General features: G+C 54.7%; 10 protein-coding genes and 1 long non-coding RNA gene across 20 annotated transcripts in view; 4 read left to right on the plus strand and 7 right to left on the minus strand.

The window, feature by feature from the left end:
- The first annotated feature begins 22701 nt into the window (after positions 1 to 22701).
- Positions 22702 to 49104, plus strand: VAT1 (vesicle amine transport 1). Its single transcript, XM_030541702.1, has 7 exons — positions 22702 to 22784; positions 23659 to 24322; positions 35820 to 36027; positions 36526 to 36696; positions 36816 to 36905; positions 38028 to 38269; positions 44259 to 49104. Exons 1-7 carry the CDS (start codon positions 22702 to 22704, stop codon positions 44358 to 44360), a joined length of 1560 nt encoding a protein of 519 aa, XP_030397562.1. The 3' UTR covers positions 44361 to 49104.
- A 1374-nt stretch (positions 49105 to 50478) lies between these two features.
- On the minus strand, positions 50479 to 62257 carry LOC115638954. Its single transcript, XM_030541143.1, has 6 exons — positions 62202 to 62257; positions 58864 to 59055; positions 58464 to 58567; positions 54367 to 57249; positions 51970 to 52178; positions 50479 to 51301 (listed from the first exon to the last, which is right to left on the minus strand). Exons 2-6 carry the CDS (start codon positions 59039 to 59041, stop codon positions 51232 to 51234), a joined length of 3444 nt encoding a protein of 1147 aa, XP_030397003.1. The 5' UTR covers positions 59042 to 59055; positions 62202 to 62257; the 3' UTR covers positions 50479 to 51231.
- A 1283-nt stretch (positions 62258 to 63540) lies between these two features.
- Positions 63541 to 72993, minus strand: IFI35 (interferon induced protein 35). Of its 6 annotated transcripts, none has more exons than XM_030541157.1 (10): positions 72906 to 72993; positions 72061 to 72106; positions 71389 to 71484; positions 70940 to 71098; positions 69699 to 69803; positions 69005 to 69149; positions 68524 to 68645; positions 67434 to 67623; positions 67027 to 67133; positions 63541 to 63859 (listed from the first exon to the last, which is right to left on the minus strand). In XM_030541157.1, the coding sequence occupies exons 2-10, from the start codon at positions 72091 to 72093 to the stop codon at positions 63668 to 63670; spliced, it is 1149 nt and encodes a 382-aa protein (XP_030397017.1). In that variant the 5' UTR covers positions 72094 to 72106; positions 72906 to 72993; the 3' UTR covers positions 63541 to 63667. The 6 variants fall into 6 exon arrangements, with proteins under 6 accessions (XP_030397017.1, XP_030397012.1, XP_030397013.1 ...); XM_030541152.1 differs by having other exon boundaries at positions 72076 to 72107; positions 72906 to 72982; XM_030541153.1 differs by having other exon boundaries at positions 72076 to 72107; positions 72902 to 72919.
- Positions 64723 to 65536, plus strand: LOC115638972. Of its 2 annotated transcripts, XR_003997551.1 has the most exons (4): positions 64723 to 64796; positions 64837 to 64959; positions 65001 to 65229; positions 65270 to 65536. It is a non-coding gene; the product is annotated as an uncharacterized LOC115638972 (long non-coding RNA). The 2 variants fall into 2 exon arrangements; XR_003997550.1 differs by having other exon boundaries at positions 65001 to 65536.
- A 1181-nt stretch (positions 72994 to 74174) lies between the features above and the next one.
- RPL27 (ribosomal protein L27) lies at positions 74175 to 78911 on the minus strand. Its single transcript, XM_030541172.1, has 5 exons — positions 78814 to 78911; positions 78292 to 78374; positions 76832 to 77001; positions 75902 to 76012; positions 74175 to 74264 (listed from the first exon to the last, which is right to left on the minus strand). The coding sequence occupies exons 2-5, from the start codon at positions 78370 to 78372 to the stop codon at positions 74216 to 74218; spliced, it is 411 nt and encodes a 136-aa protein (XP_030397032.1). The 5' UTR covers positions 78373 to 78374; positions 78814 to 78911; the 3' UTR covers positions 74175 to 74215.
- Positions 78912 to 79710: 799 nt separating this feature from the next.
- On the minus strand, positions 79711 to 88470 carry RUNDC1 (RUN domain containing 1). The gene is made up of 5 exons (XM_030541149.1): positions 88135 to 88470; positions 84995 to 85153; positions 84505 to 84703; positions 84051 to 84164; positions 79711 to 83072 (listed from the first exon to the last, which is right to left on the minus strand). Exons 1-5 carry the CDS (start codon positions 88468 to 88470, stop codon positions 82207 to 82209), a joined length of 1674 nt encoding a protein of 557 aa, XP_030397009.1. The 3' UTR covers positions 79711 to 82206.
- Positions 88471 to 93381: 4911 nt separating this feature from the next.
- On the plus strand, positions 93382 to 101172 carry PTGES3L (prostaglandin E synthase 3 like). The gene is made up of 8 exons (XM_030541170.1): positions 93382 to 93450; positions 96116 to 96229; positions 96382 to 96448; positions 97110 to 97208; positions 97974 to 98063; positions 99474 to 99527; positions 100330 to 100358; positions 100796 to 101172. Exons 1-7 carry the CDS (start codon positions 93443 to 93445, stop codon positions 100339 to 100341), a joined length of 444 nt encoding a protein of 147 aa, XP_030397030.1. The 5' UTR covers positions 93382 to 93442; the 3' UTR covers positions 100342 to 100358; positions 100796 to 101172.
- A 421-nt stretch (positions 101173 to 101593) lies between these two features.
- On the plus strand, positions 101594 to 108281 carry LOC115638959 (alanyl-tRNA editing protein Aarsd1-like). 2 transcript variants are annotated; one of them, XM_030541150.1, is made up of 13 exons: positions 101594 to 101741; positions 101786 to 101894; positions 102009 to 102134; positions 102379 to 102538; positions 103811 to 103868; positions 104253 to 104409; positions 104542 to 104658; positions 105260 to 105390; positions 105578 to 105644; positions 105888 to 105979; positions 106709 to 106763; positions 107329 to 107423; positions 108041 to 108281. In XM_030541150.1, the coding sequence occupies exons 2-13, from the start codon at positions 101856 to 101858 to the stop codon at positions 108174 to 108176; spliced, it is 1233 nt and encodes a 410-aa protein (XP_030397010.1). In that variant the 5' UTR covers positions 101594 to 101741; positions 101786 to 101855; the 3' UTR covers positions 108177 to 108281. The 2 variants fall into 2 exon arrangements, with proteins under 2 accessions (XP_030397010.1, XP_030397011.1); XM_030541151.1 differs by having other exon boundaries at positions 101653 to 101894.
- Positions 108282 to 111613: 3332 nt separating this feature from the next.
- LOC115638964 (glucose-6-phosphatase-like) lies at positions 111614 to 116749 on the minus strand. 2 transcript variants are annotated; one of them, XM_030541163.1, is made up of 7 exons: positions 116532 to 116749; positions 115654 to 115763; positions 115464 to 115559; positions 114695 to 114701; positions 113724 to 113839; positions 112462 to 112938; positions 111614 to 111636 (listed from the first exon to the last, which is right to left on the minus strand). In XM_030541163.1, exons 1-7 carry the CDS (start codon positions 116747 to 116749, stop codon positions 111614 to 111616), a joined length of 1047 nt encoding a protein of 348 aa, XP_030397023.1. The 2 variants fall into 2 exon arrangements, with proteins under 2 accessions (XP_030397023.1, XP_030397022.1); XM_030541162.1 differs by lacking the exons at positions 111614 to 111636; positions 114695 to 114701 and having other exon boundaries at positions 112427 to 112938; positions 115454 to 115559.
- Positions 116750 to 119596: 2847 nt separating this feature from the next.
- Positions 119597 to 126482, minus strand: LOC115638963 (glucose-6-phosphatase-like). 2 transcript variants are annotated; one of them, XM_030541161.1, is made up of 5 exons: positions 126253 to 126482; positions 123523 to 123632; positions 122266 to 122368; positions 121385 to 121500; positions 119597 to 120108 (listed from the first exon to the last, which is right to left on the minus strand). In XM_030541161.1, exons 1-5 carry the CDS (start codon positions 126480 to 126482, stop codon positions 119597 to 119599), a joined length of 1071 nt encoding a protein of 356 aa, XP_030397021.1. The 2 variants fall into 2 exon arrangements, with proteins under 2 accessions (XP_030397021.1, XP_030397020.1); XM_030541160.1 differs by having other exon boundaries at positions 122263 to 122368.
- A 6473-nt stretch (positions 126483 to 132955) lies between these two features.
- LOC115638962 (glucose-6-phosphatase-like) overlaps positions 132956 to 135790 on the minus strand; it is a 7958-nt gene continuing 5123 nt past the window's right edge. The window contains exons 4-5 of the mRNA XM_030541159.1: positions 135245 to 135360; positions 132956 to 133931 (exon numbers count right to left, since the gene is read on the minus strand). Coding sequence (XP_030397019.1) covers positions 133420 to 133931; positions 135245 to 135360 — 628 coding nt within the window. The 3' untranslated portion in view covers positions 132956 to 133419. The remainder of the gene's footprint in view (positions 133932 to 135244; positions 135361 to 135790) is intronic.

A 135790-nucleotide genomic window follows, 5' to 3' on the forward strand; every position in this document is an offset into this window, starting at 1 on the left:
CCCCCAATTCATCGCTCCCCCACAGTCCCCCCCCAGCTCAGCCCGAGCCCCCAATTCATCCCTCACCCGCAGTCACCCCAGCTCAACCCGAGCCCCCAATTCATCCCTCCCCCGCAGTCCCCCCCAGCTCAACCCGAGCCCCCAATTCATCGCTCCCCCACAGTCCCCCCCAGCTCAGCCCGAGCCCCCAATTCATCCCTCCCCCACAGTCCCCCCCAGCTCAGCCCGAGCCCCCAATTCATCCCTCCCCCGCAGTCCCCCCCAGCTCAGCCCGAGCCCCCAATTCATCGCTCCCCCGCAGTCCCCCCCAGCTCAGCCCGAGCCCCCAATTCATCCCTCCCCCGCAGTCCCCCCCAGCTCAGCCCGAGCCCCCAATTCATCGCTCCCCCACAGGCCCCCCAACTCGTCCCTCCTCCCCGAGCCCCCAATTCATCGCTCCCCCACAGTCCCCCCCAGCTCAGCCCGAGCCCCCAATTCATCGCTCCCCCGCAGTCCCCCCCAGCTCAGCCCAAGCCCCCAATTCATCCTGCCCCCACAGTCCCCCCCAGCTCAACCCGAGCCCCCAATTCATCGCTCCCCACAGGCCCCCCCAGCTCAGCCCGAGCCCCCAATTCATCCCTCCCCCACAGTCCCCCCCAGCTCAGCCCGAGCCCCCAATTCATCGCTCCCCCCGCAGTCCCCCCCAGCTCAGCCCGAGCCCCCAATTCATCGCTCCCCCGCAGTCCCCCCCAGCTCAGCCCAAGTCCCCAATTCATCGCTCCCCCACAGTCCCCCCCAGCTCAGCCCGAGCCCCCAATTCATCCCTCCCCCACAGTCCCCCCCAGCTCAGCCCGAGCCCCCAATTCATCCCTCCCCACAATCCCCCCAGCTCAGCCCGAGCCCCCAATTCATCGCTCCCCCGCAGTCCCCCCCAGCTCAGCCCGAGCCCCCAATTCATCGCTCCCCCACAGGCCCCCCAACTCGTCCCTCCTCCCCGAGCCCCCAATTCATCACTCCCCCACAATCCCCCCAGCTCAGCCCGAGCCCCCAATTCATCGCTCCCCCACAGGCCCCCCAACTCGTCCCTCCTCCCCGAGCCCCCAATTCATCCCTCCCCCGCAGTCCCCCCCAGCTCAACCCGAGCCCCCAATTCATCCCTCCCCCGCAGTCCCCCCCAGCTCAGCCCGAGCCCACCAATTCATCCCTCCCCCGCAGTCCCCCCCAGCTCAGCCCGAGCCCCCAATTCATCCCTCCCCCGCAGTCCCCCCCAGCTCAGCCCGAGCCCCCAATTCATCCCTCCCCCGCAGTCCCCCCCAGCTCAGCCCGAGCCCCCAATTCATCCCTCCCCCACAGTCCCCCCCAGCTCAGCCCGAGCCCCCAATTCATCGCTCCCCCACAGGCCCCCCCAGCTCAGCCCGAGCCCCCAATTCATCGCTCCCCCACAGGCCCCCCCAGCTCAGCCCGAGCCCCCAATTCATCGCTCCCCCACAGTCCCCCCCAGCTCAGCCCGAGCCCCCAATTCATCCCTCCCCCACAGTCCCCCCCAGCTCAGCCCGAGCCCCCAATTCATCGCTCCCCCACAGTCCCCCCCAGCTCAGCCCAAGCTCCCAATTCATCCCTCCCCACAATCCCACCAGCTCAGCCCGAGCCCCCAATTCATCCCTCCCCACAATCCCCCCAGCTCAGCCCAAGCCCCCCAAGTCCCCAATTCATCCCTCCCCCACAGTCCCCTCAACTCATCCCTCCTCCCCGAGCCCCCCCAGCTCAGCCCGAGCCCCCAATTCATCCCTCCCCCACAATCCCCCCCAGCTCAGCCCAAGCTCCCAATTCATCCCTCCCCACAATCCCCCCAGCTCAGCCCAAGCCCCCCATTCATCCCTCCCCACAATCCCCCCAGCTCAGCCCGAGCCCCCAATTCATCCCTCCCCACAATCCCCCCCAGCTCAGCCCGAGCCCCCAATTCATCCCTCCCCACAATCCCCCCAGCTCAGCCCGAGCCCCCAATTCATCCCTCCCCCACAATCCCCCCCAGCTCAGCCCAAGCTCCCAATTCATCCCTCCCCACAATCCCCCCAGCTCAGCCCAAGCCCCCCATTCATCCCTCCCCACAATCCTCCCAGCTCAGCCCGAGCCCCCCAAACCCCCCAGCTCAGTCCGAGCCCCCAATTCATCCCTCCCGCACAATCCCCCCCAGCTCAGCCCAAGCTCCCAATTCATCCCTCCCCACAATCCCACCAGCTCAGCCCGAGCCCCCAATTCATCCCTCCCCACAATCCCCCCAGCTCAGCCCAAGCCCCCCATTCATCCCTCCCCACAATCCCCCCAGCTCAGCCCGAGACCCCAATTCATCCCTCCCCACAATCTCCCCAGCTCAGCCCAAGCCCCCCCATTCATCCCACCCCACAATTCCCCCAGCTCAGCCTGAGCCCCCCGAACCTCCCAGCTCAGCCCGAGCCCCCAATTCATCCCTCCCCACAATCCCTCCAGCTCCAGCCAAGCCCCCCCAGCTCAGCCCGAGCCCCCCATTCATCCCTCCCTACAATCCCCCCAGCTCAGCCCAAGCCCTCTGAACCCCCCAGCTCAGCCCAAGCCCCCCAAGTCCCCAATTCATCCCTCCTCCCCGATCCCCCAGCTCATCCCTCCCCCACAATCCCCCCAGCTCAGCTAGAGCCCCCCATTCATCCCTCCCTACAATCCCTCCAGCTCAGCCCGAGCCCCCCATTCATCCTTCCTCACAATCCCCCCAGCTCAGCCCAATCCCCCCCATTCATCCCACCCTACAATCCCCCCAGCTCAGCCCGAGCCCCCCATTCATCCCTCTCCCACAATCCCCCCCAGCTCAGCCCAAGTCCCCCGTTCATCCCCCCCACAATCCCTCCAGCTCATCCCTCCTCCCTGAGCCCTCCAGCTCAGCCCGAGTCCCCCATTCATTCCTCCTCGCAATCCCACCAGATCAGACCGAGCTCCCCCAACCCCCATTCATCCCTCCCCACAATCCCCCAGCTCAGACCGAGCCCCCCATTCATCCCTCCCCACAATCCTCCCAGCTCAGCCCGAGCCCCCCAAAACTCCCATTCATCCCTTCCCCACAATCCCCCCAGCTCAGCCCAAGCCCCCCGCGCTCCCCATTCATCCCTCCCCCACAATCCCCCAGCTCATCCCTCCTCCCTGAGCCCCCAGCTCAGCCCGAGCTCCCCAGCTCAGCCCGAGCTCCCTGAGCCCCACATTCATCCCTCCTCCACAATCCCCCCAGTTCATCCCTCCTCCCCAAACCCCCCAGCTCAGTCCAAGCCCCCTGCGCTCCCCATTCATCCCTCCCCCACAATCCCCCAGCTCATCCCTCCTCCCTGAGCCCCCAGCTCAGCCCGAGCTCCCCAGCTCAGCCCGAGCTCCCTGAGCCCCACATTCATCCCTCCTCCACAATCCCCCCAGTTCATCCCTCCTCCCCAAACCCCCCAGCTCAGTCCAAGCCCCCCAAGTCCCCAGTTCATCCCTCCCCCACAATCCCCCCAGCTCAGCCCGAGCCCCCCAAGTCCCCAGTTCATCCCTCCCCCACAATGCCCCCAGCTCATCCCTCCTCCCCAAACCCCTCCAGCTCAGCCCAAGCCCCCAAGTCCCCAATTCATCCCTCTCCCACAATGCCCCCAGCTCATCCCTCATCCCCAAGCCCCCCCAGCTCAACCCTCCCGCCAGCTCCCCAACTCATCCTGCCCTCCCCGCCCACTCATCCCTCTCCCTAACCCTCCCCCAACTCATCCCAACCCATCCCTCCCCCAGCCCCTCAGCTCAGCCCCCTTCCCCACAGTCACTGGGACAGGGGTGCTGAGTTCTGCAGGGGCTGTTTCAGCCAGTAACTCATTGCCTCTTGGTTCCCCTTTGTGCTTGGTTTGCTGGCCCCATGCTGCCGTGTTTGGGTCACCAGCAGCGCAGGAGACGGGCTGAGTAAGAACTAAGGGTGGGGGAGGGGGGTGAGAGCCAATGAACCAAACTGTAAACCCTGCATGTGATGAAAGCCGGGTTCCAGCACCTAAGGGCTGAAATGACTTTATCTGGGGGCGCAGAAGACATCTCAGCCGCTCACCTAATGCACTCAATGTGTGTAGGGTTACACCACCCCAGAGCTGGGCTCCGCAGTGCTGCCCAGGGGGAGCTACCGGGGGAGCACCCAACTCTGCTTTCTCGGGGGCCTGCAATCAATTCCCGCACTTGGTTTTTGAGGTGGTTTTTGATTTCTCGGCTTTAGGGCGGGCTTGAATGGAATGGGATCTATTACAGTAGCTCCAGGCAGAGGCCCCAGACAGGCGTGGCACCCAGTTAAGGCAGACTCTGTACAGACAGGTAATCTAAGCGGCTGACCTGCCAAGATTTGTGCCTATGCTTACCGGGATGCAGTGAGCAGGGCTACTGCAATGTATAAAGGCTTTGTGTGCCTCAGTCTTCGCAGGATTGGGGTAGGGTGACCAGATGTCCCGATTTTATAGGGACAGTCCCAATTTTTGGATCTTTTTCTTATATTAGGCTCATACTACCCTCCAACCCCTGTCCCGATTTTTCACATTTGCTATCTGGTCACCCTAGATTGGGGACTGACTAGATGTGATTAGAATCCAGCATACCTTGCTCTGCCAGCCTCTGGCGAGCTTTAACAGAGACACTGCTGACATGAGCAAGGTCCTGATCCCGCCAGAAGAACTCTGCAGACAGCCCTAGGCCCACACATGGCCCCATTCATGTGAAAGGGGCTCTGCTCACACAGAACCGGGGCCTATAATCCCTCAAAGCATCTCGGTCATTAATCTGTAATGGGCAGATCAAAGAAGCACAGAGTTCATCATTCACTGTTATTGATAGCACACTTTGGGTGACTTTAGTGCTTTACAAATAATAATAACAGCTTTTCCCTGGTGCAAATAATGTCTCTCATCAGTCACTGAAGGTGTTGTTTCTCCAGGCTGTGGATACTGGTCTCTGTGCCCTGGCCCAGAGCTGGTGGTAGCTAACCTAGTAATAATGATCCGCCAGCATCCTCCTGCAACCAAACTTCCACCAGCTGATTACAGACTGAGATACGCTTGCTGAGCTGCCAGGCCCGTTTCTGGCTCTGACCTAGCCAGAGGGTTATAACTAGTTCTGGGGAAGCCTTCGGCACTTCCAGAGCACCTCTCTTTCCTATGTCTAAAGCTAAGAACAAAATGTCATATCAGGGTGCTCACCACAAGGGAAGCATGAACAAATACACAGGTATCGCCAGACCGAAAATCACCAGACCTGAGCCTGCATGGGCCAATGAGTCTCTGCACCTTTTTGCCAGCCTGTTGTCTGGGTTCACGGGGCGGCCTGGTGAAATTGCACTTACAATCACATTTCTGAGTACTTGTGAAAAACAGGAGTTTTCACAGGTCTTTGCAAAGCAGGGGTTGGTTGTGTTGGGGGAGGGCCACCGGTAAATCAAGTGGGAGGAGTCATGTGGTGCCTAGGCCATGTGGAGTGGGGTGAATTTCATCCTCTGTGCAGTACTGACCTGGCTTTAATTGAACGTACCTTTGTATGTTACAGTGGAGGGTTTCTTTTTGTAGATTGCATAGTATGAGAACTGTGATTGTCAGCTCTTCAGGGCAGGCTCTGTCTTTGTCTTTTGGGTTATGTTCGTGCAGCATGGCGGGCCTGGGGCACTACCATCATGCAAATAATAACACCACTAATGAAAGGCACCACAGGACCTGGAAAGCATCCCAGAGGGCAGTGCTGTTCACCCTCACCTAGCAGTGTTCCTCCTGTGTCGCCCCAGCATGTGTTAGCCCTTAGTCAGGAGCAGAGGTGGTAGGGGATATGTTTTGTTCCCATGAACATTTTCAGCAAAAATAAAAAACTTTTCATTTCATTTTCATTAAACATTTTCTTTAAAAAAACAACAACAGTTTTTAGACTTTTTGTTTTTGTTTTCAGTTGCCACAACATTTTGTCAGTTCATTGTCCACCTCCAAAATTTTGACAAAAGCAGACATTTCCCACTGTGACAAAAACATCGTGTCTTCAAACCATTTTGAATTACAAATGTTGACTAGTTCTACTCAAGAGTCTAAAACCTCTGCATTATTTAATGAAGAGCATCACTAGTATCTGCAAAGACAGAAGGCTGGGCTGCTGGCCATTTATACATGCTTCTGCCTTTGGGCAGATTCACAGGCCTGGTCTGAGCTGCCACAGCCTTCTGCAAAGAGTTTGGTAATTTCAGCTCTGCAGTGGAGGGGCATTTCTCACTATGTATGGCCCACGTGTATATACATTATGTGCACCGATTTTATTTAGCCGAGTTCTTGAAAGAGGAAGGGCTCCTTCTATGCTAATATCTCACTGGCTGAGTTGCAGAAAGATTTACCCTAATGGCAAATTTTAATTTGTCAGCGACCGGCTGTCACAAAATGCTGTAAAAATAGAGATAACGAAGACACAGCGACTCTGAAGAAGTGGAAATAGAAATGTTTTGGCAGCGATGGCAGGCGTGCGTGGGGGGTTATTAATGGGCTGTGGGGCTCATTTGTTATTGCTCAAAGCATGTTCTTTTTTCATGAATAAATGTTGTGCATAGGGCAAAGGACAGAGACAAAACCAGGAAAGACGCCCGCTGCTCTTCTCTGAGAGAGTCTGTGGGCCTACCAGTGCCCAAAGCTCTCAATTGCTCTACCATCAGCTAAGGAGTTTGTGCGCCTGAGCGCTGACTGAGACACGTTTCCGCAGACTGGCTTGCACCTTGCAGAGCGGGCTACAGCTCCATTGCACATTGACAGGTCAGCCCCCCGTGACCCCAGCCAGGATCCATGTCTCCCCAGGCTCTGTCATGGCCGCCTGCCCCTGAGGCAAAGACCTTATCTAGATTAGGATTTAAGGGGTGACGTTAGCACGTGCTAACTAGCGCAATGTAAAAGTCAAGTCTAGACAAAGCTGTGCACCTTAGACGTGTTAAAGCCTAGGTCCCCCCACCCCGACATCTTCACATGCTGGCAGGGGCGTGGGAAATCACAGAACAGCACTGCCAGTCCTGTATAAGTGGAAGCCAGGCGGTTGGTGCTATTATTCCTTTAAGGCAGGGGGTGTTGCCGCACACCCAGCCCCCCTCCTTCTAGCATCCGTGCACTCTAAGCAAGCCAGAGGGGGCTGGGTGCGGCTCTCCTTGCAGCCCTGAGACACAGCTGCTCACAGACTATAAGGCCAGAAGCACCTTTGGGAGCATTTACTCTGAGCTCCCCATACACAGACCACAGGACTGAATGAATCCCTGCTGGAGCCAGAGCACTGCTAGTTAGAAAGCAGTCCAGCCTTGACTGGAAAGTAGCCAGGGATGGAGAATCCAGCCCAGCCCTTGGTGAACTGGCCCAGTGTCTAATTACCCTCACTGTAAACTTTTGGACCTTGTTTCTATCCTGAATTTGTCTAGCTTCCACTCCTAGACACTGGATCACGTTAGACCTTTGCTCCAGAGGGAGCAGACGAGTTTTCCCCATGCTCAGGCCCTGGGGCCTTTGCAGCAGCCTCAGCCCCAGCTGACTCAAGCACCTACAGAGGTTGATTTCCCAATCCCCTCCCCTGCAGCTTTTCCAGAGCCGAGTAGGGAATTCAGCAGCTAGTCTTCTGCAAAGACAGGAGGGGCACAGCTGCAGCATGTGTCCCGTTTGGTGCAATCTACCATTTGGCAGGGCAACACTTGCATAATGTCTGTTACCCAACCCACACTTGCGGGGAGAAGACAGCTACCCAATGCAATCCCACCACGCTTAGCCCCACTTGCTGTGAATGACAGACGGTTTCCATACACAGTGCTGACCGTGGTTTCTCTAGTGGCTGGATATTCCCTTTCTCAAGGGAGCTTTGGATCATTATTATAACTCACACAACTTTGCACGACTATTACTATTTTATTTATGGTAGCACCCAGAGCTCCCAGTCAGAATCGGGCCCTGTTGTGCCGAGCACGGTACAAACACATTGCAGGAGGCAGTGCAATGCAGAGCCCAGCAGGCTCAAAGCCAGGCCTGCAGAGCCACGGGATAGCAACCAGCTCCATTCTGCCACCCAGTGGCCTCTGTAAGGAGCTTGTGCCATGACCCAGTGTGGACACAGACCATGGGAAGTCCCGCCTCAAGGGGTCTGACAGCCAGCAGCATCATGGCTCCTGATTGGCTCCCTGCCCTATATAAACCCAAGGGGCATTCTGGGAAGCATCCAGGTAACAGGGTGGATCTCCTGTGGCTGCCCCAAACATCCCTGCTCCTGAGGTCCTGGCTTTGACCTCGGCTTGATTTTGGATTTCACTCCTGACCAGGACCCTGAAACCCAACTCTGATTCTTGATATCGACCCTGGCCTGGAACTTGGCTATGAATGCCTCTGTGGCTCTCAGGGGGCACGTGCGGAGGGGGGAGCAGGGACATCCCCCCCAAAAAATAATCATTGGGGGCACAGAACTTCTCCAGCCCAGGGCTCTGGAGGGAGGGAAAATTGAGCTTCTCCTGGGGGTGGCAGCAAGCTCCTCGTGGGGAGGGGGGCAGTGAGCTGTGCCCCCCCCAAAAAAAGGGGGTACAATTTTAATTCCTGCACATTGCCCTCGCTGCCCTCAGTCCCAGGTTTGACCCTCTTGTGACCCTTGGTCCCAACTCCCTTTGTCAGGATCCTGACACCCTGCCTCAAAGAGCTTGCACTCCGAAAGCCCAGTCCTGCAATGTCTCGCCTTTGGCCCAAGGGGTGCTCCAGTGCTGTGAGCGAGGACCCGCCCACATACAGCATGTTTCAGGATCTGGGCCTAATTTAAGAGAAAACGCAAAAAGTGAGTATAACAGACACGAGGGGGGGCGGGCACAGGAATAGGCCACCAACATGCACAAACTGAGGCTTCTGAATCCTTAGGCGCTGGATTTGTAATGTATTTGCAGAAGGGAAGCCAAAGGAATCCCCCATGTTGTTCTGTGCAGTAGGGCGTCATCCAGCAAAGCACTTAAGCACGCATGTCACTTGAAGCACATGACCAGTCCTGTTGACACTAATGGCGCTACTTGCATGCGTCGAGTTATGCATGTGCCTGTGTGCTGTGCAGGCCTTTATTGGGTATTTTTCACTCCTTCCTGTTTTTCTGGGTCTTGCATTACTTGGTACAGAGCTTTTGCTGCACCATTTAACTCCTCCATCTGTAGCTCCACAGCCTGCGTATTACATCCCAGATAACTTTGGAATCGCCCCAATATATTTCTCCACCAGGAGGACAGAAATAGGGAGAGAGACACATTTTTATTTCCTGACAGATCTATTTTTAAATATCTCCTTGGTGTCTGATTAAATATTGTGCCACAGAGCTAGGAACTTGCAAGGCAAATGTGCAGAGTCTTGATGGGCTCTAGCAGAAAATGCACTTTCAGCAGTTAAATCATTCAGCCCTGAGTCGCGTGTTATTTGAGGGATTCACCTAGGAGATTAGGAGGTGGAGCAGTAGTGGAGTTTGAACACACACAGCAAAAGATACAAATCAACAGCAGTTAGGGAGGTTGCTGTTCTGCCTGTTTTCATTCTGCACTAGAATAATGCTGAGCTGACTTGCCACTGGCATTAGTGCAGTTTGCACCTTGGGGTGAGCAATTTAATTTATCTCAGCAAACCAAAGCTCATTATAACAGCCTGTAAACACTATCTGATGACAGCAGCATCCTTCAGCAATCTCAGGGATTAGAATACGGAGGTATTGGACTGACAAGGACAGTAATCTTATTGCATGTGTTATAGCCTAATGAGACACTGGGAATTCACAGCTCTAACTGAGGGATTGAATCAGGAAGGTGAGCGGGAGCCCCCGAAGTGCTCCAGGTACACAGCAGCCCCTCTTTTCTCTGGCTCTGCCGAAGAGACAATCCCTGGGAGGCCTTCAAGACCAGACAGGCTGAAACTTCATTTGAGCAATGCAAGGGTCTGAAGGACTCTCCAGGCACCGCAGGGTCCGACTAAGAGCTTTCCTTCCAGCTAGGACGCACAGACAGGCTTATGGGAGGGGCTGTCACCTGCAGTGTCAGGTACACATAATGTGCCCCCACCGCCTGGTACAGCCAGCTGTTTGAAACTCACTCCTCCCTGCTTGTTTGGGCCTTCCCCAGGCTGTAGCTTCAAGGTGGAAGCAGCACTGAACAGACACACTCTGTTTTCTGGTAGGGCCCTTTCAGGCCCGGCTCCAGGCCACAGCGTGCCAAGCGCGTGCTTGGGGTGGCATGCTGCAGGGGGCGCTCTGCTGGTTGCCGGGAGGGCGGCAGGCGGCTCGGGTGGACCTCCTGCAGGCGTGCCTGCGGATGCACCACCGGAGCCACGGGACCAGCAGACCTTCCACAGGCACGCCTGCGGGAGTCCATTGGAGCCGCGGGACCAGCAGACCTTCCACAGGCACGCCTGCGGGAGTCCACTGGAACCACGGGACCAGCAGACCTTCCACAGGCACGCCTGCGGGAGTCCATTGGAGCCGCGGGACCAGCAGACCTTCCACAGGCACGCCTGCGGGAGTCCACCGGAGCCGCAGGACCAGCAGACCTTCCACAGGCACGCCTGCGGGAGTCCACCGGAGCCGCAGGACCGGCGAGCGGCAGAGCACTCCTCGCGACGTGCCGCCGTGCTTGGGGCGGCGAAATGGCTAGAGCCGGCCCTGGGCCCTTTGTATCAAGGCTGTCTGTTGTTTTCACAGCAGGACAGCTCTCTGCTCACTCCTGGATCACAGGTTATCAGGATTATGGTGCTGAGTAGTTGAAATCTTTTCGTTAGAGATCTTTCAACAAGACCCAGCTTTCGGAACGAGGCAACCGTTTTCCGTGGCGTGTTCTTATTGTTTTGCATCTTTTGCAGGGCCACCCAGAGGTGGGGGCAAGTGGGGCAATTTGCCCCGGGCCCCACAGGGGACCCCACAAGAATATAGTATTCTATAGTATTGCAACTTTTTTTTATGGAAGGGGCCCTCAAAATAGCTTTGCCCCCGGCCCCCTAAAGCCTCTGGGCAGCCCTGATCTTTTGTCACAATGAACTGAACATTCTGGGTGCTGGGATTTTTCTGTTCTCCCTCTTTTCCAGCATGGGGGTGCGGAGACTACTGACAACCAAAACCGGACAGTTTCAATTTCAGTTTCAGTTTCAACCAAAATGAATTTTTGTTTAGTATGAATGAACAATTGAAAATTTACAGGAAATTTTGAAAACCCATCACCACCATTTAGACATTTCTTTTAAAAAAAATCTCTGGCCAAAATACGTTTCATTTTTAGACCTGCCCATCATTTCCTTCTGGTGTCCGAGTAGCACCTGCAGGGTGCAGGGAGGGGACCCACTGGGCCAAGCACCATCCAGCCATGTGGCAGAAAGACAACACTTGCTGTGGAGAGCTCCCGCTCTAGGCTAACAACAGGGTGCACCAGGCTGGCGAAGCAGCTGCGAGGGTGGGAAGGGAGTAACAAGAACGCACTCCTGAACAGACCAAATGTGCCTGCAGTCTAGCTTCCCACCTGCCATGTCACTACACTGTGTTTATAAATATCTGTCTTCTACCTTTGTAATAGGTCTGGGAACCTCTCTGCTGCCAGCTAGTGAGAGAACCTCCTGTGACGTGGCTGTGATGCAATCAGAGAGCCGTAGCAACCACTGTGACATAGTAGCTATGAAGTGCAAAAACAATCACGCAGCTCTCGAACCATATGGGAGAGAGCCCTCAGATAGCCATATCTTCCTTGCTGCCGTATTCCCATCACCCAGCCACCTCTCACTCCCTCACACAGACCCTTCACTCTTGCATGGCACTCTTCAACCTTAGCACTCCCAGGGTTAGGGTTAGGCTTCGACAGGAGAGGAATGGAGTGGGACAGTTACGGGCCCACAGTATGCCAGGGACTAGAGCCCACTGCAGTGCTGGCCTCACATGCATTAGTGCTGCACAAAGCTAGTTATAACTAGGTTGGCTTAGACAGCTAATTTCTTCTTCTGTCAGAAAAAAATTAAAGTGGGTCAAGCTCCTTGGCTTCATGCTCAGCCCGTTGGCTTCCATCATTAGAAGAAGGAGCCACTTTGCAAAGAAACTGGATCAAAGCGTTTCCCCTCTTTACATCATCGAGAAGGCATGTGCGTTCGGCAATACCAGAGCCCCACAGCCATGCTGGAGGGAAGAGTGTGCGGATGGGAGAGGAGGCAGGACGCTGCTACTCCAGCCAGCTCAGGCCTAGATGTCTCTTTGGCGTATCACTTCGTTTGGAAGGATTCGATTTTCATTGGGAAATGTCAGTTTCACAGTCCACACACAAACCAATGAAAAAATATTTCCCTCAGAATAATCAAACAGTATAGACAAGCACATAAGGGATAACACTGTTTACGAACTTCTTGGTGTCTGATTTAAAGCTATTTACTTTCTATTTTGGCAAGCGTTTCTGACCATTTATCTTTTAACAGTTCTAAAACATTGTGAAGGTCAACATCTGCAGTCACAGAATAATTATCCCGACACCCCCCCCCCCCAATTTTTCATACCTGTGAACATTTAAATAGCTACAAAAAACTGGCTTAAAACTCATCATTTGCGCAACTGTGAACATTTAAATAAAAATAATCAGGAAAAAATGCTTTAACACAGACACTGCTGTTCTCCGTTAAAATTATACACATGGAATTGTGCCAAAGCTACTTCCCCGGGGGAGGAGGGGCCACTGCAGCCACTTACAGCCTGTGGCCACAAGAGGGTGAACAGGACCTGTCACAGCTCACTCGTGGCTGGTTTTCCCTTGCAGGGCGGGTGCCTCTGTGCGGCACAGTTAGGTGTGGTACACAGAAGACATTGAGGATGATGGTCATTGTCTGCATCGTCCCACCTGAGGCTGGCTCCTGTGGTGCTAGGTGCTGTACGAACAGCCCCTGCTCCATGGGAAGAGGAGGAAGGATCCGTTCCCCATTGTACGGAGGGGAAGCTGAGCCTCACCCAAGGAGCTTCTGGCAGAGCAGGGCATTGAAGCCACCTCATAGCTCAGAGTCCGCTCTCCTCATTAGCAGTCTCTCTCCCTTTGCCTTCTCTCCAGCGTCAGCCCCCTCCCCATCTGTAACAATCCGTTGACCCAGCCTAGTGACACACACAAAGTTGTGGGTGAACAGAGACTTGTTAGACAAGACCAGGTGTTTAAAGATGTTTAGGTGCCTGAAGATACAGGATATTCGAAAGCACCTGAAGACCCCTCAGGCCTGGTTGAAAGAGACAGTGAGACAGAGGGTCCGAAAGAGAAGTCTGCCCAGAGCTATGCATCAGCTGAGCCTTGAAGGACCCGCTCCTCAGTGTCTCCTTGCCCTGGCTCTGCTGGGGACCAAGGAAAGCAGGGTTCAGCCCTTCTGCTCCAGCTGGGGAGGGTTCCCTGCAGGGCTGGGAGATTGGGGCAAGGCAGAGGGAGGCCTTGGCACCTCCATGCAAACTCCCATAGAAGAGCTGCCCCCCGGCCCCGTGCGACCCATTGCTAGGGACAGAAGGGTGAGGGGAATCTGCAGCCGGAGGCCTCTTGTGGCACAGGGCCAGCGGAAAGGCCTGTCCCTGCTGGGTTACAGTGCAGAGGGCTTGTGATCCACAGGCCCAGAGGGCCGCTGCCAGCTCCGAGGTGCCGTGCCGTGCGTGCAAGGGCTGCACCATGGGGATGGAGGATGCTGAGAGATGCAGAGCTGCACTGAGTGAGTCCAACCGGCCCCCTGAGAGCTCCCCCAAAGGCTGTCTCAAAAGGCGGACTGGACTCGGCTGTCTAGGGAGTGAACTGCTTTGAAAAGAGACAGCAGAGTTTGCTAATGGGCTGTGCAGCCCTAGGTTGGCATTCGCCCAGGAGTGGGACGCAGGGCCAGTGCACCACCAAGCTCTAGGGCGGGGGTACAAGGAGCGGCTGCAGAGACCCCCTGGCATAGCAAGGGCCTTGCCACACCAGCCTCCTGTGGGTCAGACTTGGAGCTGCAATGGGGGAGGGCCAGGGCACTGCCAGCCATGAGGAGTTGGGGGTCTGCCATGGGCCCCAAGCTCCAGCCCCAGGTTGTGGGAGCGGATTTCACATACCCCAAAGCCTGCTGCCTGCTGCACAGGCTGCAACACAGATCCTCAACGCCGACCTGGTAACTGACTTCGCTACCTGGCATGTGTCCCTGTCGTCCATCCCCTCATGGCTGTGCAGTGCCACGCGCCGCAGGGCCCCAGCTCAACCGGTCACTCTGGGTGCTGCTGCAGCACCCACAGCAGTAGCCTCAGATTGTGCCCAGGCGTGGGCATCCCAGAACTAGACACCTAAATCCAGATTTCTGCACCCCAGAAAGTGGCCTGATTTTCCGAAGTGCTAAGTACAAGCATCTCCCATTGATGCACTGTCTAGGGCTTAGTGGTGTGTCTCAGATGAGCTGGTTTTATGAACGCCATCATGTGAAATTATAGGAGTTACTTTTGTGGCTTTGATAAGGTAGGAAATGCAGACCCTGCAATTCATCCTCTGGCAGACAGCATGTGAAGATGCTAGGACTGTAATTTTAAAATCGCCATCGTCATTAAATGGTGAATGGCGCACTGGACGCTCAGCGTTAAGGTTGTACACTGGAGTGTGATTTTCAGATCCTGGCTGTGTGCATGATAATACTGTGGAAAGTGGGTTAAGCGGGATACTCGCGTGCTGCTGAGGTCCAGCACGGCACCTCGCAGCTGATGCTTGGAGACTGGTATTAACTTGAGTGTGAAAGTTGCGCTGGCTTATTATGATTTCCAGGCTATGTGGTGCTTGGGTCTTTGCACGGAAATTCACTGGAGGAGCCTCGATTTTTAGCTTGACAAAGGGGTTTGTATGGGAATTATATAGTGGAGTTGCAGATTTTTTTCAGTGTCTTGTCACTATAAAGAGTGAATTGCCATTCACTAAACATCAGTTAGTGTCAGACAATTGCCTCTGTTGTCTGTGTGATCAAAACAGCTGGCAGGAAAACTACAGCGCTGAATGGCAGCTATCTCTGAATGGTTGTGTCAGATGTGCTCCGTGTGCTGTTGTACATGTCAGAAATAAATGTCATTTACTGTGATACACGTACGGACGTAATCCAGTAGCTTTAGCATTCCCATCGTATACGATAGACAGACGTCACCCAATGTCTGCTTCTCCGCTCCCCCCAGCCCCGTGCAGGAGAAAGGGAGTGCAGCATTAGGAAGGATTCATTCTCTCTCGTTCCCTACAACTCCAGATAAGTACATGGGGGCTGCGCTGGCTCCAGACCAGCAATGCCAGAAGTCTGCAGCCTTGAGGGAACCATATGGACGGACGGAAAACCAGGTGCTCAGGACTGCCAGCCCAGAACTTGCTGTCACACTGCTCCCAGCCCTGACATTTACTGCCACTGACTCTCCCAGGAAAGCTGGACAGAGAGAGAGGGGGCCTGGCATCCCCCTCTAGTGGCTGCTGCACAGAGAGGATAACAGCCTACGTCGGGGGGGCTGAGAGCCACTGAACCAGACTGTAAACCCTGTATGTGATGGAAACATTTCAAGCCAGGGGTGCAGCAGGCTCCCTTCCCCTCTCCTGCCCCCACATCCTAGTTCCAGCACCTCCGGCCTGTGTAGCTGCCAGCTAACGGTGTTCCTCCTTTGGCTCAGGTGGGGGAGGCCTGCACTTTAGTGAAGGCCCCAGTGAAATTGGCATTCCCCAGCAATGAAAAGTGGCGGTTGGTCTCCCTCAGCTCAAGCAGAAAGTGGCTTTGGGTTGATATCTCAGGTTGCCACAGGCTGCGTTTGGCCTGTGGGCTGCATGTTGAGATCCTAGCCCTAGTGTCCCTCCCTCCCACATTGTTTACTCGCACACTAAATGGTCCTTGAACAAGCTGCCCCCTTTGGTGACCATCTGCCCCAGCCAACACGGCCAACTTGGTTCTGCCAGGCCAGGCAACACCAGGCCTCGGCGCCCAAAGCCACGCAGCACCACCTCCCGCACATGGGATAACCGCGGTTTCTGTTGTGCACTAAGCAGAGGGGAGGATCCAAGTCTTTCTTGGCAGCACGTCTCCTCTCGTGACTCTGCCCACCTGCAAGCCCCGTGTGAGTGATCACCCAGCCATGACCTGCAAGCTCCTGAATTAGCTCCCCCCATCTCTGGCCATTTACAGGCTTCCCTGTGGCTGATCCTGGCCAGGGGGTGGCAGGTGTTTTGCTGCCCCAGGGAACCGGGAATTCTTTCAGAACTGGTTTTAATTCCACTCAGGCCCAGTGGGAAGCTCTGCCTCTCCCCTAGTCAGCACAGAGATTGTCCAGGCCTCAGACCAGACCACTCCAGAAGGTTCGGAGACAGGAATGAGAATTGGACATGAGAAATGCGGTGTGACAGGAATGGCGGAACCCCCCTCCCAAAATGTCAGGACAAAGAGGCTGGTCAGGAGTCCTCCAGCCTCGGACTCAGGGAAGTTGCAGCAGGGTTGTGCTGTGACCTCCCCACCCAGATCCTGCCTCTATATGTGTGAGGAGAGTCCCTCAGAGTCAGACCCAGTGCTGGGGCCATGATTAGAACTACCGCCTGCTGGCCTCTGCCCTCTAGGTGAAGGGAATGGGAGACTTGGGCAAGGCCACTGACACCTGCCACTGTGACAGTCTGCTCCAGGGCTCATCAAATCCCCAGCCTGCCCCCATGCCTCCATGAGAACAGCCACTCGCCTTCCCTCCCACAAACACCCAGGGCCAGGCCCTGCGCTCAGGCCTGAGGAGGGTCCAGTTTTGCCATCCTGTCTGTGTGAATGAGAATGACTGAGATGGGTTTGTGATGGGACAGGAGGGGTGTGAGAGAGAGAGAGAGGGACAGGAGGATGGGACTGTCTGTCTCTCTTTACGTATCACCGTCATTGTGGCGCTGAGCTGCTGATGGTCTGTGCATGTGGCATCTTTAAGCTCTGCAGGTGCTGCAGGCAGCACGCTCTCCCAGAGGCCTGCACTGGAGGGGTCCCCACAGGCCACAATCAGTCCGGCTGCAGCCGCTGACCCACTCTGCACTTTTCTTATAATCAAACAAAACGTCCCCTGTGGGGATGTAGCTGCTGTTTGCCGTGCTGGTGGAGCAGACTAGGTTGGAGGGAGCCTGGAGAGAAGACAGTCCTGCACCGGAAACAAGGGCTCTGAGTCAGCAACCTGGCTCCAATCAGGCCCCAGTCTGCAGCTGGGAGTCGCTCGCTGGCTGCTCCGGGTCTGCCACCGTTCATGCAGCGAAGTGAGAAGTGGGAGCAGGATGACGGAGGGGGCAGCGGCTGAAGGATACAACGACCCCCCAGGGCTCACCAGATGCTGGAGAAGGGGCGCTGTGGCAGCTCTGATACGTGGGAGCTGTGTCAGGAATCCCTGCAGTGTAACATAGCCTCAAAACTGTCATGAGGCCGGAAAGGACGTGGGTGCAGCACGTGGCCAAGCAGTGACTGAACTGTAATCCAGGGAGATGGAGCCCTCCTGGGTCTGACCTGGGCCAGAGTCTGACCTTCCTCCCGCTGCACGTAGCTCTCCTCTTTGCCAATGCCTCAGTTTCTCTTCCTGGCATCTACAAAGCTCGCCCCGATGTTCCAGCAGCCAGCGGACGGCTCTGCAACAGCGGGAGCACAGTGCAGTGGGGAGATGTTTGAGGGGGAAGGTGGAGGGAGCTGTTACCTCACAGACTCGTGACCCGAATGGGCTGCGGAGACTGGCAAAGCACATTGGTGAGGAGGGGAGGCTGCACAGGCCTGTGGGAGAAGCACAGAGATGGGCCCAGTGGCATTGTGCTGAACACCCAGCAGCTCTGCACCCTCACAGCTCCCAGACCTGTTGGTTGAATTAAACCCCTCAGCTGGGGCCCACCTCAAGAATTCCTCTTGCCTGGGTGGGGAGCGGAGACCTGCCGCCGGCTGAGTTTCCTCATGACCCCTCCTGTTTCTCAGAAGGCCGGGAACCCCAGGGAGCCAGATGGCACCAGCTCCTTGCCCCTCTGCAAAGCGGGGTGCTCTCGCAGCCTGGGGCAGAAGAGCCTATGGACTGGTGAAGCAGAGGCTGCCCCACGCTTTTCCTTATCCTCTCGCTTGCTCAATGCTCTTTGTTCCGGTGTCCTTGAGAGCAAAGAAGAGGGATTGTTAAAGCTCTGCGTGAAAATAAAGGGAGCTGAAACAATGAGCCAGGCGTGGGCTCTGTCTGTGTTGTGGGCATGTCCCTCTCCCTCCTCCAGGCTCTGGTGCCAAGCAGCTGGAGGCAGCAGGAGGATATTAAAAACCGAGGGGGTCAGGCTCAGTGCTACTGAGGCAGCTCTGGAGACGGAGGAGTAAGTCAGAGACTCACAACAACCTCACACAGGGTCTGTGCGACTCTCTGCTTGTAAATCACAGTAACTGCAAAGGAAATGAATAGCTAGGGCTGGTCCAGCTGCTGAACTGCATCCTCCTCCAGCGCGTAAAGCCGTATTTTGGAAGACAGGGTGGAGAAGAGAAAACTGTCTCCACCAAGAAAACTATTTTCTCTGGCTATTGCGTCCTATGACTCACCAGCTACACTATCACATCCCCAGTGATAAGCAGCCAACCAATCCTCTGCTGAGAAATCAGAGATCTTGCTAACTCAGAGCATTCCAGAAGAAGAGAGTCCAGCCAGGACATACAGAGCTGATCCCTCCCAAGCTCTACAAAGGCAGGGGCTTGCCTCTCTCTCTCACACTCACACACTCTCTCTCTCTCTCACACACACACACACACACACACACTCTCTCTCTCTCTCTCTCTCTCTTCCTTCCTTCTGCAGAGGGTTCGAATCCCCAGAAATGTCCCCATTAAATTGATTAAGTTAAGAATCCAGAAAAACTGCAAGGAAAAAACACAAATCCAAAGAACCTGGAAAGCAAGACAAATAGAGAAAATGTTATTGAACTAACTGGATATAGGAGGAAGAACAGGAGGACTTGTGGCACCTTAGAGACTAACAAATTTATTTGAGCATAAGCTTTCGTGGGCTAAAGCCTACTTCATCCGATGCATGCCGTGGAAATTACAGTAGGTATATATATATATACACAAACAACATGAAAAAATGGGAGTTGCCATACCAACCCTAATAAGACTAATTGACTAAGGTGGGCTATTATCAGCAGGAGGAAAAAAAAACTTTTGTCGTGATAATCAGGATGGCCCATTTCCAACACTTGACAAGAAGGTGTGAGTAACAGTAGGGGGAATGATGTAGGGTTGATGAATGATGAAGGACGGTTGATGTAGCAACCATAAAGGCCAATGGGGAGATTCAAGCAGCAAAAGAGGTCTGTTTGATCTAATCTCTCTGCCACACCATACAAATCCCTCGGCCCAATCACCGTACCCATCTCCTCTCTAGCTAGGTGGATTTTCCAAAGCAGCGATGGGAGTTTTACACCCAAGCCCCACTGACTTTCACCCTTGTTTCCTTTGAAAATCTCCCCCTAATCTTAGGTAATAGGTACCCTGAATAGACCCATTTTTCCCCAGCTGTGTGACCCATCTCTGCCCACCTGGCTCCCATTCCGTTTGCACCCGCATGGATCCCTCCCTCCCAGCAAGGAGTAATTTTTTGGGACACTTGGAGGAACACACCTTGAACTCTAGTAGGCTAGGAGAGTTCCGAGGATGAACAGTGGGAGACAGGAGAGAGATTTTGCTTGAACCTCCCTTCCTAAACCAACACATGTATCAGCCAATATGCAGCAGCCCAGCCCCCCTGTGCTTCTTGGGTCAGAACGTTGGCATTGGGTCGCGAGTTTTCATCTGCAGCAGAGGCGGTAGGGACTGATGCAGCGTCCTAGGAACTGCTTGGTGTTCTGTAGTACTAGCAGCCTTGGCCCCGCTCTCCTCTCCTGTTAGCCAACCACGTAAATACCCCTTAAATGTGCCACACAGCAGAACCTCTGAGCTGGCTCCTGCACAGGACTTTTGCAGTGCTGGCTGCTTTCCTGCCTTTGTCTTTCACTTCCTTCAGAATCCCACTCCCCACCCCCTGCACCATAGCTCCTGTGGCTTTCTGAACAATCCTGAACGGTGCCAAGTGACTCCTGGGAGGTGCTGAGCATCCTCAGCCCCTACTGATGTCAATGGGAGTCGAGGGCACTGAGCCCCTTGCAGAACAAGGCCATGTTCATGCAAAACTCCCACTGAACCCAAGCTGCAAACTTCCCAGGCCTTGGGATCTGGGCTGTGGTCACAGAGGAAAGGTTCTGAATACACATGCTGTTTGTTTAAGCAGGGTGGGACCCATTCAATGGTTTATACAGACCACCTTCAGCAAGTGCTATGAGAGCAACTCTTTCAAAACTGGGGGGGTGCATTCCCTGCAACACGTAACACAGCATGCAAACCCAGCACGTCCCTCCTCTGAACAGTCGCCACAGGCATCGAGAACTGGGACAGGATTTTCCTACTCCCCACTGGCCATTCCCCTTTTGCTCAAAGCAACACTCATATAAATGTAAAAGCTTTTAATGTAACATTTGTCATTCAGCAAACAGTGTCACCGAGACGAAGAGTTTCGCAAGGTTCAAAGAGGGATTGGCCATTTTGTGAGCGTATCCAGAGTTAGAGCAGCTAACGGTAACAAAATGAGTATTGGAAGGGAAGGGAGAAAACCCCTCATGCATCAAGGTTGAAACCAATCTCTAACTATTGGGCATTAGAAAATGAGATCTTCATGGGGGGCAGATTCTCTCTCATCTGCCTACTGAGGGATTTCTTGCATCTTCCTCTGAAGCCGGCCACAGCTGGAGAAAACAGCCTGGGCTAGATAGACCATGAGTCTGATCCAGTCCAGCCATTCCTGTGCTCCTGTGAACAAGAGGGATGGGTTCATGTTCTGATTTTCATTAAACCACTTGCTGTACTCTCTGGCCGTCGGCTCAGCCCTGCACACTCTCCTGGGCTCTCTGACCAGTTCTCTCCACACACAACCCCACTGTAATTCAAATGAAGTCTGTGTACTTACACCAGGGATGAATTTGTTCTGCTGAGTTATTGCCAGTGCAAGAGAGAGAGCTGCACACTCCCTTGTCTCTTTCAAAGGTTTGTAAATGATCTTAAAATTCCCTGCTTCATCACTGTCTGGAGCTTTCGAGACACGCAAAGCTGCAGCTCAGGGAATTCTCTGGATTTGCTGAGTTGTCTCTTTCTCTCTCCTGCTTCAAAAGACAAAGCTAAAAGCTGATAGAGAGAAGTTACTAAGGAACATTTACAGGAAGGCAGCATCGCTGGAGCAAGGGACATGCAGTGGTCATATGTCACATCCCCATTTGTCTGGAGCTGAGAGGATGTGAACTATGGATGTTTCTTCTGAACTGCCCCACAGGAATAAATATTCTGCATTTCCTATTCTTTCTTTTCCATTGTGGCCTCCTTTCCCTACAGGAATGGGATGATTGCAGTATGCACCTGGGGGCTTTGCAAAGGACTATTTGTATCTTGGTTATAGTTTTAGATTTGATGCAAGCAAATATGCTTTCTGAGAGCTGGAGTTAGATGTAATTTGTATCTTCTTCTCAGTACCCCACTCCACTCTCACTGACATGATTCCCTCCCAGGGCTGGAGCTAGAACCCAGGAATCCTAACTCCCCACCCCTCCCCCCCCGAGCTGGGAATGGAACCCAGGAGTCTATTCTATATCGACTCTTATACCACCCTTATTACCGCAGTATGTGAAGCACAGATCCACAAAGGTGTTTAGGTTCTTAACTCTTGAAGTTCGGAACCTAAATACCTTTGTGGATCTAGGCCTGAGCACCTCCCAGTTGTGCATTAAGCACTGTGACTAACATTGTCACATGTGGTCTTCTCTCCCCAGTGGAGTGTTTTGCTTTGGTTGGTTTTGTTTGGAAGTTTGTTTGTTTTTCCAAATGTACCTGCTGTTCTTCATTTAAATTGGAGAAGGCAGGTGTGGAAGGTGGTGAGGTGAGGTTTGTGATGGCTCTTAGTTCCTGGAGGAGTTCATTCCACAGTCTCGGACAGGCCCAGATGAGCACACAGATGAACTTTGCCCTTAGGGTAGAAAGCTCCACTGTGCCTGGGGACTGGAGTTGTTGACTATCATCTTCAGCATAGAGCTGTAGGGTCTTTTGGATATCCTGGGACCAGGCCATGGAGCTCCTGGAAGGACCGAGACCTTGCACTTGACTTGCTGCTCTATGAAAAGCCAGCACAGGGAGCAGAGGACGGGTGTGATGTGTTCACAGGAGCCAGCATTGCTGAAGGGACACAGTGCAGTGTTCTGTACTATATGGGGTTTCCCAGGTGCTGAAGACATCATGTCTAGGTATAGTACTGCTGTAGTCCCAACGGGAGGTGACAAAGGCATGACTAACTGAGGGCAGGTCATTGTTTGCATGTTTGTCATGCGTCTGACAAAGTGGGGATTCACCCACAAAAGCTTATGCTCCAATATGTCTGTTAGTCTATAAGGTGCCACAGGACTCTCTGTCGCTTTTTACAGATCCAGACTAACACGGCTCCCCCTCTGATACTTGACAGGATGGAACAGTGGAGAGCATTACTCATGGATGCTGCAATATGAGAGCGTAGGCAGCACAGGATTAAAACAAACATTAGGAAGCATTTCTTCACCCAATGCACAGTCAACCTGTGGAACTTGCTGCCAGGGAAGTTATGAAGGCCAAAAGTATAACTGAGTTCAGAAAATCCAAGATTAGCCAAGATGTTCAGGGATGAAACCCCATGATCCAGGTGTCTCTGTACTCTGACTGCAAGAAGCTGGGACTGGATGATGGGGTGGATCATGTGATAATTTCCCTGATTGGGTAATTCCCTCTGAAGTATCCGGCACTGGCCTCTGTTGAAAGACAGGATACAAGGCTCTGCGAATCATTGGTCTGATCCAATTTGGCTGTTTTTATGTTCATCAGGAATCTACAAGCCTCCTCAACTATGGTCTGAATCAACCATTTGTGGGTGTGAACCTTCAACCAAATGAGACTGCACCATGGCTGCAAACTCCTCAAAATACTTTCCTCTGCCAACCAGCATCATCTCTGTCTTGCTTGGGTTTAGCTTCAACCTGCTGTCCCTCATTATCCATGAGCTGATCTCATCTGAGCACTGGACATCATGGGCACATGTGGTGAAGATAGGAAGAGGTGTCCTCCACCAGCATATTGCTGGCACTTGAGTTCAGTTAATCTGACCAGTGGCTATATGGTAGACATTGAATAGAATTAGAGAGACAATTTATCCTTGTGATACCCCATAAATATGGGGTGTAATGGCAGAGGTGCATTCCCCTGGGCCCCCTGCCACCTCTCTGACCTGGGACAGCAATATCTCAGGGTGGACAGTGATGAACATTGCTGGAGAGGCCCAGGAAGACCAGAATGGATGTCTTCCCACCATCCCTGGAGAGCTGAGTAAGACCATGTTTCTGTCCCATGATTTGGTCTGAATCCGGAGTATTTGAACTAGACATCTCTTGTAGAAAAACATCCAATAGTTTGATGTAAAATTTGCAGGGATGGGGAATGCAGCAGGACCCTGGTTAAGCTGCTTCATGGCTGAAGACTTTTACTGTTCAAATCTGTAGGTTATGAGACCAGCTTCTTGCTGGCTTTTGGCTACCTTCTGTGGGAACTTGGGTTTGACACGGGTTAAGTTCTGACTCCCCGCCTTCTAACACGCTAGACCCCACCGCAGTCCCAGTGTGGGGAAGAGAACCCAGGAGTCCCGGCTCCAGTCTCTGCGTGAGACGCCGCACCCCGCGGAGGGAGCTGCTGGCTCCGCTCCGTGCTCCGCCTTCCAGGTTTTCCCTTATCCCAGCCACGCCCCGGACTCCGGCTCCGGGTTTCCCGCAGGCCCGAGCTCAGCCCAGCTGTTCGCAGCTGTCCGGCCGCCGCTGCCCGGTGTCCTGCGCCAGCCCGCCCCGTCCGCTGTCCCGGGCCCCGCACCCCAGCCCGGCCGCTCCGAGCCCGGCCCCTCCGGCCCCTACCCGAGCCCGGCCATGTCCGGGGAAGAGGCAGCGGCGCCCCCGGCCCCCGCCGACCAGGCGCCCCCGGCGGAGCAGCAGGCGGCGGGCGGCGGGGACGCGCCCCCGGCGGAGCCCCAGTACCGGGCCCTGGTGCTGTCGGGCTTCGGCGGCTACGAGAAGGTGAAGGTGCAGGTGCGGCGGGGCGAGCCCAGCCCGCGGCCCGGGGAGCTCGCCGTGCGGGTCCGAGCCTGCGGCCTCAACTTCGCCGACCTGCTGGCCCGGCAGGGGCTGTACGAGCGGCTGCCGCCGCCGCCCGTCTCCCCCGGCATGGAGTGCGCGGGCACCGTGCTGGCGCTGGGCGAGGGGGTCACCGGCCGCCAGGTGAGACGGGGGCGGCGGCGGGGCAGGCGAGCCCGGGGGCCGGTCGTGTGGGGGATGAGGCTGGGACCGGGGGTGTAAGGGCCGGGGCGTGGGAGCCTGGGGCCAGGAACAGAGCGGCCGGGGGCGTGGGGGCCAGGGCGGGCGGGGGCGGGGGCATGAGGGCCGGGGGGGAGGTGAGCCCGGGGCCAGGAACGGGGGAGGCGAGCCCGAGGGCGCGAGGGGCGGGGCAGGCGAGCCTGGGGCCAGGAACAGGGCAGGCGGGGGCGTGGGGGCCAGGGCAGGCGGGGGCGGGGGCCGGTGGTGTGGGGGATGAGGCTGGGACCGGGGGTGTAAGGGCCGGGGCAGGCGAGCCTGGGGTCCGGAACAGAGCGGCCGGGGGCGTGGGGGCCGGGGGGGGGAGGCGAGCCCGGGGTCAGGAACAGAGCGGCCGGGGGCGTGGGGGCCGGGGGGGAGGTGAGCCCGGGGCCAGGAACAGGGAAGGCGAGCCCGAGGGCGCGAGGGGCGGGGCAGGCGAGCCTGGGGCCAGGAACGGGGCAGCCGAGCCCGGGGGCCAGGACAGGCGAGCGGGGGGGCGGGGGCGTGAGGGCCGGGGGGGGAGGCGAGCCCGGGGCTGGTCGGGGCGCCCCGCCCTTCCCGCGCCCCGGCGGGGGCGGCAGTCGGGCTATGCCCTGGCGGGGGTCCCCCGCTCCGCGGCCGGGAAACAATGGGGGCTGCGGTGCGCATGCGGCCGGGGGGCTCGGGAGCGGCCGCCCCGGGCCCGCCGCTGGGTTCCGCCCGCGTGGGCAGCGAGGGGCTGCTGGTCTGGGGCCGGCCGCGGGGGGAGCGGCCACCGCCCGTGTGAGGCTGCGGGTGTTTGGTGCAATTGCTCCCTTGCTGTGGGGGAGCTGGGCGCACCCCACTTTGTGGCATGTCCGGTCCTTCCAGCCCAAGCTGAAGGATCCATGTAAATGTCTGCAGGCAGCACAGGTGCTGGATCTGGGGGGGGGCCCGCAGCACCCCCGGCTGGGAGTGGTGTCCAGCATATCCAGGGTTTACAGTTTGGTTCAGTGGGTCTCAGCGCCCCTGTCCCCCTTACAAATTGTTCCCATGCCCTTGGCTGACAGTGGGACAAGGGAGATGGTGATAAATCAGCCAATAACCCCATAGCCTAGGTGAGGGGGGCCCTTCCTAGCCAGGTGCCTTCAGAAAGTGGGGTCCCTTGAGTGTGTGATGCAACATAGGGATAAAACAAGTACTGGCAGTTCTGCCCTCAGGTAAAACTGCATCCTTTCAGGCCCCTGATACCAGCTAGTACAGAGATCCCATGGCCCTAAAAGTAATGGCCTTTAACCCTTGAACACTGTGTAATAGCTCTGTCCATGGCCTCTCCTCATGCCCGTGCTCACATTAACTAGTGGAAGCTAGACCTGTCTGTGATTGTGTCATAAATTGAATAAAGAAACATGGTTTTCATTCAGCACAAGGCAGGAAAACAGGTTTCTGGTCTGTTCACAACAGATAGTGGGAGGATAATCTTGTGAAGGGCAACAAAAATGACTGTAGAATGGAACAGCTTGGGTATGAGGAGGGAGTAAATAGAGGGGGACTGTTCAGCTTGGAAGAGAGACAACTGAGGAGGGATGTGGGTGAGGTCTATAAAATCATGACTGGTGGAGAAAGTGATTAGGGAAACGTTATTTTCCCCTTCACATATCGCAAGAACCAGGGGGCACCCAATGAAATGAATAGGCAGCAGTTTTAAGACATAAGAAAGTATTTCTTCATGCAATGCACAGTCAACCTGTGGAACTCATTGCCAAGGGATACTGTGAAAGCCAAAAGTATATCTGAGTTCAAAAAAGAACTAGATAAGTTCACAAAGGATAGATCCATCAATGGCTGTTAGCCAAGATGGTCAGAGACACATCCATGTGCTCTGGGTGTCCCTAAGTCTTTGACTGCTAGAACCTGGGACTGGACGATAGGGGATGGATCTCTGAATAAATTGTCCTGTTCTGTTCATTCTTTCTGAAGCATCTGACGCTGGCCAATGTCAGAAGACAGGATGCTGGGCTAGGTGGACCCTTGGTCTGACCCGGTCTGGCCATTCTTATTTTCTTCTATATATTACACTGTCCCAGTGTTACTTTTCTCAGCAGGTGTTAGGCAAAGATGGTTTCTCTTTATTGTCACTGTTACAAAAAGAAAAAACTGTTCCCAGCCAGCCTATATTACCTGTGCTGGACTGAATGTCTATGACTGCTTCTCTACAAATGTAAAGTGTATCCGCCCACTCAGGGTGGGGCAGTTCCCATGAAGCTGGATTTAAATTAAACTGCTTTGAGGTCTCATTTTGTAGAAATCGGTTTAGTGAATTACTATTTAAATTGCAAAGAATTTCAATCTCATTAGGAGTTGTAAATCCAGCACTTGGCATATGTGCTGAGACGTCATACTTTGGTGCGACAAAATTGTCTTCAAAATAAAAGCTGCATACTCTGATTTGGGGGCTTCCATTCAAAGCATATTTATGTGCTATTAAACGCAGCATATGTGCAACAAAGGCAGTCTGTGGAGATGATCATATTAACACATCAATCTCGGAAGCTAGTTTCTCTGTCATTGTCTTTATGGATGAATGTTACTTAAGAACTCTGCAATAGTAGAACAAAGGTTCTGTATTAATTAGCTTGTTCTAAATATATGTAATCCTTTTACTGAATGGTTGCCTGCTCCAATCCCAGTGTAACTGGTGCATTGTGGATGAGTCACTAGAGATGGTTGGCTACTTTAATAACACAGGTGTGCTATAGAGGTGACTTGCTCCGGTGCAGGTGTGAAGCTTTCAAATTAGGGTTGGCAGAACTGTTGATTACAAATTGATGGTTTTTTATTTTGAGTGGGATGTTTTGTCTCAACACTGGGTAGCTGCTGTCAGATGCATCTTTCTACAATAAGGAGGAAGTTATCTTTAATGAATGATGTTTCAGAACTGGATATGCTGCAGGGGACAATAATATATCTCTGCCTGTTTCTGATAATTATGAGATCTGTAATAAACACCTGTGCAGATTGACTATGCATCTAATATGGCTTAATCCAGGGAAAAGGAGAAGAGCCTTAGCTAAACTTGGCAGGACTGAAATGATCACCACCACAGATCTTCATCTGCTTTTAAGCTACCTAAGTGAGTCTCTTTCTGGGAAAATGCAGATGTCTCTCAGACCACATTCTATGGGTTCTTTCCTCATTTCTGGGTCTCTAAGTGTTAGTGCAGCTGATTACTATTAGTCATCTACTTGTTGTCCAGCTCTCATTCTGAGGAATTAAGCGCTATATTGTATTCCTTTCTCCCAGCCCTCAAGAGTTTACAATCTAGAGGACCTGTCTTAGTGTGTTTGAACAGTCCTTAGCATGAAGGGACCCTGATTTCTGGAGCCTCTAAACACTACTGCAATAAAAATAGCTTACTATTAACATATTAGAGAATATATAGTGTATATTTCATTTAAAGATCACTTTGGTGATTTTTAAAACACTTCCATTCCTCGCCAGCTAATAGCAAGTTTATTTAATAGATTGCTGTTCTCATAGTTTCTCCCAAAGAGTTTAAATGGATGTTAATCTGTCTGACAGATCAGTCCTGAGTGTATTATAAATGTATTAGCCCTGAGTTCGGGGAGTCTTGTCTCACTGTAACTAAATGGAGAACATTTCCAAGATAGTCTTGAAATTCTCCACTGGTTATAGAACCCTAGAATTACCACCATTCCTGTTGCTGACACCCTTCTGGAAGTGGTTAGTACCTCCTGGGTTTCTTCCTAGCATGCACTGCTGTGCAACCACTGGTGTAGGGCAGGTGACATTTGTTGTTCGTACCCACTTGCTGATGAAGGGCTCTGAGCAGAGCAGACTGCAGTAGCAGAACACATCTGTTTGACATCAGTAGTTTGGGGAATAAGTAAAATTTAAAATTAAAAAAAAGTGTCCAGGTTTAGTAAACTTGAGGCCGGCTGTGTGACTGTTTTGCTGTCCCCAGGAATGGCGGGAACACACGGTGATCCCATAGTGAGCTGTAGGCAGTATGCTCAATCCCCCTGTGTGTGCATGATGTATGTGGAAAATGCGTGTGCATGTTGTAGAAAGGTTCATGTAAAAGGTGAAGGCTGCAGAGCATCAATAACACTTTTTTCCTGACGCTGCTGCCAAATAAATACAGGATTTCCTGCCAGCAAAGGAAGATTGTGTTTTCTTTTAGCATGAAAGATGCATGGCCCAGGAGTAGTGGAGGCTTCAGGGATAAGCAGTTCCAGTGATGCTGAATTTTACATTGTCTCCAGAACCAGTTTGAGGCCTCCACCAGAATGTTGGGGAGGGGAGAGAGGGCTATTTATTGGCACGAAGAAATGTCTAGCTATAACTTAATTTAAAAGGAGAATCTTCTTGGGAGTCCGAGTATGAGATCAGCTGCTAAGGCCCTTTGTCTAAGGGTGACATGGCTGTTGGCCTGCATGGACAGAACATCACAGGAAAAAAATAACTATGTACTGGCTGGAGCACCCCTGTACCCGAACCAGTTTCCAAGATCTGAAATTCCGTAAGAGCTAGATGAGGGCAGTTTTGCAGGGCAGACAGTCTTGGAGAGATGAGAGATCAGATGGAAGATTGTGGCTTTCTTATTTCTGTTTTTTATGAGGTTCTGCATGAGCAAAATTGCGTGTTCATTGGAGTTAGCAAGAACCCCCGTGATGCTCTCCACCTGAGCGTGGTTTCTGAACACAGCTAAAACACGGTTTGTAACCAGTTTCAGTGTGGAAGGAGATTGCTACAACCATTGCAAATGCTGTTTGCCGGCCTTAGAGCTGACGAGGCCTCAAGGGCATTAACAGGTTAGCTGCTGTGAGGTTAATGCAGCATGATTCTGGCATTCCTCTATAGATCACGGTTATCTTTGGAAGTTCATAGAACTGAAACGCCCTCTTTGTTCTGTTTCTCTCATTAAAGCTTTGGTAGGTCATTGACAAACGTGCCAAGTTTTTTCCCTTCACCTGTTATCATTAGGCTAACAGAGTCATGACCGTTTCAGACGCGTCTAGGGAATGTATTCCCAAAGCCTCTCAAACAAACCTTGATTATTAAATATGATTCTGTTACACTCTCCACTCCCCCCAATGAAAACATTTCAGTTTGCTCAAGTGTAAATGCCAAACCCACACAGCTATGAGCCTTTCCGCTGCCTCGGCTGTGCCGCTCTGCTGTCCAATATGCTGCTATCTGGTTTTGCTGGCGCACCTCCCAACACACTATGAACAGATGCTCCCTGTTTGGGGGGATAAGAGCAGCTCACTGGAGAGGCTTTGGGTTTCGTGCATCTGGAAGCAAAACTAAATTTGAAAGATGAACAGATTTACACCCACACTGAAACTATGCGTACATCTACATTGCAAGTAAACACCTGTGGTTGGCCCATGTTAGCTGACTCTGCGAAGGAGGAGGGTCCCAGAGCCTGGGCCTACACTGCAGTTTTATAGCTCCACACATTGGCTGGGAGCCTGGATCAGCTGACACAGGCCAGCCAGGGTGGTTAATTGCAGTGTAGATGCACCTTGTCTTGTGTCACAGTGCTCTTAAAGTGACGAGAGGCCCAAGGTAGGGGAGGTAACATCTTTTATTGGATCAAATTCTGTTGGTGAGAGACGAGCTTTTGAGCTTACACAGAGGTCCAGTAAGTTCAGCATGAGGTGAGAGGACTGCGTTGTCCTCTGTACTTCCTGAATATAGAGCAAAGTGAAATCTGAGGGTCTCCTTAGGTGTCTGGCAGGACAGACTTAATCTCTTACCCCAGGCACTTGGGTTTACTGAGTGGCAGCTGAATGCAATGGCTGCACATTTTGAGAATTTGGTCCATCGAGTTTCCACGCAGAAAGGCTTTTTCCACATGTGCATACCTGTAAGTCACCTTTGAAGAACGTCCGATTCTTGTATCGGATAGAAGTGTACGTAGTTTGTGGAGATTTGGTTGGTTCATACAATGGTTATTCCACATGTCTGCCCACCCCTTGTCCAGTGCCATCAGAGAGTAGAGCTGATTCTATTGATATCCCTCAGCCTTGATGTAAACTCTGTTTTGATGTTGAGTTCATCTGCAGCCACATTGTTTTCTGCTGTGATTCCCTTGGGATTTGCAAGATCAGACCATTTTACAAACTGTCCTGGAAACTGCTCTTCTGTTGAAATATTTCTTATAGTTACCTGAGATTTCTTTTAAGAGCAGAAGCTTAAAGCAAAGGCCTGTACTGTGGAAGGAAATCTCTTCTACACGGGCTTCCCTGCTGAGGAGTTTTTGGTGCAGCTTTTGGACTCTGTGGCGAAATCACTTCCAGAAGAGGAGAAATCGATGGAAATTGCCTTTGTGACTTATCAGCTGACTCGTATAACAAAGTCACATGCCTCTTTTAGTGCAGAGTTCAGAGGGGCTCAGTTACTTCCCCAAAATCCTTCTTCAGAAAACATCTGAGGCATCAAGAATCTAGAACTGCTCACTGCACACGCTGTTCAAATATAAAAAGTCTGGTAAAAAAATGTAATGCTTTTCTAGTCTCTGCCTTCCTGGACTGATGCTCCTAGAGCAGTGGTTCTTAACCTGGGGTGCATGCATCCCCTCGGGGTGTGAGATGCCCTTTCTGGGGGTCTGAGACATGTCCGATTTTGTTAGAAGGTAAATCATCGAAAACACAAATTAAGCACAGGCACATAAGTACAACTACTTTGTTTCATCAAACCTGTGTATTAACATTATACATTTTTAATGATTACTGTAATACACAAACAAAAATAGGTTTAAAGAACTGACCTACTTCAACGATTTTTGATACGGGGTGCGAGAACATATTTTGAGAACCAAAGGGGTGTAGGCTGCAGTAAAGGTTAAGAACCACTGTCCTAGAGTATCCCCTTCACAGCCTCATTTGGGACTCAGATAGCAGCCAGCGTTTGGGATGGTTCTTGGGTTCTGGTGATTGGTCACTCCACATTCCCAAAGTGTATTGTATTGTTTCACAGCTAAAGCTGCTGCTTGAGGAATTAGTATTGACACGCCACAAATAACACCCTGAAGCACATCTCGGCACTCCAGGCCTTTGCCAGGTAAAAACTGACACCATGCCAGCTTTCTGCACCTCCTGCTGTAGTCGAAAGGCACCAGGCATGAATTGTCAGGACACGTTTAACCTTCCCTCAGTCATTCAGAATGAACAGTGATGCAAACAGAGCATGAAGCAGATGACTGGGCTGGACTGAACAGCGCTTTAAAGTTGGGCATGCTGTATCCAAAGACAAGTCTTACTAATCCAGTGCAACCATCTGCCCAGGAGTCTCTGTCTACGCATGAACAAATTCAGCCATGAACATAAGAACGGCCAGACTGAGTCAGATCAATGGTCCATCTAGCCCAGTGTCCTATCTTCCACCAGTAACCAATGCCAGATGCTTCAAAGGGAATAGAATAGGGCTATTATCAGTTATCCATCCCCTGTCATCCAGTCCCAGCATCTGGCAATCAGAGGCTTAGGGACACCCAGAGCATGGGGTTGAATCCCTGATCATCTTGGCTAATAGCTAGAGCCCTGTGCAATTACGAAATTTGTATCCACAGCCAATCCATGATCCCAAACGTGGTATGTGGATATAAAGCAGATATTGATAGGCCTGTCCTCCGTGAACTTATCTAATTCTTTTTTGAAACCAGTTATAGTTTTGGCCTTCACAGCATCTCCTGGCAAAGAGTTCCACAGGGTGACTGTGCATTGTATGAAGAAATACTTCCTTTTGTTTGCTTTAAACCTGTTGCCTATTAATTTCATTGGGTGACCCCTCGTTCTTGTGTTATGTGAAGGGGTAAATAACACTCCCTTATTCACTTTCTCTATAACATTCATGATTTTGTAGACCTCTAGCGCATCCCCCTTACTTGTCTCTTTTCCAAGCTGAACAGCCCCACTCTTTTAATCTCTCCTTATATGGAATCTATTCCATACTCTTTTAATTATTTTTGTTGCCCTTCTCTGTACTTTTTCCATTTTTAATATCTCTGTTTTGAGATGGGCAACCAGAACTCCATGCAGTATTCAAGGTGTGGGCTTGCCATGGATTTATATAGAGGCAATATGATGTTTACTGTCTTATCTGTCCCTTTCCTAATGGTTCCTAACCTTCTGTTCGCTTCTTTGTCTGCTGCTGAACATTGAGTGGCTGTTTTCAAAGAACTGAGCACAAAGACTCCAAGATCTCCCTTGAGTGGTAACAGCTAATTTAGAGGGAGGGATAGCTCAGTGGTTTGAGCATTTGGTCTGCTAAACCCAGGGTTGTGAGTTCAACCCTTGAGGGGGGCCACTCAGGGATCTGGGGCAAAAATTGGTCCTGCTAGTGAAGGCAGGGGGCTGGACTCGATGACCTTTCAAGGTCCCTTCCAGTTCTGGGAGATAGGTATTAGACCCCATCATTTTATATGTATAGTTGAGATTGTTTTCCAATGTGCATTACTTTGTATTTATCCGCATTGAATTCCATCTGCCATTTTGTTGCCCAGTCTTGTGAGATCCCTTTGTAACTCTTCACAGTCTGCTTTGGACTTTATTCTGAGTAATTTAGTACTGTCTGCAAATTTTGCCACCTCACTGTTTACCCCTTTTTCCAGATCATTTTCTGAATATGTTGACCCATAGGTGACTCAAATGATGAGATGGGGGGGCATGTGATTGCCCCACACATTGCTTCTGCTGCCCATCCATTGACCCTTTACATGCTCCCCTCCTCGCTGTCCTCTCCCCACTTTGCCCCTTCACCCACTACTCCTCCATAAACCCCCGTGGAGTGCGTGCTGCTCCCAGCACTGTGTGGAGCCCCTGGCAGGAGCACTCAGCACCCCTGCAGCCTGCCCAGTGGGCTCCTTCCTCTTCAGCTGCCTCTGGCCGGACCAGCACCCCAGGAAACCCTGAGACTCTCCCACATGGGGTGCTGCCCAGGAGGAACCAAGCCCTGCATGTGCCAAAGCCGCCTGGAGCCCCTGCGGTGCCAGGTGGACACTACACTGGCACATAGGCACCGACTTCTGCTTGTGCGGGTGGGTGCCCAACCCCCCTCTGCCCTGACTCCACCCTGGCCCCGCTCCCTCCCGCCCTCATTCCAACCCCTTTCCCATATCCCCGCCCCAGCCCCACTCCTCCCTCCTGGAACTTGCTTCAGCTGTTTGGCAGTGGCAAGCGCTGCGGGAGGAGGTGGCGTGGAGGTGAGGTAGGGTGGGGGAGGTGGAGAGGGGAAGCTTGGCTGCCAGTGAGTGCAGAGCACCCACTAGTTTTTCCCCATGAGTGCTCCATCCCCGGAGCACCCAGAGTCGGTACCTATGCACTGGCACGGGGGAGCCTCTCCACCCCTCAGATAAACACTGGAGTAGGGAGGGGAAGCAATTTCCAGCCAAACCTGCAGACTCTCCAGCAGCCCCTTGGGCGGGGGCTTAGCTTCCTCTTCCCCCCCCCGCTGTCCCAGGTCCTGGCCTCAGTGCGCATGGGGCTGCTCTGTCCCCTAGGCGCCCTCCCCGGCTGAGCCACCTCTGGCCAGACTCCACAGCTGCTGAAGCCCCTGTAGTCAGGTTTCCTGGTGCACAGTGCTTCTTGCCCACACGTTGATGAATACGATTTGTTGGATCATTCTGTTCTGTGCTAACAGTCTCAATCCGTTTGCCAGGTACTGAAGTCAGGCTGACCGGCCTGTAACTGCCGGGATCGCCTCTGGAGCCTTTTATAAAATTTGGAGTCACATTAGTATCTGGTACAGAGGCTGATTTAAATGGCAGGTTACATACCACAGTTAGTAGTTCTGCAATTTCATCTTTGAGTCCTTCAGAACTCTTGGGAGAATATCATCTGGGCCTAGTGACGTATTACTGTTTAATTTATCAGTTTGTTCTAATCCCACCTGTATTGACACCTCAGACTGGGACAGTTCCTCAGATTTGTCACCTAAAAAGAATGGTTAATGTGTGGGAATCGCTCTCACATCCTCTGCCTGAGTGGCCAAAGTAACTGACCCTTCGAGTTGCATACGACAGTCTTCAGAAGTTTGAGAGCCGGGGTGCACCTGCTGGGGCTCGGAGTTTCAGCCCCATGGGAGATGCCTGTCGAGAATTGGTGCTGAAGCCCTGAGACCCGCCCCCCTGCTGAGCAGAAGCCTCTACCCTACCACTCTGCTGCAAGGCAGAGGCCCCGAGCTCCACCTCCAGTCTGGTAGGTGGAGAATGGGGGGAGTGTGGGCGGGCCCCTTGAACTGCACTTTAATGGTAACAAAGCTGCATACAGCTCAGTTTGGCCACCCCCGACCTATGCAAAGAAATCATTTAGCTTCTCTGCATTGTTTTTTTTTCTTCCTTGAGTGCTCCTTTACCACCTCAATCCTCCAGTGGCCCCACTGATTGTTTGCAGGCTTCCTGCTTCTGGTGTACTTAAAAACATTTTGCTGATAGTTTTTGAGTCTTTTGCTAATTGCTCTTCAAATTCTTTTTTGGCCTGGCTAATGGAAAAATTCTGTGCTGCTTAAAGCAGTGATGTTGCTGCAGTGCTGCAGAAGTCAGAACCGCGAGGTGTATAACCTACTGCAAGAATCTCTGCAGAAGTTGTAGAACTAGAATGGAATTTGCAGCTGTCTGTAGAGAAATTCATGGTGTAGCTTCAGCTGCGTTGCTGGGCTCTTCCGCACAGCGTCTGTATCCATTTCAACACTGTTAAAGTGCCGAATATCCTGTTGTTGTTCGAGAGCTGGCAATGAGTATGGTCCCTGCCCTAAGGAGTTTACACCAACCACCGTGCCATGAGGAGCCAACAGAAAACCGGAATAGAGTCCATGTGCCAGTCTTTTGAGCTGTCTGGCAAAGTAGAGAGTACAAATTCTCTCCACTGTGGTGCTCTTCTGTAATCACAACTATTGGAGCGCTCTTACTTTTGGTTTCATGCTTACGTCACTAGATCCCGAGACGTTGCTGCCTTCAGGTGGCTGAGGCGCTTGTTAGAGAGGTACCTCTCAAAGGGACGCAGATGTCACAGAATGGCTCTAGGCCTTGGACTCTGCATCTTGGTCCCTGTTCGGGAATTCTCCCCCACCCTCTCCCTTCCTCGCCTCAAGTTTCAGCCCAAGCTTCATGTTCTAAGTGAAACTAAACTCCAGAAATTTGCTGCTCCCTTTTCCCATCTAGTGTGTTGCACAAAGCCAGGCCTCATGTCAGGAGCCTGGCTAGGGGACGACAAACACGTATTGACTCTGTGGAGAAGAGTCTCTGCATTCCCACCCAGTGACCAGTTGCAGTCCAGGCACTGGAGACCTGTGCATTGTGTCTGTAAAGAAACTGGTGCTGTGTTTAGTGCTGTGGCTAAGTGCAGACTGGGATGCCCAGGATGCTGAGTGACACCTCCCCGCTGACCCAGTGCATGCCACCATCGGCCCTCCCACTCCACTCTCTCTCTGGCCTTAGGTTGGTGATAAGGTGATGGTGCTGGCCAGAGCAGGGCTCTGGCAGGAAGTTGTGACCGTCCCAGCCAATCAGACTTACCTGATGCCTGACGGAATGAGCTTCGAGGAAGCGGCTGCCTTTCTGGTCAACTACATCACGGCGTACATGATCCTCTTTGACTTTGGGAACCTGAGACCCCACCAGAGCGTTCTCATCCACATGGCTGCTGGTAACGTGCGCTCCGCCGGGGCTCGGCCCATGGGCAGTTGGCTTCACAACGGCCAGTCCAACTGCTGGGAGGGGAGATGACTTGGGTGCTTGGACAGAGGGGTGACAAACCTGGTATAAAGGCTTAGACAGATTAGCTACACAGGTGCTGGGTTGGCAAAATATCCCACTGTGCTATTGGTGGATTCTGTCCACACCCCGCTTGTGGGATGCCACACAGTAAAACCAGACGGGTCTGATTGTATTAAAGCCCTGAGCACCGTAGTGAGGTGGCAGATCCCAGGGCCATATAGTTAGCCTGAGGCCATCAACTCTCTTAGGGTCAGTGCATGAGCTTTTCTGAACCACAGACAAATCCTTCACTCTGAGATTGAGCCATGGTGTGGTGTCAGGTGTGTGTGGGGGGGAGAGGGCAGCAGCAGCACATCTAGGGGCTGGTTTGTCTCCTATGCCCCTTTCCTGTCCACTCCTCACATTCCCCTCTTGCTGCCTGTTTCAGGGGGGGTAGGAACGGCCGCCGTTCAGCTCTGCAAGACAGTGGAGAACGTCACCATCTTTGGCACTGCCTCTGCCTCCAAGCACGATGCCCTCAGGGAAAGCGGGGTCGCTCACCCAATTGACTACAGAAGTATGGATTACGTGGAGGAAGTCCGGAAAATCTCCCCAAAAGGTACCGTGAGCGATTGTGGGGAGAATTGAGTGGGATGGGGCTTTCCTACCCCGCTACTGGCCTATCCCTCAGGAAATGGAAAGAAACCGCCTGTTACTCTTTGTGCAAACTTTCTCTAGGAGTCGACATTGTTTTGGATCCACTGGGAGGATCGGACACTACCAAAGCATTCAACCTCCTGAAGCCAATGGGCAAACTCATAACCTATGGTGAGTAGTATGAGGGAATGATGCATCTGCTGAAGAGCTGATGTCAACAGGCCAGATTCCCTGTAGAGTGGAGTCATGCACTGGGGTGGGGGAGGGTGGCTCTGCATGAGAGCACTCGCACTGGTTTCCCCCAGCCAGGTCCCAAGGGAGAGCAGCCCACAGTGGCTGGTTACCACGTTAGTCTGATCTCTAGTATCTGCTCTGTCTGGAGCGTCACATGCATTAGAAACCGGATTCCTGCTGGGGGTTCAGTTTGCTCATGTCTCATTTTGAGAGCTAGGTTCCTGTCCTCTCTCCCTGCCCAAGAGATGCAATTCACTCCTCTCCATACACTGACCTATCAAATCTCCCCTGCAAAGAGAGTTGCTTTCCAGTCCGAATACACACATGCAGGGGGAAGTGAGATCTGTGCCCTGCTCATGGGATCAGTTGCAGTGAGTTTATCCTGGTTCAGGCTGACTTAATGTGTAGCCACTCATAGAAGCTCACTTTTCTTCTGTGGGGTGTGTGGGTGATGTGGTTTGAAGCTACAGAATACTTCTCTTTCCATTCTCCAGCTGCAAAACACTGTGATTCTGTCCCCATAGACAAAGCCCTCACACAGCCCCTGACGGGATATGCAGGAATCTCACGCTGACTGCATTCCGTCCCTTGGCATTGGCCTCCACTCTCTGGACTGCAGAGTGTTTTGGCAGGATTAACCGTTACAGTGGGCCAGGCTCTGAAACCCTAGCTTGGGGTGGATTCGGCCAACATAGCTGGCTGCATTTTAGCATCAGCAGTACTCTGCCATTGTACCAGTCTCACTGGCTTGGCACCTAAATCTAGCTGTGTTAATTCACTGCCTGTCCTAAGGTAAGAAACTCTCATATTTTGAATACTTACTCTAGCAATGACCTGCACGTCTACTGGCCAAAAGGGGTCTCTGTTCCGTCACACAAAGCCTCTTTGCCTCTTCGTTTCTTTGGAAGATCCTGGCCTTGCCTGATCCTGAGTATGCAGGTGGAGGAGTACTCTGTGCTTTCTGAGCTGCCTTAGGACTGGTGCGCTGGGTGCTCTTCACCAGGCATTGTTAGCCTTTTGTGAGCTCTGAGTATGACTGTGGCCTTGACTTCCTCCTAGGGGTGGCCAACCTGCTCACTGGGCAGAAGAAGAACCTGATGGCCATGGCAAAGACATGGTGGAACCAGTTCAGTATCAATGCTCTGCAGCTCCTGCACCTCAACAAGGCCGTGTGCGGCTACCACCTGGGTTACATGGATGAAGAGTTTGAGCTCATTGGGGGTGTTGTGGCCAAGCTGGTTAGCCTGTACAGCCAGGGCAAAATCAAACCCAAAATAGACTCCGTATGGCCCTTTGAGCAGGTGAGTCCGAGTCGTGGTGCAGGCTGACAGCCTCCGTAAGAGAGAGAGCGCTGCAGGGACAGCTGCTGCTCCTGTTCCTAGCTGGGTTCTGCAAAGTTCCGGGTCATGTTCTCTGGGATTTGTGGTTGGTTTTCTTTTGCAGTCGAGGTTCCCAACCAAGATGGTCTGTGTTGTGCCGTGTACACATTGAGACAGTCCTTGAGCCATGGAGCTTATAATCCTAAATAGACAGGCCAGACAAAGGGTGGGAGAAGGGAATAATATTTCCATTTCACAGACAGGGAACTGGTCCAGAGAGATTGTGTCTGGCCGGGGTCACACTGGGAGCGTCAGAGCTGGGAAATAAACCCAGATCTCCTGCATCCCAGGTCAGTCTCTTAGCCCCAAGACCACCACTCTCCCCCCGGCAGTGCTCTCCTGCAGAGAAGAGCAGTGCAGCATATACTGGAACTGGCTGAGTGACTGGCATCTGAACTACGTGGCTGGAGCACTCTGCACTCTGTGCCCTGTGTCCTTTTGATTTCCACTGGATTTGGAGCGGCAGGAACTGTGTGTACTGTGTGTAGTGCACTGGGGCCCTGATCCTCGACTGGGCACTAGCACAATACAAGTAATAATCGCTCTCGCCTGGGAGACCTGGCTTCCAGCCCCGCCCTGGAAGCTAGGCCAGAGGTGACGGAGTGCAGCCCTCTTGCTCCCTCAAAGCTCTGGCTGGTTAAGGAGCATCGTCCCTTGCTCTTGCAGGGAGTCTCCTAATGCGTTAACCTCTACTTGCCTCCCCCCCCGACCCCCTTCTAAACTGGAAGGATGGAGACTGGGGCTTGGAGCCTCTAGGATGGGTTTAAATTGGGGCACTGAGGATTACAGGAGACACTGACTTGCTTAGGAAACTTGTACTCAGCAGGGTAAACCAGTGACACCGGAACAATTTTTATAGTGAGGGTGCTGAGAGCCATTAAACCAAATTATAAACCTTGCATACAATGGAAACCACTTCAAGCCAGGGGGTGCAGCAGCACCCCCCACGCCCCTGGTTCCAGCACCTGCGATATAAACTGAAGCAGATTCTCAAGCTGGCTGCTGTTCACAGGATGAATGACTCTCCTCTGCCAGGCACAGAGCTACCAGCAGGAACTCAGCTTGGATTGCTAGTGTCGGGAGCCAGGTGTGGTTGGGAGTGATAATGGAGCCCTTGGGACATAATGAGCACAGAGTGCCAAGCGCTAAGTGATATCTTGGAGCGCGGATCCCGGGGGAATCTGGAATAAGATGCGGAAGGCCTGTAGGAGCTGGGTAATGTGCTTAGTGTCTGCATGACTGATTTGCTGTTGGTCCATGCGTGGTAAGCCTAGAATCGCAGCTCATCGGAAATGTGAGAGAATTGGGGGGTGAACTTACACATCAGATAGCTTAACCCCAAAGTCCCCTGTACAGTGCGGTGAGGCCTTGGGGCCGCAAATCCTTGGGATGGGAGCAAGGGAACCCCGCTGCAGCAGTAGACGGCAGAGTCCTGGGGAAGAGGCCAATGTACTGGCTTCACTGGACAGTTGTTGGCTCTACACGCTCCTCACTGGGTTTGGGCTGGCACAGGCTATGGTTTCTCGCTGGGGGTGGAGAGATGGGGCATATCCTGCTGAGTATTTGTCATGCAGATTCTTCGCTCTGAGTGGGAGCACCCGCTCGTTCTCTTCCTCTTAGCAGAGTAACTCTCTGTGGCCGGGGCTGCTCAGTGTGTTCCTTTTCTTCAGACCTGGCCCTGCTTGAGCAGCCAGCCCTCGTAAAGGAGGAGTCTTGTTCCCAGCCGTGGGAGTGGGTGTCCCCATAGCACAGGCTGCCCTGCAGAAAACAAAGGGGGAGTTGGGAGTGGCCGTGGGATGAGTGTGGCCAGGCTTGTATTTACCATCGGGAGTTGTGGGTGTATTGGATGCTCTCATCCTTGGTGTGAGGAGTGTTTGAGACCGCTCTGGACCTGTCCGGGTCCCTGGCTGCGCATTGTGGGTGCAGCCTGTGCACTCGAAGGCCCAGCCTGTGTCCCAGGTGCACCTCAGTGGAAGATGTTCTCATGTCTGAGGCCAGCAATTCCCCTGGGCTGTTGTTTGCGTAATTTCCTGAGATCTCCCTCGCTCCACTTCACCAGCAAATGTTTGCTGGGAGCCCCTGTGTCCTCCCTCCAGAGAGGGGCTGGTACCTGACATGCTCATTTCAGCAGGAAAGGGGACCACCGAACATACCAGGAGCAAGAGAATTAAGTCACTTCCTTCTTTTTTAAATGTCTTTCAGACTGAGTGTTTCAAGGCGTTCCCACGCTGTGAACAGAGAGAGGGCCAAAGGGCTGAGTTACATTGACTAATTACAGACAGCAGTGCTGCACACTGCGTGTGGGGCGTATGCTGTGCATGTTACACTAGAGACCGCTGAATCTCTGCTTGGTAATTACAGAGGAAACTGTATGTGGGTGGGTGGGTCACTTTGTTGCTTCACCCTCAGATTTTTCTGCTGATTGGAAACTGAAGCAGCAGAACAAAGTGGAGATGCTGCAGAGTGAGACTGTGGCTTTGTAAACGGCTGTTACACGATTCTGCATTTGGTGCATCCTTATATTCAGTCAAATTCTGCTGTAGACTCTGGGCTCTCCACTCTGATCTGTCTCTGGGGTGGGGGGAGTTCTTCCGAAACTAGATCTTTCTACTAAACCCCGTGTGTTGTAATAGATGGATTCAAACCAGTACTGCTAACGAGATAATTCTCCTGACACAGACCCTGCCCTGCCCTGCCACATAGCACAGCGATAGTTTGCTATGGCGGCTCTGCAGAGTGGCCTTTAATAGTACGATAGAAAAATTCCAAAACCGAGTATTGTAAAGGGCCCTAAAAGACTTGAGGATCAGAAAACAGTGCCTGGCTGGAGGATAGCAGAGAATTACTGCACTGGTTTCCTTTCGCCATGTGTGACCTAGTCCAGAATTAATGATTTCTGAGACAAGAGCTGACATCTTTACCACTTCCCAGCGAGAGAGCAGGACCAGGATAGCCGGGGTCCTGTGGGTCAGGATTGAGGGGCATCTGCAGAGCTGGGCGTAGGGTGCACAGGACTGATAACAAATGGGACTCTGAATTGAAGATGAGCTGGGATGTGGACACAGTGCCTGCCACAACATGTCTTGATTTCAGGCACAACACAACTGCAAAGACTTAGAGTGACTGACTGACACTGAACTGGAAATCTATCTGCAACTGAAAGACTCTTTATGGGTCTTCCAAGCCTGAGGCAAGTGCTGTGGTGCTGTTAAAAGTCCTTTAATCAAGTCTGCCTTCAAAGGAGATGCATAAGGTCGCTGGAATGTAGTCAAATGACCACTTGGCTGCTGACTCTCCCTGAGCTCCTTGTGTCAGCCCAGAGCAGGGGATTGTCTGGCTAAGCTGGGGTCACGTGGTGTTTTCTCTGGAGATACTGGAGAGATACTGCAGAGATTGTCCACTTCTGGCATACACTAGAATTGCTTAACACCTCCTCTACTGCTCCACACCTTGTGGGGGGCCAGAGTGCTGTTGGATCATGCTCAAGAGCAGGGCTGGAGGGAGCTGTGCGCCTCTCCAGCAGAATGGGCCAGAATCTCCACTGGGGAGCTGGTCTGTAAGACAGAGAGCCTGGAGTGGCTGGCCTACCTGAAAACTGCTGGCCAGTAATATCCTGGGAGCCAGGGGTTAATCTCAGGAGCTTGCTGGACTTTACCAAGCAGCTTCTGGAGCCTGCCAATACAGCTCTGATTTCAGTCTAAACACATCGGGCTGCCCAAGCTCAAAGAGGCCCAGGAAGTCTGTGCTTCTCCAAGCTTAACTGTCCAGGCTGCCTCCGAGGTGTTGGGCAGAGGCCACCGGAGTGATCTCAGCTGTCAGTGAATGGACAGTAATGCATGGAGGTGTGTTACCCTTCAGGCCCAGCCAGGGGCAGAATTCCTCTGCAGTGGGGGGCAGAGCTGGGGGACTTACCCCCCTTCACCCAGAAAGAACAGTTGCTTCTGAGGTCTCTACAGCAGAAGCCAAAAGAGAGAGGGGGAGTTTCCTGTAAAGGCTCTCAGGTAACCTAGGCCCAAAATACAGAGATGCAGAGGGCCTAAAGAAGAGAGATGGGACTCTGTCTCCAGTGGTGCAGTCTCAGCGGAGTGCGGCAGGAGGGCACTTGCTACACTGGAGCAGCCAGTCTCTGGGGTGTGGTGACTGGGATTTGGCAGGGACCTTGCTGGAGGAAGGAGCAGATTTCTGTTTCTGATGCTAATTTGTAGCCTGGTGGCTGCCAGCAAAGCATGTGCATTAGCTGTAGCCATTGGTGTCAGATTGGCTTCTGGCCCCAAGCACTGATTGGAGCAGTACATGCTTCAGGCCTGTGCCTGGTCTCACTGAAGCTTTCAGGTAGAGCTACGGAGATGGACACACCACAGAGCGGAAGCAGGGCTGGGTTGTTTACCCAATTTAGAACCCAGCATGGTGGCCCTGAACACGCCCCAGTAGCATTTTCCTGCCCTGTCCTGGGACTTCCCCAGCCTGCCCTGACTCGACAGCAGGTCAGGGAGATGTTTGCCCAACAGAAGTGCCTGCTAGATGTTAAGACCGTGCTGCTGGCTTTGTGTTGGGAGTGCTGTGGAGTGGGCCCTTCTGTGAGGGCAGTTCTGTGAGGGGTGGGGATGCAGCTGGGAGATCCTTCCAGAGCTGGGGAGACACTCAGGTGCTTACCAGGTAGTTAGTTAGTTACCTGGCAAAACATCTTCCATCGTCCTCCCCTGCCCTTGGTTCTGACCCGGACCCTGGAGCGTCTCTTTGGAGGAACTGGCCTCGGTTGTTAATGGAGAAAGGAGAGAATTCCAAAAGACAAACTGGAGTAAGTATAAGGCGCGCTGGCAATCTCCAGCCAGCACAGTGATCAGTCTAGCTGTTCAGACCCTGCTCTCCCTTCCCCCCTATTCACCTGCCGTCTGTTTAAATTAACTCTGGCAGGAGGCATGTGCTGCCTGTGCATCATTGTGCTGATCTCCTCCTGCCGGAAAGAGCAGCTCATAATGGGACTCTGATTGCATTACCAGCCAACAGCTTCTGCTCTGTCTGCATTGATCTGGGCATGCACTTTGTAATGAGCTGGCACGTCCCAGTGGGTTTGTGCATGAGCGAGCCCTGTGCTGCAGACAGATGCAGGAGAACACGAGCGTCTCATCAGCCTGTCTGTTTGGCATGGTGACAAGGACAGCGCCTTCCAGGGAGCTGCAGATGAACTGCCTCTTCTGGGCTTTCCAAAATGACTAGAGCTGGAACAGTCCGAGCCTGATGCTTGGGGAGCCTTCACCATAGGGCGTCTGGACTCGGCAGCACTGCCGGTTACTCCAGCTGGGGCTCAAAGCAGCAGGATCCCTGTGGCTAGCATGAGATGTCCCTGCAAGGTGTGCCAATGGCCCTGTCCACTCTCCTTTCTGGACACAGCTCGTCCCTGACGCAGCGTGGCTAGTCCTGGGGGCTAGAATGTGCTGTACGTTTTTAGGCAGCTCTCCCCACTGATTTCAGACTGATGGTACTGTATGGCCTTTGCCTAGTGCCTGTGGCAGGTAAATGTTTTTCTCCCTTCCTGACACCAGACTGTCTCTCAGTAGCTGTTTTGGCACAGTTTTTGTGTCACAAGAAGCCGTAGCGGTGTCAGTGTAACCGATTGGACCTATTGCTCCTTCCTCCCGGCTCTCTGTTCAGTGGGACGCCCTGGAGTGCACTGCCCTGTGCCCATGTACTCTGAGCGCGCTCTCCCCTGCTGAGGCAGGGTGGGATAGCTGCCCAGCATTGCCCAGCATTCTCCATTTTGCGGTATGTGTGAATGCACAGAAATTGCTGACCCATGGTTATGCGGTAGATGAAAACGTTCCTGTGCGGACGCCACGGAGCTGCTGCGTCTCCTCCCGAGTGGCGCAGCGAGGCAGGTGTGGCTCTTCTCATGGGACTTCTTTCTTCCTAGGTGGCAGATGCCATGAGGCAGATGCAAGAGAAGAAGAACGTTGGGAAAGTCATCCTAGTTCCTGAGCTGCCGAAGGAAGAATCCAAAAAAGAGGAAAACTAAAGCAAGGAGACCTGTCTGCAGGTTGTGAATTTGTGGTTTAACCCTTAACCCTTTTGGGACCTGGGAATGGACGGCTCAGTCCTGCCATCTTCCCCATTAAGGGAATGATGCATTTTTAAAGCCAGTTCTAGGACTGTGAGCGTCTTGGGTTGGGAATCATATGCACCTGCCATAGCCAGCCTCTCCCAGGTGTGACTGTGTAACATTCAATGTGATGCCTCCCACCTTAGCCCTGCTTTTCTCACCACATTTTATATCTCCTTTCCCAAATTCCAAACCAAGTTCTTTTTCTCTGGCAGCGCCTCTCTGGCCTCCAAGCAGTCCGTGACTAATGGCTGCGTAGTATGTTGCTGCAAAGTGTAAATGCAAATTGTTATAGCAACCATTGACTGTCTCCATAGAAACTGAGCCCTTTCTGCAGTCTTACGATGCACGTTCAACAGACGAATGTGCCAAGCCAGAGATGCTTGTCAATGAAATTGCTGTAGGAAAATAACATCAGACTGTGCATTATTCTAGTGCTGGTTATTTCTTTGCCGTTATTCCTGCTGTCATGACACTTCCCTTCCTCCTCCCCGCTTTTCCTCACGCCCCCAAGCCTTTAATGCCAATCAGCTGGCAAAAGGCCAGTTTTTCTAAGCCCAGCTTAGTATCTTAGATGCTGGTCACGCTGTAGCTTTTTAATTTGCTGTTCCTTCTCTGTGCATGCTGCATGTAACCTGAGGAGCAGTTAGGCTGGTGCTATATGAATACTAAAGAGAAATTTCAGTTCAGCAATTTGCTCTCGTCCATTTTCTGCTCCCAAACCGTTAGGGAAAGTCTAAACCAATTCCGTGGTCAAAGCTGGGTCTGGAGACCGAAAGGACTCAGCTGTGTCTCCAAAAGGACTGACCCATTTGTGTTGGTTCTATGTGCTTTGTTAACGTTGGGCTCTGAATGTCCGTCAGGCTAAACTTCATTCTCGTGTTTGTTACCAAGGGCTGCAAATGTGAAAACGTGTCTGCAAGGCTGGGACAAAACAAGCCTCGTGGCTGGCCTTTGCGTCTGGGGTTGTGTGTGCTAGGAAGGGGATGCTGCAGCTCTAGAAGGGAGCAGGCCCAGTAAAGTCTGGACAGCCAGCATGTGGTTCTGAGTGAGTCACACACTGTAGAAATCAAAGGTCTGGGCTCAGACCTGTCGAACCCGCTGGTGTGAGGCTCTTGCCTGGTTAGATCCTGGCTTCCGTTTTGCATTTTCCACTCCAGGTTTAATTAGCTTTTCAGATTCTCCACTAGTCCCAGGCTGTCCCTATGGCTAGCTAGCGTCGAAAGGGGGCTTGCAGCTTGTCTGCTCGAATTGTGAAGTGCCAGTGTTTTCAGGATACTTCCCAGTGCTGCTGAGATGCTGGGAACTGCCCAGGGGGCTCCTCTCCCCAGGAAGAAAACTGGGCTTGCCCATGCCAGGCGTGGTTGTAAAGCTGTGGGTGGGAACCTGACCGGTTCAGTCTGTGAGCATCTAAACTTGTCCTTGTCTAACGTTCTGACTGGTGCTGCTCCTTCCAGCCGCGCTCGGTCTCCTGCTGCAGTCCCAGGACTTGGAGCTTTGCTGCTATTTGCACTTGCTCTAGCAGTCCAGGGTTGGTCCCGCTGGGTGGTGGATGGTGCAGCAGCTCAGGCTTTGCTTGTATTTGGATCTGGTAACTGAAGGGACCAATCCCCCACCCCATCCCCTTTTTGTAAAGTGCCATGGCAGAAGCAAAATGCCGCTCTTAAATAAGAGCAAACATGGATCTGCTGGGCTGTGAACATTCCCTCCTGCTGGGTCCCTCCCTGCATTAAAGAGAACCTGGTCCAGCATCAGCACGAGAATTTTATTGTGCAAAGAAAAAAGAACGCGACGGCCTCCGTTAGCTGCCCCCACCCCGCCCCAGGAGACATAAGTGGTGCTTCACTGTGGCTTGGGCTACACTAGCAACTAACGTTGGTGAAACTACATCGCTCAGCCGTGCAATTTTACCAACCTAGCTCCAGTGTAGACAACATTGTGTCAACGGGAGGGCGTCTCCCAGCGACACGGCCACCGCCTCTCGGGGGGGGAGGGGTTATGTGGTACGGACGCTGACAGGAGAAGCCTCCTCTTGGCGTAGGCAGCTTCTTCACTGATGTGCTACAGTGGTGCAGCTGCATTATCTCATCAGTTCCTGCTCTCTAACCCTGTCAGGCTGCATTAGGCCTGGACTCGGGAGGATTCACTTCAGATATAAAATGGGGCCCCTGTTTAGGTCTTCAGAAAGCAAACCACGATTGGGTTCAGACCCTCTTCTGTCTTCGTTCCTTCCATTTGTGACACGGGGGCTGACTCCGCAGATGTGATGCAGCGGAACTCACAAGCACAACTTTTCTCTAACCTTTTCTAAATACAGACTCTTCCCGCTGGGTTTTTCCCCTCTCAGAACCGCTCCTGCTCAATGAGTTAGCTTTGATTTGCCATTGTTTTATGCCGTTTCACCACAGGTTTGTAAAAGCAGTTGAGACTCTTGGGTTTTTCCTTTTATAGCAAACAAGACCTGCTCTTGTCCAAATCTTGGCTTCACCTTGAGACAGGAGGAGTCTGGCCACACTGCACCGCAGAGCTTCAGGTTCTCTAGAGTCTTTGAAAGGGGGAAAATGGTTGCCCCTTTCCTTGGCTCTACTCCGCTAACTGAGAGCACCTGGTGCCTTACTCCAGATGGCCTTATCCCGGGCACCATCGCAAGGCTTTTGAAGTCTAGTCCCCTTTTAGCAAATGGGAGTATCTTGTATCTTCCTGTAGGACAGCTCTGACGTATGCTGCATTGCAATGCACCATAGAAAACAGTATCTCAGTGCCTTTTCTAGACAGCTTGTAGGACTAGCAAGTCACTGAAGCCTTTGCCATACTGGCCTCTTACAATACTGCCAAAAATCTAGTGTGCTGCAAAATAGATATGGCTTGTGATACACAAGCGACCTAGCCCTGCTTACCCTCCGCCTCGATATACTCCTCGTACACGTGTGTTTTATGGACTCTCCAGGCTGACCCTTGGAAGCTCCTGCTCCAGAGCCTAAGCAGCAGAGGCAACCGTAAGGCAATGCCTCGCCCAAGTTGGCTGCATTTGGATGTGGCCAAAGGTGATGTCAGCTTGCCCGTGTATGTCAGTATCTCTAGGCCTGTCCTCTTGCAAAGCTTTGCTGGTAGTGGCCTTTCCTGGGGCTAAGGTGAGGACATTGAGGGTTTGTCACCATTGCAGAGACTCTCTGGAATTTCGTTTCTCTTCGTTTGCAATGTGTAGTTGATAGTGAATTTTCTACCTATAAACTTCTGATGCCCTTTTCAGTCTGACTTCTGAATCCTTCCGAGCAGTTAGGTAGTTGTGAGAGATTAGCACTGACCCTGCACCGCAGTAGCTACGTTTTTTAAGGAAGATTAAGTGTAACCTTGCGCTTTACTGCCTCAGACTAATGCTCTGTTCTAGATTTTATAGTAGCCTTTATTTACCCTGGCATTTTATGGGCCGGTAAGTATTAAACCTACTGATCGTCAGTCTTAATACAACTGTATTACCAGTGTCTCAAACAACTTGTTAAACAGCAGGTTGTTCTAGCAAGGACCAAAGCACAATGGCATTCCACTCCAGAAGATGTCTGATTAGAAGGAAACATGCTGAACAAGTTGAGGGCACAACTAGTGTCATCCAGGGAACAGAGTGCGCCATGTTTCCTCTTAAATTGTGTATTGTTCCAAAATAACTGAAGTGCAGCTTAATGTTCATTTTGCTAATTGATCATTTTGACTCAAATCTTGTGCCATGGGGGAAAAATGGCTGAAAGGCAAAAGTTTGTGTTGTGATGCTATGAGCACTAGCTAAAGGTTTCTGTGTTCCCTGCACTCTCTCCTGCTGCAGTTTGCAGGGTGTTCTGCCTTTGGTATGTACATGTAGATTGCAAAATCCAGTGGTACCTGTCTAAGTGTGATCTGAGCATCATTGCTGATCTGTAACCAAAACTGCCTGTCCAGGAAGGGGCCCTTAAACACAACTGTACATACTTTGCCATCCCCAGGCGGCTTCAGAACTAAAAAGCTTGTTTAGTTTAATCAGAAATATATTAGTTACAAATGTTTCTTGCACCTGGGAGATGGGAGTGGAAAGGAGCTTGGCTTGCACAAACATAAGCCCTATTGAGATCTGTAGCTACACCAAGACAGTATTTGAGAGGTGAGGAAAGGTCCTACAGACACCAGGGAAGGGAGTTTAGCTGCATGTTTAGTTACAAACCAGCTGTGTGAAGTAGAGTTGAGTGACCAGTGATGGGCAAAAAGTGTTGTGGGCATCAGACTTTAACCAGTGCAGGAATCTGACCCATCTGCAGCTGCTGTCAGAGGTGTAAAACCACTCCTGTTGCCAAATGAAGTCTGTGGTGCCCAAAGCACTGGTGATGGCAAAGGGTGATGGGCAGGTAGCGTATGAGCACGGTGTGAGAATGTGTTACTCTTGGAGCCTCTTACGACACACAGCAGTGTCTGTGCCATCCAGTTGATTTGCGGAGATGTGATTCGAGTGGCTGTTGTCCTACAGCACGGCGTTTTTAAAAATAATTATATTCCGCTTTGTGCGTGTAACCAAGTTGAACAGAAAGCGATTGTGCCAATGCTGTTTACATGACTACAACGTGTAATGCTCTTCTGCCTAACGTTACCGTATGCCTTATGTGTTTCAAATGTTAATTAAAAGCATAACAAAACCCTCGCTGGCATGTTTCTCTGCTTGTGACGATGTTGGGGTTAAGCATAAAGCAAAGGTCCATGGGTTTGTCAGCGGCCCAGCAATCTATCTGTGGTTCCCTTTCAGACCCGGGCAGGTCCCTGTCCCATCCATCTCGTGCTCGTTCGTGTCACTGAAGAAATCTGGGAACAATAAATGCTCCGCAGTCTGTCAGTAATTCAGATCGGTAACACTGGGAGAGGAGCCAAGGCGGGAAGATTCAAGACCTACCCTAGGTGTTTCAAATAGCCATTGGGTCATGCTTGCAATGGCGGTTAGTGGATTTAGCAGCAGTGTGGCTAGCTGAAAAGTGAATGGGATAACCTGCAATGTGAGCAGGGCGAGCTCGTCAGGTCCTGTGGTGACCCGCACAGCAGGACCTGGATGGGTACAATTGTCACCCCTTGTTAAACTTACCATCGGAGCATAAACCGATGTTAGCGAACACAAGAAAACTACTGGGCTGCTTCTCTGCTGGCACGAATGCTAAGCAGCCCCGGAAACACACTCTAGGCAGGCTTGCGCCTCCCCTGCCCTTCCCTTTTGTGGGGCTGACTATAAAGCAGGTGCCTCTCCTCCTCTGGAAGAATGTGCTGGGTCTGAAAGAGGAGCCTGAGCCCACAGAGCTGGCTGAAGAGGATCTTGGTGCCTGACTAAATATTCTTAAGGACGCTTTTCACCCCAACCCTTCACCTTAGAGCTCTTAACTGTTGGTCCGAGCTCCGTCCCAGTGCGGTAACACACAAGCGAGCGAGGGTGCCTGTCTCTGAAGTGACAGGCTGTCCCCTCCCAGCTGCCACCCCAGGTTCCAGGGCTGTAGTGCTCGGAGCCAATCATGCTTGTCACTTTCCCAGCAGGCTCAAGAACTGAATGGCATGTGAAGTCCCCTCTTGGCCCAATGGCAGCCTCTCCGCTTCAGAGGGGAGGCTTGTTGGCGAGGGATGTGGGGAGCTGGTGCTGTGGCTAAAAGGAGACCTTCTCCCCAAGCTCTGGCCACGGGCGCACTCCTAGCACTGTAATTACAGGGAGCAGATTTTGCACGGGGCTTTTGAGCAGCAGCACTGGACACCTGCTGTGAAATGTAACAAAGATCTCAGCTGCTTTGTAAGGGTTCACGTCAGCCCTGCCCCCCTTGGTATCGGCACCAAGTGTTTATTTGGAGCCTTAAATGCATCATCACATTCCTATAAAAAGCTACTCCAGAGAGCCCCTCTGCAGAGGGGCTGCAGACACTTCACTCCGCAATGGCCCTTCTGCTCTGGAAGCAGCAGCTGCTGCTATGCAGCCTAGAGCCAGTTGTTGCTACACCTGCCTGTGACCAAAATGGGGGCGTTTTGAGGCTCCCAGCCCGACTGAACAGGATGGGGAATGAGACTCGTTTATTTGGGATTCTCCACCAACTACATGGAATGCAAAGTAACAGTGAATGTGTAACGCCGTGCTCCCTCGAGCACTGCGGATCTGGGCTATGGTCCCACAGGGCTAGATGTGCATCAGAAGCAGAAAGGTTATTGATGCTCCTCCAGAGAGCTCCCTGCCCTCCCTAGAACAGGCGCTGGGGATGGGACGGGAGCTCCGGACTGTCTGTCCAAGGAATGAAATGCCCAAGTTAACAAGTGCTGTTCCAGAAGCACTGAACACTAGAAAGACGAGCAGCTCCCAGCCCCCCAAAGGCAGAACTGGGATGTCCCAGGTCGACCCTTCCTGCAACCAGACGTGTCTCCACTGGAGATTAGCATCGGGCTGGAAGCTGGTATGGCTCAGCCTGTAATGCTCGTTGTTCACTGGTGCCGAAACACGCTGTGCTAGGAGCTGCAGCTGGTTAACAAGCTAAATCCAAGTGGGAGCTGGAGCTGGCGGCAGGTTTTACCTCCACTCAGCAAGAGCGAGGGCGGGTGCCGGGGAGAGGCTGCCGCTAGACGTTTCGGTTCTCAGTGCGCTTCACACTTGGCACAGGAATTCGGGCTAGCAAAGGGTGTGGTGGAGGTGAAGCCCACGCAGCGAAAAACCGGCACTGTCCTGAGCGGCTCGGTACTGAACGTGGCTTGTGCCAGCTGGGCTGAGCCTGGCTGGGACTAGGGAGCGGCTTTTGGCACCTCAGGACTGGGAATTTCACTCGATGCCCAAGTTTCTCAGCAGAGTGCTGACCTGGTGGAGGTACTGGGAATCCGGGTAGCCATTCCTGCCAGGGGAGAGGAAGAGGCGTGAGGCAGCAGCCCCACTGGTAACGCTCAGAACATGTTCCAAACACTATCCCCTCCCAACGGCTGCAGGAAGTGGGGGGCATCTTTCCCTATTCCCCCCACACCCCATTTCCCAGATGGGGAGGGAGCCGGTGGCCCCAGCTACAGAGGGAACCTCTCAGAGCTTGGCTGCCCCACGCTCCCAGCCCCGGAGCAGGAGGTGGCCTAGGTCTGGAGCAGGAATTGCCTTGCAGAGGTGGAAAATGGCCGGTGGGGACGGAGTAGCAAGAAACATTTAAAATGGCATTTGGATGCTGCTCTTGCTCATTCATATCTTATCCGACAAAATGGCTGCTGCAGCCTCGCCAGCCAGGCTGAGAGAGGGGCTCTGCCCTCTTGAGCCAGGGCATGGAAGTGGCTGGGGGGCTCAGAGTCTAATTCCTGGGCATGGTGCTGTGTTGCACCACTGGCGGGTTGGCTCCAAGGCCGGCTGCAGCGTTGGGTGGCTGGGCTCTGGCCGGTGCTTGCACGCCAAGCCTGGATACAGCACAGCACCCAGGCATCTAGGGCCAGGCCCTGTTCCTCTCCCTCCTAGGCCAAGAGCTAACAGGCCAAAAGCAGCCTGGGCCCCAGCCCCCCTCCAAACACCACCAGCACTGCTCAGTACCTGGCCTTGCCCTTGTCGAAAGAGGTTTTGTGGGGGATGAGGTGCCACATCACTCTCTCCTCCCCATCACAGGACTGGATCTGGAAGGTCAGGCCCTGCTCAAACGCTTTCTGCAGCAGCTGAGACGTCTTCTTCCCCTCCCTGTTGTCGGGCAGGAAGGCGTGGAAGCGACCACCCCTGTACGGTCTCCCGGGTTGGGGGTCTCCAGCCTTTAAATGGCGGTGTGGAGGAGGGGAGAAGGAAGAAAGTCATAAAATCAGCCCTGAGCAGGAGTTTGTGCTGCTGGGACAGGGCTGCTCTCAGGTTTGCCTGCTGGGAGGCCAGACAGGTTTCGTCGCCTGCCAGGGCCACGCTCCCCGGGCTGGGAAGGCAGGGTCAGTTTGTAGGACCCAGCCCCTGCCCTGCCCAAGGAGCGAGCCGGGAGTGCTGCTGCAGCCGGAGCGCTGGCTAGTTAGCAGGGGCAGGCAGCGAGAGGAGGCTGCTAGTGGGAGCCATCTGTGGCCTTTCCTACCCTGGGTCATGCTCACACCCCCCCTGCTCAGCACTTCTACACAAAAACCCTACTCCCCCCGGCGGGTCACTTCTCTCTGCAGTGCCTCAGCCCTGGGGTGCACTGGGGGAGGAGACTGCTCTGGGCTATTGCTGGCTTGGAAGGGAACGTGGGAAAAGCCAGAGCCCCCGTCAGCCAGAGATGAATGGTGTTACACCTCATTCAACTCCCCGCTGCTGCTGTGCCTGCAACAACCTCCGAGCGGCCGGGCTGCGTCAGACCAATGGTTCAACCAGCCCAGTACCCTGGCCCTGACAATGACCGGTGCCAGGTTCCCCAGAGGGAATGAACGGAGCAGGGCAATCACTGAGTGATCCGTCCCCTCGCCCAGTGCCAGTGTGGCAGTGAGAAGGTTAGGGACACCCAGAGCATGGGGCTGCATCCCTGCCCATCTTGGCTAATAGCTACTTTTCAGTTCTTTCTTGAACCCGGTTATAGTTTTGACCTTCGCAACATCCCCTGGCAATGAGTTCCACAGGTTGACTGTGTGCTGTGTGAAGAAAATACTTCCTGATGTTTCTTTTAACCCCATTGCCTAGTAAGTTTATTGGGTGACCCCTGTTCTTGTGTTATGTGAAGGGGTAAATAGCACTTCCCTATTCACTTTCTCCGCACCAGTCATGGTTTTATGGCTCTTCTATCGTATCCCCCCCACCCCGAGTCGTCTCTTTTCCAAGCTGAACAGTATTAATCTTTTTAATCTTGCCTCATATAGAAACTGTTCCACAGACTTAATCATTTTTGTTGCCCTTCTCCGTGCTTCTTCCAATTCTAATATATCTGTTCAGAGATTTAGCAGCCAGATCTGCATGCAGTATTCAAGTTGTGGGCGTACCATGGATTTATATAGTTGCATTATGATATTTACTGTCTTATTATCTATCCCTTTCCTAATGGTTCCCAACACGCCATTAGCTTTTTCGACTGCCGCTGCAGTCATTGAGCAGATGTTCTCAGAGACGCATTATCTATGACGACTCTAAGATCTCTTTCTTAGTGGTAACAGCAAATTTAGACTGCATCATTTTGTAAGTATAGCTGGGATTATGTTTTCCAATGTGCATTACTTTGCGTTTATCAACACTGAATTTCATCTGCCAGTCCGTTGCCCAGTCACCCAGTTTAGTGAGATCCCTTTGTAACTCTTGGCAGGCACCTTTGAACTTAACTACCTTGAGTAATTTTATATCATCTGCAAACTTTGGCACCTTCCTGTTTACCCCCTTTTCCAGCTCATTTATGACTCTGTTGAAGAGCCCTGCTTCCAGTACAGATCCTGGGGGACCCCACTACTTACCCTGTCCACTGTGAAAACTGGCCATTTGTTCCTCCCCTTTGTTCCCTGTCTTTTAACCAGTTACCGACCCATGAAAGAATCTTCCCTCTTCTCCCAGGACTTCTTACAATGCTTAAGAGCCTTTGCTGAGGGCCCTTGTGAAAAGCTTTCTGAAAGTCCATGTACACTATAGCCCTGGATCCCCATTGTCCACATGCATGTTGACCCCTCAGAGAATTCTAACAGATTGGGGAGAACTGATGTTCCTTTTCAAATGCCATGTTGATGCTTCCTCAACAAATCGTGTTCATCTGCGTCATAATTCTGTTCTTGGTGTGCTTGGACTACAGCTCATTCCCAGCTGGCACCCGTGCTCCCCTTCTGCCTGTGTTATCCACCCACCTCTTCACGTGTGAGCTCTTTGGGGCAGGGACTCTGTCCTGCGTGGGCAGTGCCCAGCACAACGGGGCCCTGGCTTCTGACCAGGATGCCTAGGCATTACCCCAAGTCCCACAATTAGGGGGCTGGAAAGGCCCTGGTGGCAGACTGTGTGTGTGGCCTGGCTACCTACCTCCTGCACACCGTCAGGGATGTCGTAGGTGATCTTGAGCGTTGGGTCTCGAAAGTAGCCGGGCAGGCTCTGGGACAAAGTCACGACCTTGAATGTCCCTTTAATAGTCCTGGCGCTCTTGGGGGAGCTGCAGCAGGCTGGGTGTGCGTCTTCAGCTGCAAAACAAGTCTGGCACAGAGAGTGGCCACACTGGGCGCGGCAGGTCGCTGTGCACAAGCTCTGGCATGCATCACACTTCCCAAGCTTGTGCTCATGGGCTCCCTGCCCAGGGCTGGGACCTCTTCGCTCCAGCTCCGAAATCGCAGTCTCCTGTGAGTCCCCATCTCCTGCTGAGTCCCCCTGGCCTGGCTTGGAGGCTTGTTCTGCAGCCCTAGCTGGCAGGACAGTCCCAGAGCTAGAGAGCCAGATGGGCAAGGACTGCGGGGCACCATCTGCTGCATGAGCAGGGGGCCTCGTGCTTCCCCCTGCTTCACTGGGGCCTCCTCGGCTCTTGTCTCTTGCGAACTGGAATCTGTCAGGCAGGACTCGCTTTATCCTGGCCGTCTCGGGCTCTCCAACTGGCCTCTCCCCCTTCTGCAGCTCCTGGGGGTCCCCTGGGCTGAGGCTCTGCCAGCCTGCCAAGCTGGCATCAAGGAGGCCACTGCCACTCACGTCCTGTGAGTCGCTGGGGTAACTTGGGTCCTCCTGCCCCAGCACCTGCTGATAGCTGCTGGTTCTCGTGCCATTCCACCTGGGCCCAGACAGTCTCATGGTGTCAGCACCATTCAGCTGGGGGGTGCTCTCCGAAACGTCAGACAGGCCGGCTGTGCTGCTAACCTCCAGCTGCTGCAGTCCCTCCTGGCCATGGCGATATTCTGCAGCCAGCGCTGGGTACTGGGTTTTCACCTGCTGCGTGGGGCTTGGATATTCCTCGGCCGGAGATCCCTCCAGCCCTGGAGACGGGGAAGAAAGTGTCAGAGCACTTCGCCTCCTGGCAGAGAATCTCTGGAAGGCCTCATTGACTCTAAGCAGTGTTTCCTTGGGGCACATGAGATGCAGTTTGTACCTGTCTTTGCTGACTCTGACCTGGGCAGAGCATCCTTTCAAGAGGCTACACAGCTCATTCAAAGCCTCGTCGCTGGGCCCCTCCACATCGAGTTCGGAGTAGCTCAGGCTCTGGCATACAAGAGCAGGACACACCATCTGGCACAGAGCCTCCATTTTCCACCTGGCTTGGAGGAGCTTTGTCCTGTCCTCAGCTGTGAGCGTCAGCACGGTGCAGCCTTTGCTGCTGTGCTCTGCAAGCACGATGCCTCCCTCCCTGCACAGCCCACCAATCGCAGAGCCATGAATCTCTTTCAGATAAGCCCAGTGCACAGGATCCATGCTGATCTCCTCACTGACCCCACTGGCTGCCCTGCTGGGGTCTCTGGGCGTGTCGCTTGCCTTAGACTTTGGAATGGAGAAACTATTGGAGCGTCTCAGCGGGGCGCTAGACTCGGGCGGTTTGGAATCTAGTGCTGAACAGGTCCCTGTGGTATCGAAAAGGCTCAAGGATTTGAAGGCACTAGACACGCTGCTAATGGACTGAGGCTTTACAGGACCGGGGCTTTTCCAGCCCCCGAGACTCTGCAAAGTGCTGCTTTCTTTGCCTCCAACAAACAGAGACAGCGTCTTGGGTCTCAAGAGCAGGGGGGCCCCCTTCCTCCGGTCCCAATCCTTCAGCTCCCTCTGCTGAGCCTCTGCCGCTGGCCCAGTGAGGGCCGCAGAGACGGGCAGGTGGTGCTGACCGCTCGGTGGTGCTGGATCGCTCTGGCCCGGGGCGCCAACTTCCTTTAACCAGCTGCCAGGAAGCTGCATCTGCTCCGTGAACAGGGAGCTGCGATCCAGCGAGGGCCATGCGCTGGAAAGAGCCGCGTCGTGCTTTAGGAAGCTGAAGTTGGCGGCTAGCTTGTGTTCACCTTTAAACTCAAACTTGCCAGGGCTCAGTCTTGGGGGAGAAGGATCCACCGTGCCCAGTCTGGCATCCCCTCCACGAAGGGCAGCTGTGTAGGTGGCCAGGGAGGCGTTGGACGGCCTGAGGTCGGCTGTGGCTGTTCTCCCAGGGTTTCGATCTTGGATGTATTGTTTGGCCTGGGAGACATCGACCAGATTCCCGATGAGATAGAGATGCCGCTCATCTTCGTGACAAAGGAGCAGGGGGCACAGTTTCTGCAGGTCCTCTAGCAAGGCCCTCTGAGACGGCATGTCACTGCTCAGCTCCCCCTTGCTGATCTTCTCCTTGCGCAGACAGGCTTCCAGCTGCTGATAGAGGTGCAGCAGTGCCAGGCGGGCTTGCACCACGGAGCTGATGTCCCCCGTGTTCTTGGAGGAGGCCTGGAGGTAGAGAATGGCGATGCCGTCGCTGCTGACGTCCACCACGTCGACCTCATGCTGGTGCAGCACCCGCTGGTACCTGTCGCTGCAGAACTTCTGCATGTACAGGTAGATATCTGCATCCATCACCAGGGAGAAGTCCTCCAGCTGCTCCACAGCTTCTCCGTCCACAGGGTCCCTGCGCAACGGGGGCTCAGACGCCTCCTCATGCACCTGGCCCGGACTTGGCTGCGTCTCCACCCTGGACTCTGGCAAGGGGGAGCCGGGCCTCTGCTGGGAAGCAGACATCCCTGTGCCCGTGGCGGGGGGGCTGACTCCCTCTGGGGGGGCCTCTCCAGCTTGCTGGCTCCTTAGCAGCTCCCTGCTGAAGGCCTGCAGCTCCGTGAACGGCCCCTTGACTGTGCACAGCGTCTCCTTAGGGTCGAAGCTGAACTGCACGGCACCGTAACGTTTGCGCAGGCTTCTCAGGAGGGTTTTGCCATCCAGGAGCCTCCCGTAGTCGATGATCATACAAACGCGCACGAAGATCTGGGGGGACAGGACCAGAGGACTCAGAGGGCAGCGACTGATGGCAAACAGCCCCGCTGCAGGAGGGAGACGACCCCCCAACAGGCGCCACTCCACCACCCTGCCATCATCAGGACAATGGCAGCTGCACCGCGGCTCCCAGGGTCACTTCAAGGCCCAGTGCCAAGTGCCCCCACTTTCCCTTCCAGCCTGTGTTTGCTCTCCCCAAGGGCAGGCAAACAAACCTACTGTAACTTCGTGTGGCAATCGCTGCCCATGGAGACGGAGAGGGTGTGCCCAGGTGGGAGTGCATGGAGCCAGGCAGAGAGCTGCCTTCCCGATGCAGGCTGTAGCGTCAGGCAGCAATTAATGTGGGAGGGCCGTGTGGCCAGGCCTGACAGAGCCAGCGGCCTGGAGCAGAACTTCCCCTCCACACGTGGCACAAAGGGCTTGGTGCACCGGGTGTTGCCTGCTGGGAGGGAGCAGGGAGTGGCGCCGAGTGTGACTTTTAATACAGCCACAGCATCTCCCATGTGCGCAGCGAGCTCTGCAAGCAGCCCAGGCCCAGGGATCCCCACTTCCCGTTTCTATTACTTGCACGGTGCCAGGATCTCAGCCACCTCCCACTCCCTCTGCTCTGGCTGCAGTGTGCGTGGTAGGCATGAGGCTGCCTGTCTCTGACATCATACATAGTTGCCATGGAGATGACTGTGATGTCACAGACAGCAGGTGCTGACTGCTGAGTACCAAAGCCCAGAGCCGGCAGCTGCCCCAGCATCATGAAATGAGAGGAAGGGCAGAATTACCGCTCAGGCTCTGACACCAGCGCTTCCCCTGAACGCCCCCGAGGAAAATCGCCTGCTTTCCTGGCTCATGAAGTGGCAGAGAAATTAACAGAAGTCCCTGCCTGCCATGTGTGAGCAGATAGCTGGGCTTAACGACTCTCCCCCCCCCACCATCCCCCGCTGCTGTTCCCTCTGCACTTGGACAGGTACGAATGCAGACTGACCAAGTGTAAAATTGGGCCCTGCCTCGGGTTATCAGCAAAACCCCTTTTAAATCCTCATTTGAATACAAGTAAAGCGAGTTTGCTTTAACTCTAATTAAGATTAACAGGATTAGCAGTCTCCTCCCTGCGTATCTATGGCAGCTGCGATGTTCTGGGTGCCAGCGGGGGCTCTGGGAGGAGTGTACGCAGCCGGGGGAGGCCCTGCCCGCCTGATCCTGCTCGTTACCTTGTCAGGGCTCAGCTCGGCTGCGTGCGCTGTCACTGTCAGCGGGTACGTCTTTCCACCGACCAGCAAAACATGGTTCTCCACCTCCAGGACCCTCTGAGCCACTAAATCGAGCAATAGACATGTGTCAGCCAGCTGCACCCTGCCCTGGGCTGTGCCACTGGGCTCCCCAGCCAGACAAGGCCCAGAGAGATTCCTCCCTCTCTCCCACCGCTTTCTTGGGGCAGCCCCTTGTTGGACGCTGGGAATTGCACCAGTTGCCCTCCAGGATGGCGGACCTAATGCCGCAGGAGGTGCCCTGGCCTCTAGGCCCCTGGGCAGAGCTTCCTGGTCTGCCTCCATGGCCCCAGGACATGACTTAGGCCGCCACGTGCTGCCTGGCGCAAGCGCCCTGCGTTACCTCCCGATTCCTCAAAGGTGACGAGGGCGCAGGCAGGGGGGCCAGCGACGAACGCAATGTCTGCGATCTCTCCGCCGCCGTTGCGGGCGCGCAGGAAGTGAATGGTGAGCTTGTCGGCGACTCTCTCCGGCGGGAGGTCTGTTGGGATCCCCCCAACGCGCACTGTCCGCCCTGCCATGCTGCCGGACCCTCCTGCAGGGAAGGAGCACAGACGTAAGCCAGCAAGCAAAGCTTCCAGCCCACCCGCCACGGCTTGTGGGCTGCCCCTCCACTCTGGAGCCAGGGATCTGGGCTCGCAGGCAGGAGACCTGGGTTCTGTTCTGGTGCATGTACCCTGCCTAGCAAATGTTTTAATGCCACTCTCCTCACTGCAGCTAGGTCACCGCCCCTCTCTGTGACTCAGTTTCTTCACTTGTACAAGGAATTGCTGCACGAGGGCTTGTGCAGCTGAATGCAGGAGCATTTGCACAGCACGTTTGGATCCGCAGACAAAGCCTGTTGTTACGCAGGGGAAACTTGGGCAGCCCTAGCACACCTAGCGTGAAGCCTGTCCCTTCACCACATGGCACTCACTGGGAGCAGACCCTACTGGGAATCAGGAAGAAACCACCGTGTCCCCCGTCACTGGAGCACAGCTGAGCGTAGCCTTGTCTCCCTTCAGCCTGTACCAGACAACAGCCTCTGCCCAAAGCACTTGGTGCAGACGGGGTTGGTCTGGGGAGCTCTCATGGCCGGAGGAAGATGTTCCTCCCCTGCCCCTGTCCTCACCCAAGGCCCCATTTGCCCCAAGGGAAACTGAGGTTTCTGTTGGATTTGTATCTCAGCAGCTCTTCTCCAGGGAGCCTGAAAGTTCCAGCCTGTTTTTTCTGCTTTCGAAGCTCCTGCCAAGGCGGCCAAACCTCCGCCACCCCTTGCAAAGGGGCGTTATTGACTCTCTCTTGCAGCGAGCAATAGAATGGCCAAACGCGGCAGGCCCCAAGCAGCGCCCTCTAGTTCCCGGCTGCGTGAGGGTGGCAGCTGGCGTCAGGGCCCAGCTTCCAGGGGCCAAATGAATAATGCACCTCAGTGCCACTCTTTGGAAAGGCATGGGGGGGGGGGAACAATGCTCAGTCTCTGCGAAGGGCTCCAGGGTCTGTGGTCCAAGCCTACCTATCATTTCTCTGCTCATCCGCAAGCACAGGGGCTGAGCTCTTGCATTATTCATGAACTTCCACTTAACATGCAAAGATGCAGCTGAACACTCCATAAATATTTATTAGGCCTCCGAGAGGGGAAGCCTCTGTTCTTGCAAATTCTCATTAAGCCGGGAGGAACAGACTGAGAGGTGCCACGGTGGGAGCCAGAGCCAAGGGGCTCTGCCAGGCGAAGGACAGCACACACACCACCCTTCAGGGTGCAGGGCAGGCCCACACCCCGCTGCCTCCCCTAGACCAACAGCCTATGCCCCAGCTAGCAGCCTGCGTTTCTGCTGCCCTCCCCCTCTACTGCTGCAGCCAGGAGCGATCTGAGGCCTGAGGAAAAGCCCCGTTAGCTCCTGCGCACTTGGCCTCGAGGCTGGATCAGGCCCCGGCGGAATGCGCCCTGCTCAGGGGTTTGCTGTGGGTGCCTGAGCTGCTACCATACCAGCTGCATTAGAGCCAGGGTCTCTCTAGGGTTTTTATACAGCAGCCGCCCCTGCGGTCCCCAGTGGGAAATGGGCGCAGGGTCCCCCACCTGCCCCCAGGAGTTCAGGTGTCCATAGCACCAAGGTTCCTGTGTCACAGGCCCAGCCTGAGCACGTGGCGCCAGGGGTGCCTCAGTCAATCAATAACAAGACTGGGAAGTTTTAATATTTAAACAAGCTGTTGAATTTTTCAGCATGAAAGGTAGCAGCAGCAGGGCTCCCTGGAGCTGTGCTAACAGCTGCCTCTGGGCTTTCCAGGCTCTTTGCAAAACAGCAGTAGCAGCAGTGAGGCAGGAGCCATGGCACTGCAGGAGGCGATGGCAGCAGCAAACTGCAACTTTGGCCATGGCCTCCATGGCCACTGTCCCTGCAGGGCTTCCCCAAGGGGCGCCGGGGGATGGACGCTGTGTTAACAATGCAGCCCTGGGGCGAGCAGAGTGGCCTCATTCTGCTCTTGCTGTCTGGGGGCTGCCAGCCTGATGGGCATGCCCTGAAAGAGAGGTGTATAGAAATGGCACCAGCTTCCCCCCGCCCAGGCGGTGTCCAGTGAGCAGCCAACTATGGCACCTGGTTGTGCAACTGGAGCCAGGGATCCCATGGGACTCCACCCAGGCACCAGGGCCCAGCTCCATGGTGCCAAGGGCCAGATCCCGGCCCTAGTAGCTTGGTCCCCACGTGCTGCCAGGGAACCAGGCAGGTGCAGGGCGGGAGAAAGGTGGGTGCTGGGTGGGTGCCGGGCAGGAGGCAGCCGGGTGCTGGACACGTGCCAGGCAGGAGGCAGCTGGGTGCTGGGCAGGAGCTGGGCGGGTGCAAGGCGGGAGGCAGCTGGGTGCTGGGCGGGTGCAGAGCAGGAGCCAGGGTGCCAAGATGCAGCTGGGTGCTGGGCAGGAGCTGGGCGGGTGCAAGGCGGGAGGCAGCTAGGAGCCACGTGGGTGCAGAGCAGGAGCCAGGGTGCCAAGATGCAGCTGGGTGCTGGGCAGGAGCTGGGCGGGTGCAAGGCGGGAGGCAGCTAGGAGCCACGTGGGTGCAGAGCAGGAGCCAGGGTGCCAAGATGCAGCTTGGTGCTGGGCAGGAGCTGGGCAGGTGCAAGGCGGGAGGCAGCTAGGAGCCACGTGGGTGCAGAGCAGGAGCCAGGGTGCCAAGATGCAGCTGGGTGCTGGGCAGGAGCCGGGCTCTGCTCCAGGGCAGGCCGGACCCCTTTGCTGACTCCCCACGTCCTGGCAGCGTGGGGGGGCTGGCGAAGGGCAGGCCCAGCCCCCCCGGCCTGCCTGGAGCAGGGGGCACCACCTGAGCAGGGGCTGGTGGGGGAAGCAGCGGCTGGGATGAGGCTCCCGGAGCCCCCCAGGCACCCAGCCCCGCACCGGGTGATGCTGGGGCCGCATCTTGGACACAGGAACAATGGGGGGGGGAGCCGCTGGAAACCCTGGATCTGCTGTTGGTTATTAGTGCTCCGAGGAGGAGGGGGGCACCCCAAGTGCCGCCCCCCCCCCCGGGACGGTGCCCACAGCGTGGGGGGTGGCAGGGCTGGGCCAATAACCGCCCCCGCCCCCCCCCCACTGCGCACGAGGCCCCGGCCCGGGGGGGGGCTATGGGGCACTGCGGGGGGGGCTGCCCACGTGCGTGGGGGGGACTTGCGGCCCCTTCCCGGCCCCCCGCCCCCCCCGGGGCCCGGTACCTGCGGGCTCCGCTCCCGGCTCCGGCCCAGCCGCCGCGGCGGGGAAACGAAAGTGAAAGTCCGGGAGGAGCCGCACCGCCCCCACCCCTCCCCCCGCGGCCTGGGGGGGGGGGTGTCCCTCGTAGCACCACCACCCGTACAGCCCCCCCCCCGGCCTCTGACTGCCCCCATAGCCCCAGCCCCCCCCCCACACCCTGGAGCCCCCATCGCCCCTGTCACCAGCCCCCCCCCCCGCCTCCCACCGGGCTCCCATAGCCCCAGCCCCTACAGCCCCCCCACACACACCCTGGAGCCCCCATCGCCCCTGTCACCAGCCCTCCCCCGCCCCCGTCCGCCTCCCACCGGGCTCCCATAGCCCCAGCCACTACGGCCCCCCCGCCACATCCTATAGCCCTTGCCCCCCATCCCCCCAGCTCCTGCCCTCCACACCCTTATGGCCCCATCCCCATCTTAGGGCCAGCTACCCCCCTCCCCCCACTCTCCCTTTATCTTGTCCCCTAAATTTCAGGGGGGAGCCATGTTAGTCTGTAGCCACGAACACAACGAGGCGCCCGGTGCCACCCTGCAGACTAACAGGTTTAGTTGGGCATTGGGGGAAGATGCAGCTGAAGACGTGGGGTTTTTTCACCCACGAAAGTTTGTGCCCCAATAAAGCTGTTCGTCTTTAAGGTGCCACTGGACTCCTCATTGTTTTTGCCCTAAACTAGGGTGATCAGATGTCAACTTTTTATAGGGACAGTCCCGATTTTGGGGTCTTTTTCTTATATAGGCGCCTATTACCACCCATCCCCGTCCCAACTTTTCACATTTGCTGTCTGGTCACTCTACCCAAAACACACACACACACCTCCCCCACCCATAGCATCTGCCCCACTACCCTGACACCCCCATCTTCCCCCCAATGCCACCCACACGGACATCCAGGCATGACAAGCTGGGCCCAATGAGCTTTTAACACCGATGGAGCCGCAGGCAGAACCCCCACCCCAGGCCCTTGCTTGGGCATCCTGGCACGGCCGCACAGCTCACGCTGGCAGGCTCCAAACTCACTTCTTAACCCTACACCCACCGGGCCCCACAGCCTGCTGGAAAGAGACGCCTGAGCGGGGCCTAAAGGCTATTGGGCTCGTTTCACTCCATTTCATGCCGGGCGTTGTCGCCAGCCAGGGCTTCGTGAAGAGCTACACCGACCTGCCCGCTGCGCTAAGCAAAAACAGGACGCTCAGAAATGGGGTTCTCCCGCCCCATGGCTCTCACACGATCCTCATCTCCCTGCTCGTGCCCAGCCCCACAACACCGTAGATCCACAGTCGGCCCGGAGAACATGGGCAAGGACCGCGAGCAGCTCCCGAACACTTTAATTCCAATCAGAGCCTGATTAATCTACACGGAGCACATACATGGGCTCAGGCCCAGTCTCTGGGCGCCAACTGTCTCGTGTTCAGGTTAATGTCCCCGGAGGAGCTTCAGTCCGTGTCCTCCTCAAAAACAGCAAGTGCCTGCCCCCCCACTGGCACGTATCCCAGGGCATCCACCTCGCCCCCGCCTCGGCTGGGCTTCTGGAAGTGAATCTCCAGGGCGTCCCTCATGGCCTCCTCCTCCAAGATGTCCGGGATCCCCGACAGGAGCACGGTCTTGGCACAGACGGACGGACGGACCTAGGGGGAGAGAGCAGAGGCGTGACCCGGCAGAGCACGCTGCCTCCTGCTGGCACAGCCTGGTGTTGGCTGAGCTACGGGGAGAGCAGCCAGGGGAGAAGAGAGTCCGCTGCTGGGGATCTCAACTGATGGAATTAAACACCACAGAGACCCCCCTCGCCCCCACAAGAATTAGAGCAGGGTGTGACACAAGTCCTGGGCACAAAGGCACAAACCCTGCCTGCTGCTCGCTGAGCAAGCTCCAGCGCCTTGCTTAGCTCTGCACGGAGCCTCCTGCAGCAGCTGCCAGCTTCCCTAGGGGCAGGGTCCCTGCAGTGGCTAGTCTGACCCAGCAGCAGGGAGCACTGGGAATGCAGAGCGGGGGTTCCCCAGTTGGCTCCTCCTCGCTGTGTCTAGCCGCACCCGAATGTTGTTGTTCTCTGTATTTCCATGGGGCTGGGAGCCCAGGCATGGGCCAGGCCCCACTGTGCTCTGTGCTGTACAGACAGACCAGAGACAGCCCCTGCCCCACAGAGCTGTCTGCCTCTGTCCCGCTCACGCTCTTGGCCACCAACCCTTTCAGCTGCCTTGTGCCTTCAGCCTCCAGGGCGAGCGAGCACTGGAGCATGCAGAGGGTGGGGTGGGGATGCACACAGGCTTGTGCCCAGTGTACATAGGGGGGACAATGGGCACTGGGCTCACGCCCAGGGTGGGGATGGTGCTAGGGTCAGGAGTGGCTGTGTCAGCATGTGCTGGGACTTGGAAAGGGTGTTAGAATCAGTGCACATGGGGGGGGCACGGTCAGTGTACACTGGCGCTGGTGCGGAGGGGAGGGGTGTCAGGATCAGCGCACGCTGGGGGTGTGAGAGAGGAGGGGGCTCAGGGTCAGTGCACTCTGGGGGCGTGTGAGGGGAGGGGTGTCAGGGTCAGTGCACACTGGGGTCATGTGAGGGGAGGGGTGTCAGGGTCAGTGCACGCGGGGGGGGGTGAGGGGAGAGGGATCAGGGTCAGTGCACACTGGGGTCGTGTGAGGGGAAGGGGGTCAGAGTCAGTGCACGCTGGGGGTGTGTGAGGGGAGGGGTGTCAGGGTCAGTGCACACTGGGGTCGTGTGAGGGGAGGGGTGTCAGGGTCAGTGCACGCGGGGGGGGGGTGAGGGGAGAGGGATCAGGGTCAGTGCACACTGGGGTCGTGTGAGGGGAAGGGGGTCAGAGTCAGTGCACGCTGGGGGTGTGTGAGGGGAGGGGGCCCAGGGTCAGTGCACACTGGGGGTGTGTGGTCAGTGCACACTGGGGGTGTGTGAGAGGAGGAGGCTCAGGGTCAGTGCACTCTGGGGGCGTGTGAGGGGAGGGGTGTCAGGGTCAGTGCACACTGGGGTCATGTGAGGGGAGGGGTGTCAGGGTCAGTGCACGCGGGGGGGGGTGAGGGGAGAGGGATCAGGGTCAGTGCACACTGGGGTCGTGTGAGGAGAGGGGTGTCAGGGTCAGTGCACGCTGGGGGTGTGTGAGGGGAGGGGGCCCAGGGTCAGTGCACTCTGGGGGTGTGTGAGGAGAGGGGTGTCAGGGTCAGTGCACGCGGGGGGGGGTGAGGGGAGGGGTGTCAGGGTCAGTGCACACTGGGGTCGTGTGAGGGGAAGGGGGTCAGAGTCAGTGCACGCTGGGGGTGTGTGAGGGGAGGGGGCCCAGGGTCAGTGCACACTGGGGGTGTGTGAGGGGAGGGGTGTCAGGGTCAGTGCACGCGGGGGGGGGGTGAGGGGAGGGGTGTCAGGGTCAGTGCACGCTGGGGTCGTGTGAGGGGAGGGGTGTCAGGGTCAGTGCACGCTGGGGGTGTGTGAGGGGAGGGGTGTCAGGGTCAGTGCACGCGGGGGGGGGTGAGGGGAGGGGTGTCAGGGTCAGTGCACACTGGGGTCGTGTGAGGAGAGGGGTGTCAGGGTCAGTGCACGCTGGGGGTGTGTGAGGGGAGGGGGCCCAGGGTCAGTGCACTCTGGGGGTGTGTGGTCAGTGCACACTGGGGTCGTGCAAGGGGGGTCAGGGTCAGTGCACACTGGGGCTCGTATGGGGGTGCAGTCAGTGTATGCTGAGGCTTGGGGTGCCAGTGTATGCTGGAGCTGGAGGGGAGGGGTGTGTGGTCAGTGCACACTGGGGGTGTGTGAGGGGAGGGGTGTCAGGGTCAGTGCACACTGGGGTCATGTGAGGGGAGGGGTGTCAGGGTCAGTGCACTCTGGGGGCGTGTGAGGGGAGGGGTGTCAGGGTCAGTGCACACTGGGGTCATGTGAGGGGAGGGGGCCCAGGGTCAGTGCACGCGGGGGGGGTGTGAGGGGAGGGGTGTCAGGGTCAGTGCACACTGGGGTTGTGTGAGGGGAGGGGTGTCAGGGTCAGTGCACACTGGGGTCGTGTGAGGGGAGGGGTGTCAGGGTCAGTGCACGCTGGGGGTGTGTGGTCAGTGCACACTGGGGTCGTGTGAGGGGAGGGGTGTCAGGGTCAGTGCATGCTGGGGGTGTGTGAGGGGAGGGGTGTCAGGGTCAGTGCACACTGGGGTCGTGTGAGGAGAGGGGGCTCAGGGTCAGTGCACGCTGGGGGTGTGTGGTCAGTGCACACTGGGGTCGTGTGAGGGGAGGGGTGTCAGGCACAGTGGGGATCCTGAGGGACAGCTCAGTGGTTTGAGCATTGGCCTGCTAAACCCAGGGTTGTGAGTTCAATCCTTGAGGGGGCCATTTGGGGGTTGGTCCTGCTTTGAGCAGGGGGTTGGACTAGATGATCTCCTGAGGTCCTTTCCAACCCTAATAATCTATGATTCAGTGCACACTGGGGTCGTGTGAGGGGAGGGGTGTCAGGGTCAGTGCACACTGGGGTCGTGTGAGGGGAGGGGTGTCAGGGTCAGTGCACGCTGGGGTCGTGTGAGGGGTATCAGGATCAGTGCACGCTGGGGGTGTGTGAGGGGAGGGGGCCCAGGGTCAGTGCACACTGGGGGCGTGTGAGGGGAGGGGTGTCAGGGTCAGTGCACTCTGGGGTCGTGTGAGGGGAGGGGTGTCAGGGTCAGTGCACACTGGGGTCGTGTGAGGGGAGGGGTGTCAGGGTCAGTGCACGCTAGGGGGGTGTAGTCAGTGCACACTGGGGCTCACACGTGGCCGGGGTGGCACCAGAGCGCGCTGGGAGCACGCTGGGAGCGCGCTGGGGCTTGCAACCCCTACCTGAAGGTCTGTGATCTGTCCACTCATGTAGGGCGTCACTTTGAGTTCGTACGTCTGCTTCCCAATGGGGACTTGGATGCGTCCTTTCTTCATTAGCTGCTCTGCCACTGCCGAGTGAAGAGAGAAGCCCTGAGCTCCTGCTCCCACCCCCAGGCTGAGCCTTTCCCCAGGGCCAGGGGGGCAAAAGTGGCCGCTCAGGCTCCAGCACTGGCCCCTGCAGCATCTGCCCAAGCACACACCAGGAACCCTGTGCCTAGCCCAGTGCAGCCTCTGGAAACCAGGACCCACTCCCGGCTCACTTGGGCTGACGCACAGAGGGACATCAGTCTGCTGCAGGGAGCTGTCCCCTCCCTGCAATGAGAGCTCCTGGGCCCCCCACCCCAGCTCTCGGCATCTCCCCCACGTACCTCCATCTTGCACAAAGGTCAGCACAACGTGCCCAGAATCACTCAGGAGCTCCCGCTGCTCCACCTCACCGCCCCCATTCTTCTTCTTGCTGAAGAACAGCTCCAGCTTGTCCAGCAGCTGCTCCTCAGAGAGATCCAGGCAGGGGAGGCTGGACAGCAGGATGCACCTGTCACTCAGCTTCAGCTCAATCTACGGGGCAGGTACCAGGCCATCATGGCTCCAGCCTGGAGAGAGGGGGCCGGGGCTGCCCGGGACATGGCAGGAGGCAGGCACAGGGAGCTTCCTGCCCCCGGCCGCCAATGGGGGGGCTTTGTGCTGGGACTGAGCACAGCTCGGCTACCCTGAGAACAGGCAGCAGCAGGGCACATGGCCCTGCAGGATGTGGGGAGGCTGCCCGCCCCTGCCGGGCACACTCCCCCCGCGAGAGACTCCTCGCCCCTGCCGGACACAGCCCAGCCCTCCAGCGAGCGAGAGGCTCCCCACCCCTACTGGGCACAGCCCAGCCCCCCAGCGTGCGAGAGGCTCCCCGCTGGGTACAGCCCAGCACCCTCAGCCTGTGAAGGCTCCCTGCTGGGCATAGCCCAGCCTCCCCCTCGTGCGAGAGGCTCCCTGCCAGGCACAGCCCAGCCCCCCAGTGTGCAAGAGGCTCCTTGCCCCTGCCGGGCACAGCCCAGCCCCCCAGTGTGCGAGAGGCTCCCCGCTGGGCACAGCCCAGCCCCCCCCCCAGCATGCGAGAGGCTCCCCGCCCCTGACGGGCACTGCCCAGCTCCCTGGCGTGTGAAAGGCTCCCCGCTGGGTACAGCCCAGCCCCCTCAGCCTGTGAAGGCTCCCTGCTGGGCATAGCCCAGCCCCCCAGCGTGCGAGAGGCTCCCTGCCAGGCACAGCCCAGCCCCCCAGCGAGCGAGAGGCTCCTCGCCCCTGCCGGACACAGCCCAGCCCAGCCCTCCAGTGTGCAAGAGGCTCCCCACCCCTAGTAGGCACAGCCCAGCCCCCCCCAGCATGCGAGAGGCTCCCCGCCCCAACGGGCACTGCCCAGCCCCCTGGCGTGCGAGAGGCTGCGGCACTGACTCCCTGGCAGCTGGGCCTCACCTCCAGGGCTGAGGGCAGCAGCAGCTCCATCGGCTCAGCCTGCACTCGCACCCGGCCCTCGCACCCTGCACTCTCATCCAGCTTCACCTCGTGCTGCTTGATCTCTAGGATCCTCTGGGCAACTGCAAACAGGAGAAACCAGTCAGGCCTGGGGAGCGCCAGGCAGGCAGCTCTGGGGCGGGATGGGCCAGGACCAAGCCAGGCAGGGAATCCTCCCAGGAGGGCTGGGCCATGGGGCACGTGAGGCTCTGCAGCGTGGTGGTGGGAGACAGTCTGGCAAAGCAAAGGGCAGCAGGGCTCCAAGCCACAGCAGATCCTTGGCAAGGGGAATGCTGGGGCCTCACGCCCCGGCCAGTCACCTCTGAGGGAGGGACCGCAAGCAGGTGCCAGGCTGCACATCTTAGCCAGTGTGTGTGGAGCTGGGCATCCCCCCAGTCTAGGCGCTGACCAGAGGCAGGCTGGCCTGCAGCAACACACCTACCCTCTGGCTCCTCGAAGGTGAGGAGGGCAGAGCCCCCAGGTAGTGCACGCTGGATCCGAGGGGCGACCACCAGTGCGTTCACGTCCTCGGCCTCCGTCACGTGTCCCTTAAACAACATCTCTCTGTCCGGCAGGCAGGGCGGTGCCTGGGGAAAGCATGCCGGGAAGCATGAGGGAGTGCTGTGCCCAGGGAGGGGAGGGAGGAGACAGCTGGGGCCCATCCCCACCAGCCCCCACCTGAGAGCCTGCAGCTCAGCTCCCCACATGGTGTCGCTCCTAGGGTGCTGGGTCTCTAAAGCCTGGAAGGCTGCCGCCAGAGCACCCCAGGCCGGGGCCCCGTCTGACCTCCCAACCTACGCCGGGTTGGGATCAAGGCAGGAGCCCTGCAAGGGGACAACCAGCCACAGCACACTGAGGATTTCTGAAGGGCGCTCTCCCCAGAGGCGGCGCCAAGCCCAGCGCCGGGGGGCGTTGTGCTGCGGGAGGCATTTTCCCAGCCGAGATGTCTCCTCTCACAAGAGCCACTAGCAGGCTGTTGCACCCTCCCCTCCGAGCAGCAGAACGGGAGTCGAGCTCACTCACCACAACCTGCCCCACAGACCCACCTGATCAGCCCTCGACAGGCCCAGGGCTCCCCCAGTGACAATCACCAGATATGTGCGGTGGGCTGGAGGCCCTGCTAAGAACTTCCTCACCTTAGCTTGCTCCTCCCAAGCCACTCTCCTCTCCTCCAGCTCCTTTTCGAGCTTCTGCTTTTCCTGAAGCAACTTGTCCCTTTCCGCCTTTGCCAGGCAAAGTTCCTTCAGGAAGGAAGGAAAAGCTAAATCAGAGAGGAGGGGAGAGCAGCTCTGCCCCTGGACCCCTCATGATTCCAGCCCTGCCCGTCCCTCACCAGCTCTGCTACAGCCCCTGCTACCCCAGCCCTGCCCGTCCCCCACCCAGCCCTGCTACAGCCCCTGCTACCCCAGCCCTGCCCGTCCCTCACCCAGCTCTGCTATTCCCCCACACCCACCCACAGCCCTCTGCTATCCCAGCCCTGCCCGTCCCTCACCCAGCCCTGCTATTCCCCCACACCCACCCACAGCCCCCTGCTATCCCAGCCCTGCCCGTCCCTCACCCAGCTCTGCTATTCCCCCACACCCACCCACAGCCCCTGCTACCCCAGCCCTGCTCATCCCTCACCCAGCTCTGCTATTCCCCCACACCCACCCACAGCCCCTGCTACCCCAGCCCTGCTCATCCCTCACCCAGCTCTGCTATTGCCTCCCACCCACCGCCCCTGCTACCCCAGCCCTGCCCGTCCCCCACCCAGCCCTACTACAGCCCCTGCTACCCTAGCCCTGCCCGTCCCCCACCCAGCCCTGCTACAGCCCCTGCTACCCCAGCCCCGCCCGTCCCCCACCCAGCCCTACTACAGCCCCTGCTACCCTAGCCCTGCCCGTCCCCCACCCAGCCCTGCTACAGCCCCTGCTACCCCAGTCCTGCCCGTCCCTCACCCAGCCCTGCTATTCCCTCCCACCCGCCCGCAGCCCCTGCTACCCCAGCCCTGCCCGTCCCTCACCAGCTCTGCTATTCCCCCACACCCACCCACAGCCCCTGCTTCCCCAGTCCTGCCCGTCCCCCACCCAGCTCTGCTATTCCCCCACACCCACCCACAGCCCCTGCTTCCCCAGTCCTGCCCGTCCCCCACCCAGCTCTGCTATTCCCCCACACCCACCCACAGCCCCTGCTTCCCCAGTCCTGCCCGTCCCCCACCCAGCTCTGCTATTCCCCCACACCCACCCACAGCCCCCTGCTACCCCAGCCCTGGGACTTCGCTGAGCAGAGGCGGCCAGTTGTGCCAGACTGTGCTGCAGTTCTGTGATATGTTCACTAGACTCAGATTAAATGCATCCTGGGATGGTGGGCTGCAAAGGGTCTATTCCTAGGAACCTGCCTGGTAGGAAGGCTCCAGCTCCCTGCTCGGAGATTTCTCTTTCTCCAGTTTCCCACGAAGGTGTTCGGCTTCTCTCTGGACAAATTGTCTCTTCTGCTCAGCGGCTTCCTTCGCCATCCCCAGCTCTAGCTGGTCTTGTTCCAGCGCCTGACAGCGTTCCTGGGAGAGGCACCGTAGGGAACATCAGGGTCCCCTGGGCTGCTCTGCAGAGGCTACCCCGTCCCCACTGCCACTTCAATCCCACAGAATCCCAGTCTATCCCATGCGGGTGCGCAACGGGGCACACCTCCACCCAGGCACTATCAGCCCGGAATCATCTGGGTGTGGACCTCCATGACCCACACACTGCGGCGGGAACTGGTAGGCGCATACTGAGCCCCTGCCCCATCCCGCCATCGAGGCGCATGGAAAAAAGCCGCTCAACATGCAGTGCCTGAGCAGGGACCCACCTTGTACTTCTCAATCTCCTGCTGCAGGAGTTCGGGTGTCATCTTGGGGGAGCTGTTCTCCAGTGTGAGCTCATCAGGCAGACGAACAAAGGACTCCTGAAAGCCAAGAGAGGGGAGTGACCCCAGAGCCCACAAGCTATATCATGGGGCAGCCCGGGCCACGGGCCATGCCAGTCACGATCTGCACGTGAGCTCTCTAGCTCCACCAGCACCAGAATTGAACGTGGGCGGAGCCAGAGGGATGGAGGTGGAGCCAGAATCCGCATGGGGGTTGGGAAGGAACATTCCTGCTGGACTCAGGCTGTTCCTTTGCCCTGTGTGGTCTCCAGCTCCCCGCACTCAGGGCTCATCTAGACTCAAAGTGCTGCAGCTGGGCTGCTGTAGCACTTCAGTGAAGATACTGCCCACGCGGACAGGAGGGGTAATGCACCTCGAAGAGGTGGCCGGGCGATGGGAGAGCGCTGTCTACACCAGGGGTTAGGTCGAGTGAGCTGCGTCACTCGGAGGGGTGGATTTTTCACACCCCTGAGCAACGGAGTTATACAACCCTAATTTCCTAGTGAAGACCAGGCCTCAAACAACCAACTTCCTGGCACCCCACCCCCGGGAAATGTTGTTCTCAGGTTAGTTTCCACTTTGGCTTTCAAAAGCCCAGGACAGGGATTGAATCGCCTGGTGCCCAGTTACCTCTTCTGAATCTGTCATTGTGTCGCAGATACCTGAGGAGAGAAAGCACCAAAGTGTCAGAATCTGGCATCAAAATCAACCCCCCCCCTCGTATCTCCCCCAACAGCATCACGCTGAGCATTGGCTAGTCACGCAGGGAGACCCGAGCACACACTGGTCTCCGGGCCCTGGGCCTTCCGGACTGGCCAATCACTGCAGCGTGGAGCGTTTTCCAAGTTCGGGGGGGTGAGGAGGCTTGGGGTGACAGATGAGCACTCACCCCATGGTCTCCACAGGTCACTCTGATCTGATTGTGCCCCCCATCAGGACTGGCCCTGCCCTTCACCTGCAGGTGCCCAGAAACCCCAGGGAGTGACACGAGACAGTCTAAAGGGAGGATTGGCTCCTAAATGTCAGGCTGTGACCAGTTCCCGGGTGGGGGGCAAATAGGCCCTGTTCCCGTGGGGCTGGTGCCCAGTCCCCAGGACTGCAAAACCCCAGGGTGGGAGGGAATCCCTGGAACGGAGCACAAAGGGGCTCCCCTGGTCACCCCAGACAGGGACTTGGGGAGGCAGCGCCCCTGGGGCACCCAGGCAGAAAACAATGAGGGAGGGTCTCTGCCAGACCCTAGGGAGGGGGCACAGAGCCACCCCCGAGTGGGGAGTACACTGGGAGACCTGCAAAAAGAAGTGCACTGTACAACCCCCTCACACCCAGGGCTGGGCCTAGGCCAAGGAGCAGCCCCCCAACACCCTAGGGGACCCAGGACATGCAATGCCTCCCCCCCAGAACTCCGCGGGCTCGGAGCAGGGCGCGCCCCCCATGCGGAATTTGCAGCCCCTCTCACCGACCCAGGCTCCTGCAGCGGCGCGGCCGCTCCCGGCCCCTCTTTCACTTTCGTTTCCCGGCCGCCTAGTGCTCCGCCCAGCCCGAGACCCGCCTGCTAGCAGCCCAGCCCCGCAGCCTCGGCCAGAGGCAGAGCCCGGCGCGTTTCCCAGGGCAAGGACAGCCCCCCGTCCCCAGCAGAGACCGCACCAGGGCCAGTCTGCACGGGAACAGGGCACTGACTCCGCAGCAAACGCGTCCACACGGGGGTAAAGCTGGGATTTAACCAGAGCTACCCCCCACCCCCGTGCAAACAAGGCTCAGGAGTGATGGGCACGCCTGGAAGTTCATTTCGGTCTTGGGCTGGGACCCTGCCCTCAGCAAGGAGCAGGGTAACTGCACCAGCAGACTCTGCTGCATGGTGTCATTTAGCAAGCACCTGCATGCAGGCCCTTACTAACCGAGCACCAACGGTCACCCTTACACCTCGAGGGGGGAGCATTAAAAAAACTGGGCCAAGGCAAAGCTTTGTGATTCAGGGAGGGAGAATGTGTCTTGCTGAAACACTCATCCCTTCCCAGCAGTGGGATCCTGGCAAGGATCAAACTTCCTGGTCTAACCTCATGCAGGGTATAGTGAGCCTGAGTCTCTGTCGGGGGAGACCAGAGGCTTATTTGTCTCTAACTCCTCAGTTCCTGCTCTTCACTTTCCCAAAGGCACCTCCAATAAGTCATGTGCACAATAAACCCTCTAAATTACCTCTACTTGCTGCTGAGCTCACCCCACCTTCATTTAGCTTCTGCTCCCACAGGTGAATGTTGCAGATGGAGACTATTTGAATCAAACAAAGTTGCCCCTTTCACCATAAAGACCAGTATGTAGCAAAGGCAATTGGAAAAAAATGACACCCCACCCCACCCCCCGCTGAATGCATCAGTCCCATTTCTTAGCCAAAGAACCAAAGCCAGCTGGAATAGCAGGACCCCGAATCATTTCTCTCCCCATGAGTGACCATAATTCACATTCAGGGCATTTTAGACTACCCAGCCTCCATTGGAAAGGTGGAGCAGCTTTGTCATCTGCTCTCAACATTGTGTGGGGAAGGCATCAGATACAGAGAACTCTTAGGGCAGTTCTCCAAAGCTATCTCGGTTCGTATTTAATTCCATTTAATGCTCCATGAATCCCTTCCTGGCTGGCGTGGACTGTAATTACCCCTGCAAGTCATCTAATCGAAGCACAGAGCAAGTGATGTTTACACTGCAAAGCCAGATGCTTCGCACCAGGGAACAAAATGTTTTTAATACATATTTATTGATGCAGCCATGTTACAAGTTTAGAATCGCAGCTTCTGGAAGAACCACTTATTCTTGCCAGTCTTGTATCTGAAAGAAAGGCACAAACCACACATTAGGGAGCACTTGGCACCAGTGTCCCGAACGAGCCTCAGCCCAAGCTTCAGGCCTGCTGAAGCTCACATCTGCCCAGCCTGAGCTGGGCTCTGGAGCAGCCAACACCTCCCTCCCCCAAACCTTCAGGGAGAAAACTCATGTGGGACTCTTCATCCTCATTCGCTTGGGTTAAACCCACTAGTGAGAATCTGTCCCTGTGGCACGTCAGCCTGGCCACACAGGTCCCATAACAGAGAGCCCAGCTCATCATCTTGGCTGGAGAGCACCATGAAAGCAGGGAGTTCAGCTCCTTGTGAAAAGGGAGCCACCTCACTGCTGTGCAGGACTCCTGTGGCCACATCAGCAGCACTACAGGAAGCTGGGGCGAGCTTCCTAGTAGGCATGACAGGCCTTTGGAAGGAGGAAAGCAAAGGAAAAATGCCACCCCCTGCACCAAATCCTGGGCCAGGGCCTCAGCAGAGGGGAATAACCCCAGAACGTAAAACTGCATCTGCCTGGACAGAACTAGCTTCTCTGGCTGCTGGGTTAAGTGCAACATGGAGATTTGTGCCCCAAACCGAGTTAAAGGAGGCCTACAATTTCCTCTTTAACCCTTTATAGTCAGCAAGACGACAGGGGACAAGGGCAGAAACTCTTGGCAGTCGCAGGTATTTCACAACTTCAAAGTCAACATGACATCTGCACAGCCCCAAGCCAGAGGTGAGCCAGAACGGATACAGCAGCATAAGCCTGCTGCTAGCACAGGAGCCAAGGCAGTGAGGATGGCGGTAGAAGCCAATACTCCCTCCGCAGATGCTGGCTTCTCTTGAGGGGGATGCTAGTCATAATTCCTTCCTTTGAAGGGCAGGCTCTGAAATAGGCCACTGAGAAGGCAAATCAATCAGCCTCAAGCCTGGACACACTGGAGTCATGTACCTAGGGAAGGGAATCCAGTGACATGCACCTAACAGGTAACTAAGGAACAGGATGTCAGGAGACCAAAATTAGGAAACAGCCTCTTCAAGGCCCTAGCTGTTCTTACTCCTCCCCTTTCTCTCCCCCTTCCCCCACAGCAAGGTTGTTCCCTGCAGTATGTTCACAGGTGCTTGTGCAAGTGCAGTATTAAACCTTGTTAACACAACACATTGCTTTGCAAGAATCCTGCTCCCACTAGAATGCAACCTCCTTAGGGATGGAAGAGTGCACACTGAAGGACAGGAAGTGACAAACTATACATATCCAGCTGAAAAGGTAGGAGAACTTTATGTCAAGGAGGGAAGTATGTAAATATTAATTTAGGATGAGGCCTGGTGTTAATTTACAGTTAATGCAAGGGATCTTAACATCCTCAAGCAGCCAGACCCTCAGTTACTGTCACTGCAGGGCCAGCACAGCCCCGTTCAGGAGCATGCTAGGACATCAGTGCTATATGAACCTGGTGTTTCTTGGGGTTTCCCAGCCAACAGCTGTCAGGCTGGACACACTTCACTTGAGAACGAGAACAAGCTGGGGGACTTGGTTGCAGGTTTCAATGACTCAGAAACTAAAGTATTAACAGATTCCTACAGTTCATTAAAGGAGTGAAAAAAAATAACAAGCAGCTGGGGGAGGGAGACAAGTTTCCAACTCACCTTTCCTCAAATTTCACCTTGGCTTCGCGCCTTGCCTTGCGTTTCAGTGCAGGGTCCCTGAACACATCTTTATTGACAACGGTTTTGTCCAGAGGAATATCAACAGAATACCTGAGAGGGAACAGCAGACAAACATCCCAAAGATGGGCTATACCCACATGCCCGGATGCTAGATAGCTAGCCTGAGTCTGGCTAGACAGTACACTTCTGCCAGCCCACAGAATGGTGGCTGTTAAAACACACCTAAAAGACAGACTCAGGCCAGCACCCATAATGACCCAGGAGTTCTCAAGCACTCTGAGCCAGTAGATGGTGAGAGAGGTGCCAAGTAGCCTTGCTTTGCCCTCACTGTGCACTCAGCAGCACACAATAGAAGTGGGGAAGGGAAGGTCAGTGACAGTATCATGAAATGCTGGGTCTGCTAGAATCCCCAATACTCAGCTCTTTCTATTACACTGTCCATCAGTAGATCTCAAAGTCCCTTACCAAGGAGATCCATATCGTTATTACAAATCCTCTTCAGAGATTACAGGAGGAAGTTTGTGTCTCCAGCCAAAAATAAATAAATATGAAAGGCCTAAATAATGGCCAATGCCACAAGAGATGCATTTCTGGACAACAGAATTTGCCAACCGACTTCTCCCACAGTGAGAGTGCCAGTCTGAATCCTGATGATAAAGGGATGGGGAAGATCATGAATGTCCCACCCCAACTTTTGAATCCTCCAAGATAATTATCACTGGCCACCCAAGTCAGCATCCTGCAAATCGATTCCCTTGAGCTGCATAAGGACATAACTGAGGAAATCTCAGAGAAGCAGGTTTCTAGGCTTTACCAAAGAGAAAATCTGCTTTTGCCATGTTGAAGGTAACTAAAGTAGTTTACTAGTTCTATTATAGCTGTACCTCAGTGAGCCCCGAGCCTGCTCACCTGGTGGGCATTAGATGGTTGTAGTTATAAACCTTCACAAAAGATTTGATCTTGGATCTCTTCGCTATCTTCTTTTTTCCCATTGCAGCAGTTACCTTCCGTGGGTACCGATCGATACCAGCCACCAGGGCGTGGCTATACGGTCGGTCTGAGGTGCCATCATCAATGTTCTGAAACACACAGGAGACCTATTAGCAACGCACAGAAACCTGGATTCTGGGAGGTCACCACAGATTCTTCTACCTTTTGAACAGAAAACCTGCTATAGCCTAATGAGTTTAAGGCACTGGAGAGAGAAAGACAAATGGCAGGGTGCACAGAACCCAAACGAAAATCCTCTGCTATGGGAGCAGATCTAAAGCCCCATGCCACAAAAAGCAGCACTAAGGGAAGCCCCCAGAATGCTCACGCTGTATTCCACAGAATTGTTAGAGGCGTCTCTTCTGCAGGTGTGCAACTCCCATGAATACAAGACATACGCAACAACCTCAAACTATCTAGCTCTAGGAGTTAATATTTCTAGGCACCTCCTCCCAGCCAGACAAGCAGCATATGGATGACAGGTTTCCAGATGCTCCTAGGTAACACAGAGAAAGCAGATGTCTAATTACCTTATGTGCTTATCCAACCCTTGTCACTGTAAGATCCGACTGCCTCACAATCTTTAACGTATTTATCCTCACAATTCTCCTGTGAGATAGCAGTGCTATTATGCCCATTTACAGGTGAGAAACTGAGGCACAGAGGTTATCCCTTCATGGCTCCCGGTGGGCTGGATTCCCAGCACAGGCAGACAGACGCATGCCAGCTCTGCTCAAGCGAATGTGCGGAAGATAACAGTGTGGACATAGCTGCATAGGCTGCAATTCAGGCAGAATCACACCACCAGCTGCACCCAGAGGCAGTAAGCGACTTGCCCAAGGTCCAAAAGCAAGCATGCGACACAGCAGCAAATTGGCCCTGGGTCTCCCAAATCCTCGATTAGTGCCTAACCACTAGACAATGCTTCATATCCTGGTGCAGCACAAATGTTTGTGCACTGGCCTTTCTGTGACTCACTCAGCAAACGTTAAGTAACCCTCACAACTCTCACTGAACACACATGGCAACTAAGGCCCACAGAGGTTGATTTAAACCACACAGGGATTAAGTGACAACTAAGATTAGAACCCATAAATCCCCAATCTCATGTTCGGAACAGGGCCTCTCGCTAGAACGCAGATGTCACAGACAACTGTGAGAGTGGTGAGAGCCTATGGCTCTTAGGGTGACCCATGTTTAGTTCGTGAACCCCCAGATCTGTAGGTGCACATCCCAGGCGAAGCCCACCACGCTGGCAGCCCTCTGCTTTTCAACAGCACCCAGAAAGGTGGGGGCAGTGGGCTGCAACCCCCTGGTTCCTGCAGGCGGGGCACGGGGAGCGTCTGGCCCAGGGTGAAGCCCCCCAGCAGGCGATTTACCTTCACGATGACGGCTTTCCGCCCCGAGTAGCGCCCAGCCAGGACAAGCACCACCTTCCCGGGCTTCATGAACTTCCCCATCTCTGCCGGGGGAAACAGGCGTTAGGAACCAGGCGGCAGCCCAGGAACCCCAGGATGGGCCTGCCCCGCCCCAGGGACCGCCAGCATCCTGCCCCCACGGGGCTCCCCTGCGCCCCGGCCCGGGCCGGAACATCCCCCGTGCCAGCCCCGCCCCACCACCCCAGGGACCGCCAGCATCCTGCCCCCACGGGGCTCCCCTGCGCCCCGGCCCGGGCCCCGCCCGGAACATCCCCCGCGCCAGCCCCGCCTCGCCCCAGGGACCGCCAGCATCCTGCCCCCACGGGGCTCCCCTGCGCCCCGGCCCGGAACATCCCCCGCGCCAGCCCCGCCCCGGCAGAGAACGCAGCGGCCCCCGCGCCCGCCCCCCGCGCCAAGCGCCCCCCGCCAGCCCCTCCAGCCCGCGGATGGCGGCCGATATCACCCCCCCCCCCCAGCACTCACCGAGACTCCAGCTCTGACGGCGCCCAAACCGGAAAAGGAAGGAGCTAGCGCTCCGCCGACCTTTCACCCCGCGATTCCGGTCACCTGACTTCCGCTTCCTCCCGCCCAAGGCCACGGCGCACGCGCAGGATGAGGGCGGGTTAGCGGGGCGGAAGAGCCCCAAGGTCCCTTCCCTTCCCTTGGCTGCCGCTGGCCGGGGCGGGCCTGGCCCTAGGAGAGCGGGAGCTCAGCGCTCCTCTCCAGAGCGGCCCTGCTCTCCCCGTGCAGATGATACAGCGCCGAGCACCGGCTCGGCTCCCTGGCTGGAGGGGGCAGCTCCGCACCCCCGTGCACATGTCCGTGCGTTTAAAGGGATGTGCGGTGCTACACAGCTGCCCCCAGCCCTTGGTCACCGGTTGGAGCCTTGCCCTCAAAAAGGAGGAGATTTTGAGTGTATTTATCTCCCCCCTGCGGTCATGTAAACCACCATCACCGGGAACCAAACCAGGGACCCTTACAGACCAACATTTCACGTGCACCTCCCTGCCCCCCACCTGCACAAAATGGAAAAGTATTTTCCCCACTCCATGTTTTTTCCGTTTGTCCGTGGAGGCATTATTCCAGATAGCCATGGAAATTTTAAAATTGAGAATCCTTTCAAATCCAGCCCTGAAGGCCAAGGTAGCCTCTTCCTTGCCACCCACAGAGCATATATGAAATGGCTGCACTTGATCATCCAGAAGTTTTGGTTTTTCCTATTAAGACATCATCTGACTCGTGTGGTGCCCATTTGTGTCCTTATTGACTCCAGTTTTTAGTTCCCAACCTATTCAGTTCTGTTCCTAAATATGGTGCAGCATACAAGCTATAAAGGTAAGGACTGTAGGTATGAACTGAAGATTCAAAGTCTAGAAGGAATGAGAGGGTGCATTAACAGTTTATCTATTAATGTACAAATAGATAATACAACATACACAAACCACTAGACTTATTATCAGTAATATATATTGTACTCTCCACAACATAAATACATTCATCCTATTGCACATATGCAGAGACCTAAAATCAGAACAAAATCAACATCAGAAATAAAGCAGATATCTGAACAATTAGGGTACAACACATTTCTCCAGCACAGCACTGTAAATACAAAAGGGAGTGAAGAATTAGAAAAATCCAAAGACAAGATGCTTTATGGAACCATTTAGGGCTCCAGAAAAGCCTTTCCAGCAATCAAACACTTTAACTGTGAACTTATTTGTAACTGCCACAGATTTGACAAAAGCGTGCAGATTTCAGACAAAAAATAGCCAAACCAGAATGAGGAATGTTCCATGGAAATTATTCTTGAATTAAATCTTGCCTCTCCAGCTAATCTTAATGTGGTTGGTCATAAGTATTTCTATAATTTGTTGTCCAGGAAGACAAGTAGTTTATCTGAATAAATCAGCTTGGACTTTTTCACCCTTAGACAAGCCTCTGAAAATACATAAACAGTTTCATATCTGAAGGGTACAACATGAAAAGAGTTTCCACATATGTAAGTGTCACTGCTGCTGGTTTTCATTATATTTCAGTAAACTATTTCTGCATTAAAAACATGTGGAGGAATGTGTTACTAACCACTAAGTCTTCATCAAAGAAACTAACACCCTCCTTACAGTGTTCTATACATTTCACTCTGCTCCAAACACACAAATAATTTTAGGAATACAGTTAAGAGGTGGGGGAGACACAGATTCTGGTCTCTCTGAAGTTAGTGGCAGTTTGTCATGGACTTCAATGACAGCAGATGGGTCCCAGTGCTCGATGGCCAAAATCTGTGGTGTCAGTCTATGAAATTCTAGATGTTTCCCCAAAGAATAGTTTCAATGCTTTTTAGACAGAAATAAGATGAAACCAACAACCCTATTGCACCAAACTGTGCGTGCAACTGAGGGGAACTGGCAGTAAGGAAACGTTCCTTTTCAAGCTTCAAAGGCAGCTACTATGAACAGTGGTACAAAAAAACCCCAACCATGACAGCCCCATTTCTAGCTACTAAATGTACAATTGGAGTGGTCACTCCCAACTCATCCCCCATGTGTCTGAGACTTGGATGTTGCTGTTTTGCAGGAAGCTGAAGGGAAACCTGGCACTACTGTTTCCAAAATAAATCCACTCCCTGCCACTCAGGGCATCACTGATGCCTGTACAAAGGAGACCACACTCTCCCCTCAGCTCTATTCCACTCAAACCCTCAGTTCTCTTTTGATGCCAGAAGTGATTTTTCTCATGCAGCCTAAATGCCATGTGGATTACTACTTCAACAGCGCTGACTGATTTGACTGCAGACCTACCTGTCACCAGTGCAGGAAGCTTTGCCCTCAGACCAGCAGAAAATGCTCAATTACACAATAATCAAATACACTGGATGTAGAAAGTTGCTGGCCAAAAGATACTGACCACAGAAGTGCTTTTAGGAATTACATTGGGAATATTAGAAATCTGTAGCTACTGCAATGTAATTCTACAAGGAGCCATATGAGCAATGGTTCCTGCAGCACAGGAGCTAATAATTAACTCAACTTAAACACAGTAACTGGACAAGGGAAAATTTGTTTACAGTTGTGAAACCAATGCACCTGCAACAAAACCCTGGCCTGATGGTGTTCAGGGCTTTGACCAAAGCTCCAAGAGGGAGCTGAGATTCTTACACAATGCACCTGAATGCTCAATCCAGTCACGTGTCACCACATAGTCCAAAGAATGTGTCAATGTCTGGATCTTTGCGGCCACTAATCCTCCAAGATACAAACCAACAGGCACCAGAGCAGAAATTGTTCCCAGGCCTCCTGTACATTCAAAATCTACATAAATGTGGGGGAGGGGATGTCTGACTCCACCACTGGGCATGTTACATCAAGCCTAAGCAGCAGAAGTAAGATACATCTGTCAAAAAGCCTCACACAGCCCTGTGTGAAACAGCAAACTGCCACAAGTGACATCTTTCAGACTAAAAATTTTGGGGGCTGAGCATGCAGCCACAGCATAGGAACCGCTTCCACCGAACTCCACAAAAGCTGCTCTGATGCATTGGCTGTAAAATCAGGCCCTTTTTTATTGCATTTCAGACGTGGTTCACGCCTAATGCATGCGATAGTGGCAAGGCACCAACAGATGGGGTGCAGCAGCTCTGTTGTTAGCTGCATTAGCACAGGCCTGGGTGAGGCAGTGCACAACCCAACAGCTGCAGCATTTCCTCCCAGGCAGTCTTGTAAGCGAGGTTTCCAGTGTCAAGACACTACATTGCTACCCTAATAGCCACAATCAGCTTCAAAGGGGACAAGTTTGGTCACAAACAGTGCTGCTCCTCTAAGCTAGTAAGTTAATGCATTCCTTCTGGGGCAAGGGGGCTGATCCGGAAAGGACACATCAAAAGGCATCTCTGATGTTTTTCAGCTGCCGGACAGCCAGGTCAACAGGAAGGCTGAACTTTAAGTTGCTCAGGCGGCTGAGAATGTTGAGTGCACTCTCAAAGCCTGTGTTAGCCATGTAGCTCCAGGGCTGATAATGAGACTGTATCAGAGCCCCAGATTTGCAGATCAGATTCACCCAGGAGACCAGACGCTGTTCATTTAATGCCATGCACACCAGGGCTTTCAGTTCAGAGTCTGCACTGCGCTTGAATGGATCATGTTCTGAGAGGACAGTGTGAATAGCTGTCAACAGGCTCTGCTTGGGGGTAACAGTGATGCCCCCCGTCACAGGAAGGGCAAAAGACTGGGAGAGTTTGCGCGCGGGGGACTCCACGAAGGCACGGCCATTCTTGGTGTTGTAATACTTCACAAAGAGTTCCCAGGGGTGCATGGTCTGTGGCGACGAGGTAAATGCAGGAATCAGGCATGCAATGGGTGCCAACACCAAGCTCATCCCTTGAGAAGAGGCATAGAGCCCATGAGCCATCAGGTCTCGTATAGCAATGGTCAGCTCCTTCCGCACAGCCAAAGTCAGCTCATCTCTCGCTCCTAAGGAGACATCCTGCATGCTGGAGTAGCTGAGCACATGATCCTGGTGCTGGTACTTCAGTGCCAGCTGCCTCACTTGGTCTACAGACAGTTCCAGTTTCTTAATTAAGGGAGAATAGTCCTTATTGGCCTGGTCCTTCTGCCAGAGGGTGCGGGGGATCTGACCAGTAGCACAGCCAAACTGACTGACAGCGAATATCTGCAACACAGCAAGCATGCGACGCATAAGGTGCAGGCCTGTTTCTCGCATCTTTCTGGCATCCTCTGGGTTCACTGGTTAGGGAAAAGGAGAAATGCTGTCATTAGAGAATCAGATTTATCTCTGCTTGTTCCTATATACAGGGAGCTCATCAGCCACTCTACTAGGGGGTGCTTTTGCTCTGGTGCTGCTGGCTGGGTGATTCATGCTGCTTTGCTCAAGAGAGAGTGGCAGCTTCTCAGCACTCAATCAAACTGGAAAATGGGGCATCAGATATTCATGTGTCCCATTCTTAAACTGCCTGATCCACCTTAAATCACGTGGCAGCGAATGAATCCTATGATGGATGCTATTTTAGCAGGCACAAGTGACCAAAACAGAATTAAGATTTCTAGTGAGGGGAGAGGGTGTTCCAGACACAGATTTGTGGATATCCCAGTATCAGAAGGATAATTACAGGGTGCCAGAAGCTTTTGTGGAAGGAAGTTGCTGATAGGCAAGGAACTAGTTGTCTCATAGAATAAACTGGCGTGCTCAGTTCAGAACCTGGGACCAAATCAAGCTCTTAAGTGGGTGGTCTCATTGTAATCTATAAGGAACAACAGCTCCACCAGTCAGTGATTTCTGCTGATGAAGAGTCCAGGATGAGAAAAGCTTGAGTGGTGAAGGCCAAGATTGAGCTGCTTTGCTAAAGGTACAGCATGTCAGGAAAGACTGCACAGTACCTTGTTTGCATTATGTCTGATGCTAGATAATTATCAGAAGCTCCTCATATTTGTGAGCTCCAAGTTAAAGAGCGATCCTATCCCTCAGTGATGTGTTGGTGCACATTCACTGTACAATCACACTGGCCAACAGGGAAAGGTAAGAGTTCAAACATGAGGTTTCTGGCTTATTGTCTGGATCAATGAAAGGGAAAGGGAAATCACCACTAGCAGCGGAAAAGCAACGCTGAATTTAGGAAGTAATGGGACACCAGTTCCTGCAGCTTGGAAGCCAGCTGGCCAACAAAAGGAGAACCAACAAGAGCCAAATACATGTAAATTGCCCACCTCTGTTATTCCTTGGAGGCAGCCTGGCATTTGGTTTATAGGGGCCACTTCCATGCTTTCTGCCTGAACATTCACAATGTCCATCTTCCACCTGGCCGGGACTTCCAACTTCATCTAGAATGAGAAATCCACAATGACAACAGTTCGTTATTTTGCATCCCTATGTCAGCTGGAAGATTTAGGCTACATATCACAGACTGTAAGTCAGTATTGCCTCATATTCCTCTACACATGGGTGACCATTCTGCCTCTCAGCATCACACCCATCAGTGTCCCAGGTTCTCCACATACTATCACCTCGCCATGGAGAGGTCTGTGCTACTCTATGCCCAGATTCTGCCCTACTGAGGTCTGCACCCTTCCTCTCACTAATTCAAGCCATGCTGTACCCAAGATGTCCCTGCTGTACCAACGAGCAGCTCTCCTGACTGTCTAAGCAAAACCCAGCACTGACCCTGAATGAAGCTGATGAACATCTCCAGGTCCCGTATTTGCGTCTTCAGCTGTTCCACTAGCTGCTCCTTCACTCTTGCAGGATTGACAATCTGGGCAACAGCCACATCCACCTGCTGCCGCAGCTCCTCGGGGGACAGCGATGCAATATCCTCATTCAGGTTCATATCCAGCTTCTTTATTAACTCCTCTATAATCACCTGCAGAACATTACCCATAATGAGTGGCATGATCTCATGTGGCCCTCCCACCTGTGGAGCCAGAATGCTGCTTTCACTTACCCACTAGTTATTTTGGGGTGAAGCCAGTCCGGACTTTATTATATCCACTAACAGTAAACTGAAGTAGTCCCTATGGATTATATTCATGGATGCAGACTTATGATGTTGTATTACAGCTGCCTGAATCAGCACTGGCCACATGCTAGTGTTCTGAGAGAGGCACTAGCTGGTGTTAAGAAAGGGCACTGGCAGAGGATCCGTAGGCCTTACCCGCTGTCTCTCCATGACCATGGACTGGGGCAGTGAATCGTAGCTGCCCTCCTGGTAAGCGAAGGTCTCCAAGTCATCTAGCTGCGTTTTGAGCTGCATGATTAGCTCTCGCTGCTTCTCCTTCCGGGCCTCGATTCGCTCCTGATTCTCCCGCCCACCCTGAAACGAGTTTATTGGAAAAGAAATTGAACACTCCACTGATAGCCCTGGAGATAGGATTGTTACACCAGGGATGTCTGGAAGTTAACCTTACAGCCATGTCACTAGTGAGTTCTGTTCACCCTCACCTGCAGGCTTTCAATGAGATGAAATTCTAGCCCAGTCACCACTATACAAAAGCAGCATTTCTGCAGGCATCTTGCGCCCCCTACTCTAGTCTCCCTAGCTAGAAACCTCAGCAAGTAGAGAACTTTGCTGTAAACAGCCGGACGATGATCATGTCTCATAGCCACTTCTGGAGTTCTTACACATCTCAGAGTGAAGCAGCAACCTGACGCCATGCCCTACAAAGCAGAGAAGAACCATGGCTCCGTGCACTTGTATACACTAACATCGCACAAAATCCTTCTTTAGCTCTCTCATGGTAAGTGCTGGGCTCCAAAAAGACAAGAGGTCTGGGCATTGCTTTTGGATACAGCGGCATTAGGTGTGCATGTGCTTTGCCAACCACAGAAGGCTACCCCCAGTTTCAGCCCCCAGATCTTTCCTATAACATATTACTATCACAAACTGCATGGCACTTTATCTTGGTATAACCTGAAGGGGATTTCAGGAATAGGTTTTCTGGATAATGCACTCAAATTGTACATCAGTGAAACAAATGCAACCCATTATTTCTCAATCAAAAGGTAGATTTATATTGAAAGTGGCACTTACCAAGGCCTCCAGGTATTAAGCATGAGAATAAAAAGCAGAAATATTCAATTACATTCTAAATTAGATTTGGGTTTGCGTTTTTCCCCCCCAAATAAAGTAGCTGAAATGTTATTTATTTAAATAAAACCTCATTATCTCACAGACGTTTGGGATCCTTCTGAATTACACACAAAGCCAATTAAGTACCAAGACCACAAACCCCATCCCTGCTCCTGAATGAAAATCAAGGGTAATAAATGTCCCAAGCAAATGTTAGAACTGCCCTAACTTCAATCTAGACTCTGCAAGCAGTACTAATGCCTACAGGCAGAATGAGAAAGACCAAGAGAGTTCAGCCAAGAGCCAGAATTCATTCTGCTCACTGTCCTCACCACTGCTGGCACAAGGTTAAACTGGAGCATTTGAAAACTGCAGATGGGCAGGAAATTGCCACTGGACATAGGTTTGGTGTATGAGACTGGAGTGGGGCTGAAAGCCTTTTAACAGCATCTTATTTAAAACTGATTAATTGCAAAGTAGCAGATTGACCAATGAAGGTACAGATGAAGCATCTTTGCTTCTGTGAGTAGCTCAAAGTCCCTGCCCTGCTGTTTTTGGAGATGTAATAGCTGCTAAGCAGGTTTTAGTAACATTAAAAAAAAAAAAAAAGGAAATGGCAATCATCCAGATTTCCCATGTGCAAAAAGGCAGCAACATTCCCAGTTAACCTCCCTGTCCCTCTCCCCTTCTTCTCCAGTGTGAGCGGGCCCCTTGCACAGGGCTTCCTCATGAGCTGGTAGCAGGGGCCTTGGCTAGACCCAGCACCCTAATGCAGGCCCAGGCATAATTAGCTATGATACACCTTGTTCATTGTGCTTGAGGAAAAGATAGAGAGGGGTGGGGAACAGTAAATACAATTTATCTGTACAGATGTAAGATCAAATGAGGAAGGTCAACTTCCGCTGTTCTGATGTTAGTGGAAAGGGAACTAATGCAGGAGGCTAATATGCGGGTTACAGTAAGGTATTAATACTGTGTAGAAACCAAACATCATCAGCGATCTAAGTGCAGTATCACTTCAGCTTCCTTCACATGGCTATTGCTGGACACACTTGTACCTTCTCATTTTAACTGGGCATTTCATGGCTGAAGTTCAAATGTGAACTTTCATAGTAAGTGACTCTCCAGACTGGGAAACCATCCAGTTGAATATCAGAGGGTAGCCGTGTTAGTCTGGATCTGTAAAAGCAGCAAAGAATCCTGTGGCACCTTATAGACTAACAGACGTTTTGGAGCATGAGCTTTCGTGGGTGAATACCCACTTCCTCAGATGCATCTGAGGAAGTGGGTATTCACCCACGAAAGCTCATGCTCCAAAACGTCTGTTAGTCTATAAGGTGCCACAGGATTCTTTGCTGCTCATCCAGTTGAAGAAAACTCTGTGTAGCTGAGTCTAGCTATAGTTGTGCCTAAGCTAAACAGCCCTTTAGCCCAAGGACAGATCAGTCCAGAGCATGGGCATTAACAGTCTAGCCCCACGTACACAGGTTGGATTAAACCATTTTATTAAATCAGTCCTGGATTTTGGGTCTTTTGACCTTGAATCAGTTCCTTATTCAGAAAATCATGTACTGCAAGCAGTGCCATTCCACTTCTGCAGGGTGTGACAATGGTGTACCTAGCATCCGTGACTCATGAGAATAACATGCTCAATAAAGCAGAGAGTGAAAGACTGAAGCACTAGGCAGCATGACAGAAAACAGTGATTCTGAATTTTACTGAATTCTCCCCTGTATCTTTCTCCTCTGAGAAGGGCCATCGGTATCAGTCCTTCTGGGGGGATCTCTGCTACAAAGGCACAGCTACAGCTATGCCCCTGCAGCGTAGAGAACAAGTGTGTGTCACTGCTGTAAATCCTCCCCCTGGAGAGAGAGTCAGTCAGTCAGTCGCTGTTCTAATCTAAGGGAACTCCAGTCACCTGGAGGTCCATGTCTGCCTGAACATCTGTTCAGAGAGAAATCGCGAAGGCCTAACTGAGGAAGAAGGTGCGAGGACAGAGCCACTTCAAGCACTGGGTTGGTGTTGTGTGCGCAGCCAGTCGGACGCCCCCCCGCAGTTTGTGGGGGTGTCACACACGGCAGGGGAGGGAAAGGCCTTTAAGAACAACACGAAAGCCTGGTTGTAAACTGACGGGGGGAGGGGGTGAACTCCTGCTCGGCCCCTGCCCAGCTGAGCCCCCCCCTGGCTCCAGCGAGCCCCGCCCCAGCCCGCCCGGCCGCACTCACCGGGGCCTCCCCGAGCCCGTCCCCCAGCGCGGCCGGGCAGCCGCGGAAGGCGAAGTCCTCGAGGTCGCGCAGGAGCCGCTGCTGCTCGGCCGGCCCGGCCCGCGCCACCTGGCGGAGCCGGAACTGCACCTGGGCGAAGTGCGAGACCAGCGCCAGCAGGGCCCCGTGCAGGCGGCGGCGCTCGGCGCGGAGCCGCGGCAGCGAGCGGGGCGAGCCCCCCGGCGAGCCCGGCCCGCCCGGGTCCCCGGCCTCCGCCTCGTCCGCCTCCGCCTCCGCCACCGCCCCCACCGGGGCCCAGCGCTCCCCGGGGCCCAGCGCCCCGCCCTCCGCCTCCATGGCCCGGCGGCGCCGCTAGCGGGGCCGCTCCGCCGCCATCTTCCCGGAAGCGCCGCCGGTCCCCCAGGGGGCGGGGCGAAGCAGCGCCGCTTCCGGGAAACGGGGCGGCGCTTGGAACATTTCAAATGGGCGGGGCCCGTGGTGTGGGCGGGGCTTACCCGGGTTACTGTTGGGACATGTGCTCCTGGCCCCGCCCCCTCCCCGGGCCAATGCCCCGCGCGCCCCCAGCGCACCGCTCCCCCTGCCCCGGGCCCGGCCCGCCACGTGCCCGCTGGGAGGCGGCTGCTATTCCAGTCGTGCCGCCTGTGAGTGTCACCCCAGAGCTAGCTGCAGTTCTGGGTCCTTGTGCTTTGGTTCATAAAGTCCTTTGAGATGAAAGATGTTCTTAATTATACTAGAGGGTCAGACACAGGCTGAGCCCATTGCACAGACCAGGGGCTCCGGTCATTCTGCTCCACAAGCTCCATGTGTGTCTGTGTCCCAGACCCCTCTATTGCAGGGACTCCTGGCAACCCCCACCACATTACCTCCCCTTGCCAGCGTCTCTGTGTCCCTCCATTCCCCCCTCTGTCATATGTGTTAGGCCTAAATAAAGATATAGCAGACAAAACCAGGTATGCCAACCGGACCAAAGTCAGGCTAACAGAGGTTTGTGAGTAATCCCTGAGTGAGAAGCAGCAGCATGTCTTACAAGCGCTGGGAAAAAGTAAGATAAGAAAAAAGCTGCATTCCTGGCATAGTACCAGATGTGCTGTGTTCAGACAGCTTCTTTGAAAAACTGATAAGAGCCCTAGTTTTCCAGCCTCCTTGTTTTCACTTCCTGGTTCTGTTCGTTGTTTGTTTTTAACTTCCCTACATTTCTAACTTTAGGCATGCATGTATACTAAAGGTGTCTAGTTTCTAGTTGTTAGAAGAAGGGGGTGGGTTGCTCCAGTGAATAATTTATGACGCGATGGAACTGTCTATATAGGCTTATACTAAGATGTAAAGGGCAGGCTGGTTCTCTCAGGAGACGAGCTGCTCTCTATTGATGCGTGCACTTGTCAATAAAGAGCTTTTGATCGGACCTTGCTGGTGTTGCCTGTCTCTCTCGCAGTCAGACAACGAACTTTGCCGTCGGGGTTAGAGTCCCTGACATATGCCAGGAGCTCTGTGTGTCCCCCAGCCATGTCCCTCTAGCCTACACCACCATCCCCCATGCCAGGGGCTCTTTGTGCCCTTGATTCTGACCTCTGCCCCTCTTCACCCCTCACCTAGTTTCACCATTCTACCTCTCCCTTGTACCCCTCCCCTCAGGCCAGGGGCTTTGTTGGCTCCCTCCTCCCCCATCCAGGGGCGGCAGTATGTTTTTTGCTGCCCCAAGCAGGACAGGCAGGCTGCCTTCGGTGGCTTGCCTGTGGGAGGTCCCTGGTCCCACGGATTCGACAGCAGCCGGCGGGAGGTCCACTGAAGCCATGGAACCAGCAGACACTCCACAGGCAGGCCGCCAAAGGCAGCCTGCCTGCCACCCTCCCAGCAACTGGCAGAGTGCCCCCCGTGGCTTGCCACCCCAGGCACACGCTTGGCGTGCTGGTGCCTGGAGCTGCCCCTGCATGGCAGTCAGGCAGCCTTTGGCAGCGTTTCTGCGGGAGGTCCGCCCTGGTCACGCGGATTCGGCAGCATTTCTGTGGGTGATCTGCTGGTCCCACCCCTTCGGCGTACCTGCTGCCGAATTGCTGCCAAAGCCGCGAGACCGACGGGTACAGCCGAAGGCTGCCTGACCCCCGTCCCTCCCTTAGAAGGGCCTGGGGAGCACTGCAAAAGCAGCGTGCTTAGCTTCTAGTGTGAGACACTCAGGTCACTCTGTAGCATCCTTTCAGGCTCATTAAGGAGGCCAGAGACTGATCACAGTGTGACTGGCTAATCTCACCCAGTCAACCCTGTGTGGAAGGTTGACGTGCCATAATGTAGACATGTGGAGTTCATGATTAATAAGGAAAGACAGAACATTTGAGACTTGTAACTAACAGTGCCCTGGGCTCTAATTTTCACCCTTCAAACCAAGAGACTCACCTAACTTCTTGCATGGATTGTGGGTGCTGTGGTCCTGTTGGGATTTCCTGTGCTAAGAAATATAATTGTAGCTGCCTCTAGAGGACACATAACACACTCCACTATGTGCACATCTAATCTCACTGCAGAGGGTAACAAAGGTAACTGGTTTCCAAGCTGGTGGAGTTCAAGTGTAGGGAAACAGGGGGTTCCTATAAGGAACAGGGAGCCACATACTTTCCCCCCACAAATGCAGTCACTCCACAGAGGTCAGGTTGGGGACATCATGAAATGACAATTATCCAGCTTGCAGGGATGAAATTTGCTATTGTAACTGGTGTTGTTATGGAGAGCAATCAAAATAATCCTTAGTGCTCACATCACACTTAACAGTCAGTAACTAAAGGGTACAAAATGGAACCTACAGAATCAAGACGTCAGCAATGACAAACACCCCAGCTGGAGAGTGGAGCAGAGAGCCTTTCAGTCGTCTGTGATTCATTAAAGGAAACTGCCACATAAACATTTTGTTTTCTGTAATAGGCTCGCATGTATCAGTGGTAAATCATCTTTTATTTACTTCTACAGTTGAAATCAGGAGGGTGACAGGACTGTGTGAGACAAATACAATTCCTGCTGCCCGTGAGCCTTCGTTACAGGTGGTATTAATGAGAACTCCAGGTTAAAGGACTAAAGCAGGACTCAAGCAGAGAGTTTTCACTTTAAAGTTCAGCCTTATTAAGACACAGATCGCAGCCAGCTGTCTTTTTGGAAATGGCAATGGGAGATTTTGCTGCAAGAGTTTTTCTTGAGTAAAGCTTTAAGGAAGCAGCAATCCTGCTCCCACTGGTAATTTTAATTTATATGGTAATGGATGGAGATGTCCCAGTGGGAGTGCATGTCCCAGATGATGAAGGGGAAAACCATAATTTAGATCTGCACGTTTGCTCATTTGCATATTGTTCTCAGATGTGTGACAGTAGAAACACAATGAGAGGATAAATGTTCTAGCCAGAAGGAAGCTGAGTGGTGCATGTTCTGCTTATGAACAGTAGACACATTAGATCATATCAGGCATTTCTATGGGGCTTTTCATCACCACAATTTACCAACACAACCCTATTCACCCTCACAGTTGGTGAGACAGGCAGATAGGCACAGAGAAGTGAAGGTTACATAGCAAGACAGCGGAACAGCCAGAAATGGAACCTCTAGGCAATTTTCTCAAATTTAGCTGCCTAAAATATAGGCTTAAATCCATACTGAGGCACCTGAATAAGTGGTCTGATTTTCAGAGGTGCCGAGCAGCATGGCCCCCGAGTTGACCCCAACTTTAGCAGGGCTGGGTCAGAACCACTCAGCTAGAGAGCACACAGACTGACAGCCCAGGCCTGGCTGCTGCTCTGGATATCAACATGGACAAAGCCAAGTTAGCTGAGGGGCCATACACAAGGCATGGGAGGGGAGTGGGTGTTTTCCCCACGGCTCTTGATGCTGATACCACACATGCTATGTACCTAAAGATAATTACTAATCCTGTGGGTCCTATCAGGGCCAGATTCCCCGTATAGGATGCAACAGGTAAGTAGTTTGGGACAGCATAATATTGGGGGCAGCAAACGATCAGTGACCGTTTATCTGAGTGCCGCTGGGCTGATAGGGGATGGACACTGGCTAGTCCATCAGGGCAGCACAAACCCTAGTGCCACCTCTGGCCCCCCTCCTTGGCATTAGGGCTCAGGATTGGGGGAATGTAGTCACTACATCCCAAGAGCATCCCTCTCTCCAGCCCAGCATCCTGCGTCTGAGCCTTTAGAGGACACCACTACTCACAAAGGCCCAGAACTGTAATTCCCCTGCCCTCCAGGAGGACATTGGTCTGGAGCTGGACTCTTTCCTCCTGTAACCTGCACTCTTGTTTATCTGGATCTTGCCTGTTCAGGTGCAGGCTCCTGTATCACAGCTAGTCAGTCCCTTATGCCCTCAGTTCTCTCTCCAGGGCAAGGACCCAGTCTAAGCCAAGGGGAAAAGGGGCTGGCACAAAGCGCTGGGGCCACACCAGTGATCTGCATCTCTGGTGTTTGTTTTCCCATTGTCAGCTGTGCTGAATCCATCTGCAGCAGTCGGCAACAGAGAGCAAAGCGGGGACTCCCAGGCCCTTCGGGGCTCCTCCTGTCCAGTACCCTGTGCACAGGGCCAGGGTTAACTGTAGTCACTGGAGAGGGGCACTCCACCTGGCCCGGGGCCACACGGCTGCTCTCACCTTCGCACAAGAGAGTTGCTCCCTCCTAGCTGCTGGGTTCTTGCACCCCTGACCACATGGTGCTGGACTCAGAGCCCCCTTGGCACACGCAGACGGGGCCTCATCAGCCCCAGTGCTGTATGACTCAGGGTGGAGGTACCATGCTCCCTGCTGGCCTTGGCTTAGTGGGGAGGAGGCAGGAGGGGCTGTGGACTGGCTGTGATGGCAGCTCCAGCCCCAATGGCTCCTACACACCCCGAAGCTGCCCCACGGGGGTCACTTCTGGAACTTGCCCTTCTACAGCCCCTGTCACCCACAACCCCTCGGGATAGAGGCCGTTATCCCCACGGCAGAAGGGGAAACTGAGGCACGGCATGAGGAAAGTGATTTGACCAAGGTCAGAGCAAGCCCATGGCACAGTCAAGAAATGAACCCAGGAGTCCTAGCCCCTAGTCCCCAGATACCCCCTCCCGCCCAGGACTAGAACCCAGGAGTCTTGAGCCCCATCTCAGCCTGTCACGGCGCAGAGCGTCGCGCGGGGGCTCGGGGGCGCCGGGCTGGGAAGGAGCCGGGTCCCGCGGGGCTCAGGCCGGGCGCAGCGTGTCTGTGACGGGCGCTGACAGCTGAAGCGGGCCGAGCTCCGCCTGCTGCCCAAAATAGCGGCGGCGGCCGGGCGCCGCCTCCAGAGCGAGCCCGGCCATGGCGAGGTGAGCGGGGCGGGCGGCGGAACGCGACCCCCGGGACCCCACTCGGGTCACTCCCCCCGGCCGGCAGCCCCCACTCGGGTCACTCCTCCCCCCCCCCGGCTGGGACGCGACCGCCCCGGGACCCCACTCCGGTCACTGCCCCCCGGCCGGCAGCCCCCACTCGGGTCACTCCTCCCCCCCCCCGGCTGGGACGCGACCGCCCCGGGACCCCACTCCGGTCACTGCCCCCCGGCCGGCAGCCCCCACTCGGGTCACTCCTCCCCCCCCGGCTGGGAGGCGACCGCTCCGGGACCCCACTCGGGTCACTCCCCCCGGCCGGCAGCCCCCACTCGGGTCACTCCTCCCCCCCCCCGGCTGGGATGCGACCGCTCCGGGACCCCACTCCGGTCACTCCCCCCGGCCGGCAGCCCCCACTCGAGTCACTCCCCCCCCCGGCTGGGATGCGACCGCTCCGGGACCCCACTCCGGTCACTGCCCCCCGGCCGGCAGCCCCCACTCGGGTCACTCCTCCCCCACCCCCCGGCTGGGACGCGACCGCCCCGGGACCCCACTCGGGTCACTGCCCCTACTCTGGTCACCCCCCTCACTGGGACACGACCCCCCCCGGAACCCCACTTGGGTCACCACCCACTCCAGTACCCAGCCGGGTGACACCCCCCCCAGCTGGGACACGACCCCCGGGACCCCACTTGTGTCACACGCACAGCCCGGCTGGGACGTGACCCCTGGAACTCCCGTTTGTGTCACCACCCACCCCAGCCGGGTCACTCCCCCCAGGCTGGGATGCGACCCCTGGCACCCTACTCGGGTCACTGTCCGCCTGGCTGGCACCCCCCACTTGGGTCACTGCTCCCCTCGGCTGGGACACGGCTCTGGAGCTCCGACTCAGTTCACCCCCGCCCACATCCCCTGGCCACTATCCGTCACTTGGGTCACTGGGACCCCCACTAGAGATACAATCCCCCATTTGGGTCACTGCCCCCCCCCAGTGGGACACAACCCCTGGACCACCCACTTGGGTCACTCCCCCACCCACCCACCAGCCCCATTCGTGTCACTGGGACACTCACATCCTCAGCTGGGACTTTTCCTGTCTGATTGGAACCTGGAAAGTGTCCTGCATGTTGGAAACAATCCTGCCTATTCCAGCCCTAGCAACTCACTAGGAGACATCCCACTGGCCCGGGGCCCCTCCATGCCCCAGCACACAGGGCGAAGACTCTCTTGTCACTCAGGGCCAGCCCAGAGCAGGAGCCTCCCCGCCCCAGGGGACAGGCTTGGGCTAGCGGGGCTCTCCAAGTAGCTGTGTAGAAAAACGCTTTAAATTGCAACTGAGGGCTGGAGGAGCTCAGGCTCTGAAGCCTCTGAAGCGGGGGGTGAGCTTCAGAACCCAAGTGCAACCTCAGAGCCTGTCCATGCAGCCATTCTGAGAGCACTAGCCAACCTGCTTGCCCATGTCTGCGGGCCTGGGCTGGGAGGCTGGTTGCTGCGGCGTGTACCCCCAGACCCTGGGTGGCCCGGGCCAGCAGAATGTACAGGGCTCCTGTAACATGACTCCACGGTGAATTCTGGGCCCTGCTTGGCCTGTCTTGTCTCCTGCCCTTGCCCGGCTGAGGCAAATGCCATGGGAAGATGGGAATTTGCTTACCGGAGCCTCAGCCCAGGCTGTTTACAGGCCCTGCAGCCTTTGGCTCTTGCAGACGGCAGCCGCCTGTAGGGCAAAGAGAGGTGGCTATAAAGCAGGGGGCTGCTCAGGTGAACGAGACCACATGGCAGTAGGGCGACCCCCAGAATCTGTCCCCAGAATAGCAAAGTCTCCCTAGGGGCTGGACTTCACTGGCAGTTAGAGACGCTGAATGAATTTGTTCTGAGTCAGTGCGAATCTCTGTTACCTGGTGGCAGCCAGTGAACCGTGGAGGGATGCTCAGGTGCAGTCATTTAGTGATTTATTTCAGACTCTGCTCACCAAGTATTAAACAAATCCCTGCTCCCCAGACCTCGCAGCTCCTCGTTTCCCACTGCCCAGACCCCATGGTGCAGTGGCAGGGGCTCTATGGGGATCCGTCTGGCAAGCGGGGATGACTTTTCAGATCTAGGTGTTTTCCTCAGACCTCTTGCCCAGCAGTGTCTGCCTGGGCGCTCTCCGAGGCGAGGGCAGCGGTCTTGGGGGTTGTGACTGCGCTCCAGTGAGCGATTGTGCTTAGTGAGGGCAGTCCCTTGCCTCGCACATGCAGGCTGTACAATAGCTTCACTCCCAAAAGCACAAGCCTTGTGTCTCTGGGAGGTCCCTCTCTGAGCACATGGTGCTGCAGGATTCTCTGTCACTGAGGTGCTGAGAGAGGCCAGTTCCCGGGATGCTGCCAAGATAAAACGATGCTTTTTGGAAGTGTAGCAACAAGTTTGCTGAATGTGCAGCCGGCTTCTTGCCTGCCCGGTACCTGCCCCCTTTTCCTGGGTCTCGCCCTCTCCCTGTTCCTACGTGCCAATCATCTAGCCCAGGCAGGTGGAACAAGGGCAGCTTACTGCTGCTCTGATAACTCCACACAACGCCTTTCACACAACCTGCTCTTGTGGGATGCCAGGAGATGAAAGGTGGCACAGAAATGCCAGCTCTTACTCCGCTCCCTGGAATTCATCCCTTCTGAAGGGTCTCTTGTTTGCCAAGGCAATCTGCAAAAACGCTGTGGTACGACCGCCCGTGGTACATCTTTCTGGAGTTCTGCGTGGAGGACAGCACAGATGTTAAAGTCGACATTGAAGACCACCGGGTGGTGTTCAGGTGAGCTTCCAGCCCCTAGTAACTGGCACTCAGTGCCATTGCCCTGAACCAGGAGCTCTACAGGGCAGGGCCAGCAGGAAGGATCCTCTTAGAGATCCTCACAGAGGAGGCCCAAGCTCAGTTCTGAGCTAACTGAGTGTGTGTTTTGGCAGCTGTAAAAATGCAGATGGCGTGGAGATGTACAACGAGATCAACCTATACGCCAGGGTGAACTCCAAAGTGAGCAGCCGCCCCGTGCAGCAAGGCATCAAAGCCCAACTCCTACAGGCCTTGATGCCTCCAAAGGGACCGTGAGCTTATGACAACCCGAGGAAAGGTTTGGGGGGAGGGGGAGTGATTTGCCTCCACAATGGCCAAGGCCATCCTGGCCTATCACATCATGTGATCTCATTGCTCAGACAGGAGCATGACCCGGACACCCACCATCCCCAGAGTTTGGGAGACGTGGCTGGGCATCAAACAAGGGATGCAATTAGGCATCATCTCTTGGTGCTGCTATGCCTTCAGCCTTACCCAGCCCTTCCCATCAGCCTCCAACGGTGCTTTGTTTTGGGTTGTGGCCATCACTGCCTCTGCACCCAGGGGATTTTGCCCAGCTAAGTGAATCAGAGACACCCAGCAGGCCTGGCTGCATGGAGAAGATGCAGGTATCCCCAGGAAAGCTCCCTCTTCTCCTGCATTCTCCTCTTACAGCTAGATCTCCCATGCCCAGATTTGCACCTCGATTCCTGCAGGCTGTCTTGATCTCTGGGGACTTTCCCATGTGTCTCAGAGCTTGGGAAGGGCTTCATTATAATTCTGGACATCATGGCTTATTGAGAGGGAGAGAGGTGCCCAGAAGCCATGTCAGGCAAGGTGTCTTTGTTCTGTCCCTTGGCAGGACTCGCAGCAGAAGCGCTCTGACCGTTCCATCACCTGCTTCGTAAGGAAGTGGAAGGAGAAGGTGGCATGGCCGCGCCTCACCAAGGAGAACATCAAGGTAAACACAGGGCCTGAGCAGCTGGGGCCCCTTCCTATGGAGTTGTTTTTCCCCAGTGAAAAGCTCAGAGTTTCTCCCACCTGTGGGTGCCATGCTATGCAGCGTGGGCACTGCCAGGGGCTGGCACAGCACTGTCTGCTGCTCACTCTGGCATTGCTGGTTTAGATTTTATGCCCCAGTTAGTGCTGGTGAAAGGTTCCAGGTAAGCAGCTCCCAGAGACTGAAATCCTCTGGCTATAGAGCAGGTACCACAGACACCAGCCCAGCACCACTCACTGCACCTGGCTCAGCTCTGATGGGCGAGACCTCTGGGGGGCGGGGTACAGCTTGGACTCCTAAGTTCCTTGGGACAGGGACCTTCTCTCTGTTGTGTGTGTGCAGTGCCCTGCACAGTGGGGTTCTGAACCATGAGCAGAGCTCCTAGGCACCACCACAATTCAGTCCATGACAACAGAGCCCCACGCTGGACTGCTAACAAGTGGCTGCCGAATAGCCATCAGCTGGTAATGCTGGGCACTACCAATCTGGGCCAAATCTGCCTAAGTGCCTTGTGGTGAAAGGCCATAGGACCTCGAACTCAGCCTGGAGTGGAACCAGTCCTCTAAAGATGGAAGGCCTCATAACCCTCACCCCTGCCTGGGGCTGGATCAGGGCTGGTGGTATCCCATCCCCAGCCTGACCCCCTCTTCCCCAAAGGCATCAGACTTGCGGCATTCAGCGCTGCGCTGCATCTGTTGTGATGCTGTTTCTCCTGCTTGCTCATAGCCAGTCTGGCTGTTTGTGGACTTTGATAACTGGCGAGACTGGGAAGGGGATGAGGAGGCAGAAATGGCCATGACTGAGCAGTACGCAGAGGTAAGTCTTAGGTTACTGCATTTATATTTGGGTCTGAGCAGTGAGACAGCTGCATCACAAGATCCCAAGCAGGGACCTGAGGCCCCACACAGAGCCCACTGGGGCCGAGACCTTCTGGACGAAGGTGCTGCAGGGGCCTTCCTCAGTTATCCCTGTTTCATGTTACTCAATGCCAAGTCCTTGGGTCAAGAGGAAAGTCTGAGCATTAGCTCAGTAAAGTGTCAATTATCCAGTACAGGCAAGTGCTGCTGCACTTTATAAAACCTATTGTGAGATCTGCTGAATATGATTAAATGACTGTCCCTAAAACCAATTTATCTCCTCCCGGCACTGCCTGGGTAATGTCCCAGCTTGCCTTAAAAACTCACTGTTGGCTCCAGACTGACTGGCTAGAGCAGCGGTTCTCAACCCACATCCCCAGTAGCACACCTGCTATAGCCCAGCTGTGTGCTAAAGGCCGCCGGTCCACCCCGTGGGGTCCAGGCAGCTGGCTGGCCCTCCACCCGCGGCTCCAGAGCATAAGGGTCTGTGGGGCCACACTGGTTCTCAACCTGCAGCCCAGGTAACACATTGTGGGCCACACATGCAGCCCACAACGATAAACAGATTGAGACCCACTGGGTTAGAGAAATTTCAGCTGTGGCTGTTGGCGTGTGGCTCAGTATCTGCACCAACTGGCTAGGAGCAGAAATGCACCATGGCTTTGGCCAAACTGGAGAGTGAGGTATGGCCAATAGCAGGACATGAATCTTAATACATAGCCAGGGCGGAGTCAGAGCCATAGTGGGAGAACTACTGAGTAGAAACCCTGCTATTTCGGCCTAGCTAGGTACTTATCTGGCCTCTGTGAGTATCTGAGCACCTCCTAGTCAATGCATTTAGCCTCACAGTACCTCTGAGAGACAGGGAAGCATCCACCCCATGGTACAGAGCGGGAACAGGCCCTGAGGGAAGGGACTTGTCCAAGGTCACACAGGGAGTCTGACTGAGCCAGGGACTGAACCTTGGTCTTTTGCACCCCAATCTAGTGCCCCATCCACCTGATCAAAGATCCTACCCCATGATAGCTGGGGGTCCGTCTTATGTAGAGCCCCATTGTGGGAGCTGCCTTCAACAGGAGTGAGGAGGCCCCAAGACGGCCACTGGCACTGGGCTAAAATCCAGTGGAAACCTTGGGGTACGACCTGCAGCCAAAGTCACTTCCACCTGAGCAAGGTTTGGATGAACCAGCTGAGCCAAGCATGCACAGCACATGTGCTTCTCCCTCTCCCTGCTGTGGGTCTGTGTCACAAGGGGAGCTGGGATCCCTGGGGGCGGAAGGCGATGCCTGGGAGGAGAAGGGACTCCAGCCCCGCCACTTTTGTTATGGGTTCCTTTCTTTATTCCCATGACTGTCTGTTTCCCGTCCAGCTCCTGCAGAAGGTCACTGTTAAAGGCACACCCCCTGCAATGGATGACCTTGATGTAAGTACAGTTGGTCACTGCCTTGCTGAGACAGTAAGTTCTGGTGGTTTTACACAGCCAGGCTCTTTGCCTCTGGCCCTCCCAGTGCCTAAGCCTGGCTCCCAGCTGCTCCATCTCTGCCAGCCAATGGGGAGCCTCCTCTCAGCATGGACTAAAGCCAAACTTCTTCCAGGCCAACGGTTCTCTGAAATTCCACTATGCTAAGCGGCCCCGTGTTCTGGGTGTGGAGACCTGCTCTGTGTAATTGTGGGAACACCTCCCAGTATAACTGTCATTGCTCTGTCCTTTGAAAAATACATCTAAGAACACAGGAGGAGCAGGAAGGGAACCAGCAAGGAATCCTGCCTGCTGCTACTCTGGGGTGCAGAGGAACAAATGGTGCATCTAATCTAATCAAACCTCCTGCACAACTAGAATAGAGGACTGGCCTGTCTAGTGTGGTCTCCGGCCTGTGCCAGTAGCCAATCCCTGATGCTGAAAACCCTCTTTATGCTCCTGACGAGATATGCAGTGCAGCTCATCAAGGGAGGGTTCCTTCCAGACCCTGGCCATTGGCTTATGCCCAGCAGCATGTGGTTGAGGCTTGTTTTTCAGGGTTTCCTTCCACATTCTAGGCCCAACACACATTTCAGAGTCCTGGAAAAACTGGAAGTCTTGAGCATTTCTAACTTGCCTGGGTCCCAGAGTGTCTGGTATTATGGGCTGTCCTTGTTTCACTCCATTCTATGGTCACACATAGCATTAAGGGAAACACTCCGTGTCCTTTCTAGACTCACTATCTGACTTTCCGTCTCTTTTCCAGGATGAGATTTGAAAGCACAGACCTTGGTGGTAAGAACTCCCCTGAAACACGATCTGGGTGCAACTGAGCGTCCGTTACCTGATGGGAGATGTGCATTTTGACCTGCCGACAGTGACCAGGATTAGTGCATATATCACCCTCCGCTGCACTGGCAATTGCCCTCTGGGATCTGAAAGGACTTAAGGGGAGGCTGGCGGGATGAAAGCGCTGCAGGCAGCCCTTATTCTCTGCCCTTGCCATTGTCTTTCTGGCCCAGGAGAGCTGGGTGCAGCTCTGGCATTCACTGGATCACCTGAGAGTAACATAGCTGCCCACCCTCCCACTATTCCCTGTGGTACCTGTTCTCTCCTGGGGGCCTGACCCTCCCCTGCTCTCATCCTGTCCCCTTCTCTCCCCTCACGGCCTGACTCCCTGCTCTGCCCCCACCCAGGGGCGCATTTTCTGACTGCCCTGTTTTTGCCCACAGAGACATGACAGCAGCTGCTGAGATGAAGCGAGTTGGGGAGAGAGGTAGCAGTGTTTAAGTGCCACTGTGGTTCAAATGCGCCCGGGACTCACCCGCTTCGGACTTTGGCTCCAAATTGCACAGTCACAGACCCTAGAGCTGGAAAAGCCCTGCTGGGCCCATTTTGCCCCCCTTGAAGTCAGACCCAGAGTGGGACTGTTTCCTATTGTATCGGGCACACGCCGCAGAGATTTAGCCCTCTTCCCTGCTTGGCACCTGCCACTTCTCCCTCTTGCTGCCGAGACCCTTCTCCGCTCACCCGTCTCTCCCAGGCGTTTGGGGGGTGGGAAGCAAAGTGGAGCGAGAGCCTGTTAATAAAGGGTAAACCTGCCACGCTGGCTGCTGTGCCTGGACGTGGGTTTTCCTGCCACACGGGCGCCGTTTTCCAAGTGACGTTACCCGCCCAGGACAGAGAGGGCACGCGGGGGGCACACGCCTCTGGGGGCGGCCACAGGGTCCCGGGGAGATGCTGAGCCCCCCCTGCCCACGGTGTGACCCCAGTGTGAGGCAGGTTCATCCCACCCAGCTCTGGGGGGTGCTCGCCCACCCCCCAACCAGACCCATAGGACGGGCCGTGGGTCCCGGGGCACACGTGGGTCATGGGGTGAAACGTGGGCGCGTGACACCCGTGGGTCCTGCGGGCGTGAGCCCGAGGGGAAAGCCCATGGACCTGGGGGGGAGGGGTTGTAGACAGGCCCATGGCGTCATCCCTTCGCGCCGTCCGCGTTCGCCGGTCGTGTGTCCCCTCCCACTCGCCGTCCCCGCCCGCAGCTTGCGTTCGCCGTCCGTGTGTCCCCTCCCACTCGCCGTCCCTGCCCGCGTTCGCCGGTCGCGTGTCCCCTCCCACTCGCCGTCCCCGCCCGCAGCTTGCGTTCGCCGGCCGTGTGTCCCCTCCCACTCGCCGTCCCTGCCCGCGTTCGCCGGTCGCGTGTCCCCTCCCACTCGCCGTCCCCGCCCGCAGCTTGTGTTCGCCGGCCGTGTGTGTCTCCCCACGCGCTTGCCCCCCGGCCCGGCTGCCGTGATGGTGTTCCAGTGCCAGAGGGACAGCTGGGCCCGGCAGGTGCGGGAGCCGCGGGGCGGGGGAGGGGGCGCGCGGTGCTGCGGAGCCTTTGCGCGAGGCTCCCACGCGTGACATGCGCGTGCCGGTCCCCGCGTGACGCCCCCCGTTTTTCAGTTCACCACTAGGGTCGCGTCGTGCCGCCCCGCGGAGCTGCCGGCCGAAGGCGGCGCGAAGGAGACGCTGCGGGGCTTCCACGTGGTGCTGGAGGACACGATTCTCTTCCCCGAGGGCGGGGGCCAGGTGCGGGCTCGCGGGGGCGGGGCGGCACCCGGGGCTCCCCGAAGGGCGGGGGCCAGGTTCGGGCTCGCGGGGGCGGGGCGGCACCTGGGGCTCCCCGAGGGCGGGGGCCAGGTTTGGGCTCGCGGGGGTGGGGCGGCACCTGGGGCTCCCCGAGGGCGGGGGCCAGGTTCGGGCTCGCGGGGACGGGGGCGGGGCGGCACCTGGGGCTGCGGCCCAGCTGCTGACCGGACGCTGCTCCCTGCAGCCCGACGACCGGGGACTCATCGACGACATCCCCGTGCTCCGCGTGACCCGGCAGGGCCCGGCCGCTGTCCACTTCGTGCAGACGCCGCTGGAGCCGGGCAGCGAGGTGCTGCTGACGGTGGACTGGGACAGGAGGTTTGACCACATGCAGCAGCACTCAGGTGACCCGCTTTGGCCCCCAGAGAACATAGCTCCTGCCGGGCTAGTAACACCTTGCACCAAACGCTCCTTGGACAGGGACCCTGCGTTTCCTAGGGTTACCAACTTACTCCCACAAAACCAAACACTCCTGCCCCGCCCCTTCTCTAAGGCCCCACTCCCACTCACTCCATCCCCCTACCTCTGTCTCTTGCTCTCCCCATCCTCACTCACTTGACTGGCTCAGGGGGTTGGGGGCTTCGGGGTGGGGCTGGAGATGAGGGGTTTGGGGTGCAGGAGGGGGCTTAGGGTGAGACCGAAGGGTTCAGAGGGCAGGAGAGAGCTCAGGGCACAAGGCGGATGGGGAAGGTGAGAGCTACGGCTGGGAGTGTGGGCTCTCAGGTGGTGCTGAGGTGTTTGGGGTGCAGGGGGGGACTCCAGGCCAGGATTGAGGGGTTTAGAAGGGGATCAGGGTTGGGGCATGGGAGGGGGTCAGGGGTGCAGGCTCCGGGTGGCGCTTACCTCAGGTGGTTCCCAGAAGCAGGGGCATGTCCCCCTCTCCAGCTCCTATGGGGAGGCACATCCAGGTGGCTCTGTGTGCTGTCCCATCCACAGGCACTGCTGCCGCAGCTCCCATTGGCCGCAGTTCCTGGCTCGTGGGAGCTGTGAAGCTGGCATTTGGGGCAAGGACAGCATGCGGAACCCCCGGCTGCCCCTACATATAGGAGCCAGAGCAGGGACATGCCACTACTTCTTGGAGCCGCAGAGGGCCTGCCTTAATCCCGCAGTGCTGACCGGAGATGCCATGGTCCCTTTTTGACTGGGCAACTCAGTCGACAACTGGACGTCTGGCAACTCTATGTGTTTCATGGATGCCGAGTGCATTTCTAGAACCCATGGAGGCCTGGGGGTGTGATACACGCCACCAGGGTCTCTTTACCCCATTCAGGTGCAAAGTTACCGAATGGCCTACCAAAAAGGGAAGGATTATTAGAGCCCATTAAAATAAGACCCTGTCATGGTGTTCAAACCTCTGCAGCACTGTCAGAGCTGTGTGTTTGTTGTGCCCTGCTGGGAGAGGACAAGACTTGCCCATAAAGCAGAGTCATGTTGCCCGTGATCCCAGAATGGTTTTGGATATCAGTGACGCCTTCTGCAAGTGATGTGGCTAGTGACCACTTAGTTTTCTCTATTAGGAGGGGCTGGTTTGCTGGGTTTTCTGTGTGTGTGCGCGCGCCTAGCACTAGTAAAAATAAACTAAAACCTCCCAGCCATTGCTTGCACTTCTCTTCCAGGGCAGCATCTCATCACTGCCCTTGCAGATCTGATGTTTGGTTTCAAAACAACTTCATGGTGAGCAAGAAAACTGTTCCTTTTAACTCTGTCCTTAAACCTTGTTTGGCTTGTCACAGTGCTGGGTCCTGAGGGCTGAATGTTGATAAATGCAGGGAGCGTGGCGTGCAGACACATTCCGCTCAGCTGCAGAAGGCATGGTAGAAGTGACCGCAGAGAAGCTGTGTGGAGTGTTGCTCTGCCTCTCTGTTCCCTTCTCTCAGAAACACAAGCACACAGCTGGTGCTATGTAAACAATATACACAGAGCACGCACGTGCTTTGCTCCAGTAACAGAATTCCAAGGTGCTTCCTCCTGCACTTGCCCGATGTTGCACAGAGGAACTTTTGAGCCTGTGCCCTTTGTTGTGTTGGCAGGTGTGTCTGATGTTTGTGGTCCTTGCAGGGAGCTAGGCCATCAGCGCACTGTCATCGAGCTGGACACACCTTCGGTGACAGCAGAACAGGTGGAGGCCCTAGAGAAGAACGTGAATGAGAAAATCCGGGCCCGTATTCCTGTGGTGGTGAGGGAGCACTCTGAGGATGACCCAGAGATCGAGACAGTGAGTAGCAATGGAGGATATTGGCAGAATTCATTTCAGAGCCATGTGGGGCAGAGGGGAATATGCCGCCCAGTCTCCTTTTAGTCCCAGGGACGTGGGTTGCCATGCTCGCCTTTCTGGTTCTCTTGCTAGGTGAGAAGCCGCGGTTTGCCAGATAACCACACAGGGCCAGTGCGTATCATAAGCATCGAGGGCATAGACGACAACATGTGCTGCGGGACTCATGTCTCCAACTTAAGTGACCTGCAGGTAAGGACTGCGCTGCCTCACACCTTCAGTGCTCAGGCACCAGCCTGTAGATCAGCTGGTACAGTAGGAGTCCCTGGACCCTCTGCAGATTGTCCCTGTTGGACAGAGAACCCCAATCACAAGCCAGAGTGAGAGTGGTGGGACACAGCCCTGCACCCTGTGGTTACCATTGTCCACTCTCATCCCCCCCACCACTGCATTAGTGAGGGTTTGCCACCAGTGAACAATCCCCCATGTTCTTCATGCAGAATTAGATGAAAATTTAATTCCAGAGCTGCCTCTGGGTTTCGATGTCCTTACAGTCAGCCTGATAAGACAAATGACCCTTCCCTGCCAGTTGGCATGCCTGGTGCGCTGGGGGGTGGGATATTAGGGTAAAGAAGGCTTGTTGGCACACTAGGTCCAGGCATGCTAGACAGCATGGCACACGGCTAATGAAAGTGTCTCATCTATTTTTTGGCTATATTTGAAGGCTGATTTCAGTGGGTTTAATTCTGGTGATAGAAAGCTGACATTCACAATGACACATGGTCTAATGGACCTTTAGCTGTGTGTGACACCATTGTACCTCTCTGATCAGGGTGTTTGTTTCTCATTTAAGGTTATTAAGCTCCTTGGCACAGAAAAGGGAAAAAAGAACAAAACCAACTTGGTCTTTCTGGCAGGAAATAGAGTACTGAAGTCTGTCGAGCGAAGTCACAGCATCGAGAAGGCACTAACCTCGCTGCTTAAGTAATGTCCTTTCCCAGTTTCCCCTATCCTTGCTTCTCCTTCTTGCCCAGAGAGCAACAGCATGTGACCCTAAAGAGGGCATTTCTGACTCCTGGCTCGGGTGGTATGTTGTCTGCTGCGGCTTCATTGGTGGAGCCCTCTCTGTCCAGCGCCTTGACAGCCCGAACTCTCCCTTGTTTTTTTCCAGAAATGGAGCAGAGGAGCATGTGGAGGCTGTGAAGAGGCTGCAGAATTCTGTGAAGCTGCTTCAGAAGGTACGGCTGTGCCCCAGCAGTCACTCCATAGAGGGTCTCAGCTTTGGTAACAGCAACAGTGTTCTGAATAATTTTATTTAATGAGAATTAAGTTTTAGAATCTTCCTTGTGTTGACCCTGGAAGCTGTGAAAATTGTGACTCCACCTGTCTCAGGAAACTCCATTCCCGATCCCACTCCACCCCATTCCCATGTTCTCGCGCTGACTCCTGGGTCTGCAACATGGAGTTTGCTTCCCTTGCAGAACAACTTGAACTTGCTTAGAGACCTCGCCGTTTTGACAGCACAGAACTTCAAAAGCAATCCAGGCCGAGGCCGAGTGTTTGTGTTACACAGGTAAGGCACAGATCCAGGGAAGGGGGCTCGGGTGCTGCAGCATCTTACTCACAGATTCCAAGGCCAGAAGGGAGCATCGTGATCATGTAGTGTTAATTCCTGCATAACACAAGCCAGCATGGCAGCTGCATCCCTCTGCTGTGCATTCAGGGCTGTTTATAACAAAGGTCCATTAAATCCCGACATTCTTTAAGGGAGAACATAAACTAAGGAAACAGAATATTAAACCAACTGCCTGGGCCTGCTGGAAAGGCTCACAGTTAAAGTCTAACGGGGTTGTATTTCGGCTGTTGAACTCTGCTGGTTTTAGAGCCAAACAGTACATTTGTCTGCTTATCCCTCCCTGCTGGTGGTATTGTCAAAAAAATGGAAGAGCTCCATTGGTTACAGAGTAAACACTTTAATAATTCATCATTTGTGGGTGGGAAACATAGGATTTTTCTGTATAAATTGCTAATCGCTGTCCTGATGATGAGAGGCCACAGCCCTGACCCTTGGCACAAAGCATGCTCACCCAGGGTCTGGCTTCCAGCTTCCTGATAAGAAGCTGGTGGGAAATTTGACTCTAAAAATCAACCAAAAGCCAAGCCAGGGCAATGTCTGGTGTGTATGTGGGGTGTTGGGTTTCTGGCTCTGTCATAGAGTTTAGGCCAGAAGGCCTTCACTACCAGAGGCATGTCTGGATTCTCTAGGTCGGGGCATCTCTGAAATGGTTTTTACCCTTTACAGGAAAGATGGTGACTCTGAGTTCATGAATATCATCGCCAATGAGATCGGGACAGAGGTGAGCTCTCTCTGGCTTGTCCTCACCCCTTGATGGCATTTTGGCCTCCTCTAAGGCCTACGTAGTCTCTCCCCACCCTTGACCAGCCCTCACAATACACTGACCAGAAAACAAAGGCCTTGTTCTCCCCAGGATGTTGCAGCCCAAACTTACCACATCGATGCCCCCCAGCTGTGATTTGGAGGGGCCCCGCCTGTCCCAAGGAGGTGGGAGCTCGTTTCCAGGGCTCCTCCAGCTGTGCCCTTCCTGTTGATCAATGGACTGGTTAGAGCCAAACGTGCTCCAGGCACCGGTCTCCCCTCAGTTCATTTAACCCAGGGGTCACCAGACATCAGTCACTGCCTCCCAGGACCGCGTGGGGCTTGTGACCTGGAGTAAAAGGCTCAGTAGCCCATTTCCGACCCCTCCCTCCAAGGTAGGTAGTGCCCCAAACAGTCTCGCCTCCAGCAACCTGTTCACAGCAAAGAGGAGGGGTGTTCTTATATATGGGACTCCCGAGTCTCACTGCTCGAAGCGGGGGGGGGATGCAGAGATGTTCTGCAGCAGGATCCATCTCTCTTTACAGGACACCCTGCTCTTCCTGACTGTGGGAGACGAGAAGGCAGCTGGGCTCTTCCTCCTGGCTGGGCCCAGTGAATTGGTTGAAAAATTAGGCCCCAGGTAAACTGTTCTGTAACCCCCGTAGTCCCGCAACCTTCCTGACCAGCTGGGGGACTATCAGCACTGTCAAGTCAGCCTCCAGCCCTAGTTAGTTTCCAAACACCCAACAAACTCACAAAAGGAAAATAAAACTTCCAGGTGGAGATTTCTACCCAGCCAGGTGTCATACCTGGAGCATTCCTTCCCCAGGGCCGCTGCCGCCGCCGCCGCCGCCGCCACCCTCCTCCTCCCCCTCCTCCTCCTGCTGCTGCAGTCTGTCAGCTCTGTCCCCCGCCTGCTTCTTGCAGCTCTTTATAGCCAAAACCTGTCCTCACTTTCTCAGCTGGGTCGATTAGCCAGCTGGGCTGCCTGGCACCAGGCCTTCGGTGCTTAAAGGAGCAGGCTGTCCTGATATACCCCTGCTATGCTACAATTATTATTAAAGAAGGGAAATTAAGTTCTGGCTGCTTTATCAGATAATTGATTTCACTAGCATCTGGCTCAATATCTGAGGCAGGGCCAGTGCATTAGCCGACAGGCCATTTCCCTCCTCTGCCCCCCAGGCACACCCAGTTTGGGGCGGTGTGAGAGAGCACATCCAGCCCTCCTGGTTTCAGCATGTGGATCTGTCCTTTTAGAGTGGCGGAGCTGCTGGAAGGCAAAGGAGCTGGAAAACGGGACCGCTTCCAAGGCAAGGCGACCAGGATGAGCAGGCGAGCAGAGGTGCAGGCCCTGCTCCAGGACTTCATTGGCCACCAGACCCTGGAGGAGTAAGGACCAGCCCTCGCCAGAGGATTCCCCCATCTGCTGCTCATGGACCTGGGACAACAGGGTCACTTGCTGACTCCCTCTAGATGAATAAAAGTTGTGTTGTGAGAATGATGTGTGCACGCGCAGAGCCCTGATGACCAAGCTGCCTGGGCTCTGACCTCAAACCAGGTCCTGTGGCTCCGGGATATGACAGGGGGTGCATGGGAGGAGGTTGGGTGAGGAGAGGAGCAGGGAGTGTCAGGCGTATTTGGGCAGGGGGATGACGCCCTCTGTTTCCCACTGGCCTGGCCATGATGTTGCAGACTTTCCCCAGATAAATGGTACAACTAGCTTAATTAACTGGACGCTTCCTGGCGCTGACGTTTTGGGCCAGGGCTGAGGACCACACTGCCAGGCAGAGCTCCTTTGCCATCCCTCATGGTCCAGCCTCCAGCAAACCCAGGGAACATCGTGCTGTAAGCCACGATCCTTGGCTTTTGCCTCATTTTCCATTGGTGGCCAGTACCAGTCTTGAAGAGCAACAGGTGACGACTGCAGTGTGAGCGGGTTTATTCCGGGTTACTGTGACTAGTACAAACACCCCTTTACATGTACTTGGTGCGGAGTATAGGAACAAGGGAGGTAAATCCCAGTAGGGGGCTGGGCTCTGACAATTGCTAACCGTTACAGAGAAGAACACCAAGGTAGCTCACAGGAGTCCCTATTCAGGATCCTGTGCATGCTGCCCTCCAGACGAGGGACACGCCTGCAGGAGCCCGAGTGATAGAGGTAGGATGTTGCACCATCATTCATGTTGGCCAAGCAGTTTTCACTTTAACCAGGGCAACAGGAAACCTCTGGAGGTGAGGGGGATGCAATGTTATGGCAGGAATCAAAGGTGAGACTGGCTCATGCTGGTCTCTCAGTCACCCTGCCTTGCAGAGCTGGAACCAGATGGGGAAGTGGATGAAGAAGGCTGATATTGGCAGTCAAGGCGATGAAAAGGAACCAGTCCTGGGAGTTCTGGAGGACGCGATCACCTGGATCCCTGCCTCACGCAGGACGTTCATGCCGGCTTCCGTTCTTTGCTGATGTGCTGAGGCCACTGCAGGTGCTGGAGGGTTTATGCTGGTGCAGCTGGTCTGTGCACAGCGTGGGTCAAGCCTGGTTGCACATGCTATCACTGACCTCTGAACTCAGCAGCGACCTCTGCCAACCTAGCGCTGACCCAGTTACAAACCTGATGCAAGTGTTTGTCGTAGAAAGTCCCGGACAGCCCGGCATTACCTTGAAATGGTGAAGCAACATCTTCACCATACTGGCAAACAGGGATTGCAGCCGCTCATGCTTCCGCCCAGGGTGGTCACTAGCTGCTCGGTGATCCCATGCAGTCCCAAATTACATGTAACCCTTTGCTCACTTGAGGTACATGTAGTTAAGGATCTGTTCAGATGGCAGGCAGATTGGAGAATACCAGCATTTGGAGTGTTAATCTAAGCAACTGGCTGGCAGCTGTGCCTTGGGGACATCTCTGCGCAGAAGGAGTCTGCGTCCCTTCTGCTGGCCGTGAGTTTCATCTTTATGCGTCTGCAGTGCCTCTGTCTCTCCAACAGCAGCCTACATTTCTAACTCCTGGTCACAGCAGCGCAGGTAACATCACAGCAGAGACCAGACATCAGTGCTGCTAGCAAACCGGCTGGGTGGGTCTGGCATGAGGCTGAAGGCTGGGATTACTCACTGCGTTGCACAGCAGAGGCAGCAAGAATCATTAGGTCTGAGCCTAGCAGTGAGACATAGTGGGATCTGAGTGTCTAATGCACTTAAGAAAATTGCAGCTGGATTCTCATGTCTGAGAGATGCCAAACCGCCCCCAGGGGAGTGGGGGGGGGGAAGGGCTCATGGCTCTCCAGCATCCTTTGTGGGCAGGAAATGAGTGGTGCTCCCTCCTGTTATGTGCACGCTCTACACACCCTCGCCTGATTAGTGACATTTTTTGATAACAGGCCAGGAGCCACTCTGAGGATGGTCGTGCATGAGGCTGAATGCTGCGCCCGTTCCAATTTCCTGCATGGATCTGTGTCCGTCCCCCCCAGTAGGTTATTGTCCTGTGCTTGATCTGTGGTGATAGGGTTGGAGGGAGGGAGGGTGGTGATGGAAGCCTGAAGCCTTGTGTGAGCATAAAGCTAATGGGAACCAAGATCTATGGGATCTGTTGGCGTGGTCAGGTACCCAGGCTATCTGCCCATACTGCATGCAGGCGAGCAGCTCCTGAAGTGGACATTCAGCTTTCAAACTCAAATGCCCTAAGTCAGCCTCCCTACCCCATACCTATCTTGCTGCTGGAACTTCCCCTGCCACTGAACACACAGCTAATTCCAGGCATCGGCCCTGACTCCTGATCTGAGCCACAGGAGCAGAGATCTTCCCCTGTGCCAGGGAGCGTGGCCAGCGTGGAGTGGGTTCTCACTCTCTCAGGTCAAGTCCTGCCCCTGCACAGAGCAATCGGTAGGACGCCAGTTGAGCTGTATTGGGCGCATGGTAGGAAGCTGGAGACAAATCACCATTGCTCTGGGCCTGAATTGGAAACCTGAGCTCTGCAAGTGGAGAAGCTGAACTTTGGCCTTGTTGCTGCTTGGTGTCAGTCACTAGGAGGATGCCTGGAACGGGGAAAGCTGGGCCGAACTGGAGCACACACTGCGACAACCCCCCTGCAGCAGGGCTCCGTGATGGTGCAGCTACGCCAGCGTCAGTGCCCAGAACTGAGCTGCTTTCATCCTCAGCATTCACCTCGACAGACCTCCCTAGTGCAGGGTAGGGCCTGAGCCTGCTCCTCGCATAGCCATGGCCCTGCTGCTGCCCCTCAGTTCCTGCCATCTAGAACAGTGGCTCTCAGCCTTTCCAGACCCCTCTACCCTTTCCAGGCGTCTGATTTGTCCGGTGTACCCCAAAGTTTCACCTCACTTAAAAACTACTTGCTTACAAAACCAGACATCAAAATACAGAATTGTCACAGCACATTAGTACTGAACAATGGCCGACTTACTCATTTTTACCAATATAATTATATAATAAATCAACTGGAACATAAATAGTGCACTTCCATTTCAGTGTATAGTCTAGAGAGCAGTATAAGTCATTGTATGAAATTTTAGTTTGTACTGACTTTGCTAGTGCTAGTCATGTAGCCTGTTGTAAAATTAGGCCAATATCTAGATGAGTTGATGTTCCCTGGAAGACCTGTGTGTACCCCCAGGTTTGTGTACCCCTGGTTGAGAACCACTGTTCTAGAATGCGCCCCTCAGCCAGACAGGGACTGGATAACTGCCCTGCTCTGTTCATTCCCCTGCAGCGTCCGGCACCAGCCCCTGTCAGAGACGGGACACGGGGCTAGATGGACCATCAGTCTGGCCATTTGTGGGACTCTCTCTTGGAGGCTCTGGGTCCCTGCGTGTCTGGGGGGCCTAAAGGGGCAATGAGCAGAGGTTGCCCCATCAGTAAGATGGCTTGAGGGTGGGAAAGGCTGAGTGGAATTTACTAATTTTATTGCCAAAGGCATTTCACAGCTAGCTCCTGTCCCTCAGCCTGGGCCCCATGGGTGCCGCCCAGCTGTAACAGCCCGGGTAACACACACAGGCACACCCACGCCCACGGCACTCCTTGCATCCTCAGCGCAGCTTTCCCGCGCTGGGGGCCCATGGGCACGCAGTCTCTGCTCTGCTGGAGCCGAGCTGATTGACAGCATTGTTCAGCGTGTCCTCATCCAAACGCACTGGCCGAGGGGACAGCCATGAGATTGGTAGGTGCCGACTGCTCCCCGCTCTGGAGAGTGTTTGGTACGTCGTGGTGTAAGAGGCTGACAATGTGGCCTAGAACCGAATTCTGCGTTTGAGGCCTCCCCCTCGGCTGGGACAGTGTTCCTGACCGCCCCGTTATCCACTCACTCTCTGGAGCAGAGGTTACCATTTGTGCCAGCCTGGGCTGGGCCAGGGGCTGTGGCCGAACGAGGACCCCGCTACATTTCACCCTGTGCCAGCACTGAGGTGTGTGATAGTCACTCGCTTCCTTTCCCTGCCAGGAGACAGTGAACTTCCCCTTCCACTCCACGGCACTGAGCCGTGCGTGTGAGCTGATCACGTAACCCAGAGCTGTGAGGTCCGTGGTGCCAGGAGACCGGTTACTGCAGTGGGAAAGGGAAGGGGGAGCCCTGCAGAGCACATTCCCCTGCCCTGAAGAGCAGCCTGGCTTGGCAGCTACGACGCAAGTTTGCAGGTCAGCTACAAGCTCTTCTTGTCGCCCCTCCTGAGCACCTGGGCAATGCAGTAGGGGATGAGTGCCACAGCACAGAGGTGGGCAGCGGCGCTCTTGCAGAAGGACAGGACATAGAACAGTAGCTCTCTGTCTGCGGGGAGGTCGAAGGAGTCGAAGAGGTGCAGGACAAGGAGCGAGGCCAGGATGCAGCTCAGGCGGAAGGGCAGCTGCTGACCCATTTTCCCTTTGCAGCTCTCCAGGTACATCTGGGAGTTGAGGGCCAGCCCCAGCCCAAACAGGATGCCCAGGTTCCTAAGGAGGCCGGCGAAGGGGGTGGTTTCAATGTGGATCCACTCCGGCCGGTCACACCACCTCTTGGCTTTCTCCAGGGTCCACAGCAGGTCAACACCGAGAGCCTTCAGCAGCAGGTAGAACCCCAGGGCGAAGCTGAACAGGAAGAGGGTGGTGCCCAGGTACCGCCGGAGACTGGCGTTGTAGATGGAGTGGATGTGGTCAAATGCTTCTGCTACTACCATTCCTAAGGGCAGAAAAGTCTTTGTAGGTCCGTCCACACTGCAGTTTGTGTAGTGTATCAACGTTTGGACTGGGGCTGGTGCCCACACTCTAGGATCCTGCGTGGTGTGAGGGTCCCAGAGCTGAGACTGCAGCTGGAGCCCAAACGTCTACACTGCAATTAAACAGCCCCTTAGCCGAATCAGAGTTAGCGGGCATGGGCCAGCCACAGGTGTCTCACTGTAGTGTGGACGTATCCTCAGTGAGCAGCAAGCAGGCCTAGCTGCAAAATGTACTGGGTGGACTCAGTGTAGAGAGGCCTTGGGGAAGGAGCAGGAACCCGCTCCTGGTACGAGGTGCTAGGCACATGTACTGACAGCCCCAGGTCGCCCAAAGTGACTACTAACAACGGGGTGTGCAAAGAACTGGGACCCTCCTTCCCGTGCAACGGGCCAGCAGGCACCTGCTGGTTAGCACGTGACCTGGTGTATGCTTTCTCTCTCTCAAGCACCATGCAAAGCAGTGACATCATGTCAGCACTGAATGATGGCACTAGCCATGCAAGGGGAGGCCGAGCCCACTATGCCATGTGTTTGCTTCTCCACACTGCAGACGTGGGTACCTGGGGAAAGACGATCACAAATCCCTGCACTTTGCCATTGTATTTTGAGTACATGGTGATTCCAGAACTGAGGATATACTTCTCCCCCAAGCAGGAGGAAGGCTATCTAGGGCTCAATATCGTCTCCCTGGTCACTGGGCCCTGGAGAGCTGGCAGGTGATGTGACAGGAGGCAGCCTTGACACTCACCTGAGATGACACCTGCAATCACCTGATGGGGGAAGTGAGCAGCTAGGAAGACTCGGGACAAGCAGACGCAGACCTGCACGGCCCAGAACACAAGCCATAGGAGGCCGCGGAGGCACCTGCAGAGACAGCCAGGCAGGAAGGTCGTGGGCGCACAGGGCAAAAGCACTTTAATAAAGCCACAAGAGGCCTGTGAGTGACAGGAGCCTGCACACTGGCTGACTGACTCCTCTCTAGCTATGCAGGAGCGACCATGCCAACACGAGTGCCCGTCTTGCTAGCTAGAAAATGAGACCGAGTCTATGGCCTAAACATGTCTGCCACGAGGCCCAGCCATGGGTGCTGGAACTGGGGGTGCTGGGGTGTGGCTGCACCCCCTGGCTTGAAGTGGTTTCCATTATATCCAGGGTCTGCAGTTTGGGAAAATGGCTCTCAGCACCCGCACTATACAAACTGTTCCAGCACCCCTGGGCCAGAGTTAGGGCAACCGAACCAGAGCGAAGGCCTTTCCCATGCCTGGTGCCTCCTGCATGCTGCAGCAGCTCAGGCGAAAGGGGCTTTCCCCAGGGCTGGCTGATTGGACCCCCGCAGATCTGCTGCCAGCTGAGAGTCACCTCCCCTGTGCTGGGCTCGACTCAGCTGTGAGCCACTAGATCTCACTGAGGCTGATGCCAGTTGCTGTGCGGTAACTAGCCGTGATGCGCAATGGGCACTGCTGTTCCAGGTGCGAAAAGCCCCAGGATTTTCCTTTCGCTCCAGCTCTTGAGGGCTTCGCACGTCCCACTTCTCATGTATCTCCCAGTCCCAGACATAACACGGAAGAATCGGGGGGGGGCAGGAATTCATGCTGACCGGGAAGAGGGGGCTTTGCCCACAATTCCATTAGTAATCCTCCATTTTGCCTTATCACCTGTGGGACCCTCCTCAGCAGGGTGAAACAATCCCCTCCCCAGGGCTGCAGCAGCAAGTTGAACCAGCTGACTCAGCTCACTCACCCAAACGGATTGTGGGTAGGGGCCATTGAAGAACATCACCCTTGTGGTCTGGGATGGCCCCGCCAGCTCGGCCCCCTCTGGGTTCTCCGTACTGATGCCCAGACCCCAGGAGCCTCTGTTGTGGAGCTTGAGTTCTTACCTCTCTTCAAAAGTGCTAAGCTCTTCTTTAGGCCTGCAAGTCCAGCCCCTGCACCCTCCTCCTCCCACAGCCTCCTGGGCAGTTACAGCCTTCAAGCTGCTCCCCCCAGCTGGCCCCTCTGCCCACCGCCTGGGCTGGGAGAGAGCAGCAAGCAGGCTCCTTACCTTGCTGGTGTCTCCCCTGTGAGGAGGGAGGAGGCAGCACCCTCCTTCCCAGGGCTCCTCCCAGCTGGCTGGGAGAAGGGACCTGTCCCACCCTGCACTACCAGGATCTGGTCCTGGGCCCTTAAAGAAACAGTAGCCTGGTTTTTCCCCAAGCACTAACTGTTCCTCCAGGATGAACCATCTCCCTCTCTCCCAGGTCCCAACATCTGCTTATGCCCTTTCCTTTGTCCTCCTTTGCTCCCAGAGTCCCAGGAACTCTAAAGGGACACACTATGGAGCAGGGTTTGACTGACCCATGTTCCCCTTAAGGGGATAGTCACCTTGTTACAGGTATCAAATCATGGGCAGTAAAAACCTGTCCCGTCCTGACGAACACAGAGCCTGGCCCAAGCCGCAGGCCATGAGAAGGCCCTCAGGCCACAAGGCACTGCTCACCTGGCTGCACAGGATCCGTGCCGGGTGCCCTGGACGCAGGGCAGCAGGGCAGTCACCATGACGTAGTAGACTCCAGCAGAACCCATGGTGTGGCCTGAGGGGCTTCCTGCGGAGAAGATCCAGTTCCGCTCAGTTAGAAGGGAGAGAAGCCAGGGAGGAAGTTGCAGTGAATCTGAGGGGCACAATAGCGGGAACCTCACCTGGGCCGGTCTCACAGGTGAGGGGGAACTGCTGGATCACAGGGGTGGAGGCGTTGCCATAGTAATTGGTCTCATGGACCCACCAGTAGGGTCTCTGCCCAAAGAGGATCCTGTAGTGAAAGGAGACAATGACAGTGCCAGTGCGTGGTCTGGGGCATGTCACAAACCCACCTGCAGCATGGATTCCCAGGGGCGGCAGAGCACTGGCTGCTCTGCCCTGAGGGCTGTCGGGAGGACTCTGTAGGTGCAAAGTGCTGGCTCCATAACTACCATGATTTACTCTTCTTGCCTTTTCAGCTCCTTATTAATTCAGCACCAGCCTCTGCTTTTTGCTGCAGCTCCTGGGCCGCAGCAACAGGACAGATGGTTGCAGATGAATCCAGGCTGCGGACAGACACCAGGGAAGCATCGAGGTCCTCTGTGCTGTGAGTAGACAAAGAGTCTCCATGTGTTCCCTGTAGGGGCCCCACTGTTCCCCCGTCTGTGCCCATGTGCAGAGAGGGGGGCTGCCGCAGAGCTCACTGAAGCACAAGCCTGTGGGTTTTGGAAATTGCCCTTCCCAGCTGGTAGCCAAATATAATTGCACCAGCAATTTGCATCAGCGCAGCCCTTTACCCCAAGAACTCACAGTGCTCGCCCCACGTTAATTGAGCTTTACGAAACCTGTGCACCAGTTTGCTGAGGGGGAAGCCGAGGATGGAGCGGTAAAGTGACTTGCTCAAGGTCACAGAGCTAGTCAGTGGCAGCCTCAGGGACAGAGCCCAAGCGTCTTGACGTCCAACCCTGTTCCTCAATCCCAAACCCAGCCTTCCCTCAGAGAGGCTACATCAGACCCAAACTGAAGCACTCCACAGCTGCTTTTCAGAATCCGCACTCACCACTTAAAGACCAGGTTGAGCCAGTCCCCGATCACGGCCACCCAGATCAGCTTGACGCCCACCGCCTCGCAGAGGTGGAACCAGATGGGGAAGAAGATGAAGAAGGTGTTTCTGAGGTCGGCAGCGAAGGAGATGAAGAGGAACCAGCCCTGGGAGCCCTGGTAGTTCTCCTGCAGGTACTGCACCACCTGCACTCCAGCACTGTGCAGCAGGTCCATTATGGCGCCTGGTTGTGTCTCTGGATCCCGTTGTTTGCACAGACAGCTTTGTGAACTCTGCTGCCTCTTATACCCTGCCAGCCTCAACTCTTTTATGACACATGCAACCTTTGAGCCTGAGCCACCCCAGCCAAAAACTATTGACAGAGCCAGAAATCTGGAGCAAACTGCCTGTACCATCATCCCCAGGAATCAATATCCCTCATTTCAGAGTTTCCCTCTGGTTACTTCTGGGCATATGGTTCTCACTAGGGGAAAGGGCTGAAAGCTGGGGAGTAATGCAGAGAATTGCACAAAAGCTACAACGAGCTAATTTGGTGTCACTGTTTTAAAAACAAAGACAGGTTTGGTTGGATGTTAACCTGCTTCTCCAGGAGAATGATGAGCTAGAAAACAGACACCAGTAGGGCATGAATCTGTCCCATTTCTCTGAAATCCGTTACTGATTGTTCAGACTAAATGCATATTACGGGTCAAATCTCAACTAGAATAACTGGGCATAGCTCCATCAACTTCAGTGGAGTTACATTGGCCACCCTAAAGCTGTAGGTTGGGCTTTGTGTAAAGCAGCTTGTTTTACTTGTATTTATTCATTTGTTTGACGGGTCAAATGCAGATTTCCCAGTGTTAGAAATGCAGCTGTGCCCTGCTTCACCCTTTAGACCTTCTCCAGGTCACGATGCGTCAGCTGGTAGCACTCACACCTCTGGGCTGAGGGAGGTGGCTGAGTTCAAGTCCAGTTTATTGTTGCTGCAAAGGTGAGCCCAAACCCTGGTCTCTTACAGTCCCAGTTTGCACAGAAAATGTGCCTCCCACAGAAGGTGTCGACATGAGGCAGAAGATGCATATTGGGCCAACTTCTGACCTCAGTTCTACCAGGGTAAATCTAGTATGACTCCACTGGAACTAAGCGTTTGCTCTGGATTTGCCCAGCGTGTACCTGAGATCACCAGCTGGCTGAAAGTTTATATCCAGGGTTGCTCTGTGAAGTGTATCATGTAATCTAGGATTCCCAGTAAAGGACATGTGCACAGAACGTGTGCAGCCCAGTGTCCACTGAGAAAAAAGGGAATGATCCAAGTGTAACTCTATCCCTGTCTCCTTTCTTTGTTTTTCCCTAGTTGGGAGGCAGCTGATACGGATCGTTGTTGAGCACCCAGAGTATTCCTGGTTGTACAGATGTGTGCTCCATCGAGATGAGGGAACACAACATGCACCAAAACCACAGAGATGCCTTCTCCAGCTGTACTTTTTCTACTAGGCTGAGGCAAGCCAGATGCTTGTGATCCCAGCTGCAGAAACATTAGGCCTCAGTAGATGATTTGTGGAAGGATCTGTGTAAAGGACCGAGGCAAAAGAGTACATGTTTGATGGTAAAAAGCCAAGGAAAAAGGAATCTCCCAAACAACGTGATTCATGAGATATATTTAATCCCCAAAACTGTGTGGGAAATACAGAAACTAACAACCCAAGAAGAGAAGCCTCAACCCGGTCACGGGGAAAGGAGCCAGTGTAAACAAGCAAGACAGCAATGGCCCATGGCACACTCAGGATTCCCACACCAGTCCCTGAAGTGGTTACCAGAAAACAGGAAAACAGCTCAATAAGTGGCAGAGAGGGGCAGTTTGTGACGCAGCAGGATCAGAGTGGGGGTCAGGGCTGTGCATGCCATCAACTCGTGACACTTTGCTGGAGAAATAACAGGAGATAACAGACAAAATAAACATGTTCTCTCCCCTCCCATTCGCATCTCACTGTTCCAGTTGAGCAGAGATCTTACCACTTACTGTCTCTTTTCGAACTCTTAGGTCTGAGTAACTCAGGCAAAGAAATCTCAAGCCAGTAACAGATTGAAAAGAAACCACACATTGGTAAGTTCTCTGCTCTGGCAGGAACTTTCATGCCCACAAGTGATCAGGGCAGACTTGTGCCCAAGTGGGCAGGAGTTTTGTGATCTGATCCTCAGGGTTGGATATTTCCCAGCAGGTCTGGGATCTCATGTGTCTGCTGGTGAGGGCAGGGAGACACTCATGAAACCTGGTATCAAGGGCTGCATGAAACAACTGCCAACACCAGCTGAGAGCTCCTAGGAAGCAAACGCTACAGCTTGTATCTCATGCAAAATCCAAATGTAAATATCTTGCTCCAGGGTTACAGCACAAGCCCAGTGCATGCTGGGATACACAGAAGGGGCACTGGTTTCAGAAAGGTGACACATGCGTTATTTGCACAAGCTGGAAGGGTCAGATTCATCATGGTGTTACTCCAGGTTTATGCTGGAGTAAAAGCCCTGAGAACAAAGCCACAGAACTGGGACACCGTGGTGACTGCGAAAGCCAATCGCCTTTCACTCGCTGTACAAGGAGTTAAGGCTTTGCATGGGTCTGTTTCACATGGTTCAGCACCTTAGTGAGAGCCCCAGGTTGTCCATTTCCTACAATTCCCTTTTCTTTCTGCTTAGCATATGGCAGAGAGGCATGTGTGCACAGCTGTGTGCATGGGGGTGCAAGGACCATGCCGGGGTCAGGACCACCTCCTACTGCATGAAGGGTGCCAAGGGGTAAAACCAAACCATGCTGCTTTTCTCAAACGCCCAGTGTAAAGCAAACCCTCACCTCCCAAAACCCCTCCACACCAGACTGAGAACAGGTTCAAAGGACTCTTGCCTCACCCACTCCCGTCTCCTAGACAATTATCCTCATCTTTCAAGGCCACGTAGTTTGTGCAGCTGGCACGGAAGAGCCAGCCCATGCCACGCTCTGTGATACAGCACCAGAGAGCAGTCACAGGCCTGGCTGTCAGGGCTAGGAGCTAGAGGCAGCCAATCCCATGCAGCTCTGCTCTCTCTCATAAAACCTTTTCCTCCTGCCTTCTGATGAGCCGGGCAACACAGTAGGGGATGAGGCCAGCAGCAGCCACGGGCACGGTCGCGCTCTTGCAGAAGGACAGGACGTAAAACAGCAACTCCACCTTGGTGGGAGGCTTGAAGGAGTCGAAGAGGTGCAGGACGATGAGTGAGGCTGCGATGCAGCTCAGGCGGAAGGGCAGCTGCTGGCCCATTTTCCCTTTGCAGCTCTCCAGGTACATCTGGGAGTTGAGGGCCAGCCCCAGCCCAAACAGGATGCCCAGGTTCCTGAGGAGGCCGGCAAAGGGGGTGGTATCAATGTGGACCCACTCTGGCCGGTCACACCACCTCTTGGCTTTCTCCACTGACCACAGCAGGTCAACACCGAGAGCCTTCAGCAGCAGGTAGAACCCCAGGGTGAAGCTGAACAGGAAGAGGGTGGTGCCCAGGTACCTCCGGAGACTGGCATTATAGATGGAGGGGATGTGCCGGAAAGTTTCAGCCACTGCCATGCCTGATAAAGGAGACAGACATGAAGCCGGCACTCTGGCACCCGCCCATGTCAGCAATGCAGGAAGGAGTCAAGGTACCAAAGCCCAACCCCGTCCTTCACACAACAGACACTATTCCCCTTTCCCTGTCCGGCTGCCATTACCCGGTGACAGCAAGTCTCTGGCCTGTTTGCAAAGTGTGGGGAGAAGAGACAGTTAAAGGCCTTCCAAGGCACCTGGGAGACAATCGCTGGAGGAACAATTCTGCAGTCTCAGCAACACCACGGTTCCCATTTCCCCCAGACCTGGGCCTTCTTCCTGACCTGGCTGCGGAGCCGCTGGGCATGACGAGAGATGTCAGATGACAGGTCTGGCATCGAGTGGGGAGCAGCAGCAAGGCCATAAGGAACGAGGCTCCTGTTCCCATGACAGTGCCCTGAGCCATAACCATCCTCCCTTCTTTCCTTTGGCCTATTTCTGCAGGGCCAGACTCCAAGCCCCTCGACCCGAGCAGAGGCCAGGGGTCACAAAAGGGCTCCCAGAGGGGCCCTAGGCTGTGAGCTCTCTGGGGCGGGGACTGGTTCTCCTGTTTGCTCAGCGCAGCAGGGTTGTGTCTCAGCTGGGGGGTACTACCACAGCACACATAGATAATAGTAACGGCACGAAGCAGAGGGAGATGGACCAAGGAATCCTGGCTGCCCCGTCTCTGTTAGGCTTTGGGGTCGTTAGCTGCTCGGTCAAATTCCAGCAAAAAGCCTGGCACATGCCTGGGGCCAGACACATTTTCAGCTGTTTATCTGAAGCCAGATAAATAGGAGCCAACACCCCGTCCCCACAGGCCCAGCCCTGGGCAAAGGAGAAGGGGCGTTCAGAGGGTCCCCTGCTCCCTTTCTGCTGCATCAGCCCCCTCGTCCCTCTGCTGTGCTTGCCCAGTTCCAATCAGACTCTCCCCACCCGGCTGCTCTCTCTGTCGCTCCCTGCCCCTCTCCCGTCCAGCCAGGCAGTGAGTGAACGCAGGCCAGGCCAGGGCTGCCCTGCAACGCCAGAGAGCGCTGCGCCCCTTCCGTGGCAAAGAACCACAGCCAGTCACTCTGGGCAGAGGCTGCGGGCTTTAACCCCGCACCTGCTGAGCCAGACTGCAAGCCTGCTGGGCAGCACCCTGGTTTCCCACCTCTGACAACAGAAGCGCTTGGTTTCTTACAAGGGAATAACATGGAAACTTCCCAGAGCCATGTTGCATCCAGCCCACCCACGGTGTGGGGAGCAATCCAGGGAACCGCCCGGGCAGCAGCACCTCACCTGAAACGACGCCCATGATGACTTGGTGTGGGAAGTGAGCTGCTAGGAAGATCCTGGACAGACTGACAGACACCTGAACCCCCCAGAATGACACCCACAACGCCCCCCGCAGGCACCTGCAACAAGCAGCGAGAACACAGCCATCAGTGGGCTGTGGGGTTGGTGGGGGGAACGTGATGAACCATTTACTCAATAAGTAAGATTTGTGGGACATTTCAGGAGGACAGACACAGCAGCAGTGTCTGGGACGGAGACCCAGGCCCTGGTCCTGCAGCCAGTGACGGCTCCAGGCACCAGCACTCCAAGTGCGTGCCTGGGGCGGCAAGCCGCGGGGAGCAGTCTGCCGGTCCCTGCAAGGGCGGCAGTCAGGCAGCCTTCAGCACCTTGCCTGTGGGAGGTCCACCAGTCCCGCAGATTCGGTGGCAATTCGGCAGCGGGTACATTGAATCTGCAGGACTGGCGGACCTCACGCAGGCGAGCGGCTGAAGGCAGCCTGACTGCCGTGCTTGGGGCGGCAAAAAAGCTAGAGCTACCCCTGCCTGCAGCTGCCAGATCTGAACCAGGCTGTCCCAGTGCATTGCTGCAGGGGGACACTCAATCCCAAGCTGGGGTCTGAACCCATCAGCGGCGCTCCCCATGCAGCTCCAGACTGCACATGCCATGTGCACAGTGACACGGCCAGGGGCTGACGGGCAAGAGCCCAAACGGGGAGCCGTGCTGGTCTAGCATCCGAGTATGGTCAGCTGCCATGGCCGGGCCCAGAGGAGCCGCATGCGGTTGGGGTTAGCTGGAGCTCATTCTGCCCAGGGCTAATGCCACTGCCCTGAATTGCACCCCTTGGCCCTGCACCCAGCACGAGGGCAGAGCTGGATCCTTACTGCTGCTGGAAGGGGGATCTCCGGCGCCGACACGGGGTGCTAAGCAGAGCCATCACCATCACATAGTACACTCCAGCTGAGCCCATGGCATGGCCAGAGGGGCTGCCTGTGGAGAAGAGTTGGGAGAGGCCTGCAGTGATCTCCGTGAAGAGCAAACCTCTCCCACTTTGGCTTCTGTCTGCCAGAGGGTTTGAATGCACAGAAGGGAATCATCTCACGGTCTCTTCTAGCCCAGGCCGCCTGCTACAGGCTTCCTGGGCTGATGTTTTACAGGGCCTTTCCCGAGGACTGTAACTATTCAGACATCGTTCCCTTTCACAGTCTCCGCCCCGATCCCTTGGGTGTCAGCTGCTGCTCCTTTACCTGTATTTTGTCCATTCCAGGGCAGGCCAGAGAGCCAGAGCACGTGACAGTGTTATAAATCAGACCAACAGGTAGGCGGACAGACAGACAGCTGCCGGGAGCAAGCAGCCCTGTTCCAGCCCAGCCCTGGTGAAAGGTTAGGTGGGAACCAGACCATGTGGGGGGAGGGCAGCCAGAAGGGGGCTCTTCTCGCCAAAAAACCCAGCTTGGTTTTGATCTTTGTGTCACTCTGGCCCCCAAAATCACAAGCTAGGGATCGGAATCCAGTCTGGCCTCTAGGGATGCAGGAAAGGCCTGGAGGCTCAATGCAGGGAGAGGCTGCTGAGATTGCTAGTGTGCAGACTACCCAGACGTCTCTGCCAGGCGGTTATCTGGCATAGTGCTCGGCCGGCTGGCCCATTTCCCGCCCGGGGGCCAGTGCAGCCTTGTTACTGGGCAGCTCCCACCACCTCCCTTGGGAGCATGGTCTGCCCTCGGGAAGGTCTCACCCTTCAAACTGAGACTCAGATGCCTGGGTCAATGAGGCGCACAAGCTGCCCTGTCTCCCCGCACTGCATGGAGCCTGCGCGGTGTGGGAACTGACTCAGACCCTGAATTCATGCCCATTTGCGCCCTGATTTTTGAGCACCTTAATCCCAGTAGAAATCAGTGGTCACTCAGCAGGATGACTCCTAGGGTAAAGTGCTACTCAGCACGTGCAGGTGTCCTCATATGGACTTTGGGGCAGAAACCTGCTTCCTCTTGTGAGCGCAGCGCACCGAGCACCCTTTGGGGTGTTACATTCATTAACAACCAAAGGTTAATGGTTGCTTGTGGGTGCAGTGAATGGTGTCCATGCTGTGCATCTGTCAGGCTTCTCCTGCGTGCCGCATGTGCACTGTGAAGGGGGGTGCTCACCTGGCCCGTTCTCACAGGTGACAGGGAACTGCTGGATCACAGGGGTGGAGGTGTTGCCATAGTAGCCAGTCTCATGGACCCACCAGTAGGGTCGCTGCCCAAAGAGAATCCTGTAGTGAAATGCAATGGGTCACATGGTCAAATCAGGCATCATCCACCCCCCCCCCCCCTTGGCCAGCACAACCGGTTCATTCGTAGCGGACTCCAAGTGGTGCCAAAGTCAGGTCTGGGCTCATTAGCCAGGAAAGGGCGTAATTCCAAGTGGATTTTTTCAGGTTAATCAGAAAGTGTCTGTTCTGAGGGGAAGTGAACTCTGCACGTGGCTCTTACTCTTTTCCTGGAACCATCCGTTGCCTTCTGACCATTATCTCACTTTGCTCTAGAAGTCCCGAGACCTCTAACCAGCATTTTATCCTCCCTGAACAGTGTGTTTATTTTATTCAGCAATCTTTGACGCTGGGTCAAGGCCAGGCAGAGGTTTGTTTAAGCAAGATGATGGCATTTTTGGGGACAAATATAGCACATCTTGGCTATGCTGGAGGACATGAGGCCAGATGGGCAGTGTCTGGTTTAAGCCCCCTGAGATGAGGGCTAATTGCCCAGAAATGCAGCGGTGGGCTGCTGTGTGATGGCGTGTACTGCCCACTCAAGCCCCGCACAGCCTGGCCCTTGCCATGACCATGACAGGAAGGGAGCAGGAGCCTGAACCAGGTGTTTTAAAAGGTTTAAAGTGAATTTCCTGCCGGTAAAAGGTGCTGGATTGACAGCTCTGATCCCTGACAGGCTGCTATTTGCTGACAGTGCAAGCTTCCCCCATGCTGCCCTGCTACTGCGCCTCTGCCCTGACCTGGAGAGACCGGCCTTAGGGGCTGAGAGGTGAGAACAGTCACCAGGGCCTACTGAGGCCTATTTCACATTTAGGTTGACATAGCTACGTCACTTGAGGGGTGGGGGGGGTGAAAAATCCACACCCCTGGGTGACATAGCGACACCAACTTAAGTTCTTGTGTAGACGCGGCTAGGTCAAAGGAAGGCTGCGCCCATTGCCCTAGCTACCATTGCTTGGGGAGATACTGTTTCTACAGCAACAGAAACACCCCTCCCGTCAGTGCAGCCTGTGTCTACGCTATGCGGTCATGCAGGCATCGCCATGGCCCCCTGCTATGGCTGTAGTGTAGATATGGCTTCAAGGTGCGAGTGTCGTGGTGTCTTTCAAGAGCTGGGTGTAACTGATAGCACAAGACAAACATTGCAGAATCACCGCACCCTACAGCCCGACCCCCAGCAAACCTGCCCCTGCCTGAGGAAGAGTCAGCAGTGTGCCCTTGTTGCCAAGAAGGCTAACAGCATTTTGGGCTGTATAAGTAGGAGCATTCCCAGCAGATCGAGGGATGTGATCATTCCCCTCTATTTGACATTGGTGAGGCCTCATCTGGAGTATTGTGTCCAGTTTTGGGCCCCACAATTCAAGGAGGATGTGGAAAAATTAGAAAGAGTCCAGCGGAGGGCAACACAAATGATTAGGGGGCTGGAGCACATGACTTATGAGGAGAGGCTGAGGGAACTGGGATGTTTAGTCAGCAGAAGAGAAGAATGAGGGGTGATTTGATAGCTGCTTTCAACTACCTGAAATGGGGTTCCAAAGAGCATGGAGCTCAGCTGTTCTCAGTGGTAGCAGATGACAGAACAAGGAGTAATGGTCTCAAGTTGCAGTGGGGGAGGTTTAGGTTGGATATTAGGAAAAGCTTTTTCACTAGGAGGGCGGTGAAGTACTGGAAGGGTTACCTAGGGAGGTGGTGGAATCTCCTTCCTTAGAGGTTTTTAAGGTCAGGCTTGACAAAGCCCTGGCTGGGATGATTTAGTTGGGGATGGTCCTGCTTGGAGCAGGGGGTTGGACTAGATACCTCCTGAGGTCCCTTCCAACCCTGATATTCTATGATTCTATGAGTCTAAGAGTCTGTGAAGCGCGCGAGCTTGCCTCTCTCACCAACAGAAGCTGGACCAATAAAAGCTATAACCTCCCGCACCTTGTCTCACTGACTGCTAGTGCCTCTATCACTCATTTAATAAATTACAGAGCTGCCCAGAAGGGGGGGCAAGTGGGCCAATTTGCCCCAGGCCCTGCAAAAGCCCCCATGAGAGTTTTTCAGGGCCCCCGGAGCTTCTTCCACTCCGGGTCTTCGGCAGTGGGTCCCGCTTCGGCAATAATTCAGCGGCGGAGGGTGCCCCGCCACTGGTCTTCGGGGCACTTTGACGGTGGGTCCCAGAGTGGCCAAATTACCGCCGAAGTAGGGGCCTCCCCACCGCCGAAGACCCCAGGCCCTCTGAATCCTCTGGGCGGCCCTGATAAATTACAGTAATGTTGATGTGCCCAGAGCTACAATAAATCAAACATGGTATGGCGAGGAAATCAGGCAACAGTGCCCTGCTGGCCCATCAGGGCAGCTTCTCTGTCTAGTATTAAATTACATCAGTTTAACTCAAGCACTCAAGAAAATGCATTTTTATACGGCTTAATTTAAAAACTACCCAGACAGCTCCTTTAACACACCTCATTTGTAACATTGGAGCAGTTTAGTATGCGATAGTAATGTATCAATGTTAACTTGTGCATGAGGGTGAGTGTGTGTGTGAGTGCACGTGTGTATTAACATGAGTGTGCCCCTCCCTGGCTCGCTTATAGACACATAACCCTGGGCCTTGTCTTGGCAGTGAGACCCACACACTCACCACTTAAAGACCAGGTTGAGCCAGTCCCCGATCACGGCCACCCAGATCAGCTCGACGCCCACCGCCTCGCAGAGGTGGAACCAGATGGGGAAGAGGATGAAGAAGGTGTTTCTGAGGTCGGCAGCGAAGGAGATGAAGAGGAACCAGCCCTGGGAGCCCTGGTAGTTCTCCTGCAGGTAGTGAGTTATTTGGACTCCAGAGCTGTGTATAAAATCCATTCCTGTCTCCATGGCTGTAGCTCAGGCAGCGGGGAGATGGCCAGGGCTTTGGGACAGAATGCGACTCCTCACTTTTTGGGCTGGCTGGTTATATACTGCTTAGGATGCAGATTACATTTGCTTTTCAAAATTGTCCTCCCAATTAAGATATGTTAGCACCAAAGTTCATCAGCAAACATTACTTCACAGGAGTGTGATACAATTACCTGCTCCAGGCTTCTGTCTCAGCAATTCACAGTGAGCTGCTCAAATCAATCATTAACCCACTAGCACTGGGAGGAAAAATGAGACTTTCTTTTTTGCAGCTTTTGCTGTTTTTCCAGCTGCTGAAAGGCTCCCAGGAAGGGGACCGAAGAGTCAGGAAAGGGATTGTAACTGTGTTTGATACAGTACTAAATTGGGTGGAGTGCTATGATGTGCACCCATCTCTCCTGTGGGACGCAAAGGCCCCTGAATCTCTGCTGAATGGGTCACTCTGAAAGACGATGACTACTCTCTTTGTTTTCTCAGAAAAATGATTATAGGCTTTATTCATTATTATTATTACCATTATTTGTATTATCAGAGCACCCAGGAGCCCTATTTGTGTGCCTGGCTCCATTATGCTACACTCTGTATGAACACAGACCACAGAGACGGTCCCTGCCCCAGGAGGTTACAATTTATACCTTTTATTTTAGAATCCGAGTCAGCTGCCTTGCCAAGAACAGCAGGGACAAGTCAGAATTTATCCTCAGTTGTTAGACCTCTCACAGAAACCCAGCCATTTACTCAAAATGACTATGGTGACCATGGCAGGAGGGTGGGAAGGGGCAGATACCTCACGCTCTCTGGCACGTTGCAGTGTTCAGAATATTCCTACATGACAGTTTTGTACTTTGTAAAATGGTATCAGGAATGTAAGTGTTTGGTAAGATGAGGAGCTGTTATCTTTGGGTTGAGCCAGGTAGAGCGGGCTCGGGCTGTGCAGGCTTCATTAGGGTTAGTGTTGGTGTTACTATTTAAAAATGGACTTGTGTGACCAATGGCCACAGTATCCTATAAACGTTGGAGCAATTCCCTGTGCTGGAGAGTTTACAATTGAAGATAGACAAGGCAAACAAAGTCAAGCCCCAGAACAATTGTTTCTGAAAGGGAGGTTGCAGAAATTGCTGGTGGGCAGAAGGCAGGAGGCATTCCGGGAAAAGGTGGATATGAAAGGAAGATTTGAAGGACAGGAGGTCACTTGGTGGATAAGAAAAAGGAGCGTGTCCGTGTTCCATACTTCACCCACACATAGCTCTGTCTGTTCACTGGCAGTGTGTCCAGACCTGCAGCCCTTTGCTAGGCCAGTCCTTGACTGCCCAATTCGGCTCTGCCAGTGTACTGCCAACCTGACATGGACCCTCTCCTGCTACTGCAGCCTTAAGCTGCTCCTGAGCAGAGACTGTCCACCGTGCCAGACTAGCACGTGGTGGTAGGATGTGGACATGTGTCCACCAGGGCTCATTCAACTCACCTGCTTTCCTGAGACTTAAACAGGATTTGAAGCCAGGTCTCCAAAACTGCTTTGACCGTACCACTGAGCCCATTCTCCTCTGGCTACACCACTGTCCCCGTGTGTGCATACACCCCACACACCCTTGTGCTTCCTGAACCACCGCCAAAAGGAGCGACAGGACATTTTTATGAGGCCTGCATCAAGAAGAGAGACAAATGGCATGACAGCATGTGTGGAGTAGGAGTGTGGGGCAGGTGGGCGGCTGGGTGTGCATAGTGGAGTGCATGTGGGGGTGGGACGGATCGCTGCACAGCGGAGGCACTAGAAGCGGTGACCAAGGAGGTAAACAGTGTGAGGTTCTTAAATGGTACAAGGGGGTGAACTCTGTTCAAACAACAGATACAGAATCATTCTTGGGCCATCCCCATATCAGCTCCAGGCGGAAAGCACACCCCATAGGGCTTCCCATCTAGCTTCCTGCCATACATCTCACAGGCCCATGTGTTTCCATATGCTCTATCTCCCTTCCTCTGCTCCAGGAAGTCAGCTCAAAGCACAACACAAAGCAATCACGCACGTCCTCTGCGAGTGCAACTACCAAACAGGGCTGACACTGGCATATTGATGATGTTGATTGTTCCATGCTGGTATTTGTGTGTCGGCACGGAGTGCTCACTGACCCCACGGGGGCTTTCCAGACCCTAAAGAGCCAGCAAACCTCCAGCCATCACAGACAGTGAAGCCACATGCGAGCCAGGTTTGCTAAACCCATACTAACTGCTGTGAGGAAAACGTGTCTTGTTGTGACTTTAACCCTAACCCTGACACTTCACAAATAACAGTGAAACGTCAAAGCAAGTGGGCACAGTACAAGGCGCATACACATCTCCCATATGTTGGTCCTTGATTTCAGCATTGAGCTCATTCAGGAGATGCCCGTGACCAGCGAGGGGACAGCAGCTGTGTCTCCCCCTCCCGCGCAGGGGATTGGGCTGCCCAGAGGAGCCCTCCCATACATACAGCGAGTCCAGTGATGGTATCTTCCACTTTATTATTAACAATAATAAAATACAGCCACAACCAGTAATGTCCCGGACCCCAGGGGCAGCATATCTGCCAAGTGAGCCTCCAGCTGATTGAGCAGCTAGGGCAGAAGTGGGCAAACTACAGCCCACGGGCCATATCTGGCCCATGGGACCATCCTGCCCGGCCCCTGAGCTCCTGGCTGGGGAGCCTAGTCCCCAGCCCTTTTGCCGCTGCCCCTGTTCCCCACAGCCACACTGCCGCGGGGGCCGTGCTCTGGCCCACTGCTCCCACTGGGCAGCTTGGGGCACGCAGCTGGCTCTGGCTAGGTGTCGCGGCTGCGAGCTCCTGCTGCTGGTAAGGGGGCGGGGAGAGGGGCAGTTGGATAAGGGAGCAGGCAGTCCTGGGGGGCAGTCAGGGAGAAGGGGGCGGTTGGATGGAGCGGAGGTTCTGGAGGGGGCGGTCAGGGGATGGGGAACAGGGAGGGTTGGGAGTGGGAGTCCCGGGGTGCCTGTCAGGAGTAGGGGGTGTGGATAGGGGTTGGGGCAGTCAGGGGACAGGGAGCAGGGGGGTTGGATAGGAGGCGGGGGTTGTTCAGGTTAAAGATAGACAGGTACTTAAGTGTTGTCCTGGACTGGGGAGTTTGCCTGAATCAGGGCCTGTATGAACCAGTCCTGATTTGTCCAACAAAACCTGAAGAAGGGCCCTGGGTAGCTTGAAGCTTACATCTCTCACCAGCAGAAGTTGGCCCAATAAAAGAGATTCCCTCCTTCACCTTGTCTCTCTAAAGCCCTTTAAGCACCCCAAGGCAGAGAGATCCAAATAGCTGTCTGCGGTCAGCACCTGGTGCTGGCTCCACCCCTGGTTTCCAGCTGCTAAAGTCCATTAAAGTTACAAACACATGCCGTTCCTACTACCCCTCTCCCATGAAAGCAATCGCAGTGGCTGTCAGAGATGTCATGCATGCAAGGGGAGGTAGCCAATGTGGTTGTGGGTGGAAGAGGAGGTTTTCCACAGGACACACACGCTGTTAAGATGGGAACGTTTCAGAACCCCTGCCCTGAGAATAAACAAAATACTTCTGAAAGGAGAAAGCAAAACAGAGAGCTAATCCAAACTGGCCTGGTATTTTCAGATGCTGGATGCTGGCCTGTCACCTTCAAGCAATAGCTAGAGTCATGCTGCTTGTTTCTGATCAGGAAAGTTCATAAGGAAATAATCAATTGCTCCAAGTCCAGTGTTCGAACAGAGACAGGGGCCGTTACTTAACAAGCCTTTCCAAAGGTGACCTGTACCGAGGCTCACAAAGACCCTGCGCAAGAGCAAAGCTTTCAGTAATTACTATTATCTGTATTACAGGCACACTGAGAGGCCCAGAGCTCCCTGCTGCAAAGTGCTGTGCAGATGCACTGTGCTGCCCCAAAGAAGTTACACTCTAAATAGACATGGTGGGGAGAAAGAGGGTTAGTATGATTCCATTCCACAAAGGGGAGTCACGGCCCGAAGCAAGTGGTGAGCCCATGGGCATACGAGCAGTGTCAGAACTGGGAACTGAAGCTAGACCTCCAAGCCCCAGGCCCATGGCTTAACCACAAGACCATCCTTCTCCTGTTTGCTTTTGGGGAGTGATGGAAACATGTATGCCCAGTGCTACTCATCCCTTCTCATCACAGCTCCTGCTCCGCCCCCATCAAAATCCCAGCTCCTTTGGGGTTTTCTAAATGAAAGAGAAGGACCAAGAGAAGGTAAATGGGCTGTGGTAGCTGTGTCTCTGCAGCAGGCTCCAAGCCGCTGCATGCTGTTTGCCATGTTCTGGTATCAGAAGCAGCAGCGGAGTCCTGTCAGGAGGAGTGCATCCTAAATAGCCCAGGCCGGCAAGTTAGACAGTTTAATGGCATCACATAAATGTACAGGATTAAAGTCTCCTGTCTGTAATCGCTCATTGTCTGCAAAAAGCAAGCCTGTCCCACAAGGTGCGTCGGAATCAGAGCAAGGAAGGACTGGGGTGCGCAGGGGATAGCATGTGTCCCTCTGGGGCTGAACGGAGGGGGTACCTCATGCAGGTTTGGAGCAATAACTGAGTGATAGTGGCTGTGACACAGGGCTTTAGATGGGTGTAAGCAAGGACCGGGGACTCTGAGGGCAGTTGGGGAACTCCCTCCCTTGGCAAGAAAGCACCGAGACAAGCTGATGAACACAGAAATGCCACGTTGTGCATAGACACAAAGTCCACTGTCCTGAGGCCAGGAGGCTGCTTTGGTGCGTGGATTTGAGTGTTGAGTGCTTGGGGAGCACTGCATGCACTGAACTCTACGATGGAACCACTGGGGTCAGCCCATTTCACACATGCCACGAAAATACATGAACTGCAGATTAAAGGGCTGAACTTTCCTTTTCTAAATGGGATTTATTTTAAATTGAATCACGTTGAACCAGGACTTTTAACAGCTGAGTTAGTGGCTGGGATAAGCCCAGTTCAGCGCCCTCATCTAGTCAGCAGCAAACCCTGCTTAAAGCCCAGGTCTCAGAGGGGGCAGCCAGGGACATGCCAGAAGGCTGGTGCTGAGATGTGTGACCCCAGATCTCCCATCTCCCCCAGGGGCCTGTCAGACAATGTGACCCTGGTGATGAAGCACAATAATTCCAGCCCCTCTCCTGGTCCATCCCGGGATTGCTTCCCCTTTGTGTTTTATTGAACTCAGTTACTTAAGGGGCAGGTGCTGGCTGCCAGCCCTGGAGACTGACTCTTACCTCTCCAGCATGCGCAGCCCAGCGAGCATCCCCTGCCCACTCCCGCAAAGGAGCTCTGACATGCCCAGATGTGCCCATGTCCGCCCCACTCCCAGTTGAGAGGCCCAGCCCCACCCCGAAAGGCAGGCTTGCTGAGCCGGAGAGATCTGAACCCCTGCTGCTGCCAGGAGGTGAGGCTGTCTGACAGCTGAAGTGTCTGTGCCCAGGCACCTGATAATGCTCAGGAGCAGCGTGGGAATATCTCACTTGATCAGAGTGAAACAGCAGTTTCACAGGCCTGGGTAACTGTTATCCACCTTTTCACTGCAGCAGCTGTGCGTCCCCACCTGTCCTGAGCTGTGCTGGCCTGGGCTCAGGACCTGGCCTTATCCCTTCAGGGGAGAACAAAGATGTCTGTCCCAGCTCTGAGCCGTCAATCACACCAGATCCACAATGGACCTTGCAGTGCCAGGGTAGGGGACAGGATCCACCAAGAGTTTGTACTTTTCCGGGTTCATTTCCAATCAGTCACCTACAGAGAAATGGGGCTCACGCAGCGACTGATTCTGTACAAACCCCTTCCTGAGTCTGCGTGGAGGACGGGACACTGTGCTCCTGCCAGCCAGGCCCAGCCTGTGAATGCCTTGTTCCTCTTCCTGGTGGGATGGCAGCAAGCTGGTTTATCCAGTGACCAGTAAAGCCAAGAGCAAGGTAATAACTGGGAGTTGCTGAGTGTGTGATCCCATGGCACTGAACCTCTGCCTTCTTCCCCCTCCCCCAGACAGTCCTAGGCCAGCAGCATCTGGCAGCATTTGCAGGGAGGGGGATGGCAACAGGGACATTGTAGGAGGGTCCAGTTATCTTCCTCCATAGTTTTAAAGTGTGTATGGCAGGGGATAGGTTACAGCAGCCAGAGTGGGGGCTGGATTCCCCCAGGAGCAGGGAAACGTCCCCTGTCAATCCAAACACCACACACGGGAGAGTCACCCCCCATTCAGCGCCCTCACTCTGGGACGACCTGTGGCTGAGACGTACAAAGGACTCATGGCTGGTAAAGAAATACAGCTCAGGCTTTAATAAAATACCCCACTTACATACACCCCCCCCCCACAGCACTGTTTCAATGAAGGTAATTGCAGGACACTGCGTACTTAGTGGGACACAGAGGCCAGTGAGTCCCAGGGTGTGGGTACGTGCCAGCCTTTCTGCCACACGCCCTCGCTCCCCCACAAACAGCCTCTGCCCTCCACGGGGCACTGTCTGAAGAATCCTCCAGAGAGCACATGCAGCAGGTGGCCCAGAGAATGCCAATCTCCTTCTCACCACGTATGGCAAGGGGAGGCAGCAAAGCCAAGCTGTGCCCTCAACAGCTTTCCAGAGGCTCCTGCCTGCTGCACGCTGATTCCCAGGCCCCACTGCCGAGCCTGAGCTGGCTTCTCGAGTGCCCTGCACATCGGCGTGGTCTGTAACATAGGCAGCAGCTCTACTGCACGAGCCAGACAGGAGCACCCAGACCAAGTGAGCAGGAGCTGGGCTGGGCTGGTGTCCGGACAGAGTCACTCTCTGCAGACCTAGCAAGGAGAGTGCGCTGGAAAGGGCTTGTGCTAAGCCAGTACCTGCTGACTCAGGACCCAGTTCAGCACTTGGATCCAGAGACATGGGGGAGCCTCTGCTCCTGGGACATGTCATGTGCATAAATACCCAAGTTCCTTCCTTCTATAAAGCTTTCTTATCCTGTTGTCTCAGGACCTGGGCGACGCAGTAGGGGATCAGGCCGGCAGCAGCCACGGGCACGGCCGCGCTCTTGCAGAAGGACAGGACGTAAAACAGCAACTCCACCTTGGTGGGAGGCTTGAAGGAGTCGAAGAGGTGCAGGACGATGAGCGAAGCTGCGATGCAGCTCAGGCGGAAGGGCAGCTGCTGGCCCATTTTCCCTTTGCAGCTCTCCAGGTACATCTGGGAGTTGAGGGCCAGCCCCAGCCCAAACAGGATGCCCAGGTTCCTGAGGAGGCCGGCAAAGGGGGTGGTGTCAATGTGGACCCACTCTGGCCGGTCACACCACCTCTTGGCTTTCTCCAGGGTCCACAGCAGGTCAACACCGAGAGCCTTCAGCAGCAGGTAGAACCCCAGGGCGAAGCTGAACAGGAAGAGGGTGGTGCCCAGGTACCTCCGGAGACTGGTGTCGTAGATGGAGGGGATGTGCCGGAAAGCTTCAGCCACTGCCATGCCTGCAGGGAACAGAGTGTGAGAGGAAACTAGTGTGTAGAGATGAAGCCGCAGAGGCAGCCACGGGGGTCCCAAGACAATCAGGGGCTGGACAGTTGTGGTGGAGCATCACTCCTGAGAGCAGCTGCCCCAAGGGTCTTCACAGCATCATCACAGAGCCGACTAATGAGTCTCTGCACTGACACCTCCCTGGGAATGATTCAGGTGGCAGTGCCCACCGTGGGCACAGAGAGGCAATCTTAACCCCCCATCCCTCCCTAGGCTAAGATCCCCTCCTCCTAGTGCCAAGCCCTCTGTGCCCACACCTCCAGACAAGGCTTGCTGGTAGTAAAACCTGCCAGTGATTGGAACTAGGCAGCCAGTGTTCTGTCTGGCTCACCTGGGTTACTGGGGAATGCAAAGGCAAGTGCCAGGGCACGCTCTCTGGGATTACTAATGCAATCATAGAATCATAGACTTTAAGGTGAGAAGGGACTGTTATGATTGTCTACTCTGATCTCCTGCACAATGCAGGCCACAGAATCTCACCCGCCCACTCCTGTATCAACCCCCTGACCTATGTCTGAGCTACTGAAGTCCTCAAATCGTGGTTTAAAGACTTCAAGGTGCAGAGAATCCTCCGGCAAGTGACCCGTGCCCCACGCTGCAGAGGGGTAGTGCAGCACAGTGCAGCCCAGCCACAGCTTACATCTCAGGGTCAGTCCTGTGATATTTCCCTTGATGCAATCACTGCCCAGGACACAGGATATATAACTGGAGAGTGTTCAGAGACGGGTCACGAGAATGAGGAGAGGCTTAGAAAACAGGCCGGATGGAGAGAGACTCAGGGAGCTTGATCTATCTACAGTCATTTGGAAGAGCAGGTTTAGGGGTGACTTGACCACAGTCTACAAGTATCTACATGGGGAACAAATACTCGAGAATAGGCTCAGTCCAACAGAGAAAGGCCTAACATGATCCAATGGCTGGAAGGTGACGTGAGACATGCACAGATGGGAAATAAGGTGTACATTTCTAACGGTGGCAGTAATTAACCACGGGAACAATTTACCCAGGGGCACGGTGGATTATCCCTCACTGGCAATCTTTAAATCTAGATTGGATTTTTTAGAGACTGTCTCTGGTTCCAAAGGAAGGATTGTGGGGCAGTCCCATGCCCCGTGTTACACAGGGGATCAGACTAGGTGAGCACAACCATCCCTTCTGGCCATGGCATCTAGGACAGCTGGCGGGTGGCCCCCTGTGCCTACTGCTCAGAGTGACAGTAACAGTGTGGCTTGTACAGGGAGAGGCGATGGTGCACGCCATCACTGACCTGAGATGACCCCTGCGATGACTTGGTGAGGAAAATGGGCAGCGATGAAGACTCGAGATAAACAGACACAGACCTGGACGGCCCAGAATCCTGCCCACAGCGCTGTCCGCAAGAACCTGCAGCAGGGAGACATTCTGGTTAGACGCAAAGGTCAGCGAAGCGCGGCTCTGCGCAAGGCCATAGCGAGGCTTCCTCGGGGCAGCAGGGAGGCTGGGAACTCAGATGTCTCTCCCTGCTGGCAGTGCAGAGGGGAGGGTCCCATTATAAAGCCCTGAATGCCAGTCCCAGAATGGAAAGTGGCATTAAACAGCCCCTGTGGAGTGGGTAGAGGTTAGAACCAGGGATTTGCCCTCTGCCATGATCCAGGGAAAGCTTAAACATCCAGGAGGGGCCCAAAAGCGCTTGGAGCTGGCTCTGCCCCCATTGACAGCAACTGCAACACTCCCATTGACTTCAGTGGGGCAGAGCTCCTCTGATCACCCCACTCCCCTAAACCCATCGTGGCCTAATCCAAAGACTCCCATCAACTGCAGTGGGCTGTGGAGC

This window comes from Gopherus evgoodei, chromosome 23 (assembly GCF_007399415.2).
Source record: "Gopherus evgoodei ecotype Sinaloan lineage chromosome 23, rGopEvg1_v1.p, whole genome shotgun sequence".
Lineage (NCBI taxonomy): Eukaryota > Metazoa > Chordata > Testudines > Testudinidae > Gopherus > Gopherus evgoodei.

Coding starts and splice junctions, on each gene's coding strand:
- PTGES3L (XM_030541170.1), top strand. Junction 96,449..97,109: donor ACGCCAGGGTGAACTCCAAA/GTGAGCAGCCGC, acceptor GTCCCTTGGCAG/GACTCGCAGCAGAAGCGCTC. Junction 98,064..99,473: donor TGACTGAGCAGTACGCAGAG/GTAAGTCTTAGG, acceptor TTTCCCGTCCAG/CTCCTGCAGAAGGTCACTGT.
- VAT1 (XM_030541702.1), top strand. CDS start 22,702: ATGATCCAGGTGTCTCTGTACTCTGACTGCAAGAAGCTGGGACTGGAT. Junction 36,028..36,525: donor TCTCATCCACATGGCTGCTG/GTAACGTGCGCT, acceptor TGCCTGTTTCAG/GGGGGGTAGGAACGGCCGCC. Junction 36,906..38,027: donor GGGCAAACTCATAACCTATG/GTGAGTAGTATG, acceptor ACTTCCTCCTAG/GGGTGGCCAACCTGCTCACT.
- LOC115638963 (XM_030541160.1), bottom strand. CDS start 126,482: ATGGAGACAGGAATGGATTTTATACACAGCTCTGGAGTCCAAATAACT. Junction 121,501..122,262: donor AGATCCCCCTTCCAGCAGCA/GTAAGGATCCAG, acceptor TGCTTGTTGCAG/GTGCCTGCGGGGGGCGTTGT. Junction 120,109..121,384: donor CATCATGGGCGTCGTTTCAG/GTGAGGTGCTGC, acceptor CTCCTTTATCAG/GCATGGCAGTGGCTGAAACT.
- IFI35 (XM_030541157.1), bottom strand. CDS start 72,093: ATGACAGATTCAGAAGAGGTAACTGGGCACCAG. Junction 69,804..70,939: donor AGCTGGAGCCTTCCTACCAG/GCAGGTTCCTAG, acceptor TCCTTCCTGAAG/GAACTTTGCCTGGCAAAGGC. Junction 63,860..67,026: donor GACAGATCACAGACCTTCAG/GTAGGGGTTGCA, acceptor CTCTCCCCCTAG/GTCCGTCCGTCCGTCTGTGC.
- RPL27 (XM_030541172.1), bottom strand. CDS start 78,372: ATGGGGAAGTTCATGAAGCCCGGGAAGGTGGTGCTTGTCCTGGCTGGG. Junction 76,013..76,831: donor AACCATCTAATGCCCACCAG/GTGAGCAGGCTC, acceptor GTTCCCTCTCAG/GTATTCTGTTGATATTCCTC. Junction 74,265..75,901: donor AAGGTGAAATTTGAGGAAAG/GTGAGTTGGAAA, acceptor CCTTTCTTTCAG/ATACAAGACTGGCAAGAATA.
- RUNDC1 (XM_030541149.1), bottom strand. CDS start 88,470: ATGGAGGCGGAGGGCGGGGCGCTGGGCCCCGGGGAGCGCTGGGCCCCG. Junction 85,154..88,134: donor ACGGGCTCGGGGAGGCCCCG/GTGAGTGCGGCC, acceptor AACTCGTTTCAG/GGTGGGCGGGAGAATCAGGA. Junction 83,073..84,050: donor GCCTCCAAGGAATAACAGAG/GTGGGCAATTTA, acceptor TTCCCTAACCAG/TGAACCCAGAGGATGCCAGA.
- LOC115638959 (XM_030541150.1), top strand. CDS start 101,856: ATGGTGTTCCAGTGCCAGAGGGACAGCTGGGCCCGGCAG. Junction 101,895..102,008: donor GGGACAGCTGGGCCCGGCAG/GTGCGGGAGCCG, acceptor CCCGTTTTTCAG/TTCACCACTAGGGTCGCGTC. Junction 102,539..103,810: donor CCACATGCAGCAGCACTCAG/GTGACCCGCTTT, acceptor CTTCTCTTCCAG/GGCAGCATCTCATCACTGCC.
- LOC115638954 (XM_030541143.1), bottom strand. CDS start 59,041: ATGGCAGGGCGGACAGTGCGCGTTGGGGGGATCCCAACAGACCTCCCG. Junction 58,568..58,863: donor CACCTTTGAGGAATCGGGAG/GTAACGCAGGGC, acceptor TGCTCGATTTAG/TGGCTCAGAGGGTCCTGGAG. Junction 52,179..54,366: donor TCCCTGACGGTGTGCAGGAG/GTAGGTAGCCAG, acceptor CGCCATTTAAAG/GCTGGAGACCCCCAACCCGG.
- LOC115638964 (XM_030541162.1), bottom strand. CDS start 116,749: ATGGACCTGCTGCACAGTGCTGGAGTGCAGGTGGTGCAGTACCTGCAG. Junction 115,764..116,531: donor CTCAACCTGGTCTTTAAGTG/GTGAGTGCGGAT, acceptor CTTTCACTACAG/GATCCTCTTTGGGCAGAGAC. Junction 115,560..115,653: donor CACCTGTGAGACCGGCCCAG/GTGAGGTTCCCG, acceptor TCTTCTCCGCAG/GAAGCCCCTCAGGCCACACC.